Source organism: Furipterus horrens, unplaced genomic scaffold (assembly GCF_987537825.1).
Source record: "Furipterus horrens unplaced genomic scaffold, mFurHor1.1.pri manual_scaffold_22, whole genome shotgun sequence".
In the NCBI taxonomy this organism is placed as follows: Eukaryota; Metazoa; Chordata; class Mammalia; order Chiroptera; family Furipteridae; genus Furipterus; species Furipterus horrens.
The window spans coordinates 971,901-1,116,079 of NW_028327192.1; the positions used below are offsets into that span (position 1 = coordinate 971,901).

Below are 144,179 nucleotides of genomic sequence, written 5' to 3' on the forward strand. Positions count from 1 at the left end.
AGCAAACAAAGTCCTCAGAGAGTTTCAGCATGTGCTCAAACTCCCCATTGCTTTCAGAAGACAACCATGAGAAAGAGGGCAAGGAAAAGACAAACACCTCAAAAGCTAGGTCCCGGAATTGCACAGTCAGGAAGAACGGTGCAGGTGCTAAAAGGGGAGGCGTGCTTCCATGTCGGCCACCCAGTTTCATCGTCACTGTGCCCAAGGCTCTGAAAAGAAAGGCACCATGCAGAAGCTGCCCAAACACCTCGGCTGTCTCCTCTGACTGCTCCGGGAACATCGAGGACCCTGGAGAGGGTGCCTGGAAGCCAGGCTCCAAAGGTGTGGCAGCACCCTCCAGTGCCTCTAAACCAGGGCTGCGGTATTCACGCCGTTTGGCATGCAAACAAAGGAAGCGGTGGGCACCAGAGTTTCAAAGAACACAGCAGGAACCTCAACCTCTTGTTGACTCAAAGGCTATGAACCCCACCACCGCCATGAAGAAGGATGTTGCCGAGGATGTGGGACAACCGATAGTCAGGAAGAACGGTGCAGGTGCTAAAAGGGGAGGCGTACTTCCATGTCGGCCACCCAGTTTCATCGTCACTGTGCCCAAGGCTCTGAAAAGAAAGGCACCATGCAGAAGCTGCCCAAACACCTCGGCTGTCTCCTCTGACTGCTCCGGGAACATCGAGGACCCTGGAGAGGGTGCCTGGAAGCCAGGCTCCAAAGGTGTGGCAGCACCCTCCAGTGCCTCTAACCCAGGGCTGCGGTATTCACGCCGTTTGGCATGCAAACAAAGGAAGCGGTGGGCACCAGAATTTCAGAGAACATGGCAGGAACCTCAACCATTTGTTGACTCAAAGGCTGTGAACCCCACCACCGCTATGAAGAAGGATGCTGCTGAGGATGTGGGACAACCGATCGTCAGGAAGAACAGTGCAGGGGCTGAAAGGGGAGCCATCCTTCCATCTCTGCCACACAGTTCCATAGTCACTGTGCCCAAGGCTCCGAAAAGAAAGGCATCACGTAGCACCTGCCCCAAGACCCCAACTGTCTCCTCTGACTGTTCCGTGAACATCAAGGACCCTGCACAGGGTGCCTGGAAGCCAGGCTCTGAAGGTGCGGCAGCACCCTCCAGTGCCCCTAACCCAGAGCTGCGGTGTTCACGCCGTTTGGCATGCAAACCAAGGAAGCGGTGGGCACCAGAGTTTCAGAGAACACGGCAGGAACCTCAACCTTTTGTTGACTCAAAGGCTCTGAACCCCACCACCGCTATGAGGAAGCATGGCGCCAAGGATGTGCCACAACTGATAAGCAAGGCTGTCCCACAGGAGCTGGGCCCCATTGAAAGAGGAATGGTGGTCTGGTTTAAATTTCAAAACCACCCGTTTTGGCCAGCAGTGGTGAAGACTGTCAGCCACCCAGAGAAGACTGCAAGGGTGCTTCTGATTGATGCAAACATGTGCGCAGCATGGAGCGGCATTCGAGTGCCTCTTCGCAGGTTAAAGCATCTGCATTGTAAGGAGAAGGAGAAACTAATGGAGAGAGCCAAGAAAGTGTACGAGCATGGTGTGAACTGGTGCTTCTCCCTGATTTCCCACTACGGAGAACAGCTCAGTCACGGGTCTTTTGTGGGTTCTTTCCTGGACTACTATGCCGCCGACATCAGCTACCCAATTAGGAAAGCCATCCAAGAGGCGCATCTTGAGGTTGATTTCCCGAAGGTGAATTACGCCGACCTGGAAGATTCCGAGGAGGAGAGCTCCCCAGGCGGGAAGGGGCCCTGCAAGAAAACGCTCCCTGACCAGATGAGGGCTGCTTGGGACCGAGAAAACCAGAAGCTCGTGGACTTCATCGTGAGGAGAAAGGGAGCCGACTCCCATCTTCTGGACATCCTCAAAGGCAGGAAACAGTCCAGGTGGCTGGTGTCATTTATGAAATCAGCCAGATATGTGATCTGCGTTGAGACATACCTGGAGGATGAAGACCAGTTGGATGACGTGGTAGGGCATTTACAAGAGCTCTACAAGCAAATAGACAAGAAGGCGCTGTCTCTGACAAGGGATGACAAAGTAAGTTTTGTTCTGGAAGTCCTTCTGCCAGAAGCCATAATTTGTTCAATTGCTGCCCTTGATGGGCTAGATTACAAGGAGGCAGAAGTAAAGTACCTGCAAGGGCCACCTGTGCATTTCCAGGAAAAAGAACTATTTGATAAAAATATCTTAAGGGAAATAAAAAAGAGATCGGCAATCGTGAGCAAGGCGAAATAACTCTCCCCCTGCACCCACACCTCAGCCAAGAGACCTCTCACTCGTAGCATTAGTAAGAAACCCCAACTGCACGAAACGTGTGATCCCTCCATCCTTTACCACACATAAAGACATTCTGGAAATTCGAGAATGTGCTAAGTTTGTTTTAGATCTTTCTCTGGCAGTTGTGGGTGGCACGGTCCTCATCATTTTTTGTTCACAAATTAATTTGTTAAAATATCACTGACACTTGTACTTGCCTCTGCTTGCTCAGATGTGTGACTCTCCAGGTCATTTAATAAAGTTGCTTTTGACCGTATATAGTTTGTATTTTCTTATAAGACACACACTCTGTCACTACCTGAAAGAGCCCTGGTAACAGGTACTAAGCAACAATTGTTTTCAAACTCTGAGACGTATTTTACAGAAACGTCACATGAGCTGCTCGTTATTTTCGTGATACATTCATATAAACGATTGAATTCCTTCCCAATATAATTCCTGAGTTTCCCCTGCTATGTGTATTCCTTTGGGGGAAGGGGGCGGGAACATCCCTGAGATGTGAGACCAATGACAGAGATCTTTTTCTATATATTATCACTACCATCAGATGGTTCTTGGAAAGGCAATCTGAAATCCAGACCAAGTGAAGGGATCATCTGCATATAGCCCACCTGTGAGTAAATGAGATCTCAGCATGCAGTAAACACTTGATCAGCCCGTGCTGGTAGAGCTGCTCCTACTGGGCCTCAGGGTTCTCAGCCCTCCTAGGGGGTCTGACGAGTCTTCCAGGGCCAGGACAGTGAAAGACCAGGTCCTCAGCGGGCGCCCCGTGTACATCGTCCAGGATCTGCTCCACCGTGGGGGCCGCTGGGCGAGTGGGCAGCACCACGTGCTTTTTGGCCTTCGGGCCCGTCATCCCTCACCCCTTCAGTGTCCGGGGCCGGTGGCGGTCCACCTCTGCCTCTGTTTCCCCGCTGAAGTCACTTCACCTCACCTGGGCACGCGCCCAGGGCTGCTGGCACCACAGGGAAGTCTAGTTTGACTCTTATGAACACATTTCACAACCTGTAGAAACATAGTTTCTTCTATTGGCAAATACACTCGCTTTCAAGAATCACACCTCTAACAAAGACATTTATCAGCAAGGCACTCATTAACAGCTCCAAATCCATTCTACAGCCTCTGCAACAAAAGCCAAAGCAGGCAAACCCAAGACTTGTCTAGCAATCAACGTTTTAGCATTTCAAAATATCTAGATATCCAATAACTTTCACCAAAATTCACTAATTTAGAGAGGAATAGGTGAAGTAAATTAAATCAAGGTGATCAGGTGTGGCTCGAGGTTTTTTTTTCAACACTTTTCATAAGATTTACCTTCCAGAAATTTGCACATTAAGATAGTCCAGATAAGAGTTATTGGACACCAGGCATTTGCATTTCAAAGGCAAACTTTGGTTTTGGAGTTGTGGGCGCGAGGTGAGGGGATGGCATTTATTAGCTTCAGAAGTCTTCTTTAGCTCAGAGATAGTCTCTAAATTTTCTTGTTAACCTTTGAAAAGGTTATCTGTGCTCCTCCTAGAGGCTTTTAATTTCTAAATCAATAAGCTTCTCATTCATTCAGTTTAGTTTTAGAGCCAGTATTTTCTAATTTTGCATGCAAAAAAAAAATTAGGCTCCAAAAGAAAACTGTAGTTTGGCCATTTTAAGTTGGTAACACTTCTGGTTAAACCCTCCCCTTTCTTTAATGCACGTACAAGTCAAGGCTTTCTACCAGGAGTATTAATGAGGGCTGGGGGGTGGGAGTTTCTCTGGCTTTGGAGGCACAGTTTACCATGTTAATTTTAGTTTGATTTTGAGATCTGTACAGTCTGTACTTCACATTCACAGAAAGCAATACGAATTGAAAAGCAAAATTAAAAAACCACCCACTCATTTTTCCCCTCCAGCCCTGCCTTAACCTGGGTTCTGTCAACCTTTAATCTTAGTTCCACTTTGAAGATTTAAAAAGACAACTCAGATAAAGTCAGGGTCTCATACCTTAAAACAGGGAGGTCTGGAATTCCAGTTGAAACTCACCCAAGTTCACCATTTGCAAAACGAAGAGCCAGTGAGGCACAATGGGCCTCTGCTGATACATAGCATGAGTCTGGGTCTGCAACGTGGTCCGGGGTAAGATTCTTCGGAATCCTGCTGACTCTGTCAAGTTGTTATCGATGTAAGAAACATTTGAAAATACAGAGAATTTTTGGAGAGTTTATTTGAGCCAAATTGATGGCCAGGACGCAATATCTCAATGGATTCAGAAATGCTCCCACATTTGAATTCACGTGAATCAGAAACCTCTTAGCACTGAAAAGAAAGATATTAAGGTTTCTAAATTTATAACCCTCGGTTTAAGTCTGTTTACTTAACAGATTTATTGTAGTTTATTTGTAAAAACAGAGAACAATGATTGTAGTTTTAATAGTATTATTCTGAAGGTGATATGTAATAATGATAATGAAATGTTTAGGCATATAATGTTGAATGTATGTTAAGTTATTAGCTTTTATTCTCCTCATTATTATTATTTTTTTTTTTTTTTACACCATGAACTTGTAATTTTGAGTCATTTAGTCAGGATTGTGGTTTGGGACGTGATGATATAATAGTTCATTTCTTCATAAGATTTCTTCCTATGTAACGATTGGACTTATGATAGTGGCCTCCTATGAACCAGCTTTTATCAATATATTGAGTTCACCAATAACAAAGAAAATAAAATAACTCAATGTGGGGCTCTTCACTTCACAGTGGTTTATAAAAATGCAAATTAGTAACACTTTCTAATATGATGGACAATTTTGAATTATGAAATGTTCTATTGAATTTATTTATTTTAATACTTAATGTATGAGATAAATTTTGGCTTGTAATCGGTAGTATAACTAGTATATTTCATTGTGGGCTCAGAATGCTTGGTTTAGATTTAAAAGTTGAGCTATGAGCATTGTTTTCTCTACTGAATTACACAAAGTCCTTGCTATATGGAAATGGATATAGTATAAAAAAGGCATGCCTTCTCTTCCATAACAATCATTAGTACAGGGACAATCGATACTGTAGCCCTATAAATCTAACTGAGCCAGGGGCGATACTAAATATGTGTGATTGATTAGCTAAAAACAATCTTTAAGTAATAGCTCAAGTGATGGTTAAAAGTAGTTATAAATAGGGACTTCTGGCCAAGGTGGAGACCTAGACCAACACGCTGCATCTCCCTCCACCACTAAGAAGGAATACAGCTACCTCAAAACTAAACACAATGAGAAGTTTCAGAAAATCAAGCTGCATAGAAGTCCAACAAAGATATAAAGAAGAAATACTCATCCAGACAGGAGGGGCAGAGCCAGGGTGGAGAGGATGCGGTGTCGTGGCAGCGGCGGCGGCGGTGGTGGCGGCAGCAGCAGGCCAGCAGAAAGCACAGTCACACATTTTTTAAAGTCAGGAGGGGCACCTGGGGAGCGTTCCAAGCACCAGACCAGACCACACAGCTCACAGTCCCAGCACTGGGGAAAATAAAGCCTCACTGCTTCTGACTCTGCAAACCAGTGAGGATTGAGGCAGAGGAAGAAACTGCCAGTGTCTCAGCAGAGTACACTTGTTGAAAGGGTCCCCACAATCCTAGAACGTCCACAGACCCACCTACTCTGGGAACAATGGCCAGGGCAACAGCTAGAGAGGCGCCGGTCCCATACAAAGTGGGAGAAGTGCCTGGAAAAGGGGCGAGTGCTGAGCAAGTGGCATTGTTCCCTCTCAGACCCCTCCCCCACAAACAGCACCACAACGTGGTGAAACGGGTAGCCCTGTACTGACAAATACCTAAGGCTCCGCCCCTTATAACATAACAGCAGTGACAGCACTACCTAAGACACAGAGGCAAACAAACTCAGGAGCCTGCCAAGATGAGGAGACAGAGAAGTATGGCCCAGAAGAGGGAATGGATCAAGGTTCTAGTGGGAGAACTAAGTGACGAGGAGATAGCCAAGCTAACAAACGAGGAGGGAGGTAGCCAACCTAATGGAATCAGAGTTTAGAACAGTGGTGATAAAGATACTCACTGGTTTGACAGATATACTTAAGTATGGCAAGCAAGTGCAAAAGGGAAGAAGTGAAGGCTATGCTAAATGAAGTGAAGGAAAATCCACACAAAACTAATGGTGAAGGGAAGGAAACCAAAGTTCAAATCAATGACTTGGAACATAAGGGAAAAACGGTCAACCAGTACAGAATGAGGAAACAATTAAGAAAAAAAATGAGGAGAGGCTTAGGAACCTCTGGGACAACTTTAAACATGTGAACATCCAGACCGTAGGGGTACTGGAGGGAGAAGAGGAAGAGCAAAAACTTTAAAACTTATGTGAGAAAATAATGAAGGAAAACTCTCCAAATTTGGCAAAGGAAACAGACATACAAGTCCAGGAAGCATACAGAGTCCCAAACAAACTAGTCCCAAAGAGGACCACACCAAGACACATCATAATTTAAATGCCAAAGGTTAAAGATAAAGAGAGAATCTTGAAAGCAGCAAGAGAAAAGCAAAGAGTTTCCTACAAGGGGGTGCCTATAGGACTATAGGCTGATTTCTCAAAAGGAACTTTGCAGGCAAGAAGGGACTGGCAAAAAGTATTCAAGGTGATGAAAAGCAAGGACTTACAACCAAGATTACTCTATCCAGCAAAGCTATCATTTAGAATGAAAGGGCAGATAAAGTGCTTCCCAGACAAGTTAAAACCAAAGGAGCTCATCACCACCATGCTCTTATTATATGAAATATCAAAGGGACTTACTTAAGAAAAGGGTCAAAATTATGAACGTTAAAATGACACAAACTCACAACTGTTAACAGCTGAATCTAAAAAGTAAAAACAAAATCCAACTAAGCAAACCAGAATAGGAACAGAATCAAAGATATGGGGATTATTTGGAGGGTTATTAGCTGGGAGTGGGGAGGGGGATAAATGGGGAAATGGTGGAAGGATTAAGAAGAATACTTGTTTGGTACAAAATAGACAGGGGGAAGTTAAGAACAATATGGAAAAGGGTGAAGACAATGAACTTATATGTATGACACATGGACATGAACTAAGGGGGTGGGATTGCTGGAGGGAAAGGGGTACTGGGCAGAGGGGAGCAAAGGGAAAAAATTGGGACCACTGGAACAACATAATCAATAAAATATACTTAAAAATAATTTTAAAAGAAAAAAAGAGTAGTTATAAATAAATGTTTCGGGACTTCCAGCCAAGATGGAGGTGTAGGTAGACAGACACGCTGCGTCTCCCTCCACAACTGAGAAGCAATACAACTACCTCAAAACTGTAGACAACCAGAAGTTCCAGAAATCCGAGCTGCATGGAAGTCCAACAAACAAAGATATAAAGAAGAAATACTCATTCAGACAGGCAGGAGGGGCAGAGCTGGGGTGGAGAGAATGTGGTGTGTTGGCAGCAGTGACAGCAGCTGTGACTGGCCGACAGAAAGCACAGTCACACATTAAGAAAAAAGTAGGGAGGGACATCTGGGGAACGGTCCGAGCCCCAGACAAGGCTGCACAGCTCACAGTTCTGGTTCCAGGGAAAACAAAGCCTCATTGCTTCTGACTGTGCAAAGCAGTGGGGGGTGGGGTGGCAGAAGAAACTGCTGGTCTCTCAGCAGACTCCATTTCTTTAGAAGGCCTCCATGGTCCTAGAATATCCACAAACCTACCCACTCTGGGAACCACAACCAGAGCAACAGCTAGAAGGGTGCCAGTCCCATACAGGAAGTAGGGCAAGTGCCTGGAAAAGGGGCAAGTGCTGAGCAAGTGGCATTGTTACCACGCAGACACCTCCCCCACGTACACCACAATGCGGTGAAACAAGTCGCCTGTCACTGACAAATACCTAAAGCTCCACTTCTTACAATGTGACAGGTGCAACAGCTCCACCTAAAACACAGAAGCAAACACAGGAAGATGTGAATTGAGAACACAGAGGTATCGCCCAAAAGAGGGAGCAGATCAAGGTTCTAGCGGGAGAACTAAGTGATGAGGAGATCGCCAACCTAACAGACGCAGAGATGAAAACACTGGTGATAAAGGTGCTCACATTGAGCATTGGCCTGCGGACCAAGTGTCGCTGGTTTGAGTCCCATTCAGGGCACATGACTAGGTTGCATGCCAGATCCCCAGCTGGGGCTGCGTGAGAGGCAACCGCACATTGATGTTTCTCTCCCTCTCTTTCTCCTTTCCCCTCTCTCTCAAACAGATAAATAAAATAAATAAAGTCACCCTTGTGAAAAATTAATTCATTAATTAATATTATAAAAAATAAATAAAGTTCTAAAAAAGAAAAGGTGCTCACAGACTTGACAAATACGCTTGACTATTGCAAATGCAGAAGGAAAGAAGTGAGGACTAGGCTAAGTGAAATGAATTAAAATATGCATGAAATCAATGGTGAAGGGAAGGAAACCAGGGTTCAAAGCAACAATCTGGAACATAAGGAAGAAATAAATAGTCAACCAGTACAGAATGAAGAAACAATTTTTGAAAATGAGGAGGGGCTTAGGAACCTCTGGGACAACTTCAAACGTGCCAACATCCAAATCATAGGAGGGCCAGCAGCAGAAGAGGAAGAGCAAGAAATTGGAAACTTATGTGAAAAAAAATAATGAAGGAAAACTTTCCTCATTTGGTGAAGGAAATGGACATACAAGTCCAGGAAGCATACAGAGTCCCAAGCAAGCTAGACCCAAAGAGGACCACACCAAGACGCATCATAATTAAAATGTCAAAGGTTAAAGATAAAGAGAGAATCTTAAAAGCAGCAAGAGAAAAGGACATAGTTACCTACAAAGGGGTCCCTATACACTATCAGGTGTTTTCTCCAAAGAAACTTTGTGAGCAATAATGGACTGGCAAGAAGTATCCAAAGTGATGAAAAGCAAGGACCTACAACCAAGATTATCCAGCAAAGCTGTCATTTAGAATGGAAGGGCAGATACAGTACTTTCCAGACAAGGTAAAGCTAAAGGAGTTCATCATCATCAAGCCATTATTATAGTAAATGTCAAAGAGACTTATTTAAGAAAAAGAAGAAGATCAAAACTATGAACATTAAAATGGCAACAAACTCACAACTATCAACAACAGGATCTGAGAAATAAGAACAAAAACAAGCTAAGCAAACAACCAGAATAGGAACATAATCGAAGATATGGGAATCAGTTGGAGGGTTATCAGCTGGGAAGGGGGAGGGGGAGAAATGGGGAAATGGTGCCGGGATTAAGAAGCATAATTGGTTGGTACAAAATAGGCCAGGGGATGTTAAGAGTCGTATAGGAAAGGCAATAGACAAAGAACATACAAGCATGACCCATGGACATGAACTAAGAGGGTTGGGACTGCTGGAGGGAAGGGGGGTACTGGGCAGAGGGGAGCAAAGGGAAAAGAAATGGGGACAACTGTAACAGCCTCATTAACGAGATGTAATTTTTGTTTTTTTAATTGTGAATCATGATTTTGGTATCATGTTTAAGAAAACTGTTAAACCCAAGTTTTGAAGATTTTATTTTGTTCTAAAAGTTATATATTGAGTTAATTTTTGTTTAAAGTATAAGATATTAAGGTCAAGATTCATTAATTTATGTATGGAGTTCCAATTTCTGAACATCATTCGTAGAAATGAGTATCCTTTCTTCATTAAACTACTTTTCCACCTTTGTCAAAAGTTGTTGGCTATACTTGTTTGAGACATATTCTAAACTTTCCACTATGGTTCATTGAGCTAGGTTTTTGTTCCTATGCCAATATACACGATCTTGACAGTGAGTCTCATATCTATAACTATTAACTGTAAGTGTTAATGTAACTATATAATAAGTCCTAAAACCAGGTGGTACAAAAGAAGAGCTGTTGTGCACGGGCTGATCTATAGTGCAAGACTATTTTTAGTGATCCTCTGGTGCCATTGATGCCACCCTTCAGGCGTGTTGGTTTCAGAACTGGTAGATTAAAGCTCTGCTGCAGTCTGAAAGTGGTCATCTGTGTGTTGGGCCTGGAGACTCTTTGGAGCATCTCCAGTGCGGGTCAAACTTAGCTGGCACTTTGGCAGGCTTCGACCACTTTGTACAAGTTAAAAGGTGATCTGTGTTTGCTTGCTACTCGTGTTGGACTTGGAGGTACTTGGAAGAGGCTATACACTAAAAGCTGAGGCCAGCTGCCACTTTCCCTAGTCTTGTGGTTGCTTAGTTCAAGCTGTTAAAGGACAAGACCGGTTGCCACTTATGCCAAGCTTGGGGCCACTTGGTGGGATTCACAATGCAAATCAAGCTTGGTCGCTGCTTGTGCTGGGCTTGAGGTCACTTGGCTGGAGCTACAATGTACATCGAGGCTGACTACTATTTGTGTGGAAGTTTTGTGGAACTTTGCTATTTGTGTGGGGGGTTTGTGGAACTTTGATAGATTCTTTAGCATGAGTTGAGGGCAGCCACTCTTTGTCTGTGGCTTTTGGACTTCTCAGAGAGTCTGAAATGTGAGCCAAATGCAGCTGCCACTTGTGTGAGGTTTGCCGACCTTCAAGAGAGTCTGAGGCACTAGCTGATGGCAGCCACCAGTTATGCCAAACTTCAGAGCCACTTGGGAGATGCTACAAAGTAATCTTCAGTTGGTTGCCACTTAGGCTAGGTTTGGAAGTTCTTGGGAGAAGCTGCAGCGTGAACCGAGACGGGCTGGCATTTGTGCCAGGCTTGAGAGTCTTCAGTGGACACTACCATGCGAGAAGACTCCAGCTGCCAGTCGTGATGTGCTCAGATATGCTTGGTTAGAACTATACTCCAGGCCACGACTGGCTGCCTCTTACAACAAGCTGTGAGCTACTTGATGGGATTTACAATACAGGTTAAAACTGGTAGTTGGCTGTTCTGGGCTTTGGGACACTTGGCAGGAGCTAAAATACCTGCAATGGCTACTGCTTGTGTGGCATTTGTGGATCTTTGAGAGACTGTAGCATGAGCCCAGGGTAGCTATCATCTGTGCGAGGTTTGCAAACTTCTGAGAAAGTCTGCAGTGCAAACTGTAGGCAGCCACCACTTGTGTGAGGTTTGTAAATTTGGGAGAAAGTCCGCCTCATGGGCTAGGCAGGTTGCTTGTTTGGAGAAGTTGCCATGAAATGTTTGGCCAGGGGAGCAAGGAGGGTGGTGCAGAATCACAGGGAGTCGCCAGGGCAGGGAGAAGTGTTAACCAGGTTAGTGGAGAGAACACGTTTGGTACCCACCTGTGCAGGGCCAGCTGAGTGGCAAGAGAATTCAACCAAGTAACAATGACACATGCCAGAACTTCCTTCCTCGGAGATTTGCCCCAACCCCTGCCTTTTAAGTCCTCCCCTTGACATTCAATTAAGGTCTACCTCCTATGTTCCTGGCACTTTTTGAGCTGCACTGGAACTGAGAAGGAGTGAGTTTGTGCTTGGATCCTTTAAGAGCAGCGTATCTATCTCCCATAGCTTTTGTCTCTCAAATGCAATCTCTGCTGGTTTTCACAGACAGATATTATGGGGATTCCTCTTCATGTCACTGGTTACCTGGACTGGCGAGCTGGGTGTGGGCCTGGGATCCCCCACTTCTCAGTGTGGGTGGGGGATTCACTATTGAGCTTCCTCTCCTGTTTTATAATCACCACCCTGTGGGTGTGGACCTGCAGGGTCCACATATTTGCCTCTACTACCAGTTTCAACATGGCTTCTTCTTAATATTCTTAGTTACAGGAGTTCTGTTCAGCTCCTCTTCAAGTAGCTCTCAATGTCTGTTTTTCCATAATTTAGTTGCAATTTCAATGTGCTTATTGGAAGAGGTGAGCTCATAGTATACCTACTCTGCCGTCTTGTCCAAAATCAGGCTTATTCTTCTTAGTTTGCATGGAATTCTTTTTTCTACTATTTTATTTTTTACATATCTACATCATTATTTATGAAGTAAATTTCTCATAGAATATAGATGGGATGATTTTGGTTGGTATTAATTTGACAGTCTCTGTTAGATGGGCCATTTATATTAAATACAACTATTTATAACTTAAGATTTAATTATGCCACTTTACTATTACCTTTCTTTTAGTTGGCTCCCTTTTTGTTCTGTTAAATCTCCTCTGCTTACCTGTGTGTTAGTTGAATTTTTAAAATATTTTCGTTTGAGATTGGCTCAAGAGAAATTAGCCATCTGAATACTACACCAAAAATATTCTAGAAATCGAACAGATTTTTAGGGACCTGGAAGACTGTAATAAAAGATCTAATGTTTTTGCACTTGGCTTATTTCTTCAAAGGGAGAGTAATGGAGAGTATCTGGGAAAGCATTCAAAAAATATTGTTTGAAAATTCTCCAAATTTGTTAAAAGACTTAAGTCTACGGACTAAAGAAGTTTAGGGAAATCCAAACAAGATAAACTTAATAAATCTCTGATAAGTTACATCATAGGCAAAATTTTAAAAATTGAGGAGTGATGTCACCAAGATGGCAGAATAGCAGATCACCAGCCCGCATCCCCCAAAGAAACAAATATTTCTCAGCCATCCATAGACCAAAATGACTTTGTGGTAGCTTTAAAATCTATGCAGAAGGTTGTGAAATCCCTGCGGAACCCAAGACTAAGGATGACTGCTTTCTGAAGGGAAAAACACACAGCAATGGTAGGCCGAACCATGGACTCTGCTATGGACAGAAAGAAGTCCTACCCTTCTCTTAACTCAGGTGTAGTTTTTCCCTTATGCGATCCCTTTGCCAACCAGGAGGAGCCGTGACCATCTGTACCATCGGTAATAGGCTTGAGAATCGTGGACCCAACTATGTTCATTAAAGCAGTTCATAACTTGAGTGTAATAGCACTCTCTCAGAATCACAAGTCAATACTGCATGCACAGTGGACCACCCAAGAGACCCAGTAGAAATCACAACTATAGGTGTTCCCATAACAGGGATGTAGACCTCAGACAGGGTTGTACATGAAGCAATCCTGTGAACAGGCTTCAGTCCTCTGGGACAGCAATTATGGAGGCAATCACTTCAGTTTTGAGCAAGAGAGGTGTTCGCCAGCTACAATCATTCTGCGCAGACTGGATGATGTTTCAGTTCTTTCAAAGTTACATCAGCATAAGGCTCCCTGGATCTCAAACATCAGGCAACCATAATGGCCCAAGAATATTAATAAAGCTCCTGTAATCAATACTAAAATAAAATGGAGACCCATGAACTGCTTCAATAATAAAACAATACTTATAAAGGAGCTCAGTGAGCAGCAAAAGAACACAGGTAGATAACTAAAACTCAGGAAAACAAGATACACAAAATGAGAAATTTTCAAAAGAAACAGAAAATGTAAGATAGAATCAAAAATAAATCCTGGAGGGGAGCTGAACTAAAAATATACAATAGAGACCCACCTTGAGCATCTGTCTCACCGAGGAGGGGTGTCAATAGAGGGGCCTGAAGCTAGAGCCCCAACTCCCCACCTCACAGCTCATCCCACACCCCTCCACCCTAGGAGTGCAGGACCCTGAGGAGCTTCATGTCCATGAACAAAATTTTAACAGGTTTGCAGGTCGTGCCAGTTTATCTCTTAAAAAAGATGTGGGAGAGACAAGAGAAAGATGGTGGCAGAGTAAATAGCAGTGTGGTCTGCCTGCTCCCATCGCGGAAGGACTTGGAGTATACACATGGAGCAGAGAGTGAGTGAGAGCAGCTTTCAGAGAGGGCGAACAGGGATGGGAGTGTGGGAACAGCGTGGGAGAGGCCAGTAACCATGGCCTGCACTCTCCAAGCAGAGTCACTGGGCTTCGTAGCCCAGCACCTCTGATGTACCAAAAGGGGCAGCTGCTGACCGGCTCATTAGCCGGGAGCTGCTTGGAAACTGCACTACCACCGTAGGCGTCCTGACCAGCGACATCCGGGAATGGAGTCAGCCAGAAGGTTTGGTGAAACAGTCGGAGGCACAGGAACACAGAGGCCAGCCCTGACTGCAAGGAACTGTGTGGATTAAGACTTGGTAGGGACCCCCGGGGCGGGCAGCCCTGCGCCCATGGGCGCATGCGCACAGAGGCTCTGCCAGACACAAATGCAGAACTGAGCTACAGAGAGGGATGCACATGGGGGAAACCTGAGGGACAACCTGGGATTTGGTAGGGACCATGGTCTGGCAGCCCTGTACCCACGAGCATGCACACACAAAGGTTCTGCCAGACAAAAACACAGACAGACCAGTGCTGCACTTTGGAAGCCACACAGAGACTTTTTTGGAAAAGGAGAGGAAAAAAGGCCCAAGACTGGGCAAGGACTATGGGCATGCACACCAGCTCATCGGCAGAGTAGAGTTGCTAAACAAAAATGAAGAGCACTACAGGGTACCACAGAACCAGTGGAGGGGGAGACCCCAACTCAGTGCAGGTCATAGCAGAGAGCTGTGGCAGACTCACGAGCGAGAGAATAGCAGCCCTAGAATTTAGCTATATCTCCTCACAGACAGAGAGCCGGAAAGGAAGATATGAAACCCATGGAACTCTGACCAGGGCCAGATCCAGAAAGAGATGAAAGCAGTAAAAACCAGATATTACTGGGGAAAATTCCACCATGGTATTTTTCGTGAGTTATTGTTTGTCCTCTCAGTTTATGCATTTTAAGTCACTATATCAGTTGTTATATTATAGTTTATTCCAAATATCATATGTTGCTCCCCCCTTGTATTACCCCACCTTAACCTCCGATCTCCTCTTCTTACTTTGGTCTTAAATTCTATCTTCTCTCCTATTTCTCTCATTCTGTAAGCTTAAATATGAAAAAAAATATTTTCCTCTCTTAGCATGGTTTTCACTCCTCATTCTTAGTATATCATCTCAGATTCACTTCCCTCACCTTTGGGCATCTCTTAAACTTTTCTTTCTTTCTTTTTACCCTCTTAGTCCCATCCCACTTATATCAACCATAGCCCAAAGGTTGTACTGGGGGAAAGCTCTTTCTTTGGTCTGTTTCCTACCTTCTCTCCCTCTTATTCTTATTCTTCTTTATGGTTTTTGTTTGCCTTGTTCATGCTCCCTCTTGCACTAAATATATAACATATAACTTCTGTATAAACGTAATACTATACACTTCCACTCTCTCACTTCATTCTACCCTCTCTGTCCCTTTTTCAACATACAATGTAAATATTACTTACTGTCTCACATTGCCGTGTCCCTACTCACTACTATTATTACTCCTCCACTTTCCCTCTCAAAAGTCATCTTCCTTTCAGTTAGCCAACTCTTATCTGCTTTTCCTTTAGTATAATAGTCTTAATCTCTTTACATCTATGTTAATGCTACCTCATTTGCTGCTGCTACAGTGATTATGGGTGGGGGATCTTTTGAGGGCATGGGTTTCTTGCCAGGGTTGTTTGTTTGTGTTTTAACATCATCTCCACAAAAGAATTGAACATGTGGTGGGAAGAGTGACTCTCAACTAGTGAGAGGAAAGGTTCCCCAAAAGAGCAATAGAACAACCACAAACACTGAAATACCACCAGACAGCCTAAACACACAGCATAAAGGGAATTCCAAGAGCATCAAGCTCAGGAGATCAAAGAGACTGCAACACTGAATCCCCCAGGTCTCCTATTACAGAAGGTCATACCATGAAGGCAGGAAGTCAAAGCAGACAAATCTAAGAAATAAAAACAAACAAGAAGATGCACCTAAAATGGGGAGACAAAGAAACAAACCCCCAATGGGAACAAATAAAGGAGGAATAGCCAGAAAAAGAGCTAGATGAAACAGAGGCGAGCAAACTATCAGACATGGAATTCAAAAGAATGGTTATAAGGAAGCTCAATAAACTTGACAAACTCAGAGAAAACTACAACGAACTCCAAGGGAATTGCAGAAAAACTCCAGGGAAACTATAAAGAACTCCAGGGAAGCTATAAGGAACTTACTGAGAACTACGCCAGCATTAAAAAGGACATAGAAACTAGTTATAAGAGCCAGGAGGAAATGAAGAATACAAGTTATGAACTGAAGAACACAGTAGAAGGAATCAAAAGCAGGCTAGAGGAAGTAGAGGATTGGATCAGCGAGCTGGAGGACAAGGTAGAAAAAAATTCCCAGACAGTGCAATGGCAACAACAACAACAACAACAACAAAACACTGAAAAAGAATGAAGAAGGTATAAGAGAGCTTCAGGACAACATGAAACATAACACTATCCATATCATAGGGATACCAGAGGGAGAAGAAGGGGAGCAAGGGATAGAAAGCGTGTTTAAAAAGGGAATGACAGAAAACTTCCCTGACTTGAGGAGAGGAAGACATCATGCAAGTCCAAGAAGCACAGATGGTCCGAATGAAGATTAACCCAAAGAGGCTCACGCCAAGACTCATCGTAATTAAAATGGCAACATTCAAAGGCAAAGAGAGAATCCTAAAGGCAGCAAGAGAGAAACAGTCAATAACACACAAAGGAGCTCCAATAAGACTATCAGTGGAATTCTCAACAGAAACACTACAAGCCAGAAAGGGATGGCAAAACATATTTCAAGCAATGAAAAAAAAGGCCTACAACCAAGACTGCTCTACCCAGCGAGGCTCTCAGTCAAGATGGAAGGTCAAATAAGGAGTTTCCCAGGCAAAAGAAAACTAAAAGAATAAACTTCCACCAAACTGGCATTGCAAGAGATGCTAAAGAGACTGCTTTAAGAAGGTGAAGAAAAAGAGAAAGAGAGAAGAAGAAAGGTACAAAGGGGGGGGAGCACAATGAATAAGTAACTATCTATAATAACCTTAAAAGTAAATAGATTAAATGTTCCAATAAAAAGGCATAGGGTAGCTGAGTGGATAAGAAAACATGACCCACATATATACTGTCTACAAGAGACCCACCTCAGAACAAAAGATCTACACAGACTAAAAATGAAGGGATGGAAAAAAGTATTTCAAGAAAACAGACATAAAAAAAAAAAGCGGGGATAGCAATACTTATATCAGACAAAATAGATTTCACAACAAAGTCCATAAAGAGAGACAGAGAAGGACATTTCATAATACTTAAAGGAACAACACATCAAGGAGATATAACCCTGCTAAACATATATGCACCAACATAGGACCACCCAAATATATAAAGAAAATCTTGCAAGACTATGAGGAGAGTATCAACAGCAACACAGTCATAGTAGAGAATTTTAACACCTTGTTATCACCAGTGGACAGATCTTCAAGCAAAGAAGCACCAAGGATATTGAGGCATTGAACAACACTCTAGGTCAAATGAACTTAGTTGATATATATAGAGCCTTTCACACCAGAGAAGCAAAATATACATTCTTGTCAAGTGCACATGGAACATTTTCAAAGAGAGACCACATGGTAGGACACAAAACAAGCCTCAACAAATTCAAGAAAATTGAAATTATATCAAGCATCTTCTCAGATCACAATGGCTTAAAATTGGAAATCAACCTCAAGGGAAAAACTCAAAAACACTTAAACACGTGGCGAATGAATAACATGATATTAAGTAATGAATGGGTTAACAATGACATCAAGGAAGAAATCAAGAAGTTTCTGGAAACAAATGATGATGAATACACAACAGCCCCAAACCTATGGGACACAGCAAAATCAGTCCTGAGAGGGAAGTTCATAGCAATACAGGCTTACCGAAAAAGGACAGAGGAATCCCCAATAAAAAATCTAACCCTACACCTACAAGAACTAGAGGAACAACAACAAACAAAGCCCAGAGTGAGAAGAAGGAAGGAAAACATCAAGACCAGAGCAGAATTAAATGACATAAAGACTCAACAAACAATTCAAAACATCAATAAAACCAGGAGCTGGTTCTTTGAAAAGACAAACAAAATTGACAAACCTTTAACCAGGCTCATCAAGAAAAAAAGAGAGAGAACCCAAATGAACAAAATCAAAACTGAAAGAGGAAAAATCACAACTGATACCACAGAAATACAAAAGATTATAAGAAATTAGTACAAACAACTATGTGAAAAGAGATAGGAATGATATGAAACCTGGATGAAATGGACAAATGTCCGGAAACATATCATCTTCCAAAACTGAATCAAGAAGAAACAGGAAGCCTAAGTAGACCAATAACCAAGTGTGAAATTGAAGCAGTAATCCAAAAACTCCCGGCACACAAAAGCCTTGGACTGGATGGCTTTACAGGTAAGTTTTACAACACATTCAGGGGAGAACTAACTCCTATCCTTCTCAAACTACTCCCAAAAATCCAAGAAGAGGGAAGACTCCCAAAATCTTTCTATGAAGCCAGTACTACCCCAATTCCAAAACCAGGTCAAGACACAACAAAGGAAGAAAACTACAGGCCAATATCGCTGATGTACATCGATGCTAAAATCCTCAACAAAATATTGACAAACCGGATCCAGCAGCACATTAAAAAGGTCGTCCACCACGAGCAAGTGGGATTCATCCCAGGCATGCAAGGATAGTTTAATATTCACAAATCAATAAACATAATGCACCACATAAACAAAACGAAAGACAAAAAAAAAAAAAATCACATGATCATATCCATAGATGCTGACAAAGCATTTGATAAAGTAAAACACCCATTTTGATGAAGACACTCAGAAAAATGGGAATTGAGGGAGCATACCTCGACATAAATAAAGGCCGTATACGAGAAACCTGAAGCCAACATCGTATTCAATGGGCAAAAACTGAAACATTCCCCCTAAGATCAGGAACAAGACAAGGATGTCCACTTTCTCCTCTCTTATTCAACATAGTTTTGGAAGTCCAAGTTACAGCAATCAGAGAAGAAAAATAAATAAAAGGCATCCAAACTGGAAAAGAGGAAGTAAAGCTATCATTATTTGCAGATGACATGATAGTGTACATAGAAAGCCTTATAGATTCCACCAAAAAACTACTCTGCCTAATAAGTGAATTTGGCAAAATAGCAGGGTACAAAGTCAATATTCAGAAATCAAAGGCATTTCTGTACACCAACAATAAAATGTTAGAAATAGAAACTAGAAAAAAACCCATTTGCTATAGCAACAAGGAAAATAAAGTACTTAGGAATAAACTTAACCAAGAAGGTAAAAGACCTGTACTCGGGAAACTACAGAACACTGAAGAAAGAAATTAAGGAAGATACTGATAAATGGAAGCATATACCATGTTCACGGATGGGAAGAATCAACATCATTAAAATGTCCATACTACCCAAAGCAATTTATAGATTTAACACAATCCCTATTAAAATATCAATGACATATTTCACACACCTAGAATAACTACTTCTAAAATTTATAGGGAACCAAAAAAGACCACGAATAGTTGCAGCAATCTTGAGGAAGAAGAACACAGTAGGAGGACTCACAATGCCTGATATCAAACTGTACTACAAAGCCACGGTGATCACGACAGTCTGGTACTGGCATAAGAACAGAAATATAAATCAGTGGCACATAGAGAGCCCAGAAATAAACCCACGTCTCTATGGTCAACTAATATTTGACATATGGGGAAGAAACATAAAATGGAGTGAAAAGAGCCTCTCCAACAAATGGTGCTGGGAGAACTGGACAGGGACATACAAAAATATGAAACTAGACCACCAACTTACACCACACACGAGAATAAACTCAGGATGGATCAAAGACTTAAATGTAAGCCGTGACACCATAAAAGTCCTAGAGGAAAACATAGGCAGGGAAATCTCAGATACTCAATGTAGCAACATTTTCACCAACATATTTCCTAGAGCAAAGAGGAAACAAATGGGAGCACATCAAACTAAAGAGTTTCTGCTCGGCAAAAGAAAACATCAGCAAGATGAAAAGTGAACCAACCATATGGGAAAACATACTTGCCAATGTTACCTCAGACAAGGGTTTGATCTCCAAAATATATAAAGAACTTATAAGGGTTGGTGAAATATGGGGTGGTCTTCGGGCTTCACTTTAAAACTGGATTCTCTTTTCTATCCTAATGGCTTGGACATAAAGGGCCCAGAGGTGTGTGTGTGGGGGGGGGGACTAAAATACTCCCCTCAGCCCAAAATTAGTACAGTGGACAAAAGGGCTTCGGACAGGTGTGATGTGTCTTGCACACCCTCTGTGAAAAAAGCCTTTTTCTTTTTCCTAAAGTGGCACATGGAAAAATTGTCTTCGGTAAAGATTTATTTCATTTACTTACAGCACATGGGCATGAGGACTAAGGGAGTAGGAGGTGAGCAGATTGGAAAGGTGCCTGGCAAGCACACAGTAGGTCTGCAATAAATATTAGCCAAGCAGGATTTCTTGGGCTGTATCCTGAGCCCCATTCTCTCTCCTCCCTACACCCTTCCTCTCACTTCTATTCTCTCCCAGAACTTTGACTTCTTCTGTAATGATTCCCAAATGTATTTGCAGCATGGAACTCTTTCCTGAGTTTCACATTCCTGTAGCCATATGTCCCTTGTTAATAATAAATATAAAGTTTATGAATAAACCATGTTGATTGCTAATAAGCCGTCTTCCCTTAGAAGCAGCACTTACAAGAATGTTCTTGACTTTTTATTTGAGCCAGTCCAAGTTTATTTATTTGAACAGTCCACTTCAACACAGGTGTCCAGCTCTAGTTTTAAACTGGGAGAGGAACATGAAAGGTTGGGGAAGGAAATTAACAGTGTGTGTAGGACTGCCTCTGAATTTCTGCTTGTTATCCAAAGCAGGTGTATATTCAAAGATAGCTCTACCCTTCAACCCTTATCACCTTCCTACCACCAAGTCATGAACACTGGGATTGTTGAGAGTGTGGTCAAACATGTGATCTCAAGGACCCTGACAACAGGCTACAAATGCTCCAGAACAGGAGACATATTCTGGTGATAAATAGCTACCTGGCACTTTGTTAAGGCTCCACATGCCTTAACCCACTTAAACATCATTATCAACTCCAAGGTGAGTGCTGACAATAGTCACATTTTCAGGTGGGTTCACGCTGGAATAGTAAAAGTTGCTCAAGATTACACAGCTAGAAAGTAGAGGAACAAGAATATGAACACGTACTGTCATACTCCAGAGCCTCACTCTGTTCATCAAGGTTCCTTAACCCCAGCACGAGTGACATTTGGAGCCAGATACCTGTGCTGTGGAGGACCTCCTGTACACTGTAGGATGTTTAGCAACACCACTGGCCTCTACCCACTAAATGTCAAAAGCAAACCCCAAGTGGTGACAATCAAAAATGTCTCCAACATTGCCCAATGCCTCCTAGGGAGTAAAATTACCTCCCATTGAGAATCCCTGCTATAGATGGGAGTGGGCTAGTTTAGAGATTAAATAAGTTGCCGATCAATGATAACTAGTAAAGAGTCCAACCTGTATTCAAACCTAGCATGACTTGATGCCATATATTATGGCATATTAATCAATATGGCAGAAAAAACAAGAGCCTCCTCCACCACCACCCCCCAAAAAAAGAAAGAAAGGAGGAATGAAAGAAAATAAATAAGATGATTCTTTTCAAATGATTTGCTTTTGTTTAAAGCAAAAGAAAGAGAACAGAAGTAGTCCCTAAAGACTGTTAAAGAAACAGACTGTCAAAGATTGTTTTAAGAAAAAGAGTCTCTAATGTACTTAAACTTAACTAAGAGTACGCAGGAACATTCTATGAAGCAGTGTTTCCCAGACTCAGCTGTGTATTATAACGTCCCAGGGAGCTTTAAAAATACTGATATGAGTCCCAGCCCCAGGAGATTCTCATTTAATTGGTCTAGGATGTGGCCAGTGTTTAGGGATTTTTAAAGCTCTCCATGTGTTGCCCGCATGAATCCAAAGCTAAGAACCACTGCTATAAACAATTAAACTAACCTTATCAATTATGCATATTAAATTGATTATATTTCTTTAGCTTAATAGAAAACCAAATGGTTACTTAATAAACTGACTATGTACACTATTCTCAACATCCATTGAGCTACTGATCATCAAATTTGTAGACATCCATAGCATTCTATAGCCAGAAGGGAAGTATTCTCTAGTTCCTAACCTTTGGGCCATCTAGCCTCCCATCATTATTTGCAATAGAAAATGAGCAAAAAAACTTGGAAAGGATATTTGTTATTTCATAATTTTTACAACATCGTAAAAACAAATTTTAGTTATTGGATAAAATCTGGTTTAGAATGGTTTTGAGGCTCTAAACATTCTTTTTATTATTCCAATATGTTTGACTGAGTGGTTTTTTCTAAAAGTTAACCTTGTCTCTACTATCATGAATAATCTAGAACTCAGTAGATGCATCAGTTTCTAATATGTGATTTATTCAGATGACAATAGGGCCTTATAGGTTTTCGTTAAGATAGTCTTCAAACTATGGAAATGATAACCATTTTTCTCAGCGAGCTTTCTGTCACAAAGACCAGGGAATCTTGTCTAATATGAACATAACCCTGCTGTTCACTCCAAGTATACTTCTTTTCCTTCCCTGGGCAATCTACACCTGCACATAAGCAATAAAACAGTGTGTGCGTTCTGATCATTTCTCCAATACCGATGACCTTTTCTAATCACACTGGACAAAAACTTGTCTAGCAATTTGCATTGATTCTTAGAAGACGGTCATTTCTCAAACACGCATCTAAATGTAGGTCATTTCTCACATACTGATCCATGGAATCTGCAAGGTTCTTCAGAATTAAACAAAAGAAACCAAAAATTATGTCCCGTTACAAGTTATCTTTCAATCACTACTCTGAAGATTAAGGGGTGGGTTTGCTTATTCTGTTTTGTGGTTTTTGCCCATTTTGTTGGGGCTTTTTTGGAGTAAGAAGAAGGCTGGGAACTATAAAAACCTTTCCCCAGCCCTGTAAGTTTATAAATACCTTTCAAGAGTTGGATGGAGCTCAATAAGCTATGGTAGAAATGCTCTTCAAAAGAGTCTATACTTCCGTAATGGCTACCATTACATTGGAGCCTTACTTTAGACACCAGAACTCAAAATAGCACTGACTCTGGGTAGCAGCAATATCTGAATTTATCTAACACCTAGATTCCCAAAGAGTTATGTGTAACTTAATTACATTTAATTCTGTTTTACTTATACAAACGGTCCACTATATCCTGCAGTTAACTCTTTCATTTAAAACAGATGAGGGCAGAGAGCACAAATGCTTACTTCTTTTGAGTCTCCATTGCATCTAGTAACCTGGTTTATGTTTAAAATATGCTTTTGTGTTCAAAATACGTGCTATTTCTTGGTTGTCAGAGGTAAATGATTCTTGCATCACAAATGATTATTCTCTAATTTCTGCTTTTCCTTGTTCCATTGCTCCTTCTAAACTAGAGAGAAATTTAGACCAGGATAAAGCCTATGAATGGAAAGGATGAAGTGACAAGGAAAAAGAATGGTGCAGATGTGAGCGTGGGTTTTTTGATGACTGTTGATTACTTGACTCTGGCTTTCAGTTTCCATCGATTGGTTGGGGTCGACTGGATTGACTACCATTATGCTTTGTTTCTGAGAGTGAGCATTTTATTTTCCGTGCAGCAGCATGCCCCTCGTGCATAGGTCATTTCCCTGAGACCTCAAGTATCCAGGAAACAGCCAAGAGCTAGGAAATAAGTCTGAACACTTCTGAGCATCCAAAATAGATATGGCCATTTCCCCACTGTCCAAAACCTTACATAAAGTGGTAAGCCCTTTAGAGCTCCCTGCACGTAATTCTCGTAAACTGAACTGTGTGAGTTTCTAACGAGGCATGTTAGAAGCAGCACATTTGTTAGGAGGTTTGCAAAAATAAGGCTGCCAAAGCCTGAGACACTGGCAACCACGAAATGGCACCTGAGAGACAGCAAGAGAGAAAAAGACCAAACAACAACAACAAGATAGAAAGCCTGACAAAACAAGAACCAAGGAATCAAAACTCAGATATCTGATCATGCCTTGTAGAGGCAAATAACCCTATAGTTGGACTGCATGTAAGGGCAACATTGTATTCTAATGGGGAGAGATTGAGTCATGGTGACAAAACTGAGAAAGCCAAGAGTAAGATACACCCAGGAAACTGTTGGAGGGGGCAGAAAAGTATGCAATATGCTTTAGATCTATAGCCAACATCGTTTTGCAGTTGTTTTTGTGTTTAAGTGAGCGAAGATCATGGGGGGAAGTGATATCTTAATTCTTAACCAGTTAACAGTTTTTAACAAAAAACCCATTCTTATTTAAATGATTTAAATAAGTCATTTAAATATGCCACATCCTCCGTAACATGCTGGATACATTAGGCATTACTGTATTTCGAGCAAAGCATGAAAATCTCTTTAGAAGTGTCGTGTTCTACGAAGTGTCACCATTACAGCAATGGAAGGAGAGACAGAGAGAGAAAGAGATACAGAGAGACAGAGATTCCAAGTTCTGTCAGGGTTATTACAGTTCCATCTTCCTTGCGTTTCTTTTCCAGCCACATGTGCTTTCCATTTTGACATAGTTACTAACACAATATTTAATTCATTCTGCTTTTATTTTATTTACTATCCACCAGACTTATCTTTCCATGTACCTCCATAATAGTCACAATTTTCGTTTTGATGGCTGCCATGTTCCTAAATTGCTTCCAACTTCACTAATTATCCATAAGAACTAGTGTAATAAATAAACATCTATACATATATAGCTATTATGTGCTTTTGTAGTTCTGAATTACAAATGTACCTAAGGTAGAGTAAGAAACGTACCTGAAGAGTGACCAGCTTTACAAGACTGTAGTAAAAATAAGGTCAAAACACTAATCAAAGCCCTCCTCCTAAGATTAGCAGTAATCTAACCCCTGGAGATCTGTTCTCCCACTGCTCTGCATTGCCCAAGATCCTGGGGATTCATTCAAATTCTTCACTGAGAGAAAACTAGGTACTTACACCATCTGGCGGACACTTCGTGACACTGCTTCAGTTAGTCCTGTACCGTGGCCCCGACGACCCCATGCACCTCATGGGCAACATGCACGGCTCTTATACTGGGAACACTCCTTGCCCACCTGTGAAGGGGGCCCGGTGGGCATTAGCATTCCTCTACTAACAGAAGAACACAGAGAAGCTCTGAGAAGTGGTTCCCTGACCAAGGCGTCACAACCAGTAAGGGACAAAGGCAAATGTTTCATCCCCTAAAACAAACCGTTGTCCATTTCATCACATGATCTCATCATGCCAAGCAAAATCTGAAAATATTGGTGGGGGGGCACTATTCACCTGATTTTTTAACTGTGAGGGACACACTGTACCATATATATAGGTCTGCTTCTGTATCATAACTTTTAAAATATCTTGTGAAAACAGAAAACATACCATATGTGAAATGATGCTCCAAAACACCCTTACACATTATTGGGCTCAAATAATTTTAGTCAGTTGAAATTAACAGTGTTATTCTTTTCCTTTTCATTGAATATATTGGGGTGACACTGGTTAACAAAATTATACAGGTCTCAGGCGCACGGTTCTACAGCACATCATCTGTACACTGTATTGTGTGTTCACCACCCCAAGTCAAGTCTCCTTCCATCACCAGGTACCCTCTTTGCCCTCCTCCACCTCCCTAGACCTTCTCCCCCTTGGAAATCACACTGTTGTTGGTGTCCATGAGGTTTTTTCCTCTCTCCTATTTGCTCAGTCCCTCTACCCAGCCACCCAACCACCCCCAGACAGCTGTCATCCTGCTCTCCATCTATGAGTCTGTCTCTATTTTGCTTGTTAGTTCAGTTTGTTCATTACATTCCACATAAGAGTGAAATCGTATGGTAATACTTAGAGATTAACATAAAAAACAACGTGAAAGAATCGAGTTGGAAATGCAGTCTCCAAACAACACATTATGGAACTTCAGATGTGTAGTTACACTCATTTCCATGTGATGATATGTCACTGCAGCCTATGGCTGTGAGATGAATTCACTTCCTATTTGCTTTTGAAAGTGTTTCTCCAGCAATAACTCTGTATAGCTGAGCCCTCTGCTGGATGGAAATGGGTACCACTTTGTGGAGCTGTGCAGAGATGTGGTGTGTTATAATTCCATCTATTTAGGCAGAAATTTTCATTACTTGAAGTCTGAGTAATATTTCATAAATTAGTTGGCTCCATCCCACGCCATTCCTCACTCATCTTTATAAGTTACCGGTAAAGAATCTCATCTACTGAAGATTCAAAATACTGTTAACGATTAGGTCAGTACTGTTTATCTGCTGATACTGACTTGTTACTTCCAAAAAAAGTACTCATGAATTAATATAATAACATAAATACAGATTAATCTTTTTGGAGTCTCCCGTGGTTCAAGAAAATGCATCATGAAGCCTCTCATTAGAGTATTTAAGTTTGCAAATATCCAAAGAACCACAAGTATCATCCCATTTAATTTCATTGGGCCATTAAGCAAGTGTTCATTCCCAGGTGGTATGCTATGTTTCAAAGACACAGAACCAAATAAGGCATAGCCCCAGTTCTCAGGAGTTTTACCATGGAACAGAAGATGCTGAGAAGGAAATGGACAATTGTGGAGTAACACACGTCATGAACACTGGGCATAGCTCAGATGCCCCTTCATTGAAGGACTTGCTTCAGCCTCAGAAAGCCACCTCACCCAACACCATGCCCCCTTCCCGGGGCTCCTGTCCAGTGACTGCTGCCTATGAGAGAACAAAGGCCCTGACATCTCAGTCTAACTTGGACAACTGAGAAAGGCCATTTTAGCTCCTGAGATGCCTGCGGGTTCCACAGAGGCTGTTGTTAGGCCACATCCAAGTTCAACTCTTCTCTCTAGCCCAGTGCTGCTCAACTGGGGGTGATTTTGCAGCCCCCCTCCCCCAGCCGCATACTTGGCAATGTGGAAACAGTTCTGGTTGTCACAACTTGGGGAAGGAGAGTGGTGTGTGGGTGCTACTGACATCCAGAGGGTAGAGGACAGGGATGCTGCTAAACGTCCACAATTAGCAGCCCCACCGTAAAGCATTACCCATCTAGGTCAATATGCCAGCAGTTGAGAAATCCTGTCTACCCAGTCCTGCTTCTTTCATTTCCCTTTCATAGGTGTTGGCCCCGAGGTCATTCCTTAATAAACATCCTGCACACTAAATTCCGTTGTTGAGTCAGCGTTTGGAGGAACGGTTACAAAAGGATCTATAACAAGAACCCATTTTGGTTTTATATGTGTGTATATAAGCAAGAGAGTGGCATGTATGTGTTGAAATGTATTAGTATAACACAAACCTGGAAGGACATACTCTAAAGATGAAGAGCCGGTATTTTACAGTAATGGGACCGTGTCTTGTTTCCTTTTGTGCTTAAGTGCCTGGTTTCTGAGATTTGTGTATTTCTTCTTGTGATCTGTTCTGTGCAGAGAGCACATGTTACTTTTGCAACTTGGGGAGGGAAAGTGGGGTAATTGCAAAGAAAGAGGGCATGGCCAATAGTATCAAACATTGCAGAGAGGCCAAATAATGCCAGATAATAGCTAGGAAGAAGCCAGCAGAGAGCCTCGGGGAGGTGGCTGTAGAAGGCGAGGGAATCAAAGTAGGTCGTTTTCTACAGCAGTAGGACCACAAAGAGAAGTTGAAGAATAGAAGAGTAAGGTGCAGGAGATGAAAAGTCGACCAAACCGATTGCCAAGATCAGAGCCTGGACGAGATTGATGCAGACGCAAAAGGGGCTGGGGAGAAGACATGTGCTGATGTAAGACAGAGGTGTGTAATTGGGCAAGGTGCGTGTGAGGGCGTGGGTTTGGATGCCAAGAACACAAGAATGGATTGGCCCAGGCAGAAGCCAAGAGCCCTCTTCTTCTAAAACAAGACGCACGGTCATTACGGAGTTCAGATGGCAACACATTTTGAAGTGATAAATTCTGCAACTGGTCATCTTCAATTTTTCAGTAGGAGGTGAGGTCGTCCACTGAAAGAGCGTCTGGGTGGCGGGACAGGAGTTTGCCAGGAAGGTGAAACGGAAGGGAAACGAGCGACCCAAAGCCCTGCCTGAGAGGGCATGCTCCTAGGAAACTTACCTTTCCTTTACCCAGTTTCAAAGTAAAATCTCAGGAGTGTTAGCACTACCGACATCACCGAGGCCAGGGAACGGGCTCCCAACCAGCGCTTCTCTACAACACTCAGGTGGCAGAGGGCTCCCGGAGGGCTCTAAAAGGCCCACCTGGCAGGATCAGCCACACCTGTACATCTCCACGGGGCTTTTGGGCACTCAGTATCACAGTCTGGGATTATTCTGTGCTACTTTCTGCTTTAGGGAACGGTGTCTGAAGATTTCCTTGCCTTGCCGTGGGGTTTCAAGAAGCTGTACAACCTCTCGCCGGGTCTTCTGGCATATCTCAATCTGATCTCCAGCTGCTGGGACTTCTCCAGAGTATAAAAAAGAGGGCAAGTCATGCTGCAGCTGGAGCCTCGTTTTCTCCTAGCTCTCCCGGACACACCTGTCCACCCCCAGGACACGCTGATATGAGATCATTGTTAGCATATGGTCTTAATAGAGCGTGGAATTTTTAGGTGCTTTGTTAAAAGAAATGGTTCTCAACTGGGAGTAATTTTGCCTCCATGCCATGGGGAGATTCGGACATTTTGCTGAACATCCTACAATGCACAGGGCAGCTTCCACAACGAAGAATGATCTGTCCCCAAATGTCAATAGTGCTGAGGGTGAGAAACCCTGCTTTAAAGAGTTCCTTATCTGCAAGGACCTTTTCTTTTTTAAAATCCTCACTCCAGGATATGTTTTTAGTGATGAGAGAGGGAGACGGAGAAGGAGAGGGAGAGGGAGAGAAGGAGAGAGATTGATTGGTTGCCTCCTGTATGCACCCCGACCAGGAATCAAATCTGCAACCTATTGGCGCAGGGGAGACACTCCATCAACTGGGCCACCCAGCCAGGGCTGCAAGGACCTTTTTAAAGTCTTCCTAAAACCCATATAAGGGTTATTTTTAATTTGAAATTAGTGTCTAAAATAAATCAAAGAAAATGCCAGATGAGAGTGACGAATGGTAGGATTTATAAATGTCCACAAGATGGCACTGAAACACAGACGAAAATTCAATCTTCTCCAGCCTCCATTTCAGAATGCAGTTTCTCACTCACCCTGGTCAGCTTTCTAGGGTAACAAAAGCCCATCCTTTTTCTAAAGGGCTTGTCACTTTTTTGTGCCTAGTGTTCCCTACCACCAGTATTTTCATGCAAGTGAATTAAAATGATTAATGACTAAAACTTAGCCTGGAACATAAAAAGAACAGGGCCACCTACTCGATCAGCTACAGAATTTGCGGGAGAATCTGCTAGCTTCTTGCCTTCTTTTTAGCTTAACATTTAGCTGGGCACCTGGCTAGCAGACATTTCCAAGACTCCAGTACCCTTAGGATGGTCAAGTGACAAAGCTCTGGCCACAAGTGGGATTTAAGCAGAAGTGTTGTTGGAGACTTCTGGGTAATACCCTTAAAGAAGTGGTTCTCAACGGGGGGGGGGTGACTTTGCCCCTAGGGGACATTTGGCCATGCCTGGGACATCTTTAATGGTCACAACTGGAGGATGCTAGTAACCTGTAGTGGGTAGAGCCCAGGGATGCTGCTAAATATCCTACAATGCACAGGACAGCCCCCCAAACACAGAATTACCCAGCTTCCAATGTAAATTGTGCCCAGGTGGGCAAACGCTACCTCAGAGGAACAGGGCATGCCACGGCTTCCCATACTTCTCTTCCCACTGGCTGTGACGGTACAGTGGTGCACCATCTTGGTCCATGTGGGCCAAGGCAACAAATCAGGGAGCATGAAGCTACAAGATAGGTGGCATCTGAGTCCCTGGGCCAGTGAATCTACCTTACCACTCTGAACACCTTCCACCCAGAGACAGAATATATACACACACACTCATGGCACTATAGTCCACATACTCGTAGTACTCCAGTAACTGCTCTACCTCAAACATATCTACTCTAGACCTGTCTGTTCTGCCTTACCCAGGAGGCCCTTGGCATTTTCTCCCTCCTACTTACCCCTATTTTTCTCATGGTCCTTCTCCCCTGATGTGGCCTCTTCCCTAAGGCAGATATTTCAACAGCCCCCAACTGATTTATCAGCCTCACTCCATACCTGACCTTTCCCAGAAGATACTACACTCCTAACCACTCCCCATACACCCCCACCTCCACCCCCATTCTATCCATAGATATTTCATTTTACCCCACATTCATTTCTTAAACAGAGCAAAACTACTAAAAAATGTCAGTATCATGAAAGAGCAATAAAAAAATCTGGGGAACTGTTCTAGATTGCAGGAGACTAAAAGATGGCAAAACGAAATATATGGATTGTGGATAGGGTAGAAACGAGTGGCAGTAGAGGCCATTATGGGATAGTTAAGGAAAATTGAATATGAATTGCATGTGGAAGAATGTCCTTGTTCCTAGGAGATGCATACTGAAGTATTTAAGATTGAATATCATGGTGTCTGCAACCAACTTCCGAATGGTTCAGCAAAATAAGGATTATTTTATATAATAACTACATATTCATAAGTTTAGTCAGTTGGGTGCTAGATAGATTTTAGATAAAGCAAGATGGCAAAACATTAATAATGGGTAAAACTGGATAAAGGGTCTATGAGTACTCATTGTACTGATTTTCCTTTGGGTTTTATTTTTTCCCAAAATATAAAGGGCTAATAGAACATCACTTGAAGAATGTTTTTCATAATACACGTGCTTCTGCTGTAGTCCAAAACCAAGGAATCAAGACTTTTCCTGGGTGGGACTTGGGAATCTGCATTTTAAAAGTCCTAGCGCCCCAAGTAAGAAACACGCCTGTGAAACTGCATCTCAGACCCGCCTCTGCCTCCTCTGGTCCTGGATTTCCTTCAGAACTTAAACCTTGACACTAGTTATTTTTGACAATGTTGAAAGCAGGTGCAGCTAGGGATTGGGGGTGGTGAGAAGAGCAGTGAACTGAGGATATGTTCGGGAGCACTCCAGTATTTTAAGATGGGCAGACAAGGAGAATTCCATGAGACATCAACAAGGAAGGGCCAGGGAAGTAAGATGGTAGAAATGCCAGGAGTGCACGTATATACTTCAAAAGAGGATAGAGATAGATGACAAGGCATTCTAGGTGCGCCTGCTCTAGAAGTTGCATCAGGATGAGGAAAACTAAGTTGTTACATCAGTTCAGAAATGGGTCATTTGATGCCAGAGTAGATTTTCTTGGCCAGCCCTCTCTTCCTTCCAGTTGCCAGTATGTGCCGTGGGACTGGCTGACAGAGCCACCTGATATCTCAGACGGGAGAAATTTCTTTTCCAAAAAAAGCAAGGTCTCTGGGAGAGAGATGCTATCAAGCCCCAGAGAGAAAGTTTAGCAGTTAAGGGGGGTTTCCTTTGCTTCTTCCTCCTGCTGAATTCTGGGACGGGATTTATAGTTCTTGGGAGGCAGTGTACAAAACCACCTCAGAGTCACAGAAAATACTCCTGTTTGACATTTGAGAGTGAAGCGGTTGGGGATCATGGAGCCTGGAATCTACGGCTCCTAGAATTGGGTGGTAGTGAGAGTGTTAAATACAAGCTGTGAGACTTGACGAAGGGAAGTAAAAACCTACCACTCCTTCACCAATTGACTCCATCACAGCTGGGGTTTTACAGCCCCAGTCATAAGGGGCACCCTTTCTCGCTCTTACTTGCCCCGCTAAGACGTGTGTGGACCCAGGTATGGATAAATCCTCTTCACTTTCAGTGGAGCTCAGTGAGGCATTTTTAAAAATGTAAAATGAAAGAAGGATACAAACAGAAGTTAACAAAGGAAGTAAAGAACAGTTGGTCAGGACAACGGTCCATTTGATCCATTCTTCCCATGGCAGACGGAGCAACTGCTCCAGAACACAAATCTCACCCTGAAAATGCCAGGCTCAGACCTTTTAAGTGGTTTTCCATTGACCTCAGAAAAGAGTCCAAAATTGTAAATGACACACAAGGCCTTTCTGATACTAGCTGACGTTTGGCTTTGTCACCCATCAGTTCTCTTCACACACTCTACACTCCAGTTACCACTTTTGTATCTGTATGGCCACTGAAATCAAGCACAGTAGTTAAGAGTACAGACTCCAGAATCAGGCTACCAGGCCTTAATCTCAGACGTGAGCAAGACTCTGATCCTCTCTGCCTTCATTTCTTCAGTGACAAAACGAGGCTACCAACAGAGGTGCTTTAAGGATCAGATAAGAGGCCTGCCACAAAGTCAGCACACAATACATGTTAGCTGTTCCTCAACAAACAATGATTGGCTGACTGCCTGTCACGTCCATTTATCCCATGCTACTTCTCACCTAGAGGAAAGGCAGACATGTAAACAGGACATTATCATACGTTGTGATCAAAGTGAGGATAGAGCTGTGTGAGCCAGAGGGAACAACTCGTGGGTTTCCTCCCTCGCACCCTTCCCTCAGCTACATTCATCAAAGGTGTTACTTCAAATTCAACTTTTAGCCAGGCCCTGAGGCTTGAGAAAAGTAAATAATTTCCAATTTAATGCTGGCATTAGAACTTTAGGCACTGGCATAGTCCTACTGCCTGTTAAAATATCAAAATACTTTCATATTGCTTAGCAAATGCCCTGAGCACCTGAAGTGTTCTGGCTCTCGGGAGCACTGACTGGACACCATCAGCGTCCACCCTCGTTCCCCCTATGGCACATGTGTGGCAGCTTGTCCGACACTGTTCTTTTGCTCTCATACCCCACCCCGATGGTAGCAACTCTAGGCACTGTGAGCAAATGGGAATTACCAGTTTGTTCAAGCCAGCATTCATTTGGATATCACCTTGGCTTGCACTTGGGGATACCGCCTGCTCTATGAGTCCTAGGAGCTGTCTCTGTTTGCTTGTTGAGACGCCTGTTGTCTTAGGATAGCTTTTGGCCTTCTTTTGGGCCATGGCCTATGCCTGCAATACTCTTTGGAAACCTGTGCCTATCCACCAGCCTGGCTTCCTTCTAGCCATCTATCTACCCCACGTGAGAGGTTTCTGTTGCCTCCTAAAGGCACCCAATCCATTCTGTCGGTATTACCAGCTCTACGTACGCTAGGACTTATCATGACATGTGGCATTAGGAACATGTCCTGGTATCTATGAAAGAATACAAAGTGAGAGATTTGGAACCAGAGCTATCTGTCCTTGAATCCCAGCTCTACCATTTCTTAACTCTCTGAACTTGAGCAGGGTATTCAGCTTCTCTGGGCCTCAGTTGCCTCACCTGCAAAATCAGATAATACTAATATGTACTTCATAGGGCTTTGGGGAAAATTAAAAGACATAGTAGTGAAAAGCACTTAGAAGAATGCCTGGTACATAGGAAAAGCTCAGTAAATGTTATTATTGCTATTGTTACTATTCTTATTATTTTATATCGAAGCTTTAATGGGCACATTGAGCATATTTTCAAATAGTTTTACCTTGCTTGCCTTTTCGAGTGGCTCAACACCTCCACAAATGTAGGTACGAAAGACATTGATTAGCATGCCAATTTCCAAGGGGAAGAAACTGATGCTCAGCTATATTAAGGGATTAAGTGACATTAAGTGGCAGTGGTGAATGACACATTTTTGACTCCCTATTTTCTGTCATTTTCCCCACCTGGGAACACTGAAATAGGTGGATCATTATTTATTCAATAAAAATTTATTAAATGGCTACTATGTACCAGATATTGCGCTAAGCACCGAGGATACAGTAGTGAGCAAGACTGACATTCTAGTGGGAATAAACAGTCAATAACCAAACAAATAAGAATATAAATGACATATCAATTGGTATGATGAAAATAAAACAGGGTGATGTTTAAAGAATAACTGTGAGAGTTCGGTGAAGGAAGGAAGGCTTTTCTGAGGAGGAGACTTTCATGACAAGAAGACAAGCTGGAACCCTTTTCTTTTCTTTTCCTTTTTTTTTTTTTTTTTTTTTTTTTTTTCTGTGTGGTTGCCTCTCACTCGCGCCCGCAACTGGGGACCTGATGTGCAACCTGGTAATGTTCCCTGACTGGGAATCGAACCAGCGACACTTGATTCTCAGGCCGATGCTCAATCCACTGAGCCACAGCAGCCAGGGCTTGGAACCCTTTTCACATTTGATATGTGACTGGGATCTGGGAGGGAAGTTCTCACAGAAAGGAACTTCCTGCTCTGGGCCTCCACAGACAAGTGGAAGAAGCAGGAGGGAGGGCTGCAAGTTAAGGGTGGCTCAGGGCCTAAAGTCAGAATTAGAGACTTTCTGGAGAAGCACAAAGCAAAGAAACTCGTGAATAGTGCAAGGCATTTTCCTTACAAGTATTTATTAAGTCTATATTTTTCAATTAACTTTACTGAGATATAATTTAGATAGAATAATGTTCAGATAGAATAATGTTTACTAATTTCAAGTGTATAGTTTGCTGAGCCTTGAGAAATGTACACATAAACCTGCACTAACCACCCCCCTCTGTTATTATCAAGGTGCATAGATGACATTTCCATAACCCTAAAACATTCCCTTGTGAATCTTTGCAGTCAATTATTGTGAGGTATTTTGTATAATGTCCCTCGATTTGAGTTTACCGAATCATTTTCATGATTACGCCGGAGTCATGCTTTTTTTTTTTTTTTTTTTTTTTTTTTTGCAAAAATGCCGTAGAGGTAATGTGCCCTTCTCTTGACATCATGTCTGGAGGTAGGTGGTGTCAATGTCTTTACTGGCAATGTTAACCTTGATCACCTAATTAAAATGTGACTGATGGGGTTTATCTATTGTAGTTACTCCTTTTCCCTTTGTAATTAATAAATATTTTGTGGGAGGAGTGATATCCCATAAAGATTTACACTGGCATTGTATGAGACCTATGTGTTGAATTAGAGAATATTGTTTTGTTTTATTTAGTTATAGTAGAAGCATAGTCTGTTTCTGTATTTATCAGCTTTCCTCTATTTTCCTCGTTCATGTTTTATGGCTTTGTTTTTTAATAAACACGGGTTCTGAATGAATAGGAAAACAGTGTGAGAAGAATGGAAAGAAACATAGAGAAGCAAACTTGGATTTGAATACCAACTCTCCCACTTACTGATCACATGACCTTGCAAAAGTCTTTTAAACCTAAGCCTCTAGTTTCTCATCGGTAAAAATGGCTAATAACAAACCACGTCACAAGGTTTTAGGAAGAATTATAGCACTTAGTAGTGTCTGGCACTCAGTAAGTGCTCTGTAAATGCCATTTCTTGCCTTCCTTAATATGCCAGTGTTTAATATTGTCATTGTCTTTCTCTGACTGGGTGGCTCTAGGATATAGAAACACAATCAATTTTTAGATGTTTTTCATGTTCTGACAGCACAAAGACTTTAGTGCAGGGGTAGTGCTCAACCTTTTACATGTTTCTGAGTCGCTGGGGAGAAAGAATCTGGAACTGTTTTAGTTGATGGCAAATTCTTACACCTCACTAGTATTTTCTATCTTATACTTCTGCAAAGTTCACTTATTACTTCTGGTATTAGGGGACGTGATTTTCATGGATGTACAAATATATATCATTTGCAAAAGTAGCATTTTTATTTGTCTTTTTTCCGTATTAGAACTATTTTAAAGCAGAATTTTGAAAGGTCGATTTTGTGTTGTCCCTGTTTTCAAGCAGAATTAATGCAATATGAGCTTTGTTGGGAAGATGTACTCCTATGTTCAGCAAGAGAGGAAACACTACAGACATCCTTCTCCTTCTCCCTGATATTTGTAAGGTTTCAGTGAAACTTTGATTTCTCTGCTTTTTCCTTGCTCCAAGTTTTATTTCCCCTTTCCTAAACTTGTTTGATTTGTTCCCTACGTTCTTTAAGCAGGAGCCAATGCATTGGCTTCTTTTGTACTGATACACGTTTTTAGGACAAGACGTTCTCTAAGTACTGCCTTGGCAATATAATGCCTACCCATTTTTGCTTTTGCCTCAAGTTCCATTATGGTTTGGCATGGCACTGTTACTGTATCTTCTGTATCACAATCAAGGAATTTTTTGCATTAATTTTTTATTGAATTTGTTGGGGTGACATTGGTTAATAAAATTACAATCTATAGGTTTCAGGCGTACAGTTCTATAATAAGCCTTCTGTATATTGTATTGTGTGTTCACCACCCCTAGTCATATCTCCTTCTGTTAGGGATAAAGAAGCAAGCCAGTGACTCTCAAACCAGCAGGAGAAAATTAACAGATGAATCATGGAAAAGGGGCGAGGGAACGACATTCTGCAGCTCCTCACACATATCTCTGGGCTCAAAAGGAGAAAGACTGTTGTCACCAAACACAGAGAAATGGGAAGATGTAGCTAGATAACTTGGCAAGTACAGTAAGTTGGACATAGACCTATAACTAGATTACCCTTAGTTAATCACACCCTGAGTTAAGTAGTTAATCACATTAGAATAGATTGTGAACCCGGATTAACCAGTAGTGGAGAAACCGGGGAGAAGGAGAGGGGAGGAGAGCTCATCGCCTTAGTATAAAACCAGTTTACTTTGTCTACTTTGCGCGCACATGCTCCTGGCTGGTGGTGCGCCCAGCTCCGCAGACTCACGAATAAATGCCTCGCTTTGCTGCTCAAGTCCTGTGTACCAGTGATTTATTGTGAGCGTTTCTCACCCTTCCATCACCATTTTTCTCCCCTTTATCCTCTGCCTCCCCCAATTCCTTTTCCCTTTGGTAATCACCATACTGTTGTCTATGTCTATGAGGTGGGTTTTTTTTTTCCTTTTTCTTTTTTGGCTTAATTTCTTCACCTTTTCCACACAACCTCTCAACCTCCCTCCCTTGTGACAGTTGTCAGTCTGTTCTCTACCTGTTTTGTTTGTTTATTTTGTTCATTAGATTCCACATATGAGTGAAATCATATGGTACTTGTCTTTCTCTGACTGCTATTAATTTTGACTTAAAAAAACATTACACAGTATGGAATTTCCTCAAAAAACTAAAAATGGAACTGCCTTTTTACACATTGATTCCACCGCTGGGATTATACCCTAAGAACCCTGAAACACCAATTCAAAAGAACCTATGTACCTCAATGTTCATAGCAGTGTTATTTACATTAGCTAAGGGCTGGAAACAGCCTAAGTGCCCATCAATAAGTGAGTGGATCAAAAACTGTGATGCATTTACACAGTGCAATACTACACAGCAGAACGAAAGAAGGAACTCTCGCCCTTCACAAGAGCATGAGTGGACCTGGAGAATATTATGCTTAATGAAATCAGCTAGCGGTGAAAGGCAAATACTATACGATCTCACCTAATACAGGAAGCTAATGAACAAAGCAAACAGACAAATGAGCAAAATAGAGCCAGTGATATATAAACAAAGAGCAGACTGACAGCGACCAAAGGGGAAGGGGAAGGGGAAGGGGAGTAATGGGGGAAAGAAAGGGAAGGGTCGAGTCAAGGAACAAGTATAAAGGACCCATGGTCATGAGCAAAAGGTAAGAACTGACTATGAATGTGGGAGTGGGGGTGGGCGGGGCAGGGGAGAGCAATGGGAAAAGGATTAGGACAACTGTAGTTGAACAACAATAAAATTAAAAATTAAAAAACTAAAAGCATATTAAAATAAAAATAGTACATTGAAATATTATTTATCTTGATTACTGAGTTTTCTGGTACCCCCTTAAAATGTGACCCTGAAGCAAGTGCTTCTAACACTTCACCTCAACACAGCCCTAGACCTGCAGTAACCTTCTAGATGAGTTATGCTCACAACTTCCTTTTAAAATGGATGCCTGATGCTCAGATAGACTAAAACTGTCAGAGATAGCAAACCAATTAATTACACCACCTATCAGGAGATAATCGTGATTTTCCCCTCCTTCTTCTCCTGTCTTCCCTTTTTACACGTTGGGTTCGCGGCTCAGCAGAAATCTTTGCCCATTTCCAACTGTTGGCACTGAGGAAGGCCGCATTGCTAATATGGTGCCGGGGAGCACTTCTCAATTTATAGAGGTGAAAGGCCAGGGTCCCACCCTCCAGGGATAAACCTCAAGACTGCAGAGCTGTTCCAGACACTTGCCAGGGCCCTTTGAGGCCCAAAGCATTCTTTTCTCTCTTGGAGTTTGTCAATTAGTTCTGGCAAAAATCAAGTTTCCTCACCCTGATCTTACCTCATCTACACAGGTTTCCCTGAGAAAATATGGAAAAGAAACTCTTATAATCCTGAAATATCAGAAGTAAAAAAGCCCTCAAGGAGAATCTTACCCCAATGCCTTCCACTTAACAGCACTTATAACTTCCTGTGCTGTATCTCCACAGTCCCAGGAATCCCTAAGGCTGCCTCATAATAAAAATCAGGAGCAAGTCAAGAGCCAAGTTAATCAAGGAAGTAAACTACTATGGGCCCCAGTTATGCTCAGGGAGATCTGAGTCATCAGAAATGCAGCCCTGGCCCTGAAACTTGTTTATTAAGGATTTTCCTAAGGACAGAGACAAGGATCTGTAGTGGCTCAACTCCAAAGCTCTTCATGGGGTGGGATGGGACTGCAAAAGATTTGACTAGCTTTCATTTGAGTTGAGGAGCTTTAAAGGTTCTGCTTTAAAGGGGCCTGCCTTTCCTTCTGACAGGTCCAGGCACTGTGAAGGTAAAGTTTGCCTCCATGCCTCTTATCCCCCACCCCTCACCCCGTAAAGTGTCTCTCTAGGTTACATTGTCAGAGAATTTTGTTTTTATTTTAAAATATATCAAGAACACTTGCAAATGTGTTAGGATGGGCTTTGAGACATACAGCTTCCTTCACATAGCCACATTTATAAGATTCACCTTGTGCAAAGCATCACGTCCATTCCTCCAGCTTAAACAGTGAGGGTAATTTCTGGCTACATTTTACACGTGAAGAAACAGGCTTACAGTCTAGGTGACTCTGTAAGGCCACGTAGCTAGTAAGAGGCAAAAGCTTTGACTTTTGAATTCAGAAGGATGCCACATCTTGTGCTTGTTCTACAAAGCCACTCGCCCCTAAAGGTGCTAAGGTATGCCACAGCAAACTAGCTAGTAGAGGACCACAGGGTCGAAACCACTATCTTGATCTCATCTGATCTGCAATGAATTCTAGCATTATAATTGACTTCTGAGAAGCATACAACAAATCTAGGAACTTAGTGCTAGTCTCAATGGAATTCGCATAGCATGGCTATGAGGAATTTACCATTCTGTAGTTTATTCTCAGAAAAATTTCCTTTCAGACTGATAGAAGACAAGGAAATCTCATCAATTGAAGGAAATGACTTATAAGGAAACTTTATTCACACAGGGGGGAGGATCAGAACACATTGTAGTTCAGTCAGTAAATACTAAATAGCCATGGCTAAATAGTAAGTACTAAATAGCCACATGCAGTTGATATGGAGTGTGTGTGTGTGTGTGTGTGTGTGTGTGGGCGTGCGCGAGCGCGCGCGTGCATGCGGCAAGTGGTCACAATGTCCTTGAGTAATATACCTATCAATTTTTTTTTTGTCTAAGCTAGCTGTCCTGTCATGATGACTGTAGTCAAGAACCCTGCCTCAACATCCATGTATTTCTCCAGCTTATCCTTACATAAAAGAGTGCCTTAGTATGCAGGTGCCACACTATCTCACAGTTCTTGTTGGCCCTGTGCTACTTCTGTTTAATTTCTTATATATATGAGTCCCTGTTGTCCAGGCAGTATGGATAATTTGTTACTGTCTTGCCTGCCGCCACGAGAATAAAGTTGGTGTGAATTCCTTCTGCAATGCCCCACTGTCATTTTGCAGTCTCACTGAATCCAAAGTTAACCTGCCTGGAGCTGAGCTCCTGCGGCACTTGGTACAGTCAGCAGGACTTGCCACAAACGAAAGCTATGGAGCAGGGGTCAGCCACGGGGCACGGCCACTCAGGGTGGGCTATCGGATTGGCCTGCATGGATATGTGGTTCATGGTGGTGACCGTGTTGGAGGCTTCGGTGCCCCTGCAAGATTGGGAGAGGGTAGAAGTGACTCCTGAGGTGAGAGAAGAGGCTCTGCTGAAGATAGGGGGCTCTCTAGGGAAGAAAGGTGCCTGGGTAGGGGCTGGTGCTGTAGGCTGGCTATTTCTCTGTTCTGCATAAAGCATTCAGGGAGTTGCTTGAATTGGAAGCCCAGGTCCGAGAGTTGAAAGAGGACCTGTCTCAGGAGCAGGAATTGAGGGCTGCCTGGGAGAAAACATGGGAGCTATTAGAGGTGGAAGTGGCCACCCTGAGGGCCTGGATCAGGACTGGTTTTGTGACAGGATCAGAGGTACAGGTCATAGACTCCTCGGAGGATGAGGATGAGGAGGAGGATGTTGGGGAGGGCTAGACCTCACCCATTTCAGCCATGCCTGGGGTGGCGGTGGTGGTAATGCAGAAGATTAAGACTAAGTGTCCTTGAATGACTGAGGGTCAAGCCAGCCCCCTCTGCCAGTCACAGAGCACTCCACAGTGCATCCGTACTTGCAAGCAGAGCTGGTGGATTTGGGGAGCTGCTTCTGGCAAAAGGCGTCAGAATCTTTGGCGGCTTGGTTGCTAAGATTATGGGATGTAGGGGCGGGTGGCATTTTACTTCCTGGCCAGGGAATGGGTAAGCTTGTATCCAACCCCACGCACCCAGTGCTGAGGCAGCAGCTGCAGAATGCACACGAGACTCCAGGCAATCATTCCCTGTTAGATTGGATCAAGGCAGCTGATCGCATTACGTGGCCGAACCCAGGAGATCTTCCATCTACGTCCAGCAGGTGGCAGTTGTATACTGGGTTACAGCAGCTATTAGGAGAACTGGGACTGAAGGATGCTATTTATACTGTAATTTGAAAACTCATGGCCTGGATGAAGAAGTGTTCACAGCGAGAATAAGGGATTTGGTCCTACAAACTGCACTGTAGTAGTTATTCAGACCCAACAGAAACTACCCTGGGGAGGGGAGTAAAGGTGTGGTATACAAAACCAGGGAGGGACCTGATACCTGCTATTGTGTTATCTCAAGATATCTCTTTAGCATGCAGCCTACCGGACGAGCAAGACCTACCCTTGTTAGTACCACTAAAACCTGTTTTTAAAATCACCCTTAGGGTCAGTCTGTAGCAATGTGTACATGGACTGGGCATACACCCTTTGCTGAGGTGGCAAATGCCTTGGCATGCAGTGTCAGCACAGAGACGCCAAGCAGAATTGCCACCGGCTTACCATGGAGAGCGTGGATCCTTTGTTCCTGTCTCACCTGCTGCCACAAGAATAAACTTGGGACTTCTGGCCAAAATGGAGACATAGGTAGACACGCTGCATCTCCTTCCACAACTGAAAAGGAATACAACTACCTCAAAACTGGAGACACCCAGAAGTTCCAGAAAGTCGAGCTGCATGGAAGTTCAACAAACACAGATTTAAAGAAGAAAAACTCATCCAGAGAGGCAGGAGGGATGGAGCCGGGGCAGAGAGGAAGCAGTGAGGTGGCAGTGGCAGCTGTGGCATCGGCAGTGGCAGACCAGTGGAAAACGCAGTCACACCTTTAAAAAAAGTAGGGAGGAACACCTGGGGAGAGCTCTCAGCACCAGACCAGACAGTGCAGCTCACAGTTCCAGCACCAGGGAAAATAAAACCCATTGCTCGTGACTGAAAGCCAGTGGGGGTTGGGGCATGGGTAGAAGCTGCTGGTCTCTCAGCAGAGTTCCTTTGTTTAGAGGCCCTCATAGTCCTAGAATGCCACAAACCCACCCATTCTGGGAACCACAGCCAGAGAAATAGCTAGAGACAGCCAGTTCCACACAGGAAGTGGGAGAAGTGCCTGGAAAAGGGGCGAGGGTTGAGCAAGCAGCTTTGTTCCCTCTCAGACTCCTCTCCCTCATATGGCACCACAACGTGGCAAAATGGGTCGCCCCATACTAACGAAGACCTAAGGCTCTGCCCCTCCCAATGTAGCAGTTGTGACAGCTCTACTAACACAGAGGCAAACACAGAAGCCTCTCAAGTTAATGAGACAGAGAAGTATGGCCCAAAAGAGAGAACGGATCAAGGTTCCAGTGGAAGAACTAAGCGATGAGGAGATAGGCAACCTAACAGACTGAGAGTTCAAACCACTGGTGATAAAGATGCTCACAGATGTGACAGATATGCTGGAGTGTGGCAAATGCAGAAGGGAACAAGTGAAGGCTAAGTTAAGTGAAACCAAGGACAATCCACACAAAACCAATAGTAAAGGGAAGGAAGTCTGGGTTCAAATCAATGACTTGGGACATAAGGAAGAAATAAACAGTCAACCATTGTAGAAGGAGGAAACAAGAATTGAAAAAAAAGAATGAGGACAGGCTTAGGAACCTCTGGGACAACTTGAAACGTGCCGTCATCTGAATCATAGGAGTGCCAGAAAGAGAAGAGGAAGAGCAAGAAATTGAACCTTATGTAAAAATAAATAAATAAATAATGCCAACTTTGGCAAAGGGAAGAGACATACACGTCCAGGAAGCACAGAGTCCCAAACAAACTAGACCCAAAGAGGACCACACCAAGACACATCACGATTAAAATGCCCAAGGTCAAAGATAGAGAATCTTCAAAGCAGCAAGAGAAAAGCAGAGTTACCTACAAAGGGGTGCCTGTAAGACTATCAGCTGATTTCTCAAAAGAAACTTTGCAGGCAAGAAGGGACTGGTAAGAAGTATTCAAAGTGATGAAAAACAAGGATTTACAACCAAGATTACTCTATCCAGGAAAGCTATCATTTAGAATGGAAGGGCAGATAAAGTGCTCCCCAGACAATGTGAAGTTAAAGGAGTTCATCATCACCAAGCCCTTATTATATGAAACGTTAAAGGCACTTATTTAAGAGAAAGAGGGTCAAAACTATGAACATTAAAATGACAACAAAGTCACAACTATCAACAACAGAACCTAAAAAATAAAAACAAACCAATAAAAGTAAACAGGCAACCAGAATAGGAACAGAATCATAGGCATAGGGATCATTTGGAGGGTTATCGGCTGGGAAGGGGAAGGAGGAGAAGTAGTGCAGGGATTAAGGAGCATAATTAGTAGGTACAAAATAGGCAGGGGGACATTAAGAATAATATAGGAAAGGGTGAAGCTGAAGAACTGGTATGCACAACCAATGGACATGAACTAAGGGGGGTGGGACGGCTGGAAGGAAGAAGGATACTGGGTGGAGGGGAGCAAAGAGAAAAGAAATTGGGACAACTGTAACAGCATAATCAATAAAATATACTTAATTAAAAAAATCAACTTGGCACCTTCCTCCAAAGAAACCCTTTTGTTCCTCTAATGTGGGACATTGAAAAATTAATACCTGCCTTTTGTCATCTAGTGGTTATGGATTGAATGATGTCTTTTAACCCTGTTGCCAAAACTGTTGTCCCGAGAATACAACAAGGATGCCAGCCCGTTAAACCAAGCACGCCATTGTCCGGGGACAACCAACGGACCTGGAGTCTGCAAGACCCTTCCCCATGTGAAAAGACCACCCTCCCCTCCACACCCCCATTCTTATTAGGGATGTCTGGACCCAAGGGTAGGTAGGCCGACGGCCATGTCCAGAAGCAGCTAGAGGAGCTCCAGACCGTCACCCATTGTCCTTTATAAGATTATAAAGGGTCTTAAGTCTGAGAGGGGGGATTGTTATTTTTTATTGTTAGAATAATTAGTTAATTGATTAATTAATTAATTTTAAAAAAGAACAATATAGGAAAGGATGAAGCCAGAACTTGTATGTACGACCCATTGGCATGGACTGGGTTGGGGGGGTTGCTGGGGGAGGGGTGCTGCTGGGTAGAGGGGAGCAAAGGGGGAAAATTGGAGCTATTGTAACAATATAATTAATAAAACATACTTAAAAATAAATAAATAAACTTGGAATGAATTCCCTCTCAAACACTCCACTGTCACTTTTTGGTCTCACTTAATCCAAAGTTAACCTGCCTGGAGCTGAGCTCCTGCAGCACAGTAGTCCATCTGCAAATTCCTGACAAAGACCGAGAAAACCGTACCCTCGGGATTAGAGGGGAGATTATCAAGTTATATGTGTAATGTGGCAGAAACAGGGGGTCCACAGGTGGCAAACCTCTGGATCATAATGGACAAACCATATTACTTAGAGATTTGGACATGAGTTATATCTTTATGTCTTGGGTGCTCAGAAAATTACCTAAGGTCAGATATAGACCCAAGCCCAACACTGTATCACTAATCCTTGGATTTAGACCCACTCCCCTCTTTTGCCTCAGATATATCTGATTAAGAAACACGACTTTTTTTTTCTAGCCCTGGCTGCTGTGGCTCAGTGGATTGAGCATCGGCCTGCGAGCCATGTGTCGCTGGTTCAATTCCCAGTCAGGGCACATGCCTGGGTTGCAGGTCAAGGTCCCAGTTGGGAGCTCGTGAGAGGCAACCACACATTGATGTTTCCCTCTCTTTCTCCCTCCGCTCCCCTCACTCTGGAAATAAATAAATAAATAAAATCTAAATAATAATAAAAAAGTTAACAATAGAACGTATATTTTAAAAAAAGAACACAACGACTTTTTTTTTTAATTTTTAAATTCATGTTGTTGCCTAGCTTATTTAACACCTTGTACTTGCATAGTCCAACTGCTCAGACGTATTGGGAAAGACAGTCGTGTAGTGTGTTGTTCAACTTGCCTAATGAAGGGGCGCCCAGATGGCATGGAATGCTGCTGTGGGGATGGGGTGACTAGCTACAGAGTTGTTGAAGGGACTGTTAGTTTACAAGTTAGTGAGCAGCCAGTCCAGCAGTTGTTTTCTAGCCATGTTGTCCATGGCTTCATCCAGTTGTCGTTCCTTGGCAAACCTCATTACTTCTCGAAGGAGATCTCCAACACTGTACCCCTTCTCTGCTGCCTTAGCTGAAACTTCTGGAAGCTGTGGAGGGAGCAGAGATAGCTTGAGTCATGTGATACTTTTGAAGAAAGGTCTCAGGTGGATAAAGTGAACTACCCCCCTCACCCACCTTTCCGCCCATGACTAAGATTAGAGTAAAAGCTTTCGCTGATCCAGGACTGCCTTCCCTCTCCTTTTTCCTTGACCCTCCTCTAATGTCATAGATCAAAATGAAAAACATAACTTCATTTTGAGCATCAAAAAACAAAACCTGGAATCAGTTGTCTTTACTAAATACTTCTCTCCAAGGCCTGGGTCTTTTGGTTAGTCTGTGCTGATTGCTAGGTCAAGGTTAGGGGTGGCCATCTCCCCCACCTTCCTAAAACATATTTTACCAAGTAGTTTGTTTAAAGGGTCACTGAATTTAAAAAAAAAAAAAAAAAAAAAGCTAATCTTTCTCGCCTCCTCTTGGCTGAAATGTGCAGACCCCGAGGTGCTACAGCCTCAATTAATGGGTCATTGCTTTTGTGTCTTTTTATGAGGATAAAGTAATTCATAAAGCACATAGTAAAGAGCATACTTGAGAAAAATTTGGACTGCTCGTGAGCCCTAAGTACAGTTTCGCCTCCCTTCCCCTGCCCAGTCTAACCATCTTTCTTCTTGTGCTTTGCCATTGCTTACCTTCTCCAGTTGTCCATCATCATCTCTCACGAAACAGAGCACAGGCACCTTAAATTGGGAGGCTGCAATCCACTGCAGGACAGCCTGGAGCTGTTTCTGCAAGCTACTTGTTGAGCACCAATTATTGATGATGACTTCCGGCCCAGAAAACTCTCGATAGTTCTGTGACATTGCACTACTGTGACTGCATCTGGGGCCACCAACTTGGAAACTTGGGTTGTGTACCAAGGCTGCTTGTTCTTCCAATTCGGCCAGGGCTTCCCTGTTGTTGTGATACCTAGCCATGATAAGGCACAGCTTCCTCACAGGTTCTACCAGTTGATTGATGAATTGCCAGTTCATTTGCATCATCCCGCTGGCAAAATCAAGGTCTAAATTCTCCTGGAATTGTTTTTCCCCTCTCTTGGACATTGAAGTTGCTTTGTTTGGCCTGGGCTCAGAAGGCTTGCTCTCCCCTTCAGATTGCTCTTCACTGTTGAAGGAGGTCTCACTGAGCAGTTTCTGAATCAGTGATAGAATGATGTTTGACATATCGGACTTTTGGCACTCCGCCTGTTGTTGAGTCTCCTTTACAGAGGTAGATGGCCCAGGAGCTCCACAAGATTCTAGATGTTTCACTGAAAGTGCCTTGGCACTTTGGTCACTTGCGTTCTTTTCAAATTGGGCACTCTGAGTCCTATGGCCTATGGTGGAACCAGGATAGTCATCTTCAAGTGCATCTTTGGCCTCGGCCTGCTGGGTCAGGTGGTACTGAATCAGCATAGGGGCAGAGACAATCAAGTCCTTCGCCAGTGACTCTGTGGAAGGGCTGATCTTCTCTCTTTTTTCTTCCTTACTCACGCATGCTTTGCCAGCCATCTCGCCTTGGTTTCGTTGTTTTTGGTTCCACATGGACAGGCTCTCCTTGAGGATGTGTTCACCAACTCTTTCAGCGCTAATCAATGACTTGCACTCCTCTGGTTTTATTTTGCATTTGTCCTTCCCCTTCAATTCAGTTTTCATGGTGGAGAATTCAAGACTTTGGTTTTGACTTTGGTTCTCGTATTTGAGACTGTGGGAGCCGGCCTTCAAGGATGCGTACAACAGAGGCTGTGATTTAGACTCCTTCTCTCCAAGCAGAACAGTAGCCAGGCGCTTCAGCATGGCCTCCATTATATGTGTAGCATTTTGTTTTCCGTGGTTGAACAGACTCTTCTTGACAGCTGAGATAAAGTCGCAGTCAGTCATCAGGGCCGCAGTGATATTATGCAGGTTCTTCAAGCAGGAATCAATCAAATCAGAGACAACTTCCTGGGTGTGTTTTAACAACACCCTCTTCAGGACCACACAAGCGGGAATTGGCTTCCCAGGAGCATGCACTTTCAAGGTCTTCAAAACGGAGACCATCAGGTCAGATGCCACCTGATTTGCATAAACCGTGAGTCCTTTACTGATAGAGTGTGAAAAATCTTTGCTCTCTTGTTGGCACATCTCTTTGTCTACCCCCTTGTTCTTGTTGGATAATTGACTATACATAAACTTTTTCCTGCCACCTTCCCTGCCCTCTTCTCCAGTGCCCCGCCTTTCCACATAGGATATTTCCTCAGCATCATGGGCCATGTCAGAAACGATCTTGCTCACAGCGCTGCGGGGAGTGTTTTTCCCTTTGTTCCCAGAGGGTGGATAGATTGAATGACGAAAGCATTTGCTTCCATTTTCCAACTTCTTGATTTCATTACAAGGCATCTCCATTACCAGATTAGATAGCCGGATGATGGTGAAGGAAAGGTCATCCATGGGACATTCTCCCTCAGGAGAGATTACTGCCCTGTTAGTGCTAGAAGATTTTGCTGGAGAGGTGGAAGGACTCTGATTTTTGTTGGTATTCTTGGCTGCAGTCATGTCTACATGTGGGCTTTGAGGTCTATTGGCCATGTAATCGATATTCAGTTTATCATCATAGATGCTGTAGCAGTTTGCAGAGGGTAATTTGTGATGTTCATTTTCATCTCCTATTTTATGTTTGCAGCTAGAGGCTGAGGGACTTAGTGCATGTTCGAAACCCAAGGCATACTTCTGGATATCATTTAGAAGCCAATTTACAACAGTTATAGGATCAGAGGGAGCTTGTGTGAAAAGGCATATAGATCCGTCCATCTAAAAAAAAAAAAAAAAAAAAAGAACACCTAAGAGTTTGGGGAGGCTACTTTCCCCCCTTATTTTATTTAGAAGACATATCTTTCTAAACTGCATACATTAGGGGTTTACCCTTTAGGATTTGCATGGAAACATAATACATAATTATATCCCTTTGAGCACAAGTGGTAGCGTGTCAATTTCACATGAGCACGTGTGCTTATCTCAACATGTGTCAAAAATGTATCAATGTGTCTGTCATGTGTGTGTGTGTGTGAATAACAGTATAGCAATTCATAAGTGGGGACATCTCAGTAGATGTGAGAATGTTCAGTCTGTGTTGTTAGCGTGTGTGTCCGTGTGCACATGTCAGTGCACATGTATGCCTGCCTGTGTGTAAGCCTGTGTAACAATGTGTTGACATCAATACCGATTTTATATGTTTCCTGTACGGGCCAACGTGTGCATGATAGCGTGTACATTTTGTACACTGTGTGAATGTAAAAATGAATGTGTATGTCAGTGTGTCTGAATATGTAAATGACAAGTGTCGATTTGAGTGATCTGCATGTTTGTTCATAATACAAATCTAATAGAATGTATCATGGAGCTATACCTATATGTGTATTAATCCTGTCTGCAGCGCGGCCTCCTGAGACTCAACGGTTTGGCTGAACTAAGTGGCTGGGTTGGTGAAGAATGGGGTGGTTTGTGGGCTTCACTTTAAAACTGGTTTCTCTGTTCTATCCTAATGGCTTGGACCGAAAGGGCCCAGAGGTCTAAGAATGGGGAAAGCTAAACTATTTCCCTCAGCCCAAACTAAGTAGAATGGGCAAAAGGGTTTTGGACAGGTGAGATGCGCCTGGCACACCTTCCTCCAAAGAAGCCCGTTTCTTTTCCCTAATGTGGAACATTGAAAAATTAATCCCTGCCTTTTGTCATCTAGTGGTTATGGATTGAAGATGTCTTTAAACCCTTTTGCCAAATCTGTTGCCCCCAGAATACAACAAGGATGCCAGCCTGTTAAACCAAGCACGCCGTTGTCTGGGGACAGCCAACTGACCTGGAGTCTGCACGATCCTTCCCCATGTGGGAAGGCAACCCTCCCCTCCACACCCCCACTCTTATTAGGGATGTCTGGACCAAGGGTAGGTAGGACGAACGACAACCATGTCCAGCTTGAAGCAGCTAGAGGAGCTTGAGACCTTCGCCCATTGTCCTTTATAAGATTATAAAGGGTCTTAATGTCTGCGAGGGAGGGATTGTTATTTCCTATTGTTAAAATAACTAATTAATCTTTTATTTATTTAAAAAAAAAAGAATAAAAAAAGAATAAATTCACATGTTAACATATATAGTAATTAATAGATAATAGATAATACATCAATAAATGTTTATGTTCAATGTGGATCGGTGCTAATATAATGACTGTGTATGTCAATAAATTGGGTATCAGTTTATGTTATATTTATATGCTACGTGAATGATTGAGAATGTGTGTCAGTGTTGCACACACCCTGGGTATTTGAGTACTTGTGTGAATACGTGAGTGGGGATGTCATTGTATTTGTGTCAAGGTATGTATCAGTGCATTCAAATGTTGTTAGTGTCACTTTGCTTAAGTTTGTATGTGTGCGTATCAACATGAGGTATATTTACAGAGTGGGGCGAAAAGTAGGTTTGCAGTTGTATGTATGGAAAATAATAAGTAATAATTCAAGAATAAACCGTTTCACATACTCATAACTGTAAACCTACTTTTGCCCCACCCTGTGTAAGAGTGCATGCCTATCACCTGAACTTGTACAGTCACTGTGTTTTGATCGAGGCTCATGTGTGTATGTTTATGTGTAGTGTGCATGTTTATGCATAGTGTGCATGGATGCATATATAGATGTTGATGTGTCACATGTGGGTATGTCAATGCAGCTGACTCTATACCTTTGTGTAGGTGAGTCATTGTTTATGAATATACACACACATGTGTTGTTTCAATGCTTGTGTGTGTTCATCAGTGTCATATGTAGACACGTAGCCAGGGATGTGTGTGTCACTGCTCGTATAAATTATTTTGTATATATTGCTGTGTGTCAGTGTAAATTATGTGCATATGCTCATGTCTAGATATGTGTATATGTATTATACATGTCTTCCACTCCTTGCTAAGTACCATCGTCCTCTTTACCCCTTCCATTGCTTCATCTCCTTACTTTCTACTGAATCCCTAGAAGTTTGAGGTCATGATAAGTTCAACATTTTGAAAATGGGTTTAGGTTACAATCAAGGACACCTGCATTATGTGTAGGAAATATGTGCTGCACTTTTAAGAATAAACATTAGGTATAATTTATCCCTTTCTTAAGACTTCAAAATGGAGTCCTCCTTCCAACTAAACCCAAAACTCTTTGAAGAATATTTTTAAACTTTTTTTCTTCCTTAGGAGCCACTCTCATCACTCCAAATGTGTCTGAGGCCAGAAATGTTGTTCCTGGTTATAAGATAAGCATAGAGATGCAGAACAAAAAAAAAAAAAATTGACTCCTTTGAGATAAAACCAAATATCCTATTTCAATATCAACTACTCCAGGTTTGTAGGACTGTGAAGGTGACTTGTCATGGGCCAGGAGCCCAACAGATATAATTTAGGTAGTTACAGAAAAACAAAAGGACTTGCATGTGACAGTGGTATCCAAATCGAATTGCTTCTAACTTTACGCTACCTAACAGTCTGTAATCTCTTAGGCAACAGGTTTGGGGAACAAGCCACTACAGTTCTTGGTCATTGTGGATTCTCTCTGTTCCATATATGTTTGTTCTTTTTTTATTTTTATTATTTTTTTTTTTTTTGGACACTGGGCAATGTGGAGCACACAAGTCCATTAGAAGACAACAGAAAGCACTGAAAAAGATCATGCTTTCATTCCACATCTTTGTTAGGATAAGGGTAGCAAGATTCTGTTTGGAGTAGGGACCTGCAATCAGGGAAGGGCATTCTGAACCTCTGTGATTAGTGCCATTGTTAGATACCTGGACATTAAACTTACCTGACTTTGAACTTAGGCCTGTGAACTCTGGAATATCATAGTAGCCAAATGTAGGGCCTTGTTTGGAAATATTTCTCTTACCTTTTGTGAACCAGAGTCTTCGGTGTCAGCACTGGACTCTGGGAATTAGAAAGGGTGGACTCGGAAGCTAAGCATACCTTAGACTGGTTTTGCCTCTCAGTAGCCTTGATTATAATAATTTCTGTCTCTTTCAGATGGTGTTGCGTTAGGTCACCTCCGGAACAGGAACCACCAGCATCCTATGGGATGAAGTGGTGAGATTCTTATGAATAACTGCTTTTTGAGACTTCTCCAAGCTGCCCTCTCCAAAACATGAATGTCATATCTCTTATCTTTTCCTTTCAATGGAGAAGGATAAGTAGGCTTGTGATGCTAGCTAATGTTTGAAGAATGAGATATTGTTCTCCTCACAAATTACTACCCCTCCAGAGGCATTCACAAATCCATAAATCTTAGGAATCATATTTCATGAATCGTCAAACTTTTGGACAGTTTTCTCACTGCTCTGACATGCTACCTTCCATGCTGTAATTCTTTCAGGCCTACCAGCAAATTAAGTTCCTTCTAGAATGAGATTTGGCATCAAGAGTGACAGTATATTCTCAACCGGGGGTTTGGGTTTTCAAAAATGATGGCTGCCCACCTGAATCTCCTCCATCCTTCCACCCTCTGGCACAGACTTTCCCTTTTATTATGCTGCCACTGATAACTCTTTCAGCAGTTTCTCACTCATTCCAACTCTGAGGGGAGCAGAGAATACTCACCTTGGAACCTTTATCTTCCACTTTCAGGGTGGACACATCGACAAAGCATATCTGCACCAAATTAGGACAGCGTATTGAGGAAAATTCTAGAGAAAAGACTGCGGTTTCTCTTTGAGACGATAAAGCACCTACCGCATAGGGGTTCTTGTGAGGATTGATTGAGAGTGAATACAAAGCTTTCAGCAGAGTACCTGTACATAGTAAGTACTCAATAAATGCTATTAGGCAGAGAGAATCTTATCATTATTGTATTTCCTAGATAAGAATACCTACCTGTCAGAGATGCCCAAATTACAATACCTACATTTACTGAAAAAAGTAAGAAGAAAGGTGCCTTGCCCAACTGACGCAAACTCAAAGCTGAAACTTACATTAGAACTCAATTCAGGAAACTAAAGAGCAACACAAACAAACGAACTAAATAGGCAAAGACTAGAATAGTAGTCAGTAGGGGGGAGGGGGGAGTGGGAGAAGGGGGATAAGTAAGGGAAGGGTCTAGTCAAGGAATGTATATGAATGACTCATGGACATTGACAACGAGGAGGGATATAACTGTGGGAGAAGGGATGGGCTGGGAGGGAGGAGCAAAGGGGGGAAATGGGACAACTGTAATTGAATAACCAAAAAATAAAATTATAAATAAATAAATAAATAAACATTAAAAAAAAAAAAAGAAACCAATTCCCTGGCTTTCAGTTAGAGCACTTTCAACTACCGTAGCGTTCCCCAAAAGTGGTGTTTTTGCTACTGATGTTATAGAAAACTTTAAGTGATACATGGATAAACATTTCTGTGTTTAATATATGTACTTTTTTGTTGTTTAGTAGGAAAAATACATACTAAAACATAAAACCTGTGACATTATGGATAATATTGCTTAGGTTGATGGTAATTTTTAAATGTCAGTCAATTAAAAAAGCATTAAATACATAACAGTACGAATGGCATTTGAACGTGATAAAAAATGTGAAGTATTACACATTTTGCCCTCCTGTGGGAGTCCCACTTGAGTGCAACTTACTTGTAGCTAGCTGATATTATTATGATTCCATTAGGCTGCTAAAACTAGGCAACCACCACTCCTCCCTCCCCTGAGGCTCCCCCCACCCCCCTCCCCAGCTACTCTTCATTCTCCCCCTCCCTTCACGTGTCCCTCTGTGATGTATAAGCATACTGAGCCCCGCCCCCGCCCCCACCCCCACCCCCCAGCCCACAAACTTTACTGAACTTGATATCTTAGAGAAACGACACTCACCCTCCATTAGTCTATTCTGGGTTCCAGGATATCTGTATCCATAAAGCAATCCTTTCCACCCCTTAGTAGGAGTAATTTAGTATCTTACCACTTTCCGTTCCTGTTCTTGCTGTCCTTTTGGGCTATGGAGCTTGACCTTGCACACACCCCTGGCGCTGTGTAACCACTCAATATTATCAGGCCTCTGGAAAGACAAAAGAAAAGGAATCTGAAAGGCTTATATATGGTTTTTAGAAACTGGCTCAGTTTGGATAAGAAGGCCCTGGAACTCAGCTATGTAGTTCATATTGGGTTAGGCTAGAAACTGGTGGGGTGAGTAGTGGGAAAGGGATTCTCTGAAATTATCAGGATCATTTTAGCATACTTCGTTGGGAAGCAAATTTAAAAGGAAGTTTAGAGAACGTGGAGATTAACTTTAGAGACTTATTTCTACTAAACTCCACTAAATCTCACCTGCCTCTACTTCCTTTGCCATTCTTAAGCACCTTCAAGGAATCAAGCATACCTCATCCCCCTTAATTGAATTTTAGTTAACCCCAGTTCAACCAGAGCCTTTCTCATGATATAAGGAGTGAAATGGGATAAACAGCTGTAACACTTACCACATAGAGCCATTGGAGAAGACTAAGGCCAACACTAGTAGAGTGAAAAAATAACCTTTTTAATTAAAACAACATATGAGATCCCACAATAGAACAAGGTTCTGAACACTGAGAAAACTCGGTCTAATAGCTATAAAAACCAGGCCCCGATCCCATAGAACCATATTTAATTTTATTTTTGAAAGAATAATCATCTCTGCCAACTTCTCTTACCACTCCCCACCACCTCCCACCCCAGCCTGGAATTAAAAGTAAAAAGAAAGTGGAAAAAGCCCTAAATAATGTTTGTTATGTAAGACCTTAGACCCATGTACAGGAAGACACAGTTATGGGTTCAGTAGAATTGTTTTGGTACCTCGTACTTGGATTTGACTTTGTTTTTTAACTAACAAGAGAAACTTTTTGCCAAATGGTAGAGGGCTATTGAATTCCTCTCCTCCAACTTCCTTCAAAATTTAGACCCCTTTAACCTCTAGCTCCCTTCTCCTCTTCCCCTCTTTTTCCCCCTCCCTCCCTCCCTTTACCTTCTTCCATTTTTCTCTCCCTCTCTCCCTCCTATACTCAGCTATCCTTTCACCGGATAGTATTACATGCCTACCCTTTATGACCCCCCCAACCCTCCAAGATCTTTGAGGGTCTCCCAAACATTTAGGAAAAGGCTTCCCATACCCTCAAAAGAGGGGGTTTCTTTTTTCCCAGAACTAGAGATCACTAGCCTAGAAACAAAGAGAGGGAGGCAAAGAGGTCTCTCGTGTCCAGATTCTAAAGAACTGTAAAAAACAACAACAACAACAACAACAACAACAACAAAATATATAAACTCATTACCTTGATAATGAAGTTCTTTTGGCTGAAAATGTGCCACCAAGAAAGGAGATGTGTCCCTTTAGATGGATCTGGGCAGTGTCAAGTTCTCGGGTACCCGCAGCTGGCTGCTGCCCTTGTCAGCAGTTGGACAAGACTGAAGGGCCAAAGCCTTTCCTGCTGCTTATGACCCTGGGACATGACACCAGAGTTTGTTGGGTCACAATGCCTGAAACCATAGCAACTGCAGCAAAAGTGTAGCAGGCTGGCAAACTCAACATCTCTTCATATGAAAACCACCTCAAACTGCCTTCTGTATGACAACCTTCTGTTCTCTCTAGAAGGGTACACATAATCCTTTCATGTTTTGTCCAGTTCACACCTTGAAACCTCCTTTCTCTTTCTTCTTCTTGCTGGACTTCCAGAACAATCTAATCATACTCGTTACCAGTAGAGTCTATTTTTCACAGAGCAGTGTTGATTTTCACATCTTAGCTTAATTTTCTTTGGTTTCCCCCCTGAAGGTTCAGAGTTAGAGACAGAGTTAATCAAAGTCCTTTCTGGGTATCCTGAATGAAGGTATGAAAATAGAAAGTTGGAGACTTCCTTAGCAGCTTCTGTGGTTTTATCTCGCCATTAAGACACTTTTAGTCAAAAAGAAGTTCAGAAGACTTGTGCAATATTGGAGTAGGTTATTTCATAAGAACTTGAAATAATTCTTTTCTCGTGCATTTGGATGCTATGATAATCCTTCCAGTCTGACATAAGATGTTCGTTCTTTCCTCAACTCCCCATACTCTCCTAAAGCCTTGACCACCAGCTAGCACTAGGACTTCTACTTCATGACATTGCTGTTTCTTTCTATAGCTGACAATAACAGCACAAAGTTGGGTGTCCTTAGGATCCTGGGTGCCTAACTGGTCCAACAAGCTCTAACCTTCATCATGAAACATTATTAGCCCAGAATAAAAGCCAATAGTCTTGGGACAGGGTCAGCCTTTCAGAGGCTCCTCAAGCCCCTCTTTATTATTCTCCACTATCGCCAGTGCTGGGTTTCTTGGTACGGTATTCTTTAGAAGGTCATCCATTACACTTTGGGGTGCCTTTAGCTTATCCCCAGTGTGGAACCACTCGCCCACAACCAAATGACTTGCAGGGCGCTCAAGTATTATTTTGTTCTCTCCTTTTATTTTTTCCACATGTCTCCACTTTAACCTCCTACATGAGAAGAACTGCATCTGAAGTTTTAAAAGATCGGTTGAGATGACTCTCCTAAACGCTAGGGTTTCATAGTCTTGGTCTGACTTCATTTGTTACTTTCCCTGTTACCTCTAGGATTTCATGTCTTAAACTTGTTGTCCAGTTCTGATCTTTTTAGTTCATGACATCGAAGAGAAACAGAGCTGGACATCTGTTAAAGGTGGCAAGGTAGATTTTATTCAGGCTACTGCAGTAGAGGAGAGACTTTAGATAACTAGAGCTCAACTCCAGTGCAACAAAAGGCAGGAGCCCTTTAAATGCTGGGGTGTGCTAAAGGAAAAGTATTGAGGGACATTTTGGGGGCCAACGGAGTTTGATCACCATGATCAGGGCCTCTGCGTTTGCTAACTGGCACTTATCAAAGTTGAACTCCTATCCTTCCATAGAGATTGGGAAACAGAGGCTCTGTCTTTCTTGATGATTACATTTCGAAGGGATGGCTCCCAGGTCCTGGAAACAGATATTTCTGGGTTGTAGAAGATATGTCTCAGAGGGACAGAGAAAGGATCTACAATTACAAGTTCTGTAAATGCTCTATGAAAAGGGAGGGGAGGCAGGGGCCCATGGTCAGGTTTTGGCTGAAACAGACAGGGAATCCTTTTGGCAATGTTGGGCTTTCTCAGGCCGGTATATTAAGGAGGCTGGGATCATCATTCTAAGGACATGCCTTGAGCTCATAAAAACCGAAAGTTGGAGTTTTTATAAGCCAAAGGTGAGGCCTAATTGAGAAGAAGGTTCAGATAAGCCTGACTATATCAAACCATTATGTTATATACCTTAAATACACACAGCTTTTATTAAAATTTAATTTTGGTCAAGAAGGGAGCTTTCGTCAATAGCGATGGGCTAAAATCCACAGTATAGAACTTGTTTTTCCTTTACCAATCTTTTGTCACGGGGAACTTCTGATATTTAAGTTGGAGCTCCTGTGTCTGGCTCATGTCTATGGAATAAGAAGCAAAGAAAGGAAATGTTTATTTATTCTCCAAGCACAAGAATGTATATCCCTAAGGTTAAAAAAACAAAACAAACAAACAAACGGACAAACAAACAAACAAAAAACCCTCTGTGTCTCCAAGCCCAGAAGGGAAAATCTGTGATCTGGGCCTGGAAAAATGTCTTATCAAATCCTCCAAACGACAAAGAGAGAACTCTTATTGATGATTAGAGCCCTGTCCCATGGTACCCCAACCTTGTCATCCTGGAGGCTAACAAGAGCAGTTTTTGGATGATAAACCAGTAATGAAAATGCAAGGAGGCTCAGTCATATGGTACTGCCTCTTCTTTCTCTTAAGCTGCTGAGGCTCTCAGAGTGTCCCGTACTGACAGATGGGGAAGAAAGGATGTTCAGAGTCAAAAAAAAAAAAAAAAAAAAGGAACATGCTACATTAGTGTGTGGATATGTGTAAAGTAGTATGCACTTAGGTTATCCTCTAAGAGACAAACATAAATATGTTAAACCCAGAAGCTTTGGTCACCTTTTTTTCCCCCTAAGACCATCATTCATTTTCTAGCCTTGTTTATTCTATCCAAATATCTTCTCCTCCATACAAACTTGTGAATAGCCATACAAATCACACTTTAACTATGCTTTCAGTTTGTATTTGATTTGAAAGAGCTATTAATAAAAATGGAACCTGTGTTTGTAATGTAATTATTATGAATAATGGCAACATGAAGTTGAACTGAACCAAACTATCAGCCTTCATGAAACTGGTCTGCCTGTCAGTGCCACCAAGTATCTTTCAGCCTCAGATTTAGCCTCCCTAATTTAGTTTATGCAATGATACTGTGACCATTAGGTTTAATCAACTTTTCCTATTCTTGGATCACCTACACTGAAACCTTGAAGACAGGTTCTCTCTTTCTCTTCGTATCCGTGGTGATACGGGCTACAGAGTTGGGCTCAAGAAACAAATAACGGTTTTGAAAGTTCAGGCAGGAAACATAATTCAGAAAGCATGGAGTCATGGAATCTGAAATAATAACAAAGATTTTGGTTAGCTATTTGAGTGGGCAGCGTTCTTCATAAAGCAAAAACTCACACTTCAGGCATGCCTCAGAATCACCCGGAGAGCGTACTGAAACAGATAGTTGGGCCCCCTCCCAGCGTTTCTAACTCTGCAGGTCTGAACATTTGCCCGGTGCTGTGTTTTGCATGCATTATCTCATTTATTTCTCACGCAGCTGTATGATATGGGTACTATTTTAATCCAGGTTTTATTAACGGCAAAATGGAGCCCAGAGAGGTCATTTGATTGGTGGTTCAGCCACTTCCGGTATGAGCCACTTCCAGTACGAGCCGCTTCCATTATCTTGGGGACGGGGGTTTACGTGTGTGTGCTCAGAGATTAGCACGCGTTTACTCTCTTCTAGGGTCCGAAGATGCAGAAGAGGAATCCCCATAGCAAAAAAAGCAAGGGTAAAAGGTACCTAGTCTGAATTTTTGGCCCTCTCTGGTGGTTTCAAGCCTGGTTGAAAAGTGTTGACCGGTTATCTCGCCCTGCCGGTGAGCATGCTAGGGTCGGCGCACCACCTGTTGGCCGTTAGTGTGAGGCGGTTGGTCTGAAACCGTCGGTCGTGAGGCCGCTGGTCTGACGTGGTAATTCCGAGGCGGTTAGTCCCTTATCCCTCTGCCCCTCATCTGTTTGTTTTGTTATGTTCTGTTTTGTTTCGTCTTTTTTCCGTTACTGACTGGTGGGGAGCGGCTCTCCCGTGTGTAGCTTTAGCTTTCAATCCATGTATGGCTTGTTAATGGTGCTTTAAAAAAATGTTTATGTCAGAGCTGGAGAAGTGGCTGAGGAAACTAGGCTGTTAGTCGGGATTCTTTTTCGTTTTTTATCAGACCAACAAACTTTTCTGACAGAAAAGTATTTAAATGTAATATTAGTTGCTGACAGTTTTTCTCCTTCCCTCCAGAGAGTGTCTTTATTTGTCAATAAATGTTTCAAACAAAGGCCTCGGAGGAAAGAAAGGGGATCTGGAAGCATAAACCTCTTCAGGTTCCCTCATAGTGCTTATAGGCATCGATCCGCCCACACACCCTTCAGGATCGCCCCTGGTTTTAGGGACATTTAAATAGGATGAAGACTGCCCTAGTCTTCAGCTTTGTCAGGTAGTTGCCCCGCAGGGATGTCAGACTTAACCTTTCTGTGCCTGTTGCTCTCAAAGCTAGATGGTAATGAGTTCGTGTGGCCACTAGGAGTTCGCAGCTGCTTGGGAAACGTGTTTCCACACGGTACAAGATCACTCCATACAAAAACCCATTTTGCCAAGGCATTCCTCAAATTAAAAGGGAACTCGGCGAATCCCCCCTCTAGAATAACTTGCATCCGAAAACCTGCCGTTTTATGTATGTTACATTTATAACCTAATATTTCATAATTATTTATAATAGAGATGACACACTTATAACATTAATGTACTATTTCCTTAGTAGTCCCATCAAAAAGATGTGTTAGGTTCAAGGAAGAACTTCGCCTAACTCTCTGTATAGACTCTTAAGAATTGCTCATGTACTTAGACACTCAGTAATCATTCTTGGTGATGTTGGGCTGAATATGACAACAGTGACTGTACTGGCAATAATGGTGTGCCGAACAACATGTCCTCTGAAATCCTTAGCAGTTGTATTTTAGCCTTGCTTTGGCACGTATCATGTTCTTTCGTGTGTTGGTAGTTATTTCATTATGAGCGTTACCTTTCCAAATACAGAATGAGTGTGTTTTACTCATTGTCATTTCTCCTGCCAGGGGTACTATTAGGTTCATATATATTAGTAAGTGCTTAAGGCTATTTATATAATTCAAAATCAGTGTGTGCATCGAAAACTGATATGTTTGTTATATGTCTGTTATATCGCAATTTTTTTTTTAAAAGAAAGAAAATTACTGATAACAGTTGTTCAAGAATTGCTGTGCCCAGAACCATATAGAACTGCTTGGCCGTGACCAAGAACATTGGACTATTTTGGTACAAATTGCCTGGCTTATTGAACCAACTTCCTCACTGGTTCCATGGAGTCTTTCCTGTCACTCTTCAACAGACTTTTTAAAGAACCAATATATTTTATTACCCACTGTAATTGTATAACAGCTTCATTGACACCTAATTCAAATACCATCCATATAAAGTGTACAATTCAGTGACTTTCAGTGTACTCACAGAGTTGTGCAGTCATCACCAAAATAGATTCTAGAACATCTTCATCACCAAAAAAAGAGACCTCATGCCCTTTAGCTATCGTAACTCCCCCAACTCTATACCTCTCCAGCTGTTGGCGGCCAGTAATCTGCTTTGTGGATGTATAGATTGACTTATTCTGGACATTTAATATAAATGGAACCATATAATAGGTAGTCTGTTGTGACTGCTTTCACTTAGTATAGCTTTTTGCAATGAAGAGTTGTGACAACTTGTGTGGAAATGCTGTTTATGAGGACAGCTCATTAGAGACAGTGCCAAGGGCTTTCATTAGGGGCTGGTCCTCCAGGCACCCTCTGCCTAGCACATACCAAAATCCCAGAGTCCCAGGGGGAAAGCTGTTGTTCACCATAAATCATATTGTTTGCACAAACAGTTAAGGTACAATAAGCTACTCTCATCAGTTGGGATAGTGGGAGCCCTTCCCTCCGACCAAATCCAAGTTCCTAGATCCCAGCCAAGGGCCAACCTTGCAAGCAGGATTTTCAAAAACGATAGCATTGTCAGGCCCACTATGTTAACTCTTCTCTGCACAGATTTTGATACAGATTGTATTGATTCTGTAGATCAATTTGAGGGCTGCCATCTTAACAATATTAAGTATCCTACTTGATGAACATGGGATGTCTTTACATTTGTTTAGGTCTTTAATTTCTCTCGATATTTTGTGGGTCTCGGTGTACAAGTCTTGTAGTTCTTTGATTACATTTATTTTCTAAGTCTTTTATTATTTTTGATGTCATCGTAAGTAGAATTGTCTTAATTTTATTTTCACATTGTTTCTTGCAAATGAATACAATTGAAATAGAAATACAATTCAATAGAAATACAACTGAGTTTTGTATGATCTTATGTCCTGTACCCTTGAGCTGGTTTATTAGCTCTCATAGCTTTCTTTTTGTGCTCATGGATTCCTTGGCCTATTAACGTGGATTGATTTTTTTGAACCAGCCTCGCATCCCTAGAATAAACCTCACTAGGTCATGGCATATAACATACTTCTTATATTTGGCTACGTTCTGTTTGCAACAGCTTGCTAAAGATTTTGAGTCTATTTTCATGAGGGATATCGGTCTGTAGTTTTCTTTTCTCATACTGTCTTTGTATGGTTTGGTATCATGGTAAAAGTGTTCTCATATAAGTAGTTGTAAGGTATTTCCTCCTCTTCTGTGTCTTAGAGAGATGGTATAGAATTGATGTTAGTTATTCTTTAAACATTTAGTTTCATTCTCCAGTGAAATATTTTGGGCCAAAAGACTTTTTTTCATTACAAATGTAATCCCTTTAAAACAATGGAACTATTCAAATTATGTATTAAATACTGAGTATATCCTGGTCGTTTGTGATTTCCAAGGGATTTTTCCATTTCAATTAAGTTGTCAAGTTTATATCTATCATAGGGTCTGTAATGATATCCTTTGTTTCATTTCTGCTATTGCTAATTTGTATTTAATTGTCAGTCTTGCTAGAGGTTTGTCAATTTTATTGATCTTTGCAAAGAACCAGCGTTCTGTTTTATTAATTTTCTCTATTGATTTTTCTATTTTCTATTTCATCAATTTTTGCTTTTATCTTGAATATTCCCTACTTTATCTTTGCTTTGGATTTATTTTGCTCTTCTTTTTCTAGTCTTGATTTGGAGCTTAGATTGACTTTTAGACGTTTCCTCTTTTCTAATATAGACAGTGGGCTATAAATTTCTCTTGCAGCAGTGCTCTGTGTCCTACAAACTTTGATGTATTGTATTTTCATACTCATTCAGTTCAATGTGTTTTTATTTGCCTTAATATTTCCCCTTTGATCAATGTGGTGCATTGTTTAGTTTCAAAGTATTTGGGGATATTCCTGTTACTTTTGTTATCGATTCCTTTGTGGTCAGAGGTAACACTCAATGATAATTTCGCTTGTTTTATGTTTGCTGGTTTGTTTTATTTATTTATTTTTCCTTTTATTTATTTATTTTTTGGTTTTTCAATTACAGTTGTCCCATTTTCCCCCATTGCTCCCCCCACCCAGCCCATCCCTTCTCCCACAATCATATCCCTCCCCATTGTCCATGTCCATGAGTCGTTTATACACATTCCTTGACTAGTCCCTTCCCATACTTATCCCCCTTCTCTCCCTCCCCCCTCCCCACTACTGACTGCTATTCTAGTCTTTGTCCTATTCAGTTCGTTTGTTTGTGTTGCTCTTTAGTTTCCTGTATTAGGGGATATCATACGGTATTTTGCTATCTTTGCCTGGCTTATTTCACTAAGCATAATTCTCTCTAGTTCCATCCATGTTGTCGCAAATGGCAGGCGTTCCTTCTTTCTTTCTGCTACATAGTATTCCATTGTGTAAATGTACCACAGTGTTTTGATCCACTCATCTACAGATGGGCACTTAGGCTGTTTCCAGCACTTAGCTATTATAAACAGGGCTGCTATGAACATAGGGGTGCATAGGTTTTTTTGAATTAGGGTTTTAGGATTTTTCGGGTATAATCCTAGCAGTGGAATCGCTGTTTCAAAAGGCAGTTCCATTTTTAGTTTTCTGAGGTAATTCCATACTGTTTTGCATAGTGGCTGCACCAGTCTGCATTCCCGCCAACAGTGCAGTAGGTTTCCGTTTCTCCACATCCTGGCCAGTATTTGTTGTTTGTTGATTTGTTGATGATGACCATTCTGACAGGTGTAAAGTGGTGTCTCATTGTGGTTTTTATTTGCATCTCCCTGATGGCCAATGATGTTGAGCATTTTTTCATGTGCCTATGGACCTTCTGTATGTCCTCTTCGGAGAAGTGTTTGTTCAGGTCCTTCGCCCGTTATTTAATTGGGTTGTTTATTTTCTTGATGTTGAGTCATATAAGCTCCTTATATATTTTGGAGATCAGTCCCCTGTCTGCGATATCATTGGCAGATATGTTTTCCCATATGGTTGGTTTCCTTTTCATCGTGCTGATGTTTTCTTTTGCTGAGCAGAAACTCTTTAGTTTGATGTAGTCGCATTTGTTTATTTTTTCCTTTATTTCTCTTGCCTTAGGAGATGTATCCGTGAAGATATTGTTACGTGGGATATCTGAAATTTTCCTGCCTACGTTTTCCTCTAGGACTTTTGTGGTGTCACGTCTTACATTTAAGTCTTTAATCCATCTTGAGTTTATTCTCGTGTGTGGTGTAAGTTGGTGGTCTAGTTTCATTTTTTTGCACGTCCCTGTCCAGTTTTCCCAGCACCATTAGTTAGAGAGGCTCTTCTCACTCCATTTTATGTCCCTTCCTCCTTTATCAAAGATTAGTTGACCATAGAGGCCTGGGTTTTTTTCTGGACTCTCTATTGTGTTCCACTGATCTATGTGTCTGTTCTTATGCCAGTACCAGACTGTTTTGATCACAGTGGCTTTGTAGTATTGTTTGATGTCTGGTATCGTGATTCCTCCTGCTGTGTTCTTCTGTCTCAAGATTGCTGTTGGTATTCGGGGTCTTTTTGGTTCCATATGAATTTTTGGAGTATTTGTTCTAGGTCAGTGAAATATGTCAATGGCATTTTAATAGGGATTGCATTGAAACTGTAAATTGCTTTGGGTAGTAGGGCCATTTTGATGATGTTGATTCTTCCCATCCAAGAAGATGGTATTTGCTTCTATTTTTTTTGTATCTTCCTTCAATGTGGCGTGATTTTCAGTGTACGGGTCTTTTTATCTCTTTGGTTAAGTTTATTCCTAGGTATTTTGTTTTTCTTGCTGCTATAGTAAATGGTATTTTCTCTTTTGCCTCTGTCTCCGATAGTTTATTGTTGGTGTACAGAAATGCCTTAGATTTCTGTATACTTATTTTGAACCCTGCTATTTTGCCAAATTCACTTATTATATCGAGTAGTCTTTTAGTGGAGTTTATAGGGTTTTCTAGGTATGCTATCATGTCGTCTGCAAATAGTGATAGTTTTACGTCTTCTTTCCCAATTTGGATGCCTTCTATTTCTTTGTCTTGTCTGATTGCTGTGGCTAGGACTTCCAACACTATGTTGAATAGGAGTGGAGAGAGTGGACAGCCTTGTCGAGTTCCTGATTTCAGGGGAACGCTTTCAGTTTTTGTCCATTGAGTATGATGTTGGCTTCGGGCTTCTCCTATATAGCCTTAATTATGTTAACGTATGCTCCCTCTATTCCCATTTTGCTGAGTGTTTTCATCATCAATGGGTGTTGTACTTTATCAAATGCTTTCTCTGCATCTATAGATAGGGTCATGTGATTTTTGTCTTTCATTTTGTTTAGGTGATGTGTTATATTTATTGCTTTGAGAATATTAAACCATCCTTGCATCCCCGGGATGAATCCCACTTGATCATGGTGTATGATCTTTTTGATGTATTGCTGGATCCTGTTTGCCAAAATCGTATTGAGGATTTTAGCATCTATGTTCATCCGTGATATTGGCCTGTAGTTCTTTTTCTTCGTTGTATCTTGACCTGGTTTAGAATTAGGGTAGAAAGAGTTTGGGATTTTTTCCCTCTTCTTGGATTTTTTGGAATAGTTTGGTTAGGGTAGGAGTTAGTTCTTCCCTCAATGTTTTGTAAAATTTGCCTGTGAAGCCATCCGGTCCAGGGCTTTTGTGTGCAGGGAGCTTTTGGATCGCTGTTTCAATTTCCTCCTTTGTTATTGGTCTGTCGAGACTTTCTACTTCTTCTTGGTTCAGTTTTGGAAGGTTATACGTTTCTAGAAATTTGTTCATTTCTTCTAGGTTGTCGAATTTCTTGCCATACAGTTGTCTGTAGTAATTTCTTACAATTGTTTGTATTTCTGAGGTATCAGTCGTGATTTCTCCTCTTTCCTTTCTGATTTTGTTTATTTGTGTCTTCTCTCTTTTTTTCTTGATGAACCTGGCTAGAGGCTTATCGATTTTGTTTATTTTTTCAAAGAACCAGCTCTTGGTTTTGTTGATTTTTTGGAGTGTTTATTTAGTGTCTATGTCACTTAATTCTGCTCTGATCTTGAGGATTTCCTTTCTTCTTCTTGCCCTAGGCTTTGTTTGTTGCTGTTGTTCTAGTTCTTGTAGCTTTAGGATTAGTTTTATTTTTTTTTTTTTTTTTTTTTTACTTGAGCTTCTTCTGTTCTTTTCAGATATGCCTGTATTGCTATGAACTTCCCTCTTAGGACTGCTTTTGCCGTGTCCCATAGGTTTTGGGCTGTTGTGTGTTCATTGTCATTAGTTTCTAGAAATTTCTTGATTTCCTCTTTGATGTCATTGTTAACCCATTCGTTATTTAATAGCGTGTTATTCATTCTCCATGAGTTTGGGTGTTTTTGATTCTTTTCTCTGAGGTTGATGTTTCGTTTCAAGGCATTGTGGTCTGAAATGATGCTTGATATCATTTCAATTTTCTTGAATTTGTTGAGGCTTGTTTTGTGTCCTATCATATGGTCTATCTTTGAAAACGTCCCATGTGCCTTTGAAAAGAATGTACATTTTGCTTCTTTGGGGTGAAAAATTCTGTATATATATATATATATATATATATATAATCAGTTAATTCTGTGTGGTTTAGTGTGTTGTTCAATGCCTGTATATCCTTGGTGTTTCTTTGCTTGGATGATCTGTCTGTTGTTGATAATGGAGTGTTGAAGTCCCCTACTATGAGTGTGTCGTTGTTAATATCCTTCTTGTGGTCTTCTAGTATTTGCTTTATGTATTTGGGTGCTCCTATGTCGGGTGCATATATGTTTATCAGTGTTATATCTTCTTTTTTTTTTTTTTTAATAATTTATTTGTTAGTTTGTTTATTTATTTATTTATTTTTAGAGAGAGGGAAAGGAGAAAGAGAGGGAGAGAAACATCACTGTGTGGTTGCCTCTCACTCGCGCCCCCAACTGGGGACCTGATGTGCAACCGAGTCATGTGCCCTGACTGGGAATCGAACCACCGACACTTGGCTCGCAGGCTGACGCTCAATCCACTGAGCCACAGCAGCCAGGTATATCTTCTTGATGGACTGTTCCTTTAAGTATTATGAAATGTCCTTCTTTGTCTCTTTGTATTGCCCTTGCTTTGAAATCCGTTTTGTCTGATATGAGTACTGCTACGCCAGCTTTTTTTTCAGGTCTGTTTGCTTGGAATACTTTTTTATATCCCTTTACTTTCAGTCTATGTAAATCTTTTGTTTTGAGGTGTGTTTCTTGTAGAAAGCAAATATGTGGGTTCTGTTTTCTTATCCATTCTGTTACCCTATGTCTTTTAATTGGGGCATTTAATCCTTTTACATTTAAGGTTATTCTCAACATGTATTTATTCATTTCCCTTTGAACCTCTGTTCCTCTACTCTTTATGTATATATATATATATATAAATTTTTTTTTCTCTTTCTTTTTCTTAGACTATTCCCTTTAGCAACTCTTGCAATGCTGGTTTGGTGGAGATGTATTCTTTTAGTCTTCCTTTGTCTGAGAAACTCCTTATTTCCCCTTCTATTTTGAGTGAGAGCCTTGCCGGGTCGAATATTCTTGGTTGTAGGCCTTTGTTTTTCATTGCTTGAAATATTTTTGACCATTCCCTTGTGGCTTGTAGTGTTTCTGTTGAGAAATCGGTCGACAGCCTTATTGGAGCTCCCTTGTAAGTTATTTGCTGTTTTTCTCTTGCTGATTTTAGGATTCTCTGTCTTGGAATGTTGCCATTTTAACTATGATGTGCCTTGGAGTGGGTTTTGGGGGGTTCCTCTTTATTGGAACTCTCTGTGCTTTCTGGACTTGCATAACTCTTTCTCTCATCAGGTTGGGAAATTTTTCTGTCACTATTTTTCCTATCAGTTTATCTATTCCTTGTTCTTCTGATTCCTCTTTGATTCTGATTACTCTTATATTGCTCTTCCTTATGCTATCCTGCAACTCCCTTATCTCTTCTTCATACTTTTTAAATCTTTTTTCATTTTGCTGTATCGTCTGAGAATTTTTTCCTACATTGTCCTCTAACTCACTAATACAATCCTCTGCCTCGTTTACTCTGCTTTTGACTGCTTCTACTGTGTTATTCGGTTCAGAGATTGCATTCTTCATTTCTTCCTGGTTCTTGTTGATAGTTTCTATGTCTTTTTTATGCTGGTGTAGTTCTCTGCAAGTTCCCTGTAATTTTCTTGCAGCTGTTGGTAACTTCCTTGGAGGTTGTCGTAGTTGTTTTTGAGGTTGTCGAGTATATTGAGCTTCTTCACCATCATTGTTTTGAATTCCATGTCTGACATTTGGACTATGTCAATTCCATCTACCTCAAAATAAAACTACCATGCCTCCTTCTTGATTAGAGCACCTCAAGTGGCGAACCTCTTTAGTTTGATAACCCAGCTTGCTTGAACAGACTCACATATTAAAATGGTAAAAGAGAGAGAGAGAGAGAGAGAGAGAGAGAGAGAGAGAGAGAGAGAGAGAGAGAGAGAGAGAGAGAGGAAGAAAGAAAGAAAAAGAAAGAGAGAGTGAGAGAGAGAGAGAAAGGAAGTAAGAAAGAAAGAAAGAAAGAAAGAAAGAAAGAAAGAAAGAAAGAAAGAAAGAAAAGAAGGAAAGAAGGAAGGAAGAAAGGAAGAAAGGAAGGAAGAACAGAGTGGTAAATATTGAGTATAGTACAACCTAGTAAGATTCTAAGAAGGGAACCATCGGGAAAGGTTGCCACTAATAAGTATGACTTAGGCTGGTCTTTATAAGTTTAGAACAGTCAGAGAAGCATATTCTAAGCAATGGAAATTGCATAAAGGCTTGGAAGAAGAAACACATAGGACGTGGTGTCTCCTGAGGACGAGGCAGCCTCCCCAGGGAGTGGTGATTTATGAGGGAGGTATGGAGAGCTCTGGAACAAGGAAGGGGCTTTCCAATTTGATTTCAGAAGTGCTAGAGAGTGACTGTGTGTCCTCGAACAGCTAGAGCAATGTAACAAACCTAGTACTGTGCGACCTTAGGACTATAGCAGTTTTCAGGAAAAGCTTACTGGAGAAGATGTGTTGGGGACAGAGGTCACCTGAAGATGAAAGTGCAGACTTGGGAGCAGACAAGAAGAGAAGCAACAGAGCTTGGTTCAAGATTGGAGTCAGGGAGCAGAGAGAGGGAACACTCAAAGCTCACTCTAGGGTTTCTAGCTTGGGTAGTGTTGTAGGTTGAATTGTGTCCCTTTCAAATTCACATGCCTAAGTCCTAATGTGCAGAACTTCAGAACATGACCTTAATTTGGAGACAGGGTCTCTACAGAAGTGATCAAGTTAAAATGACGTTATTAGGGTGGCCTCGATTCATTATGATTGCTGCCCTGGACACAGGGAGAAACCATGCAAAGACAAAGTTGGGGGTCAGGTGTACCACAGATTTCCAGCAAAACAGGAAGCTCTCACAAGAAACCAACCTGCCAACACGTTGATCTTAGACTTCTCTGGCCTCTATAACTATGAGAGAATGAATTTCAGCTGCTTTTTACTTATTACTTTTTTAAACAAAAGAAATGTAGTTTCTCACATTTCTGGAGGCTTGCTCAAGATAAAAGTATCATCACGGTTGATTTCTTCAGGGGTGTCTTTCTTAAGCGTATAGATGACCATCTCCCTGTGTCTGTACATGTCTGTTCTCTGTCCATCTCTGTGTCTAAATTTCCTCTTTTTAAATCCACGCCCACTTTGATTTTATTTTAATTTGATTACCTCTTTAAGTATCTCCAAATACAGTCACATTCTGAGGTACTAGAGGTTAGAACTTCAACATATGAATGGAGGGAGCATTCAGCCCATACAGGGAAAGAAGAAAACACAAAAGGGGAGGCAGATGAAAAGAAGGAAAAAAGGGTGAAGGGTATGTATCAGTTTTGAATGGCTTCCTCTGCAGGTCATAGTAATTCACAGAGTATTGAACCAGGGCTTTGCTTTTATCACTGACATTAAGTTCGATGGGGGTGGTGTGCCATCACTGGCTCAGCTGGGAAAAAAGGTCATCAAAGACCAGGCTCTTGCACTATTTCTACTCTGCCATCTTTGCGTTTTTCATCTGAATGCTGGTTGTGTCGCGGGGACAAGATTGCTGTTGCAAACCCAGAGATTCTGTCTGCCTTCAAGACAGGAAGATGGGGAAATAGGCTCTACCGATGATCTCCCTTCTCTGTCCTTTTCATGGAGAAGCCAGGTCTGTCCCGGAAGCCCCCTAACACATTTCCATTTATGTTTCCTTGGCCATAATTGGGTCACGTGGCCAGCCCTGGCCACCAGAAACTCTGGCTTCCCATATCCTTTGGTAAGAGGCAGCAAGGAAGAAGGGGGTCAAGATACCTCATGAATTAGTCAATCAAGTTCAGGTTAGGGAGGGAGAGAGGAGTGAGCAAAAAGAATAGTAGGGAGCTGGGGGAAGAGAAGAAGAGGAAACTTGTCTGCAATCATTTTTAATTACTTTATGAAAAAGACGAAGTTTTCAAATGGTAGCCCTTTCCAGGGTAATCCCCTCGTCTAATCATTAGTTATTGTAATAGCCAAAGTATAGTTCAATAGCTAAACAACCTCTCATCTCTTTGCAAAAACGTATGCATTTCTGCTGCTTTGAAAAGAGTAAAAAATAAAAGAATTGTGTTTGGAAATAACAATACTTCAGAGACAGGCCTTAAACGCTTCCTTTGTCCCTTAAGAAAAGCCCTGCAGAGATATGGCCAAACCAATGTAAGAATCAGCATTCAAAAGAGGAAGGGAGCCCACCCATGAGGGCCCTCAGGGTAAATTTCATGAAAAATCTGGAAGGGATACCCACATGCAGGTACTACTGGCAGGCTCAGGTTTCAACTTAATAGCAAGTAAGGGAGTTCAATAAGTTACTTGGGAATAAACATGGAGATTCAAGGAATCCCTGAAAACATATACATAATAATTTTGGAGTTGAGGGAAACTCTGATTAAAATAAAAATGTTTTAGTCCTGGCATTCAGAGTAAGATATACAAGAGGTCAAGAGGCCAAGTAGTGCCCTAACCAGTGTGGCTCAACTGGTTGGGCATCATCCATTAAAGTGAGAAGTCACTGGTTCAATTCCTGCTCAGGGCACATGCCTGGATTGCAGGCCAGGTCCCCATTGGGGCACCTGTAAGAGAGGCAACCGATCGATGTTTCTCTCTCACGCCAATGTTTCTCTCTTCTTTCTCCCTCCCTTCCCTTCTCTAAGAATAAATAAATAAAAAATCTCAAAAGAGAGGCCCTCTATCTCTTCCAACAAAGACACAAAAGACCAAAAATCAGAGAAAGGAAACCTAGAGCTTTATCACTCCAACACACTAGATTTTTGTTGCTGTTGTGTCCTTCCAGAATCTGTGTACATGTATATCTTTTCAGATGTAACCATGGCATATGCACTGCTTCATGTTCTACTTTATTCAATTTTATATCGTACACCGTTCCCATGTTTCTGCACAGTTTTCACTACAATCCTGCACACTTCATTATGCTGCTGAACCATAAGGATTGGGAACACAGGTTGCCTCCATTTTGTTTCTTGAGCTGTTCTTGTGAAAGATGAAGGTCGAGTTCTAAACATTGGAAGAATGCATTGGGGGTAGGCGGAGCAGACTCCATATACCATCTTTACTTCCTAGGTCTGCACTTGACCTTTCCCTGCCTCCCACTCTGCCATCACATTGGGCATCCTCATCACAGGTAGTTGAAAACCCCTGTAACTTTCAGGTACCTTCTTTCCAGAAAAGAAAATATAGGGTTCACTGCCTTCCACTACAGCAGTAACTTTGACAGCCATTCTTCACCTATATAGGATGGTTTCTTTCAAAATCACGTGTCAAGGGGAAGCTGTAACAAAGACAAAAGAAAGCCTCTTTAATATTGTGCTCTGAGTCCTATGTAGTAGGCTTGAGGGACACAGAAGCTTCTCCTGGATCATAAATGCCACGTCCATGCCATAGTGGCCCTTGGGCTTGATAGAGATCTTGCATATCGATTCTTCACAATTCCTCCATCTTCGAAAGCTACAGTTCTTAACAACAAGTTAGTATGTTATATTCTCTCAAACAGTTGTCTGCTTTATGTAAGATTGGCACTTGTTTCAGGGTTCCGGGAAACAGACGGTTAGGATAGTTCAAAGTTAGGATATTTAAGCAGTGCTTAATAAAGTGGTCTGTTCAAAGAAGTGTAGGCAGAAGACAGGAAGATCACAACGAAAAGGGAAGTTTACTCCTGCCTTTGTGACAGGTAAGCCCTCACCACACCCAGGTATACTGAGCTCCCAGCACCTGGAAGGGGAAGTGAGGAGAAAGGGGCGCCTAGAGGGAGAGATACTGATGGTGGGGTCCACCCAGCACCGCTCCACATGGGTCTGAAGGGAACCTGCTCTCCTCCCCTTTCTGATCTCCTCAGGGATCCTCCTGGCTGATGCCACCTGGAATCTGGAGGGCAAGGCCTCATATAGTTCACTAGCCAGCCTCCCAAGACACCAGGCAGTGTAAAAAGCAACTCAGGAAAAGCAAGAGGGAGAAATCTGGCACAAAGTTTTTAAGGAAGCATTAAGCTTCTCAAAGGGTACCGACCATGTTCTAAATCCCTAGCTTTCCGGTATTAGACAAGAACATAGCAATGTTTCTCATCTGTAAATGGGGATAATAATAGTTGGCTGAAATGAGGCCAGTGTCACTCCAGGAAGACCAGCCTTAAAAAAAAAAAAAAAAAAAAAAAAAAAAAAACTAGAACAGGTTTACATTGATGAATAGGTGGCAGCAGGTGTGTGGGTGATTTGCAGGTACTTTCCCTAAATGGGGCTCTCCCTAATTCACCTTGCTTGATGAAGTAAATTCAATGTTAACAGCTGCTGCCTCTGGAGAACCACATTTGGAGGAAAAGGCAGCAGAGGGTATATGAGGTAGCTTACTCTGCTTAATCTCTCTTCCTTACCTTTGACTTGTTCCTCATAGCTGCAGTTCTTGGACGCAATTTTGTCTCCACTGCTTTGCAATTAACAAATAAAGAGGCTCAAGCCACCCAGTGAGTTTCCCAGCAGCTGTTTATCCAGGCCGCCCTCCAGCTGGAGGGAAACAAAGGCAAAACAAAGAGCATTTTTCTCCCTCCCGGGCCTCGGAGTGACGGTCCCCCAGCTTCCTGATCCTCTTTAATTGATTCTTCAGACTAAAGTGAAGAGGCGATGGACTTCATGCAGCCTCTCCTGGAAGAAGAAAGTTTTTGAAGGAAACCTGCTGCCTGATGAATGGAGGAATTTCCTCCTGCACTGACAGGTTCTCCAGTTTTATGCCTGTACCACACAGGAATTCAGAGGCAGGAGTGTGGACACCGGAAGGAGCAGGTAACGTCTGAACTGGAACGAGAGACAAGAAATAAAAGCCTCAGGTTAGAGTCTTGATCAACATTACAGTTTGGCTTATGCACATTTCTATGAGTTCTGTGCCTAAAAGATATACATTTATAATTTTCTCTGAATACAGTTTCAATGGTCCCCAATTCCAGGGTGAGGAGAAACAGTGGAAGGACTCATGAGGCACCAGCATTTGAAAGTAAGGACAGTGTCACTCGGTGTCGATGGTACCCTTGGGCTGGCCCGTTCTGAATCTTCTAATTGAATTAGATATTAGATATGCTCTCCTCAAACTTCTAGGAAGGTTATTTAATACTTTCGCTGAAGCAAAAAAACTTGTTACTTTCCAAGCAACCTACTCCCTTTTGAACAGCTCTTTTTAAAAATCATTTTATATGCTTGACATATAGAAAGCTGTACATATTAACGTATACAACTTGATGAGTTTCAGCGTAAGCACACATCCGTGACCATTATTACAATCTGTCATAATGCATCCATCACTTCCAAGTTTCATCTCACCCTCATTATTATTATTATTAGAAAATGTTACCTGATATTTACCTGAATAATGAAAAGGCTGTCTCACAGAACGTTTGTGTCCAAATAAGCTTTTCTAGGTCATAAAGTGGGCTAAGAAAATGATACGTTTTAGACATCTTTAATCCAGGCTTGATGCAAATTATGTCAAGACTTGATGCCTTAAAATTCAATAGCAGGGACTGTAGTGGAAGCAGCTGCTTTTGAGTTTGTTATGTGATAAACTAACCATTAACTTTTGCTTAGAAAGACAAGAGAAGGTCAACTAATATTTACATAACCTTTAAAGTAAATTTTAAGTTGAATCTATACTTACTTGTTTTGTTTTCTTTTTTGTTTTTTAAAGATGTGCTGATCAGTCTCCTTAGCTAAAACAAAAACATTTAGAGGACATTGAAATGTTTGGTTTTGTTGTTGTTGTTGTTAATTGTTCCACCTTGAGACCATGGATGTTTATCATAGAAAATGGTATTAGAGTATTTGTTGTAGAAAACTACAAAGTTCACTTCAAGTTGTGATCTATGTTTGGCAGAGAGATTTGGTCTATTTCTCTAACCTTGCAATGGCCTGCTGATTGTCACCTTACTGATTCACGATGTGCTAACTTACATGTAAATACACGATAGAGACCATTACAGAGTTATTTTTTTAGAAAGTTTTATTGTTTATGCTATTACAGTTGTGTAGGAATACAAGTCTTTATTTCTCAGGGATGAATGTGAGGAGTGCAATAACTGGGTTGTATGATAACTTTATGTGTTGTATGATAACTTTATGTGTTGATTTTTAAAAACAAACTACCCTACAGGAATACAGACAGAGTCAGAAATGTTCACGCCCCTTTGACTTCAATGGATAGATCTTCTATACAGAAAACCAACAAGGAGAGAGCGGCCTTAAATGACACATTAGACCAAATGTATTTAATTGATATCTTCAGAGCATTTCATCCCAAAGCAGCAGACTATATGTACTTTTTAAGTGCACATGGAACATTTTCTAGGATAGACCACATATTAAGACATAAGTATGTTATTAAACAATGAATGGGTCAACAATGACATCAAGGGAGAAATCAAAAGATACCTTGAAACAAACGAAAATAAGGACACAACAATTCACACTCTGTGAAAACACTGGGAAAGCAAGCAATCCTGAGAAATAAATTCATATCATTGCAGGCCTATCTCAAAAAAAACAAGAAAAAGCTCAAATGAACGATTTCACTTTACACTGAAAGGAACTTGAAAAAAAATAACGAACAAAACCCAAAGTGAGCAGAAGGAAGGAAATAATAAATATCACAGCTGGAATAAATAAAATAGAATCTAAAAAAGATACAAAAGATTAATATATCTAAGAATTGGTTCTCTGAAAAGATAAGAAGGATTGGCAGGCCTTTCACCAGACTCATCAAGAAAATAAAAGGATGCAAATGAATAAAATCAGAAATGTAAGCGGAAAAATAACAACTGACGCCAAAGAAATACAAAGACTTATAAAAAAGATATTGCGAACAACAATAAAATATGCCAACAAACTGGACAACCTGAACGAAATGGAGTAATGCCTAGAAACACACACTCTTTCAAAAACAAATCAAGATGAATCAGAAAATCTTAGTAGACATATTACACCTGGTGAAATTGAAGCAGTAATAATAATCTTTAAAAACCTCCCAACAAACAAATGCCCTGGACCAGATGGCTTCACAGGTGAATTTCACCAAACATTCTGAGAAGAACTAACACCTCTCCTCAAACATTTTAAAATAAAATTGAAGGGGAGGGAAGACTCCCGGACTCATATTATGAGACCAGCATTATTCTAATTCCAAAACCTCGTAAAAGATTCTACAAAGGAAGAAAAATATAGCCCAAAGTCCCTGATGAACACTGATGCTAAAATCCTCAACAAAATATTAGCAAACCAAATATGGCGATGCATCCAAAAGGTCACAGATCTTTATCAAGTGGGATTCACTCCAGAAATGCAAGGTTGGCACAACATTCACAAATCAAAAAATGTGATTCACCTATTTAAAAAATGAAGGATAAAACCACATGATCATATCAATAGATGCAAAAAAAGCTTTTGATACAATCCAGCACCCATTTTTGATACAAACTCTCAGCAAAATGGGAATAGAGGAAACATACCTAAACATAATAAAGGCCATATATGACATACGAACTGCCAGCACCATACTCAATGGGCAAAAACTACAATGTTCCCCTCAAGATGAGGAACAAGGCAGGGATGTCCACTTTCACCTCTCTTATTCAACGTAGTACTGGAAATCCTAGCCATAGCAATCAGACAAGAAGAAAAATAAAACCCATCCAAATTGGAAAGAAAGAAGTAAAACTGTCTTTCTTTGCAGATGAAATGTTTTTGTACATAGAGACTCCCAAAGATTCCACAAGAAGTTACTAGAATGGATAAATGAATTTCACAAAGTAGCGCGGTACAAAATTGATATCCAGAAATCAGTTGCATTTTACAAGCCAATAACGAACTAACGGATAGGGAAACTGAGAAAACAAGTCCATTCACAATTGCTTCAAAAAATATAAAATCCCTAGCAATAAACCTGACCAAGGATGTAAAAGACCTCTTCTCAGGAAATTACCAGACATTGAAGAAGATACAAGTGGAAACACATACTGTGTTCAAGCATAAGAAGAATTAGCATCATTAAAATGTCCAAGCCACCCAGCAATCTGTAGATTCAACACAAGTTCCATCAAGAACCCATGGCATATTTCACAGAGCTAGAACAAATATTTAAAAGTTGAGATGAAACCGCAAAAGGCAACAGGGATCCTGAGAGAAAAGAAGAAAGTTGGCGAAATCACGCTACTTAATGTGAAACTATACAATTAAGCCATAGTATTCAAAACAGCATGGCTCTGGCATAAAAAAAGCACATGCCTGTATCAGTGCAACAGAACAGAGAGCCCAGAAATAAATCCACACCTTTACACTCAATTAATATGTGACAGAGGAAGCAAGCACACACACAATGGACTAAAGAATGCTTACTCACCAAATGGTCTTGGGAAAGTTGGACAGATACATGCAGCAAAATGAAACTAGGCCACATTCTTACACCACACACAAAAATAAATTCAAAATGGATTAAAGATTTAAATATTAGACCTAAAACCATAAAAGTCATAGAAGAAAACCTAGGCAATAAAATATCAGGCATGGCTTGTAGCAATATTTTATTGGATATATCTCCCCAGGCCAGGGAAACAAAAGAAAACATAAACAAATGGGACTACATCAAACTAAAAAAGCTATTGCACAGCAAAGGAAAACATCCACAAAATAAAAAGACAACCCACAGAATGGAAGAACGTACCCATCAATACATCTGATAAGAGGTTAATATCCAAAATTCATTAAGAATTTACAAAACTCAACACCAAAAACCCAAGTAACCCACTTAAAAAGTGGGCAAAGGAGCTGAATAGACAGTTCTCCAAAGAGGGCATACAGATAGCCAATAGACATATGAAAAGGTGCTCAATGTCACTGATCATCAGAGAAATGCAAATGAGGACCACAATACGATATAACCTCACACCTGTCAGAGGGGTTATCATCGATAAGTCAAAAAGCAATAAGTGCTGGTGAGGATGTGGAGAAAAGGGAACCCTCCTGTACTGTTGGTAGGAATGCTGATTGGGATGCAGTATGGAGATACCTCAAAAAAATTAAAAATAGGTCTGCCTTTTGACCCAATGTTCCCACTTCTGGGGATATATCCGAAGGGACACAAAACACTAATTTGAACGGACATAAGCACCCCTGTGTTCATTGCAGCATTATGTACAATCACCAAGATACGGAAGCATCCCAAGTGTCCATCAGTAGATGAGTAGATAAAAGAAGTATGGGGCATTTCGTTTTAAATGCTGCTAAGTTGTAAAAAAGAAGAGCAAGCAGGTTTTACCCTTTGTAACAGTATAGACAGACCTGGAGAACATTATGCTAAGTGAAATAAGCCAGTCAGAGAAAGACGAATAAAAAGGACTTAAGGAAAAAACGCAAAGACCTTTCAAACTCATGGAGAATGGATAATATGCTATTAAATAATGAATGAGTTAACAATGACATCAAAGAATAAATCGAGAAGTTTCTGGAAAAAAATGGAAAGGAACACACAACAACCAAAAACCTATGGGATACAGCGAAAGCAGGCCTGAGAGGAAAGTTCTTAGCAACACAGGCCTACCTAAAAAGGATAGAAGAATCTCAAATAAAACATCTAACCCTACAGCTACAAGAACTAGAGGAACAACAACAAACAAAGCCCAGAGCGAGTAGAAGGAAGGAAATCATCAAGATGAGAGCAGAATTAAATGACATAGAGACTAACCAAACAATTCAAAAGAGCAACAAGAGTAGGAGCTGCAGCTGGTTCTTTGAAAAGATAAAGAACACCGACAAGCCTTTAACCAGGATCATCAAGAAAAAAGGAGAGAGGACCCAAATAAATAAAATCAAAAGTGAAAGAGGAGAAATCACAACCGATACCACAGAAATACAAAGGATTGTAAGAAATTACTACGAACAACTGTATCACAAGAAATTTGGCAACCTAGATGAAATGGACAGATTTCTGGAAACATATAACCTTCCAAAACTGAATCAAGAAGAAGCAGAAAGCCTGAATGGACCGATAACAAGTATTGAAAATAGAAACAGTAATCAGAAAACTCCCAGCACTCAAGAGCCGTGGACCGGATGGCTTCACAGGCGAATTTTATAAAACATTTAGGGAAGAACTATAGCCTATCCTTCTCAAACTACTCCAAAAAATTCAAGAAGAGGGGAGACTTCCAAACTCTTTCTATGAGGCCAGTATTTCCCTAATTCCAAAACCAGGTCAAGACACCACAAAGAAAGAAAACTACAGGTCAATATCGTTGATGAACAGAGATCCTAAAATCCTCAACAAAATATTGGCAAACTGGATGCAGCAACACATTAGAAGGATCATACACCACGATCAAGTGGGATTCCTTCCAGGGCTGCAAGGATGATTTAATGGATGATAGCAAATACTATATATATTATATGCTATCACCTAATACAGGAAACTAATGAACAACACAAACAAACGAGCACCTGAACCGGAGGCATGTAAGCAAGGAGCAGGTTCACAGTGACAAGAGGGGAGCAGGGAGGGAGAGAAGTGGGGTAAGAAGGGGAATGGTCTAGTCAAAGAGCATGTATAAATGACCATTGACATGGATAATGGGGTGGGGATTGACTATGGTAAAAGGGGTGGGCAGGGTGGGGGGAAGCAATTGTGAATTAAGTGGGACAGCTATAACACATAAACAAACAAACAAAAAACTTTAGAGGGATAAAAAAATAAAAGCTAAATAAATAAATAAATAAATAAGCCAGCAAACCTCCCCTGCATCTCAAAAAATCTCTTCACATTAAAAAAAAAAAAAAAAAAAAAAAAAAGGAATTGTAATACCTAAGCCAATGTTGGGAGGGGAAAAAAATGGAAAAAGTGGGAGGAATCAAGATCTATCTAATCGAAGAAGGTTATGATGGAAGACGGGCAGAGACATGGATTAAGGGACCAGACAGAAAATGCAAAAACTGACCCATATAACTCCTCTGAACTGGTTTGGACAAGGGAGAAAAAGGAATTCAGTAAAATAGTCTTTCAACAAATGATGCTACAGCTATCGCACAGCCATGGGAAAAAAAATAAACTTCAACCTAAGTCTAACACTTTATTCAAAAACTAACTCAAAATGGATCATGGACTTCGATGTAAAATATAAAACTGTAAACGTTTCAGAAAAAAATAGCACAGTGGAACATGTTTAGGAACTGAGGCTAGGCAAAACGTTCTTGGTTTCACACCTAAAACACAATTCATTAAAGAGAAAATCAATAATCTGGAACTTAGCAAACTGAAAACATTTTGCTCTGTGAAAGACTGCTAAGCAGATGAAAAGAAAAGTTTCACCGTAGAAAAAATATTTTCGAACTCCGTATCTGAGAAATGACTAGGAGCTAGAGTACACAAAGTACTCTGAAAATTCAACAGTAAAAAGGCAAACAATCCAACTGGAGCATGGCCAAAAGGCATGAAGAGATATTTCCCCAAATAAGATGGCAAAAAAGCACATCAAAAGATGTTTGGCATTATTAGCCGTTAAGAAAATGTAAAGTAAAACCACAATGTGCTATCACTATATCCTATCAGAATGGCCAAACTAAAACACTGTGACAACACGAACCCCGAGAAACTGGATTATTGCTGGTGGAAATATAATGATAAAACCACCTCGGAAAAGTCTGGCCGTTTTTAAAAATTAATTAATTTATTCTTATTGTATTTCTTTCCATTACCATTGAGTCCCCTTGTAGCCCCCTCCTCCGTAATCACCACACTGTTGTCCATGTCCATGAGTCCCTTTCCCTCTTTGTTCAATTCCTCCCCACTACCCTCTCCTCACCACTTAGCTGTCATCCTGCTCTCTATCTATGAGTCTGTCTCTATTTTGCTTGTTAGTTCCGTTTCTTCATTAGATTCCATGTATGAGTGAAATCATATGGTATTCATCTTTCTCTGACTGGCTTCTTTCACTTAGCATAATGTTCTCCAGGTCTATCTATACTGTCACAAAGGATAAAACTTGCTTTCTCTTCCTTTTTTACGGCTTAACCGTATTCCATTGTGTAAATGTCCCATAGTTCTTTTATCTACTCATCTACTGATGGGCACCTGGGCTGCTTCCGCATCTTGGTGATTGTAAATAATGCTGCAATAAATGTAGGGGTGCTTATGTCCTTTCGAATTAGTGCTTTGAGTCCCTTTGGATATGTTCCCAGGAGTGGGATTACAAAGGCAGATCTATTTTTAATATTTTGAGGTATCTCCATACTGTATTCCACAGTGGCTGTGCCAATCTGCATTCCCACTAACAGTGCAAATGAGTCCCCCTTTCTCAAATGATAGCCATTCTGATAGGTGTGAAGTGATATTTCATTGTGGTTGATCTATCATTTTTAATAATTCCAATATTCAGACTTTTTCAGAAATATGTTCTAACATTTTTACCTCTGTTAAAAGCCATATCTTCCTGCCTCTTTGTATGCTTTATACTTTTTTGTTGATAACTGGACATTTTGAGTATTATAATGAGCTAACTCTGAAAGTCAGATTCTTGCCCTCCTTAGAGATAGCTTTTTTTTTTTTTTTTTTTTTTTTTTTTTTTTTTTTTGTATTTTGGGAGTTGTAGTCATCCATTGTTTGAAGTGACTTTTCCAAATTAATTTTGCAAAATCTGTATTCCTTGTTGTCTGTGGTTACTAACGTTTCTGTTCTATTATCTCTGTCATCAGCTTGTGAGCTGACAGAGATGTCCTGACACGAATGGATTTTTTTTTAAAATGTGTGTGAGATGTATTTATTTTTATATCATCTGATAGATGTTGCCATGGAAGCCGCTGAAGCCAGAGGGGGGTGGAACAAAGGGAACAGTCTTCACTGGTCACTCAGGGAACCACCAGACCAGCCAAAATACATAGCCCTAACATTTTCTAAGGCCTCACCATTTCCCTGGCACCAGCCAACTGTTCTAGGAAGGTAGAAAGCAGCAGGGTTGAGGTAGAGAATGGTAGCTGGTTCACACTCACAGCGCTATTACCAAAGTTAGTTCAGCTGCCCTTCATCAAGCACTCCCTAGTTATTGGGTCTGATCGGGTTCCAGAGTTCTGAAATAGTTAACTCTGATTGCTTTTGCCAGCTTAATGGTTGTTTCAGTGGAGTGACTGACTCCTGGAGCTTACTATTGTGATAGTTTCTGAGACATCTCTGGTAGTTGTAGATACTATAAGTACCAAATACATTTATATATTTGGCAGTATACTGACGGCATCACTTCACCTGTTCAAGTAAAGCTTAGAGACCTTATTTCTACTTGTAATCCTTTACTTTTACCCATTTATAACATAATTATCTGAAGTATCTTTTATACTTACATTTAGGACCTCTTCAGACAATGATAAAATTGTGGTATACCATCAAACATAATTTATAAAACTCAAGAGGAAAAGGAAAGCCTATTGTGTTTACCTCTATATTTTGGTCTGTTGCATTTTTTTCCGTTGTGACCCAAGGTTCCCTTTGTCAATATTTCTCTCTTTCTTCAGAATTTTCTTTCGCCATTCTTGCAGGATGAGTCTACTGACAACAATTTTTCTTTCTTTTCCTTTATTTCAAAATGTATTGATGTCCAATTCACTCTTGAAGGATATTTTACTGCATATACAAATCTGGTTTACAGTTTTTTCCCAACTCTTGAATAACGTTATGCCACTTCTTTCTGGCCTCCATGACTTCTGATGGTTTTCAAGATTTCCTTTTTTATTTTTATTTTTGTCTTTAGTGTTCAGAGGTCTGCGTATGTTGTATCTTGGTATTGATTTCTTTGGATTTATCCCTTTTAGAATTCAACTCAGCTTCTGAAATCTATAGGTTTATACATTTTACGGCACTTTGGAGGCTTTCATTGTATGGCTACTTTTCCAGCATGTCCTCTTTCTCCTCTCCTTTCTGGGATTCCAATGATATCAATGTTTGACCGTGAGTTATATTCCTCCAAATCCCCAAGGCTCTCTTAATTTTCTTTAAGTCTATTTTCTCTCTGTTTTTCAGATGAGGAAATTTCTATTGCTTTATTTTCAAGGTCACCGATTATTTCCTCTATCACTCTTTTTTGCTGCTGTGGACACTATCCATTGTGCTTTTTAAAGTTTCAGCATTGTACTTTTCAGTTCTAAATTATCCTTTTGTTTGTATTTCATATCTTATGCTTCTTTGCTTAAAACTTTTATTTCTTTGCTGAGAGTTTCTATTGGTTTCATGTACAACAATTGCTTATTGGCGTATTTTTGTGATGTCTTCTTTCAAGCCTTTGTCAGATCGTTTTAATGACGTTACTGACAACACAGATAAATGGTTGGCTTTGTTAGCACTGGGTGCTGATGAAAGCCACTGACTCTCCATCAGGCCTCCTTTGACTACCACAGAAGAGAAGGAAAAAGCCATCTTGTTACTGCCAGATGGGCCTTGAACTCGTGGCTCTTCACGTGGTCTCCACTCACACGTGTGTTTAAGGGAGGCCTCATTATCAGCTAACAGAGATCAAGCTCTGATTCTACTCAGCTTTCTCTGACACCACTCCAGTTTTGGGAGGTTGGGTGTGGAACCCCTATTAAATATTTGTGTAGGTGGAAACCTAGTCTTCTCTCACTCAGCCTTTTCTTGCATGGGTGGGGATGAGGCCATAGATTTTCCCTGTGGTGGTTGGCTGTGGTAAAGTGGTTATTGTATAAAAGTTTCTGTCCTGCCAGGCTAGTTTTCTGTCCACACCTCTCTTGGGGCTTTTGTGACTGTTGTTCATATCTGTTGGTGTTTTCAGTTTGCTGGCCTCTTCAGCTAAGTTTGTGATATGTGAAGCAAAAAGAAAGACGAGGAAATTCATCATTTTGTCATTTATTTTTGCATTCTGAGGCCTTTCGGTAGTCTGCCTTCTCTCCACATTTCAGAATCTTCTGTTGTTTGATAAATATATATTATTTCCAGAGTTTTTAGTTATAGTTAGCAGAAAGAATATGGAAAAGTATGCTTGGTTCGTCCTCTAAGAGGCAGAAGTCAGGATATGATTTTTACTGTGAAGTGGAAAGGAGAACAACTATAGCGTGGGTCACAACGTATTTATGGAAATTCTGGTCAGGGAAAATAAGTACAATTTCTTTCTCTTGAATACTTGATTTTCAGAGAGCAGCAAAGAATCCACTCCTAACTTGGCTCTTAGAGGTACAGTTAAAACTGAAACGACCTATGTGGTAGAAGAGCCATTGAAGACATTGACTAGAGGTTCAGACCAGAGCATGTTCATTGTAAGAGACATCAAAGGGACCTTGAATGAAGCCCCAGGCTTCTTGCCCTTCTGCCGGTGGCTTTGGCATTATCTTCATCAGCAGGTGATGCTTGAGGTAGTGGAAAGACAAGAACTAAAGCAGCAAGAAGTAGTGAAGATACAAGTCAAAGATTCCTTGTGATAACAATTCTTGTTAGCTCCTTTGATTGTCTTGTCTTCATGTTCACCCAGGAACGCAGAAGGAGCTGATAGTACTACTGCTCTGATTCCCTGAAGAAGATAACCCTAGCGGTAGGTAGGGGGAACATGGTGCCAAGATTCAAAGGGACAGCATTTCCTTCTTATTTTTCCAGAGAAGAATGTGCATTTGGGTTCAAAAACCCCAACTTTACACTCACCAAAGAGACGGTATTACTGCCTAATTGTACGTAGACCCTCAGAAGCACGTTGATGGCCCATTTCACCGAGGAGGGTGTTACAGCCACCCACATTCTCAGGTAGTTGAGATGATGTAGCTAAGACCATGTGGAACTCGGCGGTGCCTTAGTGGTAGAAATGTCAATATCTTCTATCATCTCAGCTTCAATGGAGGGTTTGTGAAGGAAATGACATAGAAATAAGACTTCTCCTTGGGGAATCACCTCATCCTTGACTAATGAAGCAAAAATGACTCCAATTTATTTCTCAGGTTTTATAGGAAATCCTCCACTTTGACTGCTTTCTCTTAAGCCTAATGTCTACTATGAGGTCCACTTCTTAGCCAGTTTCTCTAAGTCCCACGAATAGAAAGAGAAGGAGAGAAGCTCAGTCTGTGTCTCTTAGATCAGGATATAAAACCCTAAAACCATCCACATACCTAAGAGACAATGCAAAGAAACAAAACTCTGAGTCGATCTGCTTCTTATCCAAGAAATTAACTGTTCAATTCACACTCAGATAATAAGAAAAGTGATGTCCGTGAAATGCTCCTTCAAGGTGTATAAGTACAATGCACCTAGCTATGGCCACAACTTATACCAATTGTCTCAGCCAAAATAATTCCTGTGATATATCTGAGATTATTCCGAGGTACAACCTTCTCTTCAACAAACCCTAACATGATTTTTCCTAGCATAGATTTAAATTGGTTTCAATATGTATTACTAGAAACTTGAATTATTTTATTTTTAGAACCAAAGCGCATGCAGAAACTATTTATTTCCTCGACTGCCTTCCATTTATGTGTCATAGCTGGCCCTTTGTCTTCTGGGCCTTCAAAGCAGTCTGACTTTCTCATGTATTGCCCACCTGTGAAGTTCCCTGGTTCTGCCGTAGACAAGAGAGTTTCCCATCATGATCTCTGAAGTATTGCTATAAAACTTGGAATAGGGAGAGAGTTCCACCTGCAATGCAAGGAGCCTGAGTACTATGACCCGAATGTTTGTGTGTTCCTAAGTTACATATGTTGAAATCCTAACGCCCAGTGTTACAGCATTAGAAGGTGGGCTTTAGAGAGACAGTTAGGTCATGAGAATGGTGCCCTCACAAATAGGATTAATGCTCTTATAAAAGGGACCCCAGCAAGCTCCCTAGCTCTTGCACCATGTGAGGACACAGAGAGAAGGCTAGAAACCAGGAAGATGACCCTCAGCTAACCATGCTGGCTCCCTGGTCTTGGACTTCTAGCCTCCAGAACACTGTGAGAATTTAATTTCTGTTGTTTACATGCCACCAGTTCTGTGGTATTTTGTTACAGAAGACTGCACAGATTAAGACAGGGTGTTTCTGGAATATGTGTTTATTGGCTGCCTGTGTCACTGGCGAAGGGCTTCTTGCCCCAACCCCTCAAGGTAGAAATCAAGAGAGGAAGCAAAACAGATTCAAAGAAGAGGGAGAGGAGCTAGGGAGGGAGCTTTGTTCATCAAGGGAGCACACAGTAATGTCGACTGTGGCTCTCAAACTGCTGCCAGGGCCTGGCTTATGTAGGGCTGGGTTCTTCACATAGGTAGGTGCAGAGAAGGTGTCTTTGCGTTCCAGGTTCCCACCATGAGCTCACATCAACTGATGCAGGCACATAGCAGAGCTCTTTGGGGAGTGCCTGAAAAGAAACTTGAAACATATCTAGGCAAGGCTTTAAAAAGAACTGAAGAGCATTCCCATCCATTGGTGAGGAGAAGCTCAGATTGTATCTCTTAGATCAGGATATAAAATTCTAAAACCATCCACATACCCAAATGTGGCTCCTGCAGTATCCCTCTTCCTTATCCTCTCTTCAGGAGACACTGTCACAGTGAGGACACCTGCATCAGGGCTCTGCTTCCCCTCTTACTCACCAAAGCGCTCAACCTTACAGAGCAGGTTCTTTCCTGCTACTAGCCCTGAGCTCCCAGTCCCACAGAAGAAAAGAAAAATCATTCCCACTGCTGTCATATGACTCTGGCCCTACAAATTAGCAATACTTCAACACTCTGCTCTTCTATGGGAGCAATATTTTTATTTTATTATTGCTCCTTTTGATTTTAAGAAAACAAAGGTTAATATTTTTATTTTACAGATAAAAAAGAAGTGAAGACAAGAGCACGGGATTACACTTTACCAACATTAGCTTCCCCCAAAGAAAAAAGACAGCAAATCTATAGAACCCAGGTCTTTTGGCTTCCTAATCGTGTAATTCTTTTACAAATCCCCGATCTTTCACCCACACACACTGTTGGAAACTCCAAAACGTCTGGGATATTTCCCAGGTTTTCTGAACTTGCAGAAGCGGTGGGTATGGTTTTTGCAACAAGGGTCTGACATCATCCATGGGTCCACAGTGGAACTGGACTTTGTCTTCCCCTGGAGGAGAGGGAGGGAGTTGGCCTGTCTGAGACTGCAGCATCCTGGAATATCTGAGGGTATACCCAGCTTGCTGTGGATCCATTGTGCTCATAGCTTAAGTAATTATTCATTCTGATGTGTCTGCAATAGGTCCCAATTTGTGCCATTGTCTTAGGGAAATTATTAGTAGAGCCCCCTTTCACTTTATAAGGTTTTGGTGGAAGATTTCTAAGCCTACGTATAGTCAACGAGGGCTTGGCCTAATGCTTTCTCTTCGGCTAAATGTGATGTGAAAGAGTTCTGTCATTCCTCTTCCTGTCTACAGGGCAGTGCTTGCGACTCTCTCCCCTTGATACCAAAGGACCCAGACTTGTTCACACTGAGCAGGAGACAAACAAATTCTTCCCTGACATCAGAGCTCACCAGCTTTGTCTCTGCAGTCGCTGAAGTCAGCACTCTGGGTCCCACCTCGCTGCCAGCTTGTTTCTGCCAAACCATGCTCCATGCCCTGCGTTATGGAGCTTTCCCCATCGTGACCTCTCCAACTGGACTGCATGGCCCCATGTGTCCACCAACGGCATGGCCTTCAGCATTTAGTCAGTATCTCTAAGCCTCAATTGTCTGAGCTGTGAAATGGGGAGAATAATGCCTAAATATTGGGGTTCTTATGAAAGCATATGAGGTACTTCCTGTGACAGGGCATTGCAAGTTCAAAGTTCCATATTGTCTTGATTGAAATTTCGCGGTTAGTGTCTCCAAGGGTCTCTCCTAGCCATAACCCTAGATATGTGTCCCACTTGGACCAAAACTAATCACCCTGGTGATGAATGATGTTCCAACCTACCAGGCATAGTCAAGTTCTCAGCCTTCTGTGTCCAAAGTGGGGCCATTACATTTCCACCAGTAGGAGGATTAAGCTCTTTCTCAGTCTCCCAAACTAGTCATGGCTGGAAGCAGAATAAAGAGTATTTTTACCAGTTCTTCACCCAGGGGCTTGGGAATAAGGGCATTTTGCTTTTGCTTCAAAAGTAAACCAGAACCTAGAATCTGAGAAGGTGGCTCTCATTTTGCTCCCAAGCCCCATCCCCCACTGCCCAGTACTACAAACCCTGCCTTGTTCTCCCCAGCCCTCTTCTAAGCAGAAGGGCTCTGAATTCCAGACTGATGGCTGGGGCTTTACTCCACAGGGCCTCGTGATGACAACTGCATGGGATTCTAAATCTAAACCTCTCTCTGTGTTAGAGCACTTGTTGCTACTAGGCCTTGGGCCCACCTTCCTTGAATCCCCACCTGGCCCAACACTGCCATATACATGTAAACATCCTTCGTGGCGAGCCAGATGGAGTTATGTACCCACACTGACAGATGAGTGGATTCTGTTAGTTTCAGTCCCACCTGGGTGGGAGCGCATAAGTACAATATTTTACCAGGTCCCCTACTCAGTGACCGGTACTGAGGAATCCTGAGACGAGACTCAACAAAGGAGGAACCAGAGCACCTTCCTTACTTAGTGTTAAACAGAGTCTTGGCATTTCCATCTGTGTACACATGACCTCAGCTGCCCTGATGTGCCCTAGCCCTGCTCTGACTTCTAAGACAGTCTGCCCTTTTCTTTAGTGAGGGGTTGAGAAGAAGAGGTTGCCTGTGGACAGAGGTGCTAACCTGAACTTGGTTACATTGGATCTATGACCTTACACTCTCTCTGTGCTCCATACCTTTAAAGCCACACATTTAATCTCAGAGAGGCTGTTAGAATCATTGTTCATCCATGCAGGAAAACAATTCATGGAAAATGAAATTAGACAGAAAATAATAGAGGAGCTTATGTCAGACAAAATGGAGTGACACCTCTGATAACATGCCTGCATGTTATCCTTTTCTCAAAGGTGGCCAATTACCCAAAAAAAGCAAAGCTTACCTCAGAGAAAACTGACCACTTCTTAGAAAATAACTTCACACTACAATAAACAGAAAAGGGAGACTAGTACATTCATTTCATCATCAAGTTCTTAACCTAGGTTTTAACATATTAAAAAGTCAATCTCAGCAATGATCAAAACTCACTTTTTTGTTGTTTGTTTAGCAAAATAGAAAAAGGTCAGGAGGGCAGAGAGATCTTGCTATTTGAGGAAGACATCCTCAGATATTTAATGTCAATGCATTGCTCAGCCACAAACTTCTGAAGAGCAGATGTAGCCAACTTGGTTATATCTGAGGAAGCACAGAACATTAGCAGGAAAGAAGATCAGCTAGTGGGGGAAGGAAGTGATTGTTAAACAGAAGCACAGCATACTTATATACAGTGCATTTTTAGATAGAAGCAGCTCATTCCTCCATGAGATTCTCTGGCTTCTGCATTAGCATTCAATGTGACATCATGGCAGCACATCTGGCTTTTGGGAATTACTAGGAGACAAGAGGAGGTTTTTGTTTCTCAAAACCTGTGCGGTTTCTCCTTTCTCTCTGGGCATTGGTGGCCAGACCACTAGAGCCATATATGATTGCAAAACACTTTAATCTTAAGGGGCATGGTTGGAGAAATATATAAACCCCTCATTCTCTGAAACATAAAAAGTTTTATTTCCTACACGGAGCCCTCAGTACTTTACTACTAAGTAGGGACTTCAGGAGACAGGGCAGCAGTGACTGAGGTTACCTGTCTGTAGGTAACAAAAGCAGCATCCTGTGTGCTGTGGTTTAAGGAGTTGGGAAAGTGTTCTGTTCTAAATATTCCCTTTCTATGCTAACTCCTTGTATGATCTTTTGTCATCAAAGTGCCAGAAATTGAACAATTTTCTCTACACAGGTGTCTGCTACACTGAGAAGGGCATAACCCCCAAGGCAGATTAAGGCTTTCATATTCTATTATGAATAAGACTTCTAAATGCATTCCTATGTAAGTCATAGGAAAGCAGGAAGTGTTATCTTGCTAAAATGGACGAGAGAGCAGATCCATTCTAGTTTGCGGAGAAGGAGAGGCGAGGTAGAAAACCTAGGAGACCACCCAAAGGTGAAGTAAGAGCTCCCAGGCATTCATGGAAACATGGAAAGAGCGTACATGAAATCACCGAGGGGAACAGAAACATCAAAAGAGGAACAAGCAGGGCCCCAGAGACTGTAAAGGGGACCACAATCTTCTCTATATTCTGTGATCTTGAAGCTCTTCCTTTCTCTCTATTCACGGATTATTATTGGTCAACTTTATTTTCTTGTTCCCACAGCCTAAAGAAATATACAGCAGGTCCTTGAATGCTATTTTGTTCAACAGCGTTTCATTATAATGTTGATGAGATGCTGCAGAAAGTCACTCTTATTTATATCAATTATCTTGGGGTAAAATCGCTTTCATTACATGTCATTTCAGTTAAAGTCACAAAACACATTGACAAGTTAAGTGAGGACACGTGCATCTCATTAGTGCCCCCACTCTATTCTCAAACCCTACCTAGGTAGCCAATCCTCCATCAACCGTGACAAAGCAGCCCAGATTCACTGAAACGTCGTTTATCTTCTGTGTGGTCTACCTTCTGTGTACTCACCACCTTCCCATGGGGAGTCATATACGTTATTAAGTATTTAACAAGAAAAAAAAGGGGTAAACAATAATAACTATTACCACCTTCCCATTAGGAGTTATATACCTTATTATGTATTATGCATTTAATGGAAATAAGCAAGGCAAACCTTAACTATGATTTAATTATTGTACTTTGCTTAGAGTACAACATATATCAAAAATGGTTTCCTTGGGTAAAACATGAATGAAATAAGATGAGAATCAGCTAATGGAAAGGTTGGAAACCACTAACCTAGAAGCTCCTAGTGATTTTTAAACTTAATATTTTTTATGCATAAAAAGACCTGAGCCCTGGCCAGTGTGGTTCCATTGGTTAGAGTGTCCTCCCTTAACCAAAAGGTTGCGAGTTTGATTTCCAGTCAGGGCATGCTCCTGGGTTGCAGTTACATACCTGTTGATCCAGCCCCATCAGGCACATGTGATCCCTGGTAGGGGCACATGTGCAGGAGGTAACAAGTAGATGCTTCTCTCTCGTGGACGTTTCTCTCTCTCACTTCCTCTCTCTCTAAAAGCAATGAAAAAAATATCTTCAGGTGAGGATACAAAAAATACATCAGAATTTATCTTCTAGCCTGAAGTAACAAAACACACAGATTCTAGACAGAAAATGAAGGACAATGATCCTTGAGAAATAGAAAACAACAATTAGAAGCAGCTAGTCAAGGAACTAGTATAAATGACCCATGGACATGAACAGCAGGGCAGGGAATGACTGTAGGGGCGTGGGAAGGACAGGGGAGTGCGATGGGGGGAAATGGGACAACTGTAATAGAACAACGATTTCAAAAAGCTAAAGAAAACAAAGAAAGACAGAAAACAGGTGAGCCACCTTACTGTCGAGATTTTTAAGGTTGTAATACAGGGAGAGGAAACCCAGGTGGGAACCAGAGGGCCCCTTGAGTTGAAGGGTACAAGGCAGCTAGAATTCATAAGACCAAGAACTGGCAAGGAGAGAACTGCAAAAAGAGAAAACCCTGAAGACCCGCAGAAGAACCCCCTTGAGCAGTCAGCAAAGTACTGACCACTATATTCATGTGAAGACACTACCCAAAACCAGAGATGGGGAAAACACTTGAAAAGATTGGAGGAAGTAGTACCCAATCCACATACAGGGCCAGAACAATGTTTACACCAGCTAGACTGACTGAAAAAACAAACAAACAAACAAAAAAACCCCTTAAACTACACCATCTTCAAGATCAAGATTATCAACAAATTTATATATATATATATATATATATATATATATATATATATATATATATATATATGACTCAAAATACACTATAAACTAACTAGACTCAAGAAAAACCGGTACACATGACCCAACAATAGCAGAGTATATATTCTTCTCAAGTGCACATGGAACATTGCCCAGGATAAACCATATGTTAGGCCATAAGACAAACTTCAAGTTAGAGAAAATTAAATCATAAAAAATACATTCTCAGCCATAATGGAATTGTTAGAAGTCAATAAGAGAAGAGAATGTGAGATGTTCACAGATATTTGGAAATTAAACAACACTAAACAACTCACTATTGCAAAGAAATCACAAGGAAAAATTAAAAAAATACTTTAAGGAGAAGGAAAATGAGAACACAACATGCCAAAACTTATGGATGCTGCTAAAGCAGCACAAGGGAAATTACACTGTAAACACCTAGAATAAAAGAGAAGAAAAACCTTAAGTAGTTAACTCTACCTTCTACGTTAAGAAACTAAAAACAGCAAACTGAATCCAAAGTAAGCAGAAAGACTTAAAGGCCAAAGGCTAGAAAAAGATTTGAAAAGAGAGTGTATAGAAACAATACAAGAAATTAATAAGGAAGAGAGGGAAGATGGCGGAGAAGTGAGGGGAGGCTGCGCCCTCAGGCTCCCGAGACCCGTCTGTAGTTTGGACTAATTGCAGACAGAACATCTTGGTGAGCAGCTGGACACTGGCAGGAGTCGAGCCTTGGCACTGCTGGATTAGAGAAAAGCCATCTGGGAACAACCTGTTGCGTGAGGATAGTGGAAGAAAAAGGGACAAAACGGGATTCCTGATTGGGGTGGCTGCCTGAGCTGCGGCTGAAAGGACACAAAGGCTTTTTGGCGACCACAGGCTTACCCAGAGAGGAGTCAGGAGGAAAGCGGATCTCTGCCTGCTGGCAGAGTCGGGAATCGACCAGGCGGCATTGGCGCTGGAAGACGGGAGACAGTGCTGCTGAGCAAGTGAAATCGTCATTTTTCCTTGATATTTTTCTCTTGTGAACTGTGGAGAGTGGGGGGAAGTTTGGGGGTGATAGGACATTCTTGAGGAGCGCAGGTGGAGAAGTGCACTGGCTCACTTCCCACCCTCCCCTTGGGTCGCGGGCGCGCATAGGGAAGTGTCCTCATTCACTGGCCCAAGTGTGCAGGGCCGCGAGCCCAGGTGCCCCTCGGACACACCCCAACAGATATAAGATCAGTGCCCCAACGGGCGCAGAGAGGGCCCACTGGATACGCAGAAGACTGTGTGCAGTCGAGCCTGGCCAGCTCCAGTGGGCGCCAGGCCCAAGTGCCAGGCAGGAGCGCAAAGCATTTGCTCAGGCTCTGCTCGTGCCCGTCCAGGTGGGTGCGGGAACAGTGGGCGGCTGCAGCGCCACAACAGCAGGCAGCAGGGACTCACAGACACTCACTTCTACTGAGCACAAGTGTTCTGAGCCCCACCCTAAGAGGCAAGAGACCAACTCTCTGAGTACTGCACAGCAGACCTGAGGCTAGCTCCCGGGTCGCCTTGGGCTAGCACGGACGTGCATGCGCAAAAACATCCCGCTGACATCAATGAGGACCAATCGCTCACTTCCACTGTGCACGAGTGTCTGGGGCCCAGCACTGGCAGGCAAGAGACCAACTCCCGGAGCACAGTGCCGTAGGCCTGAGGCAAGCTCTCGGGCTGCCTTACCAGCTCACAGGCATGCCGGGAAGGACACCTTGGCTAGCTCCAACAGGCCCTTAAGGAACGCGCCATGCGGGGGCCCTCTGCTGCAAGGAACAGGAACCTCTGACCCATCTCAGTAGACCAGCTGTGGATAAAGAAAAACAAGACAACACACAAAGGCTGAACTGACACCTCCACAAAAGGATTCAAGATAAAGTGGCTAGAGTGACTCTCAATCAACTAGCCAGAAGGAAGATCCAAACAAAAACCATCTGAAATATAACCAGAGAGCATAAACAAATGACATAAAGGGTACCACAAGAACATCAGGCTCAGGAGATCAAAGAGACTGAACCACTGAAACCCACAGATCTCCAATAAAGAATCTCACACCACAAAGGAGGGAAGTCAAAGCAGACCATCACCCAAAAAATAAAAAAAAACCCAGAAGAATCCAACATGGTAAGACGCAGAAACAACCTCGCAATGTAAAAAGGAAAGAGGAATCCCCAGAAAGAAAGGCAGGTGGAATAGACATAGCCCAAATGTCAGACATGGAATTCAAAACAATGATGGTGAAGAAGTTAAATATACTCGACAACCTCAAAAACAACTACGACAACCTCCAAGGAAGTTACCAACAGCTGCAAGAAAATTACAGGGAACTTGCAGAGAACTACACCAGCATAAAGAAAGACATAGAAACTATCAACAAGAACCAGGAAGAAATGAAGAATGCAATCTCTGAACTGAACAACACAGTAGAATCAGTCAAAAGCAGACTAAACGAGGCAGAGGATCGTATTAGTGAGTAAGAGGACAATGTAGGAAAAAATTCTCAGACGATACAGCAAAATGAAAAAAGATTTAAAAAGTATGAAGAAGAGGTAAGGGAGTTGCAGGATAGCATAAGGAGGAGCAATATAAGAGTAATCGGAATCAAAGAGGAATCAGAAGAACAAGGAATAGATAAACTGATAGGAAAAATAGTGACAGAAAAATTTCCCAACCTGATGAGAGAAAGAGTTATGCAAGTCCAGAAAGCACAGAGAGTTCCAATAAAGAGGAACCCCCCAAAACCCACTCCAAGGCACATCATAGTTAAAATGGCAACATTCCAAGACAGAGAATCCTAAAATCAGCAAGAGAAAAACAGCAAATAACTTACAAGGGAGCTCCAATAAGGCTGTCGACCGATTTCTCAACAGAAACACTACAAGCCACAAGGGAATGGTCAAAAATATTTCAAGCAATGAAAAACAAAGGCCTACAACCAAGAATATTCGACCCGGCAAGGCTCTCACTCAAAATAGAAGGGGAAATAAGGAGTTTCTCAGACAAAGGAAGACTAAAAGAATACATCTCCACCAAACCAGCATTGCAAGAGTTGCTAAAGGGAATAGTCTAAGAAAAAGAAAGAGAAAAAAAAATTATATATATATATATACATAAAGAGTAGAGGAACAGAGGTACAAAGGGAAATGAATAAATACATGTTGAGAATAACCTTAAATGTAAATGGATTAAATGCTCCAATTAAAAGACATAGGGTAACAGAATGGATAAGAAAACAGGACCCACATATTTGCTTTCTACAAGAAACACACCTCAAAACAAAAGATTTACATAGACTGAAAGTAAAGGGATATAAAAAAGTATTCCAAGCAAACAGACCTGAAAAAAGAGCTGGGGTAGCAGTACTCATATCAGACAAAACGGATTTCAAAGCAAGGGCAATACAAAGAGACAAAGAAGGACATTTCATAATACTTAAAAAAACAGTCCATCAAGAAGATATAACACTGATAAACATATATGCACCCAACATAGGAGCACCCGAATACATAAAACAAATACTAGAAGACCACAAGAAGGATATTAACAACAACACACTCATAGTAGGGGACTTCAACACTCCATTATCAACAACAGACAGATCATCCAAGCAAAGAAACACCAAGGATATACAGGCATTGAACAACACACTAAACCACACGGAATTAACTGATATATATATATATACAGAACTTTTCACCCCAAAGAAGCAAAATGTACATTCTTTTCAAAGGCACATGGGACGTTTTCAAAGATAGACCATATGATAGGACACAAAACAAGCCTCAACAAATTCAAGAAAATTGAAATGATATCAAGCATCATTTCAGACCACAATGCCTTGAAACGAAACATCAACCTCAGAGAAAAGATTCAAAGACACCCAAACTCATGGAGAATGAGTAACACGCTATTAAATAACGAATGGGTTAACAATGACATCAAAGAGGAAATCAAGAAATTTCTAGAAACTAATGACAATGAACACACAACAGCCCAAAACCTATGGGACACGGCAAAAGCAGTCCTAAGAGGGAAGTTCATAGCAATACAGGCATATCTGAAAAGAACAGAAGAAGCTCAAATAAAAATAAAAATAAAAAACTAATCCTAAAGCTACAAGAACTAGAACAACAGCAACAAACAAAGCCTAGGGCAAGAAGAAGAAAGGAAATCCTCAAGATCAGAGCAGAATTAAGTGACATAGAGACTAAACAAACACTCCAAAAAATCAACAAAACCAAGAGCTGGTTCTTTGAAAAAATAAACAAAATCGACAAGCCTCTAGCCAGGTTCATCAAGAAAAAAAGAGAGAAGACACAAATAAACAAAATCAGAAAGGAAAGAGGAGAAATCACGACTGATACCTCAGAAATACAAACAATTGTAAGAAATTACTACAGACAACTGTATGGCAAGAAATTCGACAACCTAGAAGAAATGAACAAATTTCTAGAAACGTATAACCTTCCAAAACTGAACCAAGAAGAAGTAGAAAGTCTCGACAGACCAATAACAAAGGAGGAAATTGAAACAGTGATCCAAAAGCTCCCTGCACACAAAAGCCCTGGCCGGATGGCTTCACAGGCAAATTTTACAAAACATTGAGGGAAGAACTAACTCCTACCCTAACCAAACTATTCCAAAAAATCCAAGAAGAGGGAAAAAATCCCAAACTCTTTCTACCCTAATTCTAAACCAGGTCAAGACACAACGAAGAAAAAGAACTACAGGCCAATATCACTGATGAACATAGATGCTAAAATCCTCAATACGATTTTGGCAAACAGGATCCAGCAATACATCAAAAAGATCATACACCATGATCAAGTGGGATTCATCCCGGGGATGCAAGGATAGTTTAATATTCTCAAAGCAATAAATATAACACATCACCTAAACAAAATGAAAGACAAAAATCACATGATCCTATCTATAGATGCAGAGAAAGCATTTGATAAAGTACAACACCCATTGATGATGAAAACACTCAGCAAAATGGGAATAGAGGGAGCATACGTTAACATAATTAAGGCTATATAGGAGTAGCCCGAAGCCAACATCATACTCAATGGACAAAAACTGAAAGCGTTCCCCCTGAAATCAGGAACTCGACAAGGCTGTCCACTCTCTCCACTCCTATTCAACATAGTGTTGGAAGTCCTAGCCACAGCAATCAGACAAGACAAAGAAATAGAAGGCATCCAAATTGGGAAAGAAGACGTAAAATTATCACTATTTGCAGATGACATGATAGCATACCTAGAAAACCCTATAAACTCCACTAAAAGACTACTCGATATAATAAGTGAATTTGGCAAAATAGCAGGGTACAAAATAAGTATACAGAAATCTAAGGCATTTCTGTACACCAACAATAAACTATCGGAGACAGAGGCAAAAGAGAAAATACCATTTACTATAGCAGCAAGAAAAACAAAATACCTAGGAATAAACTTAACCAAAGAGATAAAAAGACCCATACACTGAAAATCACGCCACAATGAAGGAAGATACAAAAAAAAATGGAAGCAAATACCATGTTCTTGGATGGGAAGAATCAACATCATCAAAGTGGCCCTACTACCCAAAGCAATTTACAGTTTCAATGCAATCCCTATTAAAATGCCATTGACATATTTCACTGACCTAGAACAAATACTCCAAAAATTCATATGGAACCAAAAAGACCCCGAATAGCAAAAGCAATCTTGAGACAGAAGAACACAGCAGGAGGAATCACGATACCAGACATCAAACAATACTACAAAGCCACTGTGATCAAAACAGTCTGGTACTGGCATAAGAACAGACACATAGATCAGTGGAACACAATAGAGAGTCCAGAAAGCAACCCAGGCCTCTATGGTCAACTAATCTTTGATAAAGGAGGAAGGGACATAAAATGGAGTGAGAAGAGCCTCTCTAACTAATGGTGCTGGGAAAACTGGACAGGGACGTGCAAAAAAATGAAACTAGACCACCAACTTACACCACACACGAGAATAAACTCAAGATGGATTAAAGACTTAAATGTAAGACGTGACACCACAAAAGTCCTAGAGGAAAACGTAGGCAGGAAAATTTCAGATATCCCACGTAACAATATCTTCACGGATACATCTCCTAAGGCAAGAGAAATAAAGGAAAAAATAAACAAATGCGACTACATCAAACTAAAGAGTTTCTGCTCAGCAAAAGAAAACATCAGCACGATGAAAAGGAAACCAACCATATGGGAAAACATATCTGCCAATGATATCGCAGACAGGGGACTGATCTCCAAAATATATAAGGAGCTTATATGACTCAACATCAAGAAAATAAACAACCCAATTAAATAACGGGCGAAGGACCTGAACAAACACTTCTCCGAAGAGGACATACAGAAGGTCCATAGCCACATGAAAAAATGCTCAACATCATTGGCCATCAGGGAGATGCAAATAAAAACCACAATGAGACACCACTTTACACCTGTCAGAATGGTCATCATCAACAAATCAACAAACAACAAATACTGGCCAGGATGTGGAGAAACGGAAACCTACTGCACTGTTGGCGGGAATGCAGACTGGTGCAGCCACTATGCAAAACAGTATGGAATTACCTCAGAAAACTAAAAATGGAACTGCCTTTTGAAACAGCGATTCCACTGCTAGGATTATACCCGAAAAATCCTAAAACCCTAATTCAAAAAAACCTATGCACCCCTATGTTCATAGCAGCCCTGTTTACAATAGCTAAGTGCTGGAAACAGCCTAAGTGCCCATCTGTAGATGAGTGGATCAAAACACTGTGGTACATTTACACAATGGAATACTATGTAGCAGAAAGAAAGAAGGAACGCCTGCCATTTGCGACAACATGGATGGAACTAGAGAGAATTATGCTTAGTGAAATAAGCCAGGCAAAGATAGCAAAATACCGTATGATATCACCTAATACAGGAAACTAAAGAGCAACACAAACGAACTGAATAGGACAAAGACTAGAATAGCAGTCAGTAGTGGGGAGGGGGGAGGGAGAGAAGGGGGATAAGTATGGGAAGGGACTAGTCAAGGAATGTGTATAAACGACTCATGGACATGGACAATGGGGAGGGATATGATTGTGGGAGAAGGGATGGGCTGGGTGGGGGGAGCAATGGGGGAAAATGGGACAACTGTAATTGAAAAACCAAAAAATAAATAAATAAAAGGAAAAATAAATAAATAAAACAAACCAGCAAACATAAAACAAGCGAAATTATCATTGAGTGTTACCTCTGACCACAAAGGAATCGATAACAAAAGTAACAGGAATATCCCCAAATACTTTGAAACTAAACAATGCACCACATTGATCAAAGGGGAAATATTAAGGCAAATAAAAACACATTGAACTGAATGAGTATGAAAATACAATACATCAAAGTTTGTAGGACACAGAGCACTGCTGCAAGAGAAATTTATAGCCCACTGTCTATATTAGAAAAGAGGAAACGTCTAAAAGTCAATCTAAGCTCCAAATCAAGACTAGAAAAAGAAGAGCAAAATAAATCCAAAGCAAAGATAAAGTAGGGAATATTCAAGATAAAAGCAAAAATTGATGAAATAGAAAATAGAAAAATCAATAGAGAAAATTAATAAAACAGAACGCTGGTTCTTTGCAAAGATCAATAAAATTGACAAACCTCTAGCAAGACTGACAATTAAATACAAATTAGCAATAGCAGAAATGAAACAAAGGATATCATTACAGACCCTATGATAGATATAAACTTGACAACTTAATTGAAATGGAAAAATCCCTTGGAAATCACAAACGACCAGGATATACTCAGTATTTAATACATAATTTGAATAGTTCCATTGTTTTAAAGGGATTACATTTGTAATGAAAAAAAGTCTTTTGGCCCAAAATATTTCACTGGAGAATGAAACTAAATGTTTAAAGAATAACTAACATCAATTCTATACCATCTCTCTAAGACACAGAAGAGGAGGAAATACCTTACAACTACTTATATGAGAACACTTTTACCATGATACCAAACCATACAAAGACAGTATGAGAAAAGAAAACTACAGACCGATATCCCTCATGAAAATAGACTCAAAATCTTTAGCAAGCTGTTGCAAACAGAACGTAGCCAAATATAAGAAGTATATTATATGCCATGACCTAGTGAGGTTTATTCTAGCGATGCGAGGCTGGTTCAAAAAAATCAATCCACGTTAATAGGCCAAGGAATCCATGAGCACAAAAAGAAAGCTATGAGAGCTAATAAACCAGCTCAAGGGTACAGGACATAAGATCATACAAAACTCAGTTGTATTTCTATTGAATTGTATTTCTATTTCAATTGTATTCATTTGCAAGAAACAATGTGAAAATAAAATTAAGACAATTCTACTTACGATGACATCAAAAATAATAAAAGACTTAGAAAATAAATGTAATCAAAGAACTACAAGACTTGTACACCGAGACCCACAAAATATCGAGAGAAATTAAAGACCTAAACAAATGTAAAGACATCCCATGTTCATCAAGTAGGATACTTAATATTGTTAAGATGGCAGCCCTCAAATTGATCTACAGAATCAATACAATCTGTATCAAAATCTGTGCAGAGAAGAGTTAACATAGTGGGCCTGACAATGCTATCGTTTTTGAAAATCCTGCTTGCAAGGTTGGCCCTTGGCTGGGATCTAGGAACTTGGATTTGGTCGGAGGGAAGGGCTCCCACTATCCCAACTGATGAGAGTAGCTTATTGTACCTTAACTGTTTGTGCAAACAATATGATTTATGGTGAACAACAGCTTTCCCCCTGGGACTCTGGGATTTTGGTATGTGCTAGGCAGAGGGTGCCTGGAGGACCAGCCCCTAATGAAAGCCCTTGGCACTGTCTCTAATGAGCTGTCCTCATAAACAGCATTTCCACACAAGTTGTCACAACTCTTCATTGCAAAAAGCTATACTAAGTGAAAGCAGTCACAACAGACTACCTATTATATGGTTCCATTTATATTAAATGTCCAGAATAAGTCAATCTATACATCCACAAAGCAGATTACTGGCCGCCAACAGCTGGAGAGGTATAGAGTTGGGGGAGTTACGATAGCTAAAGGGCATGAGGTCTCTTTTTTTGGTGATGAAGATGTTCTAGAATCTATTTTGGTGATGACTGCACAACTCTGTGAGTACACTGAAAGTCACTGAATTGTACACTTTATATGGATGGTATTTGAATTAGGTGTCAATGAAGCTGTTATACAATTACAGTGAGTAATAAAATATATTGGTTCTTTAAAAAGTCTGTTGAAGAGTGACAGGAAAGACTCCATGGAACCAGTGAGGAAGTTGGTTCAATAAGCCAGGCAATTTGTACCAAAATAGTCCAATGTTCTTGGTCACGGCCAAGCAGTTCTATATGGTTCTGGGCACAGCAATTCTTGAACAACTGTTATCAGTAATTTTCTTTCTTTTAAAAAAAAAATTGCGATATAACAGACATATAACAAACATATCAGTTTTCGATGCACACACTGATTTTGAATTATATAAATAGCCTTAAGCACTTACTAATATATATGAACCTAATAGTACCCCTGGCAGGAGAAATGACAATGAGTAAAACACACTCATTCTGTATTTGGAAAGGTAACGCTCATAATGAAATAACTACCAACACACGAAAGAACATGATACGTGCCAAAGCAAGGCTAAAATACAACTGCTAAGGATTTCAGAGGACATGTTGTTCGGCACACCATTATTGCCAGTACAGTCACTGTTGTCATATTCAGCCCAACATCACCAAGAATGATTACTGAGTGTCTAAGTACATGAGCAATTCTTAAGAGTCTATACAGAGAGTTAGGCGAAGTTCTTCCTTGAACCTAACACATCTTTTTGATGGGACTACTAAGGAAATAGTACATTAATGTTATAAGTGTGTCATCTCTATTATAAATAATTATGAAATATTAGGTTATAAATGTAACATACATAAAACGGCAGGTTTTCGGATGCAAGTTATTCTAGAGGGGGGATTCGCCGAGTTCCCTTTTAATTTGAGGAATGCCTTGGCAAAATGGGTTTTTGTATGGAGTGATCTTGTACCGTGTGGAAACACGTTTCCCAAGCAGCTGCGAACTCCTAGTGGCCACACGAACTCATTACCATCTAGCTTTGAGAGCAACAGGCACAGAAAGGTTAAGTCTGACATCCCTGCGGGGCAACTACCTGACAAAGCTGAAGACTAGGGCAGTCTTCATCCTATTTAAATGTCCCTAAAACCAGGGGCGATCCTGAAGGGTGTGTGGGCGGATCGATGCCTATAAGCACTATGAGGGAACCTGAAGAGGTTTATGCTTCCAGATCCCCTTTCTTTCCTCCGAGGCCTTTGTTTGAAACATTTATTGACAAATAAAGACACTCTCTGGAGGGAAGGAGAAAAACTGTCAGCAACTAATATTACATTTAAATACTTTTCTGTCAGAAAAGTTTGTTGGTCTGATAAAAAACGAAAAAGAATCCCGACTAACAGCCTAGTTTCCTCAGCCACTTCTCCAGCTCTGACATAAACATTTTTTTAAAGCACCATTAACAAGCCATACATGGATTGAAAGCTAAAGCTACACACGGGAGAGCCGCTCCCCACCAGTCAGTAACGGAAAAAAGACGAAACAAAACAGAACATAACAAAACAAACAGATGAGGGGCAGAGGGATAAGGGACTAACCGCCTCGGAATTACCACGTCAGACCAGCGGCCTCACGACCGACGGTTTCAGACCAACCGCCTCACACTAACGGCCAACAGGTGGTGCGCCGACCCTAGCATGCTCACCGGCAGGGCGAGATAACCGATCAACACTTTTCAACCAGGCTTGAAACCACCAGAGAGGGCCAAAAATTCAGACTAGGTACCTTTTACCCTTGCTTTTTTTGCTATGGGGATTCCTCTTCTGCATCTTCGGACCCTAGAAGAGAGTAAACGCGTGCTAATCTCTGAGCACACACACGTAAACCCCCGTCCCCAAGATAATGGAAGCGGCTCGTACTGGAAGTGGCTCATACCGGAAGTGGCTGAACCACCAATCAAATGACCTCTCTGGGCTCCATTTTGCCGTTAATAAAACCTGGATTAAAATAGTACCCATATCATACAGCTGCGTGAGAAATAAATGAGATAATGCATGCAAAACACAGCACCGGGCAAATGTTCAGACCTGCAGAGTTAGAAACGCTGGGAGGGGGCCCAACTATCTGTTTCAGTACGCTCTCCGGGTGATTCTGAGGCATGCCTGAAGTGTGAGTTTTTGCTTTATGAAGAACGCTGCCCACTCAAATAGCTAACCAAAATCTTTGTTATTATTTCAGATTCCATGACTCCATGCTTTCTGAATTATGTTTCCTGCCTGAACTTTCAAAACCGTTATTTGTTTCTTGAGCCCAACTCTGTAGCCCGTATCACCACGGATACGAAGAGAAAGAGAGAACCTGTCTTCAAGGTTTCAGTGTAGGTGATCCAAGAATAGGAAAAGTTGATTAAACCTAATGGTCACAGTATCATTGCATAAACTAAATTAGGGAGGCTAAATCTGAGGCTGAAAGATACTTGGTGGCACTGACAGGCAGACCAGTTTCATGAAGGCTGATAGTTTGGTTCAGTTCAACTTCATGTTGCCATTATTCATAATAATTACATTACAAACACAGGTTCCATTTTTATTAATAGCTCTTTCAAATCAAATACAAACTGAAAGCATAGTTAAAGTGTGATTTGTATGGCTATTCACAAGTTTGTATGGAGGAGAAGATATTTGGATAGAATAAACAAGGCTAGAAAATGAATGATGGTCTTAGGGGGAAAAAAAGGTGACCAAAGCTTCTGGGTTTAACATATTTATGTTTGTCTCTTAGAGGATAACCTAAGTGCATACTACTTTACACATATCCACACACTAATGTAGCATGTTCCTTTTTTTTTTTTTTTTTTTTGACTCTGAACATCCTTTCTTCCCCATCTGTCAGTACGGGACACTCTGAGAGCCTCAGCAGCTTAAGAGAAAGAAGAGGCAGTACCATATGACTGAGCCTCCTTGCATTTTCATTACTGGTTTATCATCCAAAAACTGCTCTTGTTAGCCTCCAGGATGACAAGGTTGGGGTACCATGGGACAGGGCTCTAATCATCAATAAGAGTTCTCTCTTTGTCGTTTGGAGGATTTGATAAGACATTTTTCCAGGCCCAGATCACAGATTTTCCCTTCTGGGCTTGGAGACACAGAGGGTTTTTTGTTTGTTTGTTTGTCCGTTTGTTTGTTTGTTTTGTTTTTTTAACCTTAGGGATATACATTCTTGTGCTTGGAGAATAAATAAACATTTCCTTTCTTTGCTTCTTATTCCATAGACATGAGCCAGACACAGGAGCTCCAACTTAAATATCAGAAGTTCCCCGTGACAAAAGATTGGTAAAGGAAAAACAAGTTCTATACTGTGGATTTTAGCCCATCGCTATTGACGAAAGCTCCCTTCTTGACCAAAATTAAATTTTAATAAAAGCTGTGTGTATTTAAGGTATATAACATAATGGTTTGATATAGTCAGGCTTATCTGAACCTTCTTCTCAATTAGGCCTCACCTTTGGCTTATAAAAACTCCAACTTTCGGTTTTTATGAGCTCAAGGCATGTCCTTAGAATGATGATCCCAGCCTCCTTAATATACCGGCCTGAGAAAGCTCAACATTGCCAAAAGGATTCCCTGTCTGTTTCAGCCAAAACCTGACCATGGGCCCCTGCCTCCCCTCCCTTTTCATAGAGCATTTACAGAACTTGTAATTGTAGATCCTTTCTCTGTCCCTCTGAGACATATCTTCTACAACCCAGAAATATCTGTTTCCAGGACCTGGGAGCCATCCCTTCGAAATGTAATCATCAAGAAAGACAGAGCCTCTGTTTCCCAATCTCTATGGAAGGATAGGAGTTCAACTTTGATAAGTGCCAGTTAGCAAACGCAGAGGCCCTGATCATGGTGATCAAACTCCGTTGGCCCCCAAAATGTCCCTCAATACTTTTCCTTTAGCACACCCCAGCATTTAAAGGGCTCCTGCCTTTTGTTGCACTGGAGTTGAGCTCTAGTTATCTAAAGTCTCTCCTCTACTGCAGTAGCCTGAATAAAATCTACCTTGCCACCTTTAACAGATGTCCAGCTCTGTTTCTCTTCGATGTCATGAACTAAAAAGATCAGAACTGGACAACAAGTTTAAGACATGAAATCCTAGAGGTAACAGGGAAAGTAACAAATGAAGTCAGACCAAGACTATGAAACCCTAGCGTTTAGGAGAGTCATCTCAACCGATCTTTTAAAACTTCAGATGCAGTTCTTCTCATGTAGGAGGTTAAAGTGGAGACATGTGGAAAAAATAAAAGGAGAGAACAAAATAATACTTGAGCGCCCTGCAAGTCATTTGGTTGTGGGCGAGTGGTTCCACACTGGGGATAAGCTAAAGGCACCCCAAAGTGTAATGGATGACCTTCTAAAGAATACCGTACCAAGAAACCCAGCACTGGCGATAGTGGAGAATAATAAAGAGGGGCTTGAGGAGCCTCTGAAAGGCTGACCCTGTCCCAAGACTATTGGCTTTTATTCTGGGCTAATAATGTTTCATGATGAAGGTTAGAGCTTGTTGGACCAGTTAGGCACCCAGGATCCTAAGGACACCCAACTTTGTGCTGTTATTGTCAGCTATAGAAAGAAACAGCAATGTCATGAAGTAGAAGTCCTAGTGCTAGCTGGTGGTCAAGGCTTTAGGAGAGTATGGGGAGTTGAGGAAAGAACGAACATCTTATGTCAGACTGGAAGGATTATCATAGCATCCAAATGCACGAGAAAAGAATTATTTCAAGTTCTTATGAAATAACCTACTCCAATATTGCACAAGTCTTCTGAACTTCTTTTTGACTAAAAGTGTCTTAATGGCGAGATAAAACCACAGAAGCTGCTAAGGAAGTCTCCAACTTTCTATTTTCATACCTTCATTCAGGATACCCAGAAAGGACTTTGATTAACTCTGTCTCTAACTCTGAACCTTCAGGGGGGAAACCAAAGAAAATTAAGCTAAGATGTGAAAATCAACACTGCTCTGTGAAAAATAGACTCTACTGGTAACGAGTATGATTAGATTGTTCTGGAAGTCCAGCAAGAAGAAGAAAGAGAAAGGAGGTTTCAAGGTGTGAACTGGACAAAACATGAAAGGATTATGTGTACCCTTCTAGAGAGAACAGAAGGTTGTCATACAGAAGGCAGTTTGAGGTGGTTTTCATATGAAGAGATGTTGAGTTTGCCAGCCTGCTACACTTTTGCTGCAGTTGCTATGGTTTCAGGCATTGTGACCCAACAAACTCTGGTGTCATGTCCCAGGGTCATAAGCAGCAGGAAAGGCTTTGGCCCTTCAGTCTTGTCCAACTGCTGACAAGGGCAGCAGCCAGCTGCGGGTACCCGAGAACTTGACACTGCCCAGATCCATCTAAAGGGACACATCTCCTTTCTTGGTGGCACATTTTCAGCCAAAAGAACTTCATTATCAAGGTAATGAGTTTATATATTTTGTTGTTGTTGTTGTTGTTGTTGTTGTTGTTTTTTACAGTTCTTTAGAATCTGGACACGAGAGACCTCTTTGCCTCCCTCTCTTTGTTTCTAGGCTAGTGATCTCTAGTTCTGGGAAAAAAGAAACCCCCTCTTTTGAGGGTATGGGAAGCCTTTTCCTAAATGTTTGGGAGACCCTCAAAGATCTTGGAGGGTTGGGGGGGTCATAAAGGGTAGGCATGTAATACTATCCGGTGAAAGGATAGCTGAGTATAGGAGGGAGAGAGGGAGAGAAAAATGGAAGAAGGTAAAGGGAGGGAGGGAGGGGGAAAAAGAGGGGAAGAGGAGAAGGGAGCTAGAGGTTAAAGGGGTCTAAATTTTGAAGGAAGTTGGAGGAGAGGAATTCAATAGCCCTCTACCATTTGGCAAAAAGTTTCTCTTGTTAGTTAAAAAACAAAGTCAAATCCAAGTACGAGGTACCAAAACAATTCTACTGAACCCATAACTGTGTCTTCCTGTACATGGGTCTAAGGTCTTACATAACAAACATTATTTAGGGCTTTTTCCACTTTCTTTTTACTTTTAATTCCAGGCTGGGGTGGGAGGTGGTGGGGAGTGGTAAGAGAAGTTGGCAGAGATGATTATTCTTTCAAAAATAAAATTAAATATGGTTCTATGGGATCGGGGCCTGGTTTTTATAGCTATTAGACCGAGTTTTCTCAGTGTTCAGAACCTTGTTCTATTGTGGGATCTCATATGTTGTTTTAATTAAAAAGGTTATTTTTTCACTCTACTAGTGTTGGCCTTAGTCTTCTCCAATGGCTCTATGTGGTAAGTGTTACAGCTGTTTATCCCATTTCACTCCTTATATCATGAGAAAGGCTCTGGTTGAACTGGGGTTAACTAAAATTCAATTAAGGGGGATGAGGTATGCTTGATTCCTTGAAGGTGCTTAAGAATGGCAAAGGAAGTAGAGGCAGGTGAGATTTAGTGGAGTTTAGTAGAAATAAGTCTCTAAAGTTAATCTCCACGTTCTCTAAACTTCCTTTTAAATTTGCTTCCCAACGAAGTATGCTAAAATGATCCTGATAATTTCAGAGAATCCCTTTCCCACTACTCACCCCACCAGTTTCTAGCCTAACCCAATATGAACTACATAGCTGAGTTCCAGGGCCTTCTTATCCAAACTGAGCCAGTTTCTAAAAACCATATATAAGCCTTTCAGATTCCTTTTCTTTTGTCTTTCCAGAGGCCTGATAATATTGAGTGGTTACACAGCGCCAGGGGTGTGTGCAAGGTCAAGCTCCATAGCCCAAAAGGACAGCAAGAACAGGAACGGAAAGTGGTAAGATACTAAATTACTCCTACTAAGGGGTGGAAAGGATTGCTTTATGGATACAGATATCCTGGAACCCAGAATAGACTAATGGAGGGTGAGTGTCGTTTCTCTAAGATATCAAGTTCAGTAAAGTTTGTGGGCTGGGGGGTGGGGGTGGGGGCGGGGGCGGGGCTCAGTATGCTTATACATCACAGAGGGACACGTGAAGGGAGGGGGAGAATGAAGAGTAGCTGGGGAGGGGGGTGGGGGGAGCCTCAGGGGAGGGAGGAGTGGTGGTTGCCTAGTTTTAGCAGCCTAATGGAATCATAATAATATCAGCTAGCTACAAGTAAGTTGCACTCAAGTGGGACTCCCACAGGAGGGCAAAATGTGTAATACTTCACATTTTTTATCACGTTCAAATGCCATTCGTACTGTTATGTATTTAATGCTTTTTTAATTGACTGACATTTAAAAATTACCATCAACCTAAGCAATATTATCCATAATGTCACAGGTTTTATGTTTTAGTATGTATTTTTCCTACTAAACAACAAAAAAGTACATATATTAAACACAGAAATGTTTATCCATGTATCACTTAAAGTTTTCTATAACATCAGTAGCAAAAACACCACTTTTGGGGAACGCTACGGTAGTTGAAAGTGCTCTAACTGAAAGCCAGGGAATTGGTTTCTTTTTTTTTTTTTAATGTTTATTTATTTATTTATTTATAATTTTATTTTTTGGTTATTCAATTACAGTTGTCCCATTTCCCCCCTTTGCTCCTCCCTCCCAGCCCATCCCTTCTCCCACAGTTATATCCCTCCTCGTTGTCAATGTCCATGAGTCATTCATATACATTCCTTGACTAGACCCTTCCCTTACTTATCCCCCTTCTCCCACTCCCCCCTCCCCCCTACTGACTACTATTCTAGTCTTTGCCTATTTAGTTCGTTTGTTTGTGTTGCTCTTTAGTTTCCTGAATTGAGTTCTAATGTAAGTTTCAGCTTTGAGTTTGCGTCAGTTGGGCAAGGCACCTTTCTTCTTACTTTTTTCAGTAAATGTAGGTATTGTAATTTGGGCATCTCTGACAGGTAGGTATTCTTATCTAGGAAATACAATAATGATAAGATTCTCTCTGCCTAATAGCATTTATTGAGTACTTACTATGTACAGGTACTCTGCTGAAAGCTTTGTATTCACTCTCAATCAATCCTCACAAGAACCCCTATGCGGTAGGTGCTTTATCGTCTCAAAGAGAAACCGCAGTCTTTTCTCTAGAATTTTCCTCAATACGCTGTCCTAATTTGGTGCAGATATGCTTTGTCGATGTGTCCACCCTGAAAGTGGAAGATAAAGGTTCCAAGGTGAGTATTCTCTGCTCCCCTCAGAGTTGGAATGAGTGAGAAACTGCTGAAAGAGTTATCAGTGGCAGCATAATAAAAGGGAAAGTCTGTGCCAGAGGGTGGAAGGATGGAGGAGATTCAGGTGGGCAGCCATCATTTTTGAAAACCCCAAACCCCCGGTTGAGAATATACTGTCACTCTTGATGCCAAATCTCATTCTAGAAGGAACTTAATTTGCTGGTAGGCCTGAAAGAATTACAGCATGGAAGGTAGCATGTCAGAGCAGTGAGAAAACTGTCCAAAAGTTTGACGATTCATGAAATATGATTCCTAAGATTTATGGATTTGTGAATGCCTCTGGAGGGGTAGTAATTTGTGAGGAGAACAATATCTCATTCTTCAAACATTAGCTAGCATCACAAGCCTACTTATCCTTCTCCATTGAAAGGAAAAGATAAGAGATATGACATTCATGTTTTGGAGAGGGCAGCTTGGAGAAGTCTCAAAAAGCAGTTATTCATAAGAATCTCACCACTTCATCCCATAGGATGCTGGTGGTTCCTGTTCCGGAGGTGACCTAACGCAACACCATCTGAAAGAGAAAGAAATTATTATAATCAAGGCTACTGAGAGGCAAAACCAGTCTAAGGTATGCTTAGCTTCCGAGTCCACCCTTTCTAATTCCCAGAGTCCAGTGCTGACACCGAAGACTCTGGTTCACAAAAGGTAAGAGAAATATTTCCAAACAAGGCCCTACATTTGGCTACTATGATATTCCAGAGTTCACAGGCCTAAGTTCAAAGTCAGGTAAGTTTAATGTCCAGGTATCTAACAATGGCACTAATCACAGAGGTTCAGAATGCCCTTCCCTGATTGCAGGTCCCTACTCCAAACAGAATCTTGCTACCCTTATCCTAACAAAGATGTGGAATGAAAGCATGATCTTTTTCAGTGCTTTCTGTTGTCTTCTAATGGGCTTGTGTGCTCCACATTGCCCAGTGTCCAAAAAAAAAATAATAATAAAAATAAAAAAAGAACAAACATATATGGAACAGAGAGAATCCACAATGACCAAGAACTGTAGTGGCTTGTTCCCCAAACCTGTTGCCTAAGAGATTACAGACTGTTAGGTAGCGTAAAGTTAGAAGCAATTCGATTTGGATACCACTGTCACATGCAAGTCCTTTTGTTTTTCTGTAACTACCTAAATTATATCTGTTGGGCTCCTGGCCCATGACAAGTCACCTTCACAGTCCTACAAACCTGGAGTAGTTGATATTGAAATAGGATATTTGGTTTTATCTCAAAGGAGTCAATTTTTTTTTTTGTTCTGCATCTCTATGCTTATCTTATAACCAGGAACAACATTTCTGGCCTCAGACACATTTGGAGTGATGAGAGTGGCTCCTAAGGAAGAAAAAAAGTTTAAAAATATTCTTCAAAGAGTTTTGGGTTTAGTTGGAAGGAGGACTCCATTTTGAAGTCTTAAGAAAGGGATAAATTATACCTAATGTTTATTCTTAAAAGTGCAGCACATATTTCCTACACATAATGCAGGTGTCCTTGATTGTAACCTAAACCCATTTTCAAAATGTTGAACTTATCATGACCTCAAACTTCTAGGGATTCAGTAGAAAGTAAGGAGATGAAGCAATGGAAGGGGTAAAGAGGACGATGGTACTTAGCAAGGAGTGGAAGACATGTATAATACATATACACATATCTAGACATGAGCATATGCACATAATTTACACTGACACACAGCAATATATACAAAATAATTTATACGAGCAGTGACACACACATCCCTGGCTACGTGTCTACATATGACACTGATGAACACACACAAGCATTGAAACAACACATGTGTGTGTATATTCATAAACAATGACTCACCTACACAAAGGTATAGAGTCAGCTGCATTGACATACCCATATGTGACACATCAACATCTATATATGCATCCATGCACACTATGCATAAACATGCACACTACACATAAACATACACACATGAGCCTCGATCAAAACACAGTGACTGTACAAGTTCAGGTGATAGGCATGCACTCTTACACAGGGTGGGGCAAAAGTAGGTTTACAGTTATGAGTATGTGAAACGGTTTATTCTTGAATTATTACTTATTATTTTCCATACATACAACTGCAAACCTACTTTTCGCCCCACTCTGTAAATATACCTCATGTTGATACGCACACATACAAACTTAAGCAAAGTGACACTAACAACATTTGAATGCACTGATACATACCTTGACACAAATACAATGACATCCCCACTCACGTATTCACACAAGTACTCAAATACCCAGGGTGTGTGCAACACTGACACACATTCTCAATCATTCACGTAGCATATAAATATAACATAAACTGATACCCAATTTATTGACATACACAGTCATTATATTAGCACCGATCCACATTGAACATAAACATTTATTGATGTATTATCTATTATCTATTAATTACTATATATGTTAACATGTGAATTTATTCTTTTTTTATTCTTTTTTTTTTAAATAAATAAAAGATTAATTAGTTATTTTAACAATAGGAAATAACAATCCCTCCCTCGCAGACATTAAGACCCTTTATAATCTTATAAAGGACAATGGGCGAAGGTCTCAAGCTCCTCTAGCTGCTTCAAGCTGGACATGGTTGTCGTTCGTCCTACCTACCCTTGGTCCAGACATCCCTAATAAGAGTGGGGGTGTGGAGGGGAGGGTTGCCTTCCCACATGGGGAAGGATCGTGCAGACTCCAGGTCAGTTGGCTGTCCCCAGACAACGGCGTGCTTGGTTTAACAGGCTGGCATCCTTGTTGTATTCTGGGGGCAACAGATTTGGCAAAAGGGTTTAAAGACATCTTCAATCCATAACCACTAGATGACAAAAGGCAGGGATTAATTTTTCAATGTTCCACATTAGGGAAAAGAAACGGGCTTCTTTGGAGGAAGGTGTGCCAGGCGCATCTCACCTGTCCAAAACCCTTTTGCCCATTCTACTTAGTTTGGGCTGAGGGAAATAGTTTAGCTTTCCCCATTCTTAGACCTCTGGGCCCTTTCGGTCCAAGCCATTAGGATAGAACAGAGAAACCAGTTTTAAAGTGAAGCCCACAAACCACCCCATTCTTCACCAACCCAGCCACTTAGTTCAGCCAAACCGTTGAGTCTCAGGAGGCCGCGCTGCAGACAGGATTAATACACATATAGGTATAGCTCCATGATACATTCTATTAGATTTGTATTATGAACAAACATGCAGATCACTCAAATCGACACTTGTCATTTACATATTCAGACACACTGACATACACATTCATTTTTACATTCACACAGTGTACAAAATGTACACGCTATCATGCACACGTTGGCCCGTACAGGAAACATATAAAATCGGTATTGATGTCAACACATTGTTACACAGGCTTACACACAGGCAGGCATACATGTGCACTGACATGTGCACACGGACACACACGCTAACAACACAGACTGAACATTCTCACATCTACTGAGATGTCCCCACTTATGAATTGCTATACTGTTATTCACACACACACACACATGACAGACACATTGATACATTTTTGACACATGTTGAGATAAGCACACGTGCTCATGTGAAATTGACACGCTACCACTTGTGCTCAAAGGGATATAATTATGTATTATGTTTCCATGCAAATCCTAAAGGGTAAACCCCTAATGTATGCAGTTTAGAAAGATATGTCTTCTAAATAAAATAAGGGGGGAAAGTAGCCTCCCCAAACTCTTAGGTGTTCTTTTTTTTTTTTTTTTTTTTTTTAGATGGACGGATCTATATGCCTTTTCACACAAGCTCCCTCTGATCCTATAACTGTTGTAAATTGGCTTCTAAATGATATCCAGAAGTATGCCTTGGGTTTCGAACATGCACTAAGTCCCTCAGCCTCTAGCTGCAAACATAAAATAGGAGATGAAAATGAACATCACAAATTACCCTCTGCAAACTGCTACAGCATCTATGATGATAAACTGAATATCGATTACATGGCCAATAGACCTCAAAGCCCACATGTAGACATGACTGCAGCCAAGAATACCAACAAAAATCAGAGTCCTTCCACCTCTCCAGCAAAATCTTCTAGCACTAACAGGGCAGTAATCTCTCCTGAGGGAGAATGTCCCATGGATGACCTTTCCTTCACCATCATCCGGCTATCTAATCTGGTAATGGAGATGCCTTGTAATGAAATCAAGAAGTTGGAAAATGGAAGCAAATGCTTTCGTCATTCAATCTATCCACCCTCTGGGAACAAAGGGAAAAACACTCCCCGCAGCGCTGTGAGCAAGATCGTTTCTGACATGGCCCATGATGCTGAGGAAATATCCTATGTGGAAAGGCGGGGCACTGGAGAAGAGGGCAGGGAAGGTGGCAGGAAAAAGTTTATGTATAGTCAATTATCCAACAAGAACAAGGGGGTAGACAAAGAGATGTGCCAACAAGAGAGCAAAGATTTTTCACACTCTATCAGTAAAGGACTCACGGTTTATGCAAATCAGGTGGCATCTGACCTGATGGTCTCCGTTTTGAAGACCTTGAAAGTGCATGCTCCTGGGAAGCCAATTCCCGCTTGTGTGGTCCTGAAGAGGGTGTTGTTAAAACACACCCAGGAAGTTGTCTCTGATTTGATTGATTCCTGCTTGAAGAACCTGCATAATATCACTGCGGCCCTGATGACTGACTGCGACTTTATCTCAGCTGTCAAGAAGAGTCTGTTCAACCACGGAAAACAAAATGCTACACATATAATGGAGGCCATGCTGAAGCGCCTGGCTACTGTTCTGCTTGGAGAGAAGGAGTCTAAATCACAGCCTCTGTTGTACGCATCCTTGAAGGCCGGCTCCCACAGTCTCAAATACGAGAACCAAAGTCAAAACCAAAGTCTTGAATTCTCCACCATGAAAACTGAATTGAAGGGGAAGGACAAATGCAAAATAAAACCAGAGGAGTGCAAGTCATTGATTAGCGCTGAAAGAGTTGGTGAACACATCCTCAAGGAGAGCCTGTCCATGTGGAACCAAAAACAACGAAACCAAGGCGAGATGGCTGGCAAAGCATGCGTGAGTAAGGAAGAAAAAAGAGAGAAGATCAGCCCTTCCACAGAGTCACTGGCGAAGGACTTGATTGTCTCTGCCCCTATGCTGATTCAGTACCACCTGACCCAGCAGGCCGAGGCCAAAGATGCACTTGAAGATGACTATCCTGGTTCCACCATAGGCCATAGGACTCAGAGTGCCCAATTTGAAAAGAACGCAAGTGACCAAAGTGCCAAGGCACTTTCAGTGAAACATCTAGAATCTTGTGGAGCTCCTGGGCCATCTACCTCTGTAAAGGAGACTCAACAACAGGCGGAGTGCCAAAAGTCCGATATGTCAAACATCATTCTATCACTGATTCAGAAACTGCTCAGTGAGACCTCCTTCAACAGTGAAGAGCAATCTGAAGGGGAGAGCAAGCCTTCTGAGCCCAGGCCAAACAAAGCAACTTCAATGTCCAAGAGAGGGGAAAAACAATTCCAGGAGAATTTAGACCTTGATTTTGCCAGCGGGATGATGCAAATGAACTGGCAATTCATCAATCAACTGGTAGAACCTGTGAGGAAGCTGTGCCTTATCATGGCTAGGTATCACAACAACAGGGAAGCCCTGGCCGAATTGGAAGAACAAGCAGCCTTGGTACACAACCCAAGTTTCCAAGTTGGTGGCCCCAGATGCAGTCACAGTAGTGCAATGTCACAGAACTATCGAGAGTTTTCTGGGCCGGAAGTCATCATCAATAATTGGTGCTCAACAAGTAGCTTGCAGAAACAGCTCCAGGCTGTCCTGCAGTGGATTGCAGCCTCCCAATTTAAGGTGCCTGTGCTCTGTTTCGTGAGAGATGATGATGGACAACTGGAGAAGGTAAGCAATGGCAAAGCACAAGAAGAAAGATGGTTAGACTGGGCAGGGGAAGGGAGGCGAAACTGTACTTAGGGCTCACGAGCAGTCCAAATTTTTCTCAAGTATGCTCTTTACTATGTGCTTTATGAATTACTTTATCCTCATAAAAAGACACAAAAGCAATGACCCATTAATTGAGGCTGTAGCACCTCGGGGTCTGCACATTTCAGCCAAGAGGAGGCGAGAAAGATTAGCTTTTTTTTTTTTTTTTTTTTTAAATTCAGTGACCCTTTAAACAAACTACTTGGTAAAATATGTTTTAGGAAGGTGGGGGAGATGGCCACCCCTAACCTTGACCTAGCAATCAGCACAGACTAACCAAAAGACCCAGGCCTTGGAGAGAAGTATTTAGTAAAGACAACTGATTCCAGGTTTTGTTTTTTGATGCTCAAAATGAAGTTATGTTTTTCATTTTGATCTATGACATTAGAGGAGGGTCAAGGAAAAAGGAGAGGGAAGGCAGTCCTGGATCAGCGAAAGCTTTTACTCTAATCTTAGTCATGGGCGGAAAGGTGGGTGAGGGGGGTAGTTCACTTTATCCACCTGAGACCTTTCTTCAAAAGTATCACATGACTCAAGCTATCTCTGCTCCCTCCACAGCTTCCAGAAGTTTCAGCTAAGGCAGCAGAGAAGGGGTACAGTGTTGGAGATCTCCTTCGAGAAGTAATGAGGTTTGCCAAGGAACGACAACTGGATGAAGCCATGGACAACATGGCTAGAAAACAACTTCTGGACTGGCTGCTCACTAACTTGTAAACTAACAGTCCCTTCAACAACTCTGTAGCTAGTCACCCCATCCCCACAGCAGCATTCCATGCCATCTGGGCGCCCCTTCATTAGGCAAGTTGAACAACACACTACACGACTGTCTTTCCCAATACGTCTGAGCAGTTGGACTATGCAAGTACAAGGTGTTAAATAAGCTAGGCAACAACATGAATTTAAAAATTAAAAAAAAAAGTCGTTGTGTTCTTTTTTTAAAATATACGTTCTATTGTTAACTTTTTTATTATTATTTAGATTTTATTTATTTATTTATTTCCAGAGTGAGGGGAGCGGAGGGAGAAAGAGAGGGAAACATCAATGTGTGGTTGCCTCTCACGAGCTCCCAACTGGGACCTTGACCTGCAACCCAGGCATGTGCCCTGACTGGGAATTGAACCAGCGACACATGGCTCGCAGGCCGATGCTCAATCCACTGAGCCACAGCAGCCAGGGCTAGAAAAAAAAAGTCGTGTTTCTTAATCAGATATATCTGAGGCAAAAGAGGGGAGTGGGTCTAAATCCAAGGATTAGTGATACAGTGTTGGGCTTGGGTCTATATCTGACCTTAGGTAATTTTCTGAGCACCCAAGACATAAAGATATAACTCATGTCCAAATCTCTAAGTAATATGGTTTGTCCATTATGATCCAGAGGTTTGCCACCTGTGGACCCCCTGTTTCTGCCACATTACACATATAACTTGATAATCTCCCCTCTAATCCCGAGGGTACGGTTTTCTCGGTCTTTGTCAGGAATTTGCAGATGGACTACTGTGCTGCAGGAGCTCAGCTCCAGGCAGGTTAACTTTGGATTAAGTGAGACCAAAAAGTGACAGTGGAGTGTTTGAGAGGGAATTCATTCCAAGTTTATTTATTTATTTTTAAGTATGTTTTATTAATTATATTGTTACAATAGCTCCAATTTTCCCCCTTTGCTCCCCTCTACCCAGCAGCACCCCTCCCCCAGCAACCCCCCCAACCCAGTCCATGCCAATGGGTCGTACATACAAGTTCTGGCTTCATCCTTTCCTATATTGTTCTTTTTTAAAATTAATTAATTAATCAATTAACTAATTATTCTAACAATAAAAAATAACAATCCCCCCTCTCAGACTTAAGACCCTTTATAATCTTATAAAGGACAATGGGTGACGGTCTGGAGCTCCTCTAGCTGCTTCTGGACATGGCCGTCGGCCTACCTACCCTTGGGTCCAGACATCCCTAATAAGAATGGGGGTGTGGAGGGGAGGGTGGTCTTTTCACATGGGGAAGGGTCTTGCAGACTCCAGGTCCGTTGGTTGTCCCCGGACAATGGCGTGCTTGGTTTAACGGGCTGGCATCCTTGTTGTATTCTCGGGACAACAGTTTTGGCAACAGGGTTAAAAGACATCATTCAATCCATAACCACTAGATGACAAAAGGCAGGTATTAATTTTTCAATGTCCCACATTAGAGGAACAAAAGGGTTTCTTTGGAGGAAGGTGCCAAGTTGATTTTTTTAATTAAGTATATTTTATTGATTATGCTGTTACAGTTGTCCCAATTTCTTTTCTCTTTGCTCCCCTCCACCCAGTATCCTTCTTCCTTCCAGCCGTCCCACCCCCCTTAGTTCATGTCCATTGGTTGTGCATACCAGTTCTTCAGCTTCACCCTTTCCTATATTATTCTTAATGTCCCCCTGCCTATTTTGTACCTACTAATTATGCTCCTTAATCCCTGCACTACTTCTCCTCCTTCCCCTTCCCAGCCGATAACCCTCCAAATGATCCCTATGCCTATGATTCTGTTCCTATTCTGGTTGCCTGTTTACTTTTATTGGTTTGTTTTTATTTTTTAGGTTCTGTTGTTGATAGTTGTGACTTTGTTGTCATTTTAATGTTCATAGTTTTGACCCTCTTTCTCTTAAATAAGTGCCTTTAACGTTTCATATAATAAGGGCTTGGTGATGATGAACTCCTTTAACTTCACATTGTCTGGGGAGCACTTTATCTGCCCTTCCATTCTAAATGATAGCTTTCCTGGATAGAGTAATCTTGGTTGTAAATCCTTGTTTTTCATCACTTTGAATACTTCTTACCAGTCCCTTCTTGCCTGCAAAGTTTCTTTTGAGAAATCAGCTGATAGTCTTACAGGCACCCCTTTGTAGGTAACTCTGCTTTTCTCTTGCTGCTTTGAAGATTCTCTATCTTTGACCTTGGGCATTTTAATCGTGATGTGTCTTGGTGTGGTCCTCTTTGGGTCTAGTTTGTTTGGGACTCTGTGCTTCCTGGACGTGTATGTCTCTTCCCTTTGCCAAAGTTGGCATTATTTATTTATTTATTTTTACATAAGGTTCAATTTCTTGCTCTTCCTCTTCTCTTTCTGGCACTCCTATGATTCAGATGACGGCACGTTTCAAGTTGTCCCAGAGGTTCCTAAGCCTGTCCTCATTCTTTTTTTTCAATTCTTGTTTCCTCCTTCTACAATGGTTGACTGTTTATTTCTTCCTTATGTCCCAAGTCATTGATTTGAACCCAGACTTCCTTCCCTTTACTATTGGTTTTGTGTGGATTGTCCTTGGTTTCACTTAACTTAGCCTTCACTTGTTCCCTTCTGCATTTGCCACACTCCAGCATATCTGTCACATCTGTGAGCATCTTTATCACCAGTGGTTTGAACTCTCAGTCTGTTAGGTTGCCTATCTCCTCATCGCTTAGTTCTTCCACTGGAACCTTGATCCGTTCTCTCTTTTGGGCCATACTTCTCTGTCTCATTAACTTGAGAGGCTTCTGTGTTTGCCTCTGTGTTAGTAGAGCTGTCACAACTGCTACATTGGGAGGGGCAGAGCCTTAGGTCTTCGTTAGTATGGGGCGACCCATTTTGCCACGTTGTGGTGCCATATGAGGGAGAGGAGTCTGAGAGGGAACAAAGCTGCTTGCTCAACCCTCGCCCCTTTTCCAGGCACTTCTCCCACTTCCTGTGTGGAACTGGCTGTCTCTAGCTATTTCTCTGGCTGTGGTTCCCAGAATGGGTGGGTTTGTGGCATTCTAGGACTATGAGGGCCTCTAAACAAAGGAACTCTGCTGAGAGACCAGCAGCTTCTACCCATGCCCCAACCCCCACTGGCTTTCAGTCACGAGCAATGGGTTTTATTTTCCCTGGTGCTGGAACTGTGAGCTGCACTGTCTGGTCTGGTGCTGAGAGCTCTCCCCAGGTGTTCCTCCCTACTTTTTTTAAAGGTGTGACTGCGTTTTCCACTGGTCTGCCACTGCCGATGCCACAGCTGCCACTGCCACCTCACTGCTTCCTCTCTGCCCCGGCTCCATCCCTCCTGCCTCTCTGGATGAGTTTTTCTTCTTTAAATCTGTGTTTGTTGAACTTCCATGCAGCTCGACTTTCTGGAACTTCTGGGTGTCTCCAGTTTTGAGGTAGTTGTATTCCTTTTCAGTTGTGGAAGGAGATGCAGCGTGTCTACCTATGTCTCCATTTTGGCCAGAAGTCCCAAGTTTATTCTTGTGGCAGCAGGTGAGACAGGAACAAAGGATCCACGCTCTCCATGGTAAGCCGGTGGCAATTCTGCTTGGCGTCTCTGTGCTGACACTGCATGCCAAGGCATTTGCCACCTCAGCAAAGGGTGTATGCCCAGTCCATGTACACATTGCTACAGACTGACCCTAAGGGTGATTTTAAAAACAGGTTTTAGTGGTACTAACAAGGGTAGGTCTTGCTCGTCCGGTAGGCTGCATGCTAAAGAGATATCTTGAGATAACACAATAGCAGGTATCAGGTCCCTCCCTGGTTTTGTATACCACACCTTTACTCCCCTCCCCAGGGTAGTTTCTGTTGGGTCTGAATAACTACTACAGTGCAGTTTGTAGGACCAAATCCCTTATTCTCGCTGTGAACACTTCTTCATCCAGGCCATGAGTTTTCAAATTACAGTATAAATAGCATCCTTCAGTCCCAGTTCTCCTAATAGCTGCTGTAACCCAGTATACAACTGCCACCTGCTGGACGTAGATGGAAGATCTCCTGGGTTCGGCCACGTAATGCGATCAGCTGCCTTGATCCAATCTAACAGGGAATGATTGCCTGGAGTCTCGTGTGCATTCTGCAGCTGCTGCCTCAGCACTGGGTGCGTGGGGTTGGATACAAGCTTACCCATTCCCTGGCCAGGAAGTAAAATGCCACCCGCCCCTACATCCCATAATCTTAGCAACCAAGCCGCCAAAGATTCTGACGCCTTTTGCCAGAAGCAGCTCCCCAAATCCACCAGCTCTGCTTGCAAGTACGGATGCACTGTGGAGTGCTCTGTGACTGGCAGAGGGGGCTGGCTTGACCCTCAGTCATTCAAGGACACTTAGTCTTAATCTTCTGCATTACCACCACCGCCACCCCAGGCATGGCTGAAATGGGTGAGGTCTAGCCCTCCCCAACATCCTCCTCCTCATCCTCATCCTCCGAGGAGTCTATGACCTGTACCTCTGATCCTGTCACAAAACCAGTCCTGATCCAGGCCCTCAGGGTGGCCACTTCCACCTCTAATAGCTCCCATGTTTTCTCCCAGGCAGCCCTCAATTCCTGCTCCTGAGACAGGTCCTCTTTCAACTCTCGGACCTGGGCTTCCAATTCAAGCAACTCCCTGAATGCTTTATGCAGAACAGAGAAATAGCCAGCCTACAGCACCAGCCCCTACCCAGGCACTTTTCTTCCCTAGAGAGCCCCCTATCTTCAGCAGAGCCTCTTCTCTCACCTCAGGAGTCACTTCTACCCTCTCCCAATCTTGCAGGGGCACCGAAGCCTCCAACACGGTCACCACCATGAACCACATATCCATGCAGGCCAACCCGATAGCCCACCCTGAGTGGCCGTGCCCCGTGGCTGACCCCTGCTCCATAGCTTTCGTTTGTGGCAAGTCCTGCTGACTGTACCAAGTGCCGCAGGAGCTCAGCTCCAGGCAGGTTAACTTTGGATTCAGTGAGACTGCAAAATGACAGTGGGGCATTGCAGAAGGAATTCACACCAACTTTATTCTCGTGGCGGCAGGCAAGACAGTAACAAATTATCCATACTGCCTGGACAACAGGGACTCATATATATAAGAAATTAAACAGAAGTAGCACAGGGCCAACAAGAACTGTGAGATAGTGTGGCACCTGCATACTAAGGCACTCTTTTATGTAAGGATAAGCTGGAGAAATACATGGATGTTGAGGCAGGGTTCTTGACTACAGTCATCATGACAGGACAGCTAGCTTAGACAAAAAAAAAATTGATAGGTATATTACTCAAGGACATTGTGACCACTTGCCGCATGCACGCGCGCGCTCGCGCACGCCCACACACACACACACACACACACACACACTCCATATCAACTGCATGTGGCTATTTAGTACTTACTATTTAGCCATGGCTATTTAGTATTTACTGACTGAACTACAATGTGTTCTGATCCTCCCCCCTGTGTGAATAAAGTTTCCTTATAAGTCATTTCCTTCAATTGATGAGATTTCCTTGTCTTCTATCAGTCTGAAAGGAAATTTTTCTGAGAATAAACTACAGAATGGTAAATTCCTCATAGCCATGCTATGCGAATTCCATTGAGACTAGCACTAAGTTCCTAGATTTGTTGTATGCTTCTCAGAAGTCAATTATAATGCTAGAATTCATTGCAGATCAGATGAGATCAAGATAGTGGTTTCGACCCTGTGGTCCTCTACTAGCTAGTTTGCTGTGGCATACCTTAGCACCTTTAGGGGCGAGTGGCTTTGTAGAACAAGCACAAGATGTGGCATCCTTCTGAATTCAAAAGTCAAAGCTTTTGCCTCTTACTAGCTACGTGGCCTTACAGAGTCACCTAGACTGTAAGCCTGTTTCTTCACGTGTAAAATGTAGCCAGAAATTACCCTCACTGTTTAAGCTGGAGGAATGGACGTGATGCTTTGCACAAGGTGAATCTTATAAATGTGGCTATGTGAAGGAAGCTGTATGTCTCAAAGCCCATCCTAACACATTTGCAAGTGTTCTTGATATATTTTAAAATAAAAACAAAATTCTCTGACAATGTAACCTAGAGAGACACTTTACGGGGTGAGGGGTGGGGGATAAGAGGCATGGAGGCAAACTTTACCTTCACAGTGCCTGGACCTGTCAGAAGGAAAGGCAGGCCCCTTTAAAGCAGAACCTTTAAAGCTCCTCAACTCAAATGAAAGCTAGTCAAATCTTTTGCAGTCCCATCCCACCCCATGAAGAGCTTTGGAGTTGAGCCACTACAGATCCTTGTCTCTGTCCTTAGGAAAATCCTTAATAAACAAGTTTCAGGGCCAGGGCTGCATTTCTGATGACTCAGATCTCCCTGAGCATAACTGGGGCCCATAGTAGTTTACTTCCTTGATTAACTTGGCTCTTGACTTGCTCCTGATTTTTATTATGAGGCAGCCTTAGGGATTCCTGGGACTGTGGAGATACAGCACAGGAAGTTATAAGTGCTGTTAAGTGGAAGGCATTGGGGTAAGATTCTCCTTGAGGGCTTTTTTACTTCTGATATTTCAGGATTATAAGAGTTTCTTTTCCATATTTTCTCAGGGAAACCTGTGTAGATGAGGTAAGATCAGGGTGAGGAAACTTGATTTTTGCCAGAACTAATTGACAAACTCCAAGAGAGAAAAGAATGCTTTGGGCCTCAAAGGGCCCTGGCAAGTGTCTGGAACAGCTCTGCAGTCTTGAGGTTTATCCCTGGAGGGTGGGACCCTGGCCTTTCACCTCTATAAATTGAGAAGTGCTCCCCGGCACCATATTAGCAATGCGGCCTTCCTCAGTGCCAACAGTTGGAAATGGGCAAAGATTTCTGCTGAGCCGCGAACCCAACGTGTAAAAAGGGAAGACAGGAGAAGAAGGAGGGGAAAATCACGATTATCTCCTGATAGGTGGTGTAATTAATTGGTTTGCTATCTCTGACAGTTTTAGTCTATCTGAGCATCAGGCATCCATTTTAAAAGGAAGTTGTGAGCATAACTCATCTAGAAGGTTACTGCAGGTCTAGGGCTGTGTTGAGGTGAAGTGTTAGAAGCACTTGCTTCAGGGTCACATTTTAAGGGGGTACCAGAAAACTCAGTAATCAAGATAAATAATATTTCAATGTACTATTTTTATTTTAATATGCTTTTAGTTTTTTAATTTTTAATTTTATTGTTGTTCAACTACAGTTGTCCTAATCCTTTTCCCATTGCTCTCCCCTGCCCCGCCCACCCCCACTCCCACATTCATAGTCAGTTCTTACCTTTTGCTCATGACCATGGGTCCTTTATACTTGTTCCTTGACTCGACCCTTCCCTTTCTTTCCCCCATTACTCCCCTTCCCCTTCCCCTTCCCCTTTGGTCGCTGTCAGTCTGCTCTTTGTTTATATATCACTGGCTCTATTTTGCTCATTTGTCTGTTTGCTTTGTTCATTAGCTTCCTGTATTAGGTGAGATCGTATAGTATTTGCCTTTCACCGCTAGCTGATTTCATTAAGCATAATATTCTCCAGGTCCACTCATGCTCTTGTGAAGGGCGAGAGTTCCTTCTTTCGTTCTGCTGTGTAGTATTGCACTGTGTAAATGCATCACAGTTTTTGATCCACTCACTTATTGATGGGCACTTAGGCTGTTTCCAGCCCTTAGCTAATGTAAATAACACTGCTATGAACATTGAGGTACATAGGTTCTTTTGAATTGGTGTTTCAGGGTTCTTAGGGTATAATCCCAGCGGTGGAATCAATGTGTAAAAAGGCAGTTCCATTTTTAGTTTTTTGAGGAAATTCCATACTGTGTAATGTTTTTTTAAGTCAAAATTAATAGCAGTCAGAGAAAGACAAGTACCATATGATTTCACTCATATGTGGAATCTAATGAACAAAATAAACAAACAAAACAGGTAGAGAACAGACTGACAACTGTCACAAGGGAGGGAGGTTGAGAGGTTGTGTGGAAAAGGTGAAGAAATTAAGCCAAAAAAGAAAAAGGAAAAAAAAAACCCACCTCATAGACATAGACAACAGTATGGTGATTACCAAAGGGAAAAGGAATTGGGGGAGGCAGAGGATAAAGGGGAGAAAAATGGTGATGGAAGGGTGAGAAACGCTCACAATAAATCACTGGTACACAGGACTTGAGCAGCAAAGCGAGGCATTTATTCGTGAGTCTGCGGAGCTGGGCGCACCACCAGCCAGGAGCATGTGCGCGCAAAGTAGACAAAGTAAACTGGTTTTATACTAAGGCGATGAGCTCTCCTCCCCTCTCCTTCTCCCCGGTTTCTCCACTACTGGTTAATCCGGGTTCACAATCTATTCTAATGTGATTAACTACTTAACTCAGGGTGTGATTAACTAAGGGTAATCTAGTTATAGGTCTATGTCCAACTTACTGTACTTGCCAAGTTATCTAGCTACATCTTCCCATTTCTCTGTGTTTGGTGACAACAGTCTTTCTCCTTTTGAGCCCAGAGATATGTGTGAGGAGCTGCAGAATGTCGTTCCCTCGCCCCTTTTCCATGATTCATCTGTTAATTTTCTCCTGCTGGTTTGAGAGTCACTGGCTTGCTTCTTTATCCCTAACAGAAGGAGATATGACTAGGGGTGGTGAACACACAATACAATATACAGAAGGCTTATTATAGAACTGTACGCCTGAAACCTATAGATTGTAATTTTATTAACCAATGTCACCCCAACAAATTCAATAAAAAATTAATGCAAAAAATTCCTTGATTGTGATACAGAAGATACAGTAACAGTGCCATGCCAAACCATAATGGAACTTGAGGCAAAAGCAAAAATGGGTAGGCATTATATTGCCAAGGCAGTACTTAGAGAACGTCTTGTCCTAAAAACGTGTATCAGTACAAAAGAAGCCAATGCATTGGCTCCTGCTTAAAGAACGTAGGGAACAAATCAAACAAGTTTAGGAAAGGGGAAATAAAACTTGGAGCAAGGAAAAAGCAGAGAAATCAAAGTTTCACTGAAACCTTACAAATATCAGGGAGAAGGAGAAGGATGTCTGTAGTGTTTCCTCTCTTGCTGAACATAGGAGTACATCTTCCCAACAAAGCTCATATTGCATTAATTCTGCTTGAAAACAGGGACAACACAAAATCGACCTTTCAAAATTCTGCTTTAAAATAGTTCTAATACGGAAAAAAGACAAATAAAAATGCTACTTTTGCAAATGATATATATTTGTACATCCATGAAAATCACGTCCCCTAATACCAGAAGTAATAAGTGAACTTTGCAGAAGTATAAGATAGAAAATACTAGTGAGGTGTAAGAATTTGCCATCAACTAAAACAGTTCCAGATTCTTTCTCCCCAGCGACTCAGAAACATGTAAAAGGTTGAGCACTACCCCTGCACTAAAGTCTTTGTGCTGTCAGAACATGAAAAACATCTAAAAATTGATTGTGTTTCTATATCCTAGAGCCACCCAGTCAGAGAAAGACAATGACAATATTAAACACTGGCATATTAAGGAAGGCAAGAAATGGCATTTACAGAGCACTTACTGAGTGCCAGACACTACTAAGTGCTATAATTCTTCCTAAAACCTTGTGACGTGGTTTGTTATTAGCCATTTTTACCGATGAGAAACTAGAGGCTTAGGTTTAAAAGACTTTTGCAAGGTCATGTGATCAGTAAGTGGGAGAGTTGGTATTCAAATCCAAGTTTGCTTCTCTATGTTTCTTTCCATTCTTCTCACACTGTTTTCCTATTCATTCAGAACCCGTGTTTATTAAAAAACAAAGCCATAAAACATGAACGAGGAAAATAGAGGAAAGCTGATAAATACAGAAACAGACTATGCTTCTACTATAACTAAATAAAACAAAACAATATTCTCTAATTCAACACATAGGTCTCATACAATGCCAGTGTAAATCTTTATGGGATATCACTCCTCCCACAAAATATTTATTAATTACAAAGGGAAAAGGAGTAACTACAATAGATAAACCCCATCAGTCACATTTTAATTAGGTGATCAAGGTTAACATTGCCAGTAAAGACATTGACACCACCTACCTCCAGACATGATGTCAAGAGAAGGGCACATTACCTCTACGGCATTTTTGCAAAAAAAAAAAAAAAAAAAAAAAAAAAGCATGACTCCGGCGTAATCATGAAAATGATTCGGTAAACTCAAATCGAGGGACATTATACAAAATACCTCACAATAATTGACTGCAAAGATTCACAAGGGAATGTTTTAGGGTTATGGAAATGTCATCTATGCACCTTGATAATAACAGAGGGGGGTGGTTAGTGCAGGTTTATGTGTACATTTCTCAAGGCTCAGCAAACTATACACTTGAAATTAGTAAACATTATTCTATCTGAACATTATTCTATCTAAATTATATCTCAGTAAAGTTAATTGAAAAATATAGACTTAATAAATACTTGTAAGGAAAATGCCTTGCACTATTCACGAGTTTCTTTGCTTTTGTGCTTCTCCAGAAAGTCTCTAATTCTGACTTTAGGCCCTGAGCCACCCTTAACTTGCAGCCCTCCCTCCTGCTTCTTCCACTTGTCTGTGGAGGCCCAGAGCAGGAAGTTCCTTTCTGTGAGAACTTCCCTCCCAGATCCCAGTCACATATCAAATGTGAAAAGGGTTCCAAGCCCTGGCTGCTGTGGCTCAGTGGATTGAGCATCGGCCTGAGAATCAAGTGTCGCTGGTTCGATTCCCAGTCAGGGAACATTACCAGGTTGCACATCAGGTCCCCAGTTGCGGGCGCGAGTGAGAGGCAACCATACAGAAAAAAAAAAAAAAAAAAAGGAAAAGAAAAGAAAAGAAAAGGGTTCCAGCTTGTCTTCTTGTCATGAAAGTCTCCTCCTCAGAAAAGCCTTCCTTCCTTCACCGAACTCTCACAGTTATTCTTTAAACATCACCCTGTTTTATTTTCATCATACCAATTGATATGTCATTTATATTCTTATTTGTTTGGTTATTGACTGTTTATTCCCACTAGAATGTCAGTCTTGCTCACTACTGTATCCTCGGTGCTTAGCGCAATATCTGGTACATAGTAGCCATTTAATAAATTTTTATTGAATAAATAATGATCCACCTATTTCAGTGTTCCCAGGTGGGGAAAATGACAGAAAATAGGGAGTCAAAAATGTGTCATTCACCACTGCCACTTAATGTCACTTAATCCCTTAATATAGCTGAGCATCAGTTTCTTCCCCTTGGAAATTGGCATGCTAATCAATGTCTTTCGTACCTACATTTGTGGAGGTGTTGAGCCACTCGAAAAGGCAAGCAAGGTAAAACTATTTGAAAATATGCTCAATGTGCCCATTAAAGCTTCGATATAAAATAATAAGAATAGTAACAATAGCAATAATAACATTTACTGAGCTTTTCCTATGTACCAGGCATTCTTCTAAGTGCTTTTCACTACTATGTCTTTTAATTTTCCCCAAAGCCCTATGAAGTACATATTAGTATTATCTGATTTTGCAGGTGAGGCAACTGAGGCCCAGAGAAGCTGAATACCCTGCTCAAGTTCAGAGAGTTAAGAAATGGTAGAGCTGGGATTCAAGGACAGATAGCTCTGGTTCCAAATCTCTCACTTTGTATTCTTTCATAGATACCAGGACATGTTCCTAATGCCACATGTCATGATAAGTCCTAGCGTACGTAGAGCTGGTAATACCGACAGAATGGATTGGGTGCCTTTAGGAGGCAACAGAAACCTCTCACGTGGGGTAGATAGATGGCTAGAAGGAAGCCAGGCTGGTGGATAGGCACAGGTTTCCAAAGAGTATTGCAGGCATAGGCCATGGCCCAAAAGAAGGCCAAAAGCTATCCTAAGACAACAGGCGTCTCAACAAGCAAACAGAGACAGCTCCTAGGACTCATAGAGCAGGCGGTATCCCCAAGTGCAAGCCAAGGTGATATCCAAATGAATGCTGGCTTGAACAAACTGGTAATTCCCATTTGCTCACAGTGCCTAGAGTTGCTACCATCGGGGTGGGGTATGAGAGCAAAAGAACAGTGTCGGACAAGCTGCCACACATGTGCCATAGGGGGAACGAGGGTGGACGCTGATGGTGTCCAGTCAGTGCTCCCGAGAGCCAGAACACTTCAGGTGCTCAGGGCATTTGCTAAGCAATATGAAAGTATTTTGATATTTTAACAGGCAGTAGGACTATGCCAGTGCCTAAAGTTCTAATGCCAGCATTAAATTGGAAATTATTTACTTTTCTCAAGCCTCAGGGCCTGGCTAAAAGTTGAATTTGAAGTAACACCTTTGATGAATGTAGCTGAGGGAAGGGTGCGAGGGAGGAAACCCACGAGTTGTTCCCTCTGGCTCACACAGCTCTATCCTCACTTTGATCACAACGTATGATAATGTCCTGTTTACATGTCTGCCTTTCCTCTAGGTGAGAAGTAGCATGGGATAAATGGACGTGACAGGCAGTCAGCCAATCATTGTTTGTTGAGGAACAGCTAACATGTATTGTGTGCTGACTTTGTGGCAGGCCTCTTATCTGATCCTTAAAGCACCTCTGTTGGTAGCCTCGTTTTGTCACTGAAGAAATGAAGGCAGAGAGGATCAGAGTCTTGCTCACGTCTGAGATTAAGGCCTGGTAGCCTGATTCTGGAGTCTGTACTCTTAACTACTGTGCTTGATTTCAGTGGCCATACAGATACAAAAGTGGTAACTGGAGTGTAGAGTGTGTGAAGAGAACTGATGGGTGACAAAGCCAAACGTCAGCTAGTATCAGAAAGGCCTTGTGTGTCATTTACAATTTTGGACTCTTTTCTGAGGTCAATGGAAAACCACTTAAAAGGTCTGAGCCTGGCATTTTCAGGGTGAGATTTGTGTTCTGGAGCAGTTGCTCCGTCTGCTATGGGAATAATGGATTAAATGGACCGTTGTCCTGACCAACTGTTCTTCACTTCCTTTGTTAACTTCTGTTTGTATCCTTCCTTTCACTTTACATTTTTAAAAATGCCTCACTGAGCTCCACTGAAAGTGAAGAGGATTTATCCATACCTGGGTCCACACACGTCTTAGCGGGGCAAGTAAGAGCGAGAAAGGGTGCCCCTTATGACTGGGGCTGTAAAACCCCAGCTGTGATGGAGTCAATTGGTGAAGGAGTGGTAGGTTTTTACTTCCCTTCGTCAAGTCTCACAGCTTGTATTTAACACTCTCACTACCACCCAATTCTAGGAGCCGTAGATTCCAGGCTCCATGATCCCCAACCGCTTCACTCTCAAATGTCAAACAGGAGTATTTTCTGTGACTCTGAGGTGGTTTTGTACACTGCCTCCCAAGAACTATAAATCCCGTCCCAGAATTCAGCAGGAGGAAGAAGCAAAGGAAACCCCCCTTAACTGCTAAACTTTCTCTCTGGGGCTTGATAGCATCTCTCTCCCAGAGACCTTGCTTTTTTTGGAAAAGAAATTTCTCCCGTCTGAGATATCAGGTGGCTCTGTCAGCCAGTCCCATGGCACATACTGGCAACTGGAAGGAAGAGAGAGCTGGCCAAGAAAATCTACTCTGGCATCAAATGACCCATTTCTGAACTGATGTAACAACTTAGTTTTCCTCATCCTGATGCAACTTCTAGAGCAGGCGCACCTAGAATGCCTTGTCATCTATCTCTATCCTCTTTTGAAGTATATACGTGCACTCCTGGCATTTCTACCATCTTACTTCCCTGGCCCTTCCTTGTTGATGTCTCATGGAATTCTCCTTGTCTGCCCATCTTAAAATACTGGAGTGCTCCCGAACATATCCTCAGTTCACTGCTCTTCTCACCACTCCCAATCCCTAGCTGCACCTGCTTTCAACATTGTCAAAAATAACTAGTGTCAAGGTTTAAGTTCTGAAGGAAATCCAGGACCAGAGGAGGCAGAGGCGGGTCTGAGATGCAGTTTCACAGGCGTGTTTCTTACTTGGGGCGCTAGGACTTTTAAAATGCAGATTCCCAAGTCCCACCCAGGAAAAGTCTTGATTCCTTGGTTTTGGACTACAGCAGAAGCACGTGTATTATGAAAAACATTCTTCAAGTGATGTTCTATTAGCCCTTTATATTTTGGGAAAAAATAAAACCCAAAGGAAAATCAGTACAATGAGTACTCATAGACCCTTTATCCAGTTTTACCCATTATTAATGTTTTGCCATCTTGCTTTATCTAAAATCTATCTAGCACCCAACTGACTAAACTTATGAATATGTAGTTATTATATAAAATAATCCTTATTTTGCTGAACCATTCGGAAGTTGGTTGCAGACACCATGATATTCAATCTTAAATACTTCAGTATGCATCTCCTAGGAACAAGGACATTCTTCCACATGCAATTCATATTCAATTTTCCTTAACTATCCCATAATGGCCTCTACTGCCACTCGTTTCTACCCTATCCACAATCCATATATTTCGTTTTGCCATCTTTTAGTCTCCTGCAATCTAGAACAGTTCCCCAGATTTTTTTATTGCTCTTTCATGATACTGACATTTTTTAGTAGTTTTGCTCTGTTTAAGAAATGAATGTGGGGTAAAATGAAATATCTATGGATAGAATGGGGGTGGAGGTGGGGGTGTATGGGGAGTGGTTAGGAGTGTAGTATCTTCTGGGAAAGGTCAGGTATGGAGTGAGGCTGATAAATCAGTTGGGGGCTGTTGAAATATCTGCCTTAGGGAAGAGGCCACATCAGGGGAGAAGGACCATGAGAAAAATAGGGGTAAGTAGGAGGGAGAAAATGCCAAGGGCCTCCTGGGTAAGGCAGAACAGACAGGTCTAGAGTAGATATGTTTGAGGTAGAGCAGTTACTGGAGTACTACGAGTATGTGGACTATAGTGCCATGAGTGTGTGTGTATATATTCTGTCTCTGGGTGGAAGGTGTTCAGAGTGGTAAGGTAGATTCACTGGCTCAGGGACTCAGATGCCACCTATCTTGTAGCCTCATGCTCCCTGATTTGTTGCCTTGGCCCACATGGACCAAGATGGTGCACCACTGTACCGTCACAGCCAGTGGGAAGAGAGGTATGGGAAGCCGTGGCATGCCCTGTTCCTCTGAGGTAGCGTTTGCCCACCTGGGCACAATTTACATTGGAAGCTGGGTAATTCTGTGTTTGGGGGGCTGTCCTGTGCATTGTAGGATATTTAGCAGCATCCCTGGGCTCTACCCACTACAGGTTACTAGCATCCTCCAGTTGTGACCATTAAAGATGTCCCAGGCATGGCCAAATGTCCCCTAGGGGCAAAGTCACCCCCCCCCGTTGAGAACCACTTCTTTAAGGGTATTACCCAGAAGTCTCCAACAACACTTCTGCTTAAATCCCACTTGTGGCCAGAGCTTTGTCACTTGACCATCCTAAGGGTACTGGAGTCTTGGAAATGTCTGCTAGCCAGGTGCCCAGCTAAATGTTAAGCTAAAAAGAAGGCAAGAAGCTAGCAGATTCTCCCGCAAATTCTGTAGCTGATCGAGTAGGTGGCCCTGTTCTTTTTATGTTCCAGGCTAAGTTTTAGTCATTAATCATTTTAATTCACTTGCATGAAAATACTGGTGGTAGGGAACACTAGGCACAAAAAAGTGACAAGCCCTTTAGAAAAAGGATGGGCTTTTGTTACCCTAGAAAGCTGACCAGGGTGAGTGAGAAACTGCATTCTGAAATGGAGGCTGGAGAAGATTGAATTTTCGTCTGTGTTTCAGTGCCATCTTGTGGACATTTATAAATCCTACCATTCGTCACTCTCATCTGGCATTTTCTTTGATTTATTTTAGACACTAATTTCAAATTAAAAATAACCCTTATATGGGTTTTAGGAAGACTTTAAAAAGGTCCTTGCAGCCCTGGCTGGGTGGCCCAGTTGATGGAGTGTCTCCCCTGCGCCAATAGGTTGCAGATTTGATTCCTGGTCGGGGTGCATACAGGAGGCAACCAATCAATCTCTCTCCTTCTCTCCCTCTCCCTCTCCTTCTCCGTCTCCCTCTCTCATCACTAAAAACATATCCTGGAGTGAGGATTTTAAAAAAGAAAAGGTCCTTGCAGATAAGGAACTCTTTAAAGCAGGGTTTCTCACCCTCAGCACTATTGACATTTGGGGACAGATCATTCTTCGTTGTGGAAGCTGCCCTGTGCATTGTAGGATGTTCAGCAAAATGTCCGAATCTCCCCATGGCATGGAGGCAAAATTACTCCCAGTTGAGAACCATTTCTTTTAACAAAGCACCTAAAAATTCCACGCTCTATTAAGACCATATGCTAACAATGATCTCATATCAGCGTGTCCTGGGGGTGGACAGGTGTGTCCGGGAGAGCTAGGAGAAAACGAGGCTCCAGCTGCAGCATGACTTGCCCTCTTTTTTATACTCTGGAGAAGTCCCAGCAGCTGGAGATCAGATTGAGATATGCCAGAAGACCCGGCGAGAGGTTGTACAGCTTCTTGAAACCCCACGGCAAGGCAAGGAAATCTTCAGACACCGTTCCCTAAAGCAGAAAGTAGCACAGAATAATCCCAGACTGTGATACTGAGTGCCCAAAAGCCCCGTGGAGATGTACAGGTGTGGCTGATCCTGCCAGGTGGGCCTTTTAGAGCCCTCCGGGAGCCCTCTGCCACCTGAGTGTTGTAGAGAAGCGCTGGTTGGGAGCCCGTTCCCTGGCCTCGGTGATGTCGGTAGTGCTAACACTCCTGAGATTTTACTTTGAAACTGGGTAAAGGAAAGGTAAGTTTCCTAGGAGCATGCCCTCTCAGGCAGGGCTTTGGGTCGCTCGTTTCCCTTCCGTTTCACCTTCCTGGCAAACTCCTGTCCCGCCACCCAGACGCTCTTTCAGTGGACGACCTCACCTCCTACTGAAAAATTGAAGATGACCAGTTGCAGAATTTATCACTTCAAAATGTGTTGCCATCTGAACTCCGTAATGACCGTGCGTCTTGTTTTAGAAGAAGAGGGCTCTTGGCTTCTGCCTGGGCCAATCCATTCTTGTGTTCTTGGCATCCAAACCCACGCCCTCACACGCACCTTGCCCAATTACACACCTCTGTCTTACATCAGCACATGTCTTCTCCCCAGCCCCTTTTGCGTCTGCATCAATCTCGTCCAGGCTCTGATCTTGGCAATCGGTTTGGTCGACTTTTCATCTCCTGCACCTTACTCTTCTATTCTTCAACTTCTCTTTGTGGTCCTACTGCTGTAGAAAACGACCTACTTTGATTCCCTCGCCTTCTACAGCCACCTCCCCGAGGCTCTCTGCTGGCTTCTTCCTAGCTATTATCTGGCATTATTTGGCCTCTCTGCAATGTTTGATACTATTGGCCATGCCCTCTTTCTTTGCAATTACCCCACTTTCCCTCCCCAAGTTGCAAAAGTAACATGTGCTCTCTGCACAGAACAGATCACAAGAAGAAATACACAAATCTCAGAAACCAGGCACTTAAGCACAAAAGGAAACAAGACACGGTCCCATTACTGTAAAATACCGGCTCTTCATCTTTAGAGTATGTCCTTCCAGGTTTGTGTTATACTAATACATTTCAACACATACATGCCACTCTCTTGCTTATATACACACATATAAAACCAAAATGGGTTCTTGTTATAGATCCTTTTGTAACCGTTCCTCCAAACGCTGACTCAACAACGGAATTTAGTGTGCAGGATGTTTATTAAGGAATGACCTCGGGGCCAACACCTATGAAAGGGAAATGAAAGAAGCAGGACTGGGTAGACAGGATTTCTCAACTGCTGGCATATTGACCTAGATGGGTAATGCTTTACGGTGGGGCTGCTAATTGTGGACGTTTAGCAGCATCCCTGTCCTCTACCCTCTGGATGTCAGTAGCACCCACACACCACTCTCCTTCCCCAAGTTGTGACAACCAGAACTGTTTCCACATTGCCAAGTATGCGGCTGGGGGAGGGGGGCTGCAAAATCACCCCCAGTTGAGAAGCACTGGGCTAGAGAGAAGAGTTGAACTTGGATGTGGCCTAACAACAGCCTCTGTGGAACCCGCAGGCATCTCAGGAGCTAAAATGGCCTTTCTCAGTTGTCCAAGTTAGACTGAGATGTCAGGGCCTTTGTTCTCTCATAGGCAGCAGTCACTGGACAGGAGCCCCGGGAAGGGGGCATGGTGTTGGGTGAGGTGGCTTTCTGAGGCTGAAGCAAGTCCTTCAATGAAGGGGCATCTGAGCTATGCCCAGTGTTCATGACGTGTGTTACTCCACAATTGTCCATTTCCTTCTCAGCATCTTCTGTTCCATGGTAAAACTCCTGAGAACTGGGGCTATGCCTTATTTGGTTCTGTGTCTTTGAAACATAGCATACCACCTGGGAATGAACACTTGCTTAATGGCCCAATGAAATTAAATGGGATGATACTTGTGGTTCTTTGGATATTTGCAAACTTAAATACTCTAATGAGAGGCTTCATGATGCATTTTCTTGAACCACGGGAGACTCCAAAAAGATTAATCTGTATTTATGTTATTATATTAATTCATGAGTACTTTTTTTGGAAGTAACAAGTCAGTATCAGCAGATAAACAGTACTGACCTAATCGTTAACAGTATTTTGAATCTTCAGTAGATGAGATTCTTTACCGGTAACTTATAAAGATGAGTGAGGAATGGCGTGGGATGGAGCCAACTAATTTATGAAATATTACTCAGACTTCAAGTAATGAAAATTTCTGCCTAAATAGATGGAATTATAACACACCACATCTCTGCACAGCTCCACAAAGTGGTACCCATTTCCATCCAGCAGAGGGCTCAGCTATACAGAGTTATTGCTGGAGAAACACTTTCAAAAGCAAATAGGAAGTGAATTCATCTCACAGCCATAGGCTGCAGTGACATATCATCACATGGAAATGAGTGTAACTACACATCTGAAGTTCCATAATGTGTTGTTTGGAGACTGCATTTCCAACTCGATTCTTTCACGTTGTTTTTTATGTTAATCTCTAAGTATTACCATACGATTTCACTCTTATGTGGAATGTAATGAACAAACTGAACTAACAAGCAAAATAGAGACAGACTCATAGATGGAGAGCAGGATGACAGCTGTCTGGGGGTGGTTGGGTGGCTGGGTAGAGGGACTGAGCAAATAGGAGAGAGGAAAAAACCTCATGGACACCAACAACAGTGTGATTTCCAAGGGGGAGAAGGTCTAGGGAGGTGGAGGAGGGCAAAGAGGGTACCTGGTGATGGAAGGAGACTTGACTTGGGGTGGTGAACACACAATACAGTGTACAGATGATGTGCTGTAGAACCGTGCGCCTGAGACCTGTATAATTTTGTTAACCAGTGTCACCCCAATATATTCAATGAAAAGGAAAAGAATAACACTGTTAATTTCAACTGACTAAAATTATTTGAGCCCAATAATGTGTAAGGGTGTTTTGGAGCATCATTTCACATATGGTATGTTTTCTGTTTTCACAAGATATTTTAAAAGTTATGATACAGAAGCAGACCTATATATATGGTACAGTGTGTCCCTCACAGTTAAAAAATCAGGTGAATAGTGCCCCCCCACCAATATTTTCAGATTTTGCTTGGCATGATGAGATCATGTGATGAAATGGACAACGGTTTGTTTTAGGGGATGAAACATTTGCCTTTGTCCCTTACTGGTTGTGACGCCTTGGTCAGGGAACCACTTCTCAGAGCTTCTCTGTGTTCTTCTGTTAGTAGAGGAATGCTAATGCCCACCGGGCCCCCTTCACAGGTGGGCAAGGAGTGTTCCCAGTATAAGAGCCGTGCATGTTGCCCATGAGGTGCATGGGGTCGTCGGGGCCACGGTACAGGACTAACTGAAGCAGTGTCACGAAGTGTCCGCCAGATGGTGTAAGTACCTAGTTTTCTCTCAGTGAAGAATTTGAATGAATCCCCAGGATCTTGGGCAATGCAGAGCAGTGGGAGAACAGATCTCCAGGGGTTAGATTACTGCTAATCTTAGGAGGAGGGCTTTGATTAGTGTTTTGACCTTATTTTTACTACAGTCTTGTAAAGCTGGTCACTCTTCAGGTACGTTTCTTACTCTACCTTAGGTACATTTGTAATTCAGAACTACAAAAGCACATAATAGCTATATATGTATAGATGTTTATTTATTACACTAGTTCTTATGGATAATTAGTGAAGTTGGAAGCAATTTAGGAACATGGCAGCCATCAAAACGAAAATTGTGACTATTATGGAGGTACATGGAAAGATAAGTCTGGTGGATAGTAAATAAAATAAAAGCAGAATGAATTAAATATTGTGTTAGTAACTATGTCAAAATGGAAAGCACATGTGGCTGGAAAAGAAACGCAAGGAAGATGGAACTGTAATAACCCTGACAGAACTTGGAATCTCTGTCTCTCTGTATCTCTTTCTCTCTCTGTCTCTCCTTCCATTGCTGTAATGGTGACACTTCGTAGAACACGACACTTCTAAAGAGATTTTCATGCTTTGCTCGAAATACAGTAATGCCTAATGTATCCAGCATGTTACGGAGGATGTGGCATATTTAAATGACTTATTTAAATCATTTAAATAAGAATGGGTTTTTTGTTAAAAACTGTTAACTGGTTAAGAATTAAGATATCACTTCCCCCCATGATCTTCGCTCACTTAAACACAAAAACAACTGCAAAACGATGTTGGCTATAGATCTAAAGCATATTGCATACTTTTCTGCCCCCTCCAACAGTTTCCTGGGTGTATCTTACTCTTGGCTTTCTCAGTTTTGTCACCATGACTCAATCTCTCCCCATTAGAATACAATGTTGCCCTTACATGCAGTCCAACTATAGGGTTATTTGCCTCTACAAGGCATGATCAGATATCTGAGTTTTGATTCCTTGGTTCTTGTTTTGTCAGGCTTTCTATCTTGTTGTTGTTGTTTGGTCTTTTTCTCTCTTGCTGTCTCTCAGGTGCCATTTCGTGGTTGCCAGTGTCTCAGGCTTTGGCAGCCTTATTTTTGCAAACCTCCTAACAAATGTGCTGCTTCTAACATGCCTCGTTAGAAACTCACACAGTTCAGTTTACGAGAATTACGTGCAGGGAGCTCTAAAGGGCTTACCACTTTATGTAAGGTTTTGGACAGTGGGGAAATGGCCATATCTATTTTGGATGCTCAGAAGTGTTCAGACTTATTTCCTAGCTCTTGGCTGTTTCCTGGATACTTGAGGTCTCAGGGAAATGACCTATGCACGAGGGGCATGCTGCTGCACGGAAAATAAAATGCTCACTCTCAGAAACAAAGCATAATGGTAGTCAATCCAGTCGACCCCAACCAATCGATGGAAACTGAAAGCCAGAGTCAAGTAATCAACAGTCATCAAAAAACCCACGCTCACATCTGCACCATTCTTTTTCCTTGTCACTTCATCCTTTCCATTCATAGGCTTTATCCTGGTCTAAATTTCTCTCTAGTTTAGAAGGAGCAATGGAACAAGGAAAAGCAGAAATTAGAGAATAATCATTTGTGATGCAAGAATCATTTACCTCTGACAACCAAGAAATAGCACGTATTTTGAACACAAAAGCATATTTTAAACATAAACCAGGTTACTAGATGCAATGGAGACTCAAAAGAAGTAAGCATTTGTGCTCTCTGCCCTCATCTGTTTTAAATGAAAGAGTTAACTGCAGGATATAGTGGACCGTTTGTATAAGTAAAACAGAATTAAATGTAATTAAGTTACACATAACTCTTTGGGAATCTAGGTGTTAGATAAATTCAGATATTGCTGCTACCCAGAGTCAGTGCTATTTTGAGTTCTGGTGTCTAAAGTAAGGCTCCAATGTAATGGTAGCCATTACGGAAGTATAGACTCTTTTGAAGAGCATTTCTACCATAGCTTATTGAGCTCCATCCAACTCTTGAAAGGTATTTATAAACTTACAGGGCTGGGGAAAGGTTTTTATAGTTCCCAGCCTTCTTCTTACTCCAAAAAAGCCCCAACAAAATGGGCAAAAACCACAAAACAGAATAAGCAAACCCACCCCTTAATCTTCAGAGTAGTGATTGAAAGATAACTTGTAACGGGACATAATTTTTGGTTTCTTTTGTTTAATTCTGAAGAACCTTGCAGATTCCATGGATCAGTATGTGAGAAATGACCTACATTTAGATGCGTGTTTGAGAAATGACCGTCTTCTAAGAATCAATGCAAATTGCTAGACAAGTTTTTGTCCAGTGTGATTAGAAAAGGTCATCGGTATTGGAGAAATGATCAGAACGCACACACTGTTTTATTGCTTATGTGCAGGTGTAGATTGCCCAGGGAAGGAAAAGAAGTATACTTGGAGTGAACAGCAGGGTTATGTTCATATTAGACAAGATTCCCTGGTCTTTGTGACAGAAAGCTCGCTGAGAAAAATGGTTATCATTTCCATAGTTTGAAGACTATCTTAACGAAAACCTATAAGGCCCTATTGTCATCTGAATAAATCACATATTAGAAACTGATGCATCTACTGAGTTCTAGATTATTCATGATAGTAGAGACAAGGTTAACTTTTAGAAAAAACCACTCAGTCAAACATATTGGAATAATAAAAAGAATGTTTAGAGCCTCAAAACCATTCTAAACCAGATTTTATCCAATAACTAAAATTTGTTTTTACGATGTTGTAAAAATTATGAAATAACAAATATCCTTTCCAAGTTTTTTTGCTCATTTTCTATTGCAAATAATGATGGGAGGCTAGATGGCCCAAAGGTTAGGAACTAGAGAATACTTCCCTTCTGGCTATAGAATGCTATGGATGTCTACAAATTTGATGATCAGTAGCTCAATGGATGTTGAGAATAGTGTACATAGTCAGTTTATTAAGTAACCATTTGGTTTTCTATTAAGCTAAAGAAATATAATCAATTTAATATGCATAATTGATAAGGTTAGTTTAATTGTTTATAGCAGTGGTTCTTAGCTTTGGATTCATGCGGGCAACACATGGAGAGCTTTAAAAATCCCTAAACACTGGCCACATCCTAGACCAATTAAATGAGAATCTCCTGGGGCTGGGACTCATATCAGTATTTTTAAAGCTCCCTGGGACGTTATAATACACAGCTGAGTCTGGGAAACACTGCTTCATAGAATGTTCCTGCGTACTCTTAGTTAAGTTTAAGTACATTAGAGACTCTTTTTCTTAAAACAATCTTTGACAGTCTGTTTCTTTAACAGTCTTTAGGGACTACTTCTGTTCTCTTTCTTTTGCTTTAAACAAAAGCAAATCATTTGAAAAGAATCATCTTATTTATTTTCTTTCATTCCTCCTTTCTTTCTTTTTTTGGGGGGTGGTGGTGGAGGAGGCTCTTGTTTTTTCTGCCATATTGATTAATATGCCATAATATATGGCATCAAGTCATGCTAGGTTTGAATACAGGTTGGACTCTTTACTAGTTATCATTGATCGGCAACTTATTTAATCTCTAAACTAGCCCACTCCCATCTATAGCAGGGATTCTCAATGGGAGGTAATTTTACTCCCTAGGAGGCATTGGGCAATGTTGGAGACATTTTTGATTGTCACCACTTGGGGTTTGCTTTTGACATTTAGTGGGTAGAGGCCAGTGGTGTTGCTAAACATCCTACAGTGTACAGGAGGTCCTCCACAGCACAGGTATCTGGCTCCAAATGTCACTCGTGCTGGGGTTAAGGAACCTTGATGAACAGAGTGAGGCTCTGGAGTATGACAGTACGTGTTCATATTCTTGTTCCTCTACTTTCTAGCTGTGTAATCTTGAGCAACTTTTACTATTCCAGCGTGAACCCACCTGAAAATGTGACTATTGTCAGCACTCACCTTGGAGTTGATAATGATGTTTAAGTGGGTTAAGGCATGTGGAGCCTTAACAAAGTGCCAGGTAGCTATTTATCACCAGAATATGTCTCCTGTTCTGGAGCATTTGTAGCCTGTTGTCAGGGTCCTTGAGATCACATGTTTGACCACACTCTCAACAATCCCAGTGTTCATGACTTGGTGGTAGGAAGGTGATAAGGGTTGAAGGGTAGAGCTATCTTTGAATATACACCTGCTTTGGATAACAAGCAGAAATTCAGAGGCAGTCCTACACACACTGTTAATTTCCTTCCCCAACCTTTCATGTTCCTCTCCCAGTTTAAAACTAGAGCTGGACACCTGTGTTGAAGTGGACTGTTCAAATAAATAAACTTGGACTGGCTCAAATAAAAAGTCAAGAACATTCTTGTAAGTGCTGCTTCTAAGGGAAGACGGCTTATTAGCAATCAACATGGTTTATTCATAAACTTTATATTTATTATTAACAAGGGACATATGGCTACAGGAATGTGAAACTCAGGAAAGAGTTCCATGCTGCAAATACATTTGGGAATCATTACAGAAGAAGTCAAAGTTCTGGGAGAGAATAGAAGTGAGAGGAAGGGTGTAGGGAGGAGAGAGAATGGGGCTCAGGATACAGCCCAAGAAATCCTGCTTGGCTAATATTTATTGCAGACCTACTGTGTGCTTGCCAGGCACCTTTCCAATCTGCTCACCTCCTACTCCCTTAGTCCTCATGCCCATGTGCTGTAAGTAAATGAAATAAATCTTTACCGAAGACAATTTTTCCATGTGCCACTTTAGGAAAAAGAAAAAGGCTTTTTTCACAGAGGGTGTGCAAGACACATCACACCTGTCCGAAGCCCTTTTGTCCACTGTACTAATTTTGGGCTGAGGGGAGTATTTTAGTCCCCCCCCCCACACACACACCTCTGGGCCCTTTATGTCCAAGCCATTAGGATAGAAAAGAGAATCCAGTTTTAAAGTGAAGCCCGAAGACCACCCCATATTTCACCAACCCTTATAAGTTCTTTATATATTTTGGAGATCAAACCCTTGTCTGAGGTAACATTGGCAAGTATGTTTTCCCATATGGTTGGTTCACTTTTCATCTTGCTGATGTTTTCTTTTGCCGAGCAGAAACTCTTTAGTTTGATGTGCTCCCATTTGTTTCCTCTTTGCTCTAGGAAATATGTTGGTGAAAATGTTGCTACATTGAGTATCTGAGATTTCCCTGCCTATGTTTTCCTCTAGGACTTTTATGGTGTCACGGCTTACATTTAAGTCTTTGATCCATCCTGAGTTTATTCTCGTGTGTGGTGTAAGTTGGTGGTCTAGTTTCATATTTTTGTATGTCCCTGTCCAGTTCTCCCAGCACCATTTGTTGGAGAGGCTCTTTTCACTCCATTTTATGTTTCTTCCCCATATGTCAAATATTAGTTGACCATAGAGACGTGGGTTTATTTCTGGGCTCTCTATGTGCCACTGATTTATATTTCTGTTCTTATGCCAGTACCAGACTGTCGTGATCACCGTGGCTTTGTAGTACAGTTTGATATCAGGCATTGTGAGTCCTCCTACTGTGTTCTTCTTCCTCAAGATTGCTGCAACTATTCGTGGTCTTTTTTGGTTCCCTATAAATTTTAGAAGTAGTTATTCTAGGTGTGTGAAATATGTCATTGATATTTTAATAGGGATTGTGTTAAATCTATAAATTGCTTTGGGTAGTATGGACATTTTAATGATGTTGATTCTTCCCATCCGTGAACATGGTATATGCTTCCATTTATCAGTATCTTCCTTAATTTCTTTCTTCAGTGTTCTGTAGTTTCCCGAGTACAGGTCTTTTACCTTCTTGGTTAAGTTTATTCCTAAGTACTTTATTTTCCTTGTTGCTATAGCAAATGGGTTTTTTTCTAGTTTCTATTTCTAACATTTTATTGTTGGTGTACAGAAATGCCTTTGATTTCTGAATATTGACTTTGTACCCTGCTATTTTGCCAAATTCACTTATTAGGCAGAGTAGTTTTTTGGTGGAATCTATAAGGCTTTCTATGTACACTATCATGTCATCTGCAAATAATGATAGCTTTACTTCCTCTTTTCCAGTTTGGATGCCTTTTATTTATTTTTCTTCTCTGATTGCTGTAACTTGGACTTCCAAAACTATGTTGAATAAGAGAGGAGAAAGTGGACATCCTTGTCTTGTTCCTGATCTTAGGGGGAATGTTTCAGTTTTTGCCCATTGAATACGATGTTGGCTTCAGGTTTCTCGTATACGGCCTTTATTTATGTCGAGGTATGCTCCCTCAATTCCCATTTTTCTGAGTGTCTTCATCAAAATGGGTGTTTTACTTTATCAAATGCTTTGTCAGCATCTATGGATATGATCATGTGATTTTTTTTTTTTTTGTCTTTCGTTTTGTTTATGTGGTGCATTATGTTTATTGATTTGTGAATATTAAACTATCCTTGCATGCCTGGGATGAATCCCACTTGCTCGTGGTGGACGACCTTTTTAATGTGCTGCTGGATCCGGTTTGTCAATATTTTGTTGAGGATTTTAGCATCGATGTACATCAGCGATATTGGCCTGTAGTTTTCTTCCTTTGTTGTGTCTTGACCTGGTTTTGGAATTGGGGTAGTACTGGCTTCATAGAAAGATTTTGGGAGTCTTCCCTCTTCTTGGATTTTTGGGAGTAGTTTGAGAAGGATAGGAGTTAGTTCTCCCCTGAATGTGTTGTAAAACTTACCTGTAAAGCCATCCAGTCCAAGGCTTTTGTGTGCCGGGAGTTTTTGGATTACTGCTTCAATTTCACACTTGGTTATTGGTCTACTTAGGCTTCCTGTTTCTTCTTGATTCAGTTTTGGAAGATGATATGTTTCCGGACATTTGTCCATTTCATCCAGGTTTCATATCATTCCTATCTCTTTTCACATAGTTGTTTGTACTAATTTCTTATAATCTTTTGTATTTCTGTGGTATCAGTTGTGATTTTTCCTCTTTCAGTTTTGATTTTGTTCATTTGGGTTCTCTCTCTTTTTTTCTTGATGAGCCTGGTTAAAGGTTTGTCAATTTTGTTTGTCTTTTCAAAGAACCAGCTCCTGGTTTTATTGATGTTTTGAATTGTTTGTTGAGTCTTTATGTCATTTAATTCTGCTCTGGTCTTGATGTTTTCCTTCCTTCTTCTCACTCTGGGCTTTGTTTGTTGTTGTTCCTCTAGTTCTTGTAGGTGTAGGGTTAGATTTTTTATTGGGGATTCCTCTGTCCTTTTTCGGTAAGCCTGTATTGCTATGAACTTCCCTCTCAGGACTGATTTTGCTGTGTCCCATAGGTTTGGGGCTGTTGTGTATTCATCATCATTTGTTTCCAGAAACTTCTTGATTTCTTCCTTGATGTCATTGTTAACCCATTCATTACTTAATATCATGTTATTCATTCGCCACGTGTTTAAGTGTTTTTGAGTTTTTCCCTTGAGGTTGATTTCCAATTTTAAGCCATTGTGATCTGAGAAGATGCTTGATATAATTTCAATTTTCTTGAATTTGTTGAGGCTTGTTTTGTGTCCTACCATGTGGTCTCTCTTTGAAAATGTTCCATGTGCACTTGACAAGAATGTATATTTTGCTTCTCTGGTGTGAAAGGCTCTATATATATCAACTAAGTTCATTTGACCTAGAGTGTTGTTCAATGCCTCAATATCCTTGGTGCTTCTTTGCTTGAAGATCTGTCCACTGGTGATAACAAGGTGTTAAAATTCTCTACTATGACTGTGTTGCTGTTGATACTCTCCTCATAGTCTTGCAAGATTTTCTTTATATATTTGGGTGGTCCTATGTTGGTGCATATATGTTTAGCAGGGTTATATCTCCTTGATGTGTTGTTCCTTTAAGTATTATGAAATGTCCTTCTCTGTCTCTCTTTATGGACTTTGTTGTGAAATCTATTTTGTCTGATATAAGTATTGCTATCCCCGCTTTTTTTTTTTATGTCTGTTTTCTTGAAATACTTTTTTCCATCCCTTCATTTTTAGTCTGTGTAGATCTTTTGTTCTGAGGTGGGTCTCTTGTAGACAGTATATATGTGGGTCATGTTTTCTTATCCACTCAGCTACCCTATGCCTTTTTATTGGAACATTTAATCTATTTACTTTTAAGGTTATTATAGATAGTTACTTATTCATTGTGCTCCCCCCCCTTTGTACCTTTCTTCTTCTCTCTTTCTCTTTTTCTTCACCTTCTTAAAGCAGTCTCTTTAGCATCTCTTGCAATGCCAGTTTGGTGGAAGTTTATTCTTTTAGTTTTCTTTTGCCTGGGAAACTCCTTATTTGACCTTCCATCTTGACTGAGAGCCTCGCTGGGTAGAGCAGTCTTGGTTGTAGGCCTTTTTTTTCATTGCTTGAAATATGTTTTGCCATCCCTTTCTGGCTTGTAGTGTTTCTGTTGAGAATTCCACTGATAGTCTTATTGGAGCTCCTTTGTGTGTTATTGACTGTTTCTCTCTTGCTGCCTTTAGGATTCTCTCTTTGCCTTTGAATGTTGCCATTTTAATTACGATGAGTCTTGGCGTGAGCCTCTTTGGGTTAATCTTCATTCGGACCATCTGTGCTTCTTGGACTTGCATGATGTCTTCCTCTCCTCAAGTCAGGGAAGTTTTCTGTCATTCCCTTTTTAAACACGCTTTCTATCCCTTGCTCCCCTTCTTCTCCCTCTGGTATCCCTATGATATGGATAGTGTTATGTTTCATGTTGTCCTGAAGCTCTCTTATACCTTCTTCATTCTTTTTCAGTGTTTTGTTGTTGTTGTTGTTGTTGTTGCCATTGCACTGTCTGGGAATTTTTTTCTACCTTGTCCTCCAGCTCGCTGATCCAATCCTCTACTTCCTCTAGCCTGCTTTTGATTCCTTCTACTGTGTTCTTCAGTTCATAACTTGTATTCTTCATTTCCTCCTGGCTCTTATAACTAGTTTCTATGTCCTTTTTAATGCTGGCGTAGTTCTCAGTAAGTTCCTTATAGCTTCCCTGGAGTTCTTTATAGTTTCCCTGGAGTTTTTCTGCAATTCCCTTGGAGTTCGTTGTAGTTTTCTCTGAGTTTGTCAAGTTTATTGAGCTTCCTTATAACCATTCTTTTGAATTCCATGTCTGATAGTTTGCTCGCCTCTGTTTCATCTAGCTCTTTTTCTGGCTATTCCTCCTTTATTTGTTCCCATTGGGGGTTTGTTTCTTTGTCTCCCCATTTTAGGTGCATCTTCTTGTTTGTTTTTATTTCTTAGATTTGTCTGCTTTGACTTCCTGCCTTCATGGTATGACCTTCTGTAATAGGAGACCTGGGGGATTCAGTGTTGCAGTCTCTTTGATCTCCTGAGCTTGATGCTCTTGGAATTCCCTTTATGCTGTGTGTTTAGGCTGTCTGGTGGTATTTCAGTGTTTGTGGTTGTTCTATTGCTCTTTTGGGGAACCTTTCCTCTCACTAGTTGAGAGTCACTCTTCCCACCACATGTTCAATTCTTTTGTGGAGATGATGTTAAAACACAAACAAACAACCCTGGCAAGAAACCCATGCCCTCAAAAGATCCCCCACCCATAATCACTGTAGCAGCAGCAAATGAGGTAGCATTAACATAGATGTAAAGAGATTAAGACTATTATACTAAAGGAAAAGCAGATAAGAGTTGGCTAACTGAAAGGAAGATGACTTTTGAGAGGGAAAGTGGAGGAGTAATAATAGTAGTGAGTAGGGACACGGCAATGTGAGACAGTAAGTAATATTTACATTGTATGTTGAAAAAGGGACAGAGAGGGTAGAATGAAGTGAGAGAGTGGAAGTGTATAGTATTACGTTTATACAGAAGTTATATGTTATATATTTAGTGCAAGAGGGAGCATGAACAAGGCAAACAAAAACCATAAAGAAGAATAAGAATAAGAGGGAGAGAAGGTAGGAAACAGACCAAAGAAAGAGCTTTCCCCCAGTACAACCTTTGGGCTATGGTTGATATAAGTGGGATGGGACTAAGAGGGTAAAAAGAAAGAAAGAAAAGTTTAAGAGATGCCCAAAGGTGAGGGAAGTGAATCTGAGATGATATACTAAGAATGAGGAGTGAAAACCATGCTAAGAGAGGAAA

At 41.5% G+C, this 144,179-nt stretch overlaps 2 protein-coding genes across 2 annotated transcripts; one reads left to right on the plus strand and one right to left on the minus strand.

Moving 5' to 3' along the window:
• Positions 1 to 44,852: 44,852 nt before the first annotated feature.
• LOC149990151 (A-kinase anchor protein 4-like) lies at positions 44,853 to 71,763 on the minus strand. Its single transcript, XM_090265656.1, has 6 exons — positions 71,746 to 71,763; positions 53,102 to 53,197; positions 51,759 to 51,809; positions 51,132 to 51,233; positions 45,815 to 47,950; positions 44,853 to 45,175 (listed from the first exon to the last, which is right to left on the minus strand). The coding sequence occupies exons 1-6, from the start codon at positions 71,761 to 71,763 to the stop codon at positions 45,020 to 45,022; spliced, it is 2,559 nt and encodes an 852-aa protein (XP_090121782.1). The 3' UTR covers positions 44,853 to 45,019.
• Positions 71,764 to 72,055: 292 nt separating this feature from the next.
• LOC149990152 (A-kinase anchor protein 4-like) lies at positions 72,056 to 114,369 on the plus strand. Its single transcript, XM_090265657.1, has 6 exons — positions 72,056 to 72,151; positions 106,077 to 106,172; positions 107,465 to 107,515; positions 108,042 to 108,143; positions 111,323 to 113,458; positions 114,098 to 114,369. Exons 1-6 carry the CDS (start codon positions 72,056 to 72,058, stop codon positions 114,251 to 114,253), a joined length of 2,637 nt encoding a protein of 878 aa, XP_090121783.1. The 3' UTR covers positions 114,254 to 114,369.
• The last annotated feature ends 29,810 nt before the right edge of the window (positions 114,370 to 144,179 follow it).

Coding starts and splice junctions, on each gene's coding strand:
- LOC149990151 (XM_090265656.1), bottom strand. Junction 51,234..51,758: donor TGGAAGATAAAGGTTCCAAG/GTGAGTATTCTC, acceptor TTCATCCCATAG/GATGCTGGTGGTTCCTGTTC. Junction 47,951..51,131: donor AGAGGCAAAACCAGTCTAAG/GTATGCTTAGCT, acceptor TTTTTTTTTTAG/ATGGACGGATCTATATGCCT.
- LOC149990152 (XM_090265657.1), top strand. CDS start 72,056: ATGGAGGAATTTCCTCCTGCACTGACAGGTTCTCCAGTTTTATGCCTG. Junction 107,516..108,041: donor TGGAAGATAAAGGTTCCAAG/GTGAGTATTCTC, acceptor TTCATCCCATAG/GATGCTGGTGGTTCCTGTTC. Junction 108,144..111,322: donor AGAGGCAAAACCAGTCTAAG/GTATGCTTAGCT, acceptor TTTTTTTTTTAG/ATGGACGGATCTATATGCCT.